This window comes from Mercurialis annua, linkage group LG7, assembly GCF_937616625.2.
Source record: "Mercurialis annua linkage group LG7, ddMerAnnu1.2, whole genome shotgun sequence".
Lineage (NCBI taxonomy): Eukaryota > Viridiplantae > Streptophyta > Magnoliopsida > Malpighiales > Euphorbiaceae > Mercurialis > Mercurialis annua.
In genome coordinates, this window is record NC_065576.1 from 43647830 (window position 1) to 43792008 (window position 144179).

The 144179-nt window shown below is 33.4% G+C and overlaps 13 protein-coding genes, 1 long non-coding RNA gene and 1 pseudogene across 16 annotated transcripts in view; 8 read left to right on the top strand and 7 right to left on the bottom strand.

Annotated features, from left to right (window-relative positions):
- Nucleotides 1–669, top strand: part of LOC126657223 (uncharacterized) — a 4764-nt gene extending 4095 nt beyond the window's left edge. The window contains exons 5-6 of the mRNA XM_056103807.1: nt 1–84; nt 659–669. The exon at nt 1–84 is cut by the window's left edge and continues 204 nt beyond it. Of these exons, the coding sequence (XP_055959782.1) occupies nt 1–84; nt 659–669 (95 nt within the window). The remainder of the gene's footprint in view (nt 85–658) is intronic.
- A 13621-nt stretch (nt 670–14290) lies between these two features.
- LOC126656120 (uncharacterized) lies at nt 14291–15030 on the bottom strand. The gene has a single exon (XM_050350604.2). The coding sequence runs from the start codon at nt 14993–14995 to the stop codon at nt 14402–14404; it is 594 nt and encodes a 197-aa protein (XP_050206561.1). The 5' UTR covers nt 14996–15030; the 3' UTR covers nt 14291–14401.
- A 558-nt stretch (nt 15031–15588) lies between these two features.
- LOC126657692 (GDSL esterase/lipase At2g04570-like) lies at nt 15589–19883 on the bottom strand. The gene is made up of 3 exons (XM_050352429.2): nt 19362–19883; nt 18028–18514; nt 15589–15989 (listed from the first exon to the last, which is right to left on the bottom strand). Exons 1-3 carry the CDS (start codon nt 19728–19730, stop codon nt 15796–15798), a joined length of 1050 nt encoding a protein of 349 aa, XP_050208386.1. The 5' UTR covers nt 19731–19883; the 3' UTR covers nt 15589–15795.
- A 6693-nt stretch (nt 19884–26576) lies between these two features.
- Nucleotides 26577–32681, bottom strand: LOC126654691 (GDSL esterase/lipase At2g42990-like). The gene is made up of 3 exons (XM_050348634.2): nt 32251–32681; nt 30971–31463; nt 26577–27197 (listed from the first exon to the last, which is right to left on the bottom strand). Exons 1-3 carry the CDS (start codon nt 32611–32613, stop codon nt 27007–27009), a joined length of 1047 nt encoding a protein of 348 aa, XP_050204591.1. The 5' UTR covers nt 32614–32681; the 3' UTR covers nt 26577–27006.
- A 7219-nt stretch (nt 32682–39900) lies between these two features.
- LOC126656084 (probable lipid-A-disaccharide synthase, mitochondrial) lies at nt 39901–62991 on the top strand. Of its 2 annotated transcripts, none has more exons than XM_050350557.2 (9): nt 39901–40212; nt 40326–40425; nt 40738–40843; nt 40931–41154; nt 41402–41480; nt 41829–42067; nt 42266–42492; nt 42626–42855; nt 62573–62991. In XM_050350557.2, the coding sequence occupies exons 1-8, from the start codon at nt 39965–39967 to the stop codon at nt 42840–42842; spliced, it is 1440 nt and encodes a 479-aa protein (XP_050206514.1). In that variant the 5' UTR covers nt 39901–39964; the 3' UTR covers nt 42843–42855; nt 62573–62991. The 2 variants fall into 2 exon arrangements, with proteins under 2 accessions (XP_050206514.1, XP_050206515.1); XM_050350558.2 differs by lacking the exon at nt 62573–62991 and adding an exon at nt 56130–56150.
- On the top strand, nt 62506–65631 carry LOC126657225 (probable polyamine transporter At3g13620; annotated as a pseudogene).
- Nucleotides 65632–65785: 154 nt separating this feature from the next.
- Nucleotides 65786–67438, top strand: LOC126655752 (mitochondrial pyruvate carrier 4-like). The gene is made up of 5 exons (XM_050350036.2): nt 65786–65976; nt 66329–66427; nt 66512–66564; nt 66647–66720; nt 67041–67438. Exons 1-5 carry the CDS (start codon nt 65922–65924, stop codon nt 67084–67086), a joined length of 327 nt encoding a protein of 108 aa, XP_050205993.1. The 5' UTR covers nt 65786–65921; the 3' UTR covers nt 67087–67438.
- Nucleotides 67439–69073: 1635 nt separating this feature from the next.
- On the top strand, nt 69074–74336 carry LOC126655751 (uncharacterized). The gene is made up of 11 exons (XM_050350034.2): nt 69074–69181; nt 69837–70085; nt 70702–70911; nt 71503–71583; nt 71670–71756; nt 72018–72113; nt 72226–72279; nt 72395–73335; nt 73435–73483; nt 73605–73644; nt 73901–74336. The coding sequence occupies exons 2-11, from the start codon at nt 69843–69845 to the stop codon at nt 74050–74052; spliced, it is 1953 nt and encodes a 650-aa protein (XP_050205991.1). The 5' UTR covers nt 69074–69181; nt 69837–69842; the 3' UTR covers nt 74053–74336.
- A 26-nt stretch (nt 74337–74362) lies between these two features.
- On the top strand, nt 74363–75668 carry LOC126656471 (uncharacterized). Its single transcript, XM_050351047.2, has 2 exons — nt 74363–74944; nt 75029–75668. Exon 2 carries the CDS (start codon nt 75057–75059, stop codon nt 75558–75560), a length of 504 nt encoding a protein of 167 aa, XP_050207004.1. The 5' UTR covers nt 74363–74944; nt 75029–75056; the 3' UTR covers nt 75561–75668.
- A 378-nt stretch (nt 75669–76046) lies between these two features.
- LOC126657625 (protein-tyrosine-phosphatase IBR5) lies at nt 76047–80017 on the bottom strand. Its single transcript, XM_050352334.2, has 5 exons — nt 79402–80017; nt 78231–78330; nt 77519–77576; nt 77212–77318; nt 76047–76528 (listed from the first exon to the last, which is right to left on the bottom strand). The coding sequence occupies exons 1-5, from the start codon at nt 79636–79638 to the stop codon at nt 76215–76217; spliced, it is 816 nt and encodes a 271-aa protein (XP_050208291.1). The 5' UTR covers nt 79639–80017; the 3' UTR covers nt 76047–76214.
- A 4551-nt stretch (nt 80018–84568) lies between these two features.
- LOC126655470 (phenylalanine--tRNA ligase, chloroplastic/mitochondrial) lies at nt 84569–90590 on the top strand. Of its 2 annotated transcripts, XM_050349674.2 has the most exons (11): nt 84569–84667; nt 84758–84963; nt 85437–85627; nt 85749–85955; nt 86054–86171; nt 86534–86610; nt 88646–88825; nt 88973–89017; nt 89150–89254; nt 90098–90211; nt 90303–90590. In XM_050349674.2, the coding sequence occupies exons 2-11, from the start codon at nt 84759–84761 to the stop codon at nt 90351–90353; spliced, it is 1293 nt and encodes a 430-aa protein (XP_050205631.1). In that variant the 5' UTR covers nt 84569–84667; nt 84758; the 3' UTR covers nt 90354–90590. The 2 variants fall into 2 exon arrangements, with proteins under 2 accessions (XP_050205631.1, XP_050205632.1); XM_050349675.2 differs by lacking the exon at nt 84569–84667 and having other exon boundaries at nt 84838–84963; nt 85420–85627.
- A 1351-nt stretch (nt 90591–91941) lies between these two features.
- Nucleotides 91942–97155, top strand: LOC126655469 (3-oxoacyl-[acyl-carrier-protein] synthase, mitochondrial). The gene is made up of 14 exons (XM_050349673.2): nt 91942–92140; nt 92241–92470; nt 92712–92819; nt 92927–92998; nt 93093–93179; nt 93582–93733; nt 94295–94375; nt 94465–94498; nt 94578–94644; nt 94732–94808; nt 95057–95117; nt 95234–95316; nt 95829–95900; nt 96654–97155. The coding sequence occupies exons 1-14, from the start codon at nt 92011–92013 to the stop codon at nt 96822–96824; spliced, it is 1425 nt and encodes a 474-aa protein (XP_050205630.1). The 5' UTR covers nt 91942–92010; the 3' UTR covers nt 96825–97155.
- Nucleotides 97156–112903: 15748 nt separating this feature from the next.
- On the bottom strand, nt 112904–114065 carry LOC126656581 (uncharacterized). Its single transcript, XR_007633265.1, has 2 exons — nt 113708–114065; nt 112904–113225 (listed from the first exon to the last, which is right to left on the bottom strand). It is a non-coding gene; the product is annotated as an uncharacterized LOC126656581 (long non-coding RNA).
- Nucleotides 114066–119691: 5626 nt separating this feature from the next.
- LOC126656027 (photosystem I reaction center subunit III, chloroplastic) lies at nt 119692–121053 on the bottom strand. Its single transcript, XM_050350469.2, has 2 exons — nt 120296–121053; nt 119692–119883 (listed from the first exon to the last, which is right to left on the bottom strand). The coding sequence occupies exon 1, from the start codon at nt 120976–120978 to the stop codon at nt 120307–120309; it is 672 nt and encodes a 223-aa protein (XP_050206426.1). The 5' UTR covers nt 120979–121053; the 3' UTR covers nt 119692–119883; nt 120296–120306.
- Nucleotides 121054–134727: 13674 nt separating this feature from the next.
- Nucleotides 134728–136268, bottom strand: LOC126656548 (probable polyamine transporter At3g13620). Its single transcript, XM_050351138.2, has one exon. It carries the CDS (start codon nt 136216–136218, stop codon nt 134821–134823), a length of 1398 nt encoding a protein of 465 aa, XP_050207095.1. The 5' UTR covers nt 136219–136268; the 3' UTR covers nt 134728–134820.
- Nucleotides 136269–144179: the final 7911 nt, after the last annotated feature.

Here is a 144179-nt window from a genome sequence, read left to right on the forward strand (position 1 = left end):
AGATGAAGCAACTTCAAAAGAATCAAGCCGCCACTAATCAAATGCTTGAGACTCAAATCTCTCAACTTGCTATCAATCTTCAAGGTAGACCACAAGGGGGATTGCCATCGACTACGGAGAACAACCCTAGAGAACATGTTAAGGCGGTAGAGCTCCGAAGCGGGAGAAACCTTGAGAAAGCCAACAAAAAGAGGCAAGTTGTCGAGGAGGATGAGCCTCAAGTGGTAATTGACATAGCAAGTTCAAGTCAAGAGTTGCCAAAGGAATGTGAGGAAGTGGTTGTCAAGGTTGAAGAGCCCTATGTGAGGCCACCACCACCTCCACCGTTTGTACCACCGGTTCCATTCCCAAGTCGGTTGAGGAAAGCTCAAGGGAACGAAAAATTTCACAAGTTCCTTGAGATTTTCAAGAAATTGCAAATCAATCTAAGCTTGGCGGATGCACTTCGGGAGATGCCCCAATATGCAAAATTCTTGAAAGACATAATTATGAACAAGCGTAGTTGGGAGCAAGGTGGGACAATACCGCTCACGGAGCATTGTAGTTCCATAATCCAAAGCAATTTACCCACAAAGCTTAAAGATCCAGGGAGTTTTTCTATACCTTGCACCATAGGAAATATGAATGCTATAAACTGTTTGTGTGATCTTGGGGCAAGCATTAATTTGATGCCATTGTTTCTTTTTAGGTCTTTATTTGGTGATCAACCGGTAAAGCGCACCTCGATGGTATTGCAACTTGCCGATCACTCTCTCAAAAAGCCGTATGGGATAGTGGAAGACGTACTCGTTAAAGTGGATAAATTCATCTTTCCGGTGGATTTTGTGATCTTAGACTATGCGGTGGATAAAGAATGTCCTATGATTCTCGGTCGCCCTTTTATGAACACCGGGCGTGCTCTCATCGATGTTCATGCCGGCAAGCTCACCTTGAGAATTGATGAGGAAAGTGTGGAGTTTGATATGAAGAGAGTGATGCGGAATGCCATCGAGGAGGAAGATTGCATGAGAATCGATTTGGTTGATGAACTTGTGAGGGATACTCTTGAAGCGAGTATGGAAGAGTTTAATCAAGACGGGGTGACGAAAAATCAATTTCTGGGTTCCCTACATGAGTGTCTCGAATCGAGACACCCAACTAAAGAGAGTGTCTCCAATCGAGACACTAATGAAAAGGGAGCAGAAGCTCTCTATGGTTTTGTCTCGATTCGAGACAGTCCCATAAGTAGACTGTCTCGAATCGAGCCAAGAGCAAAAGAAGGGGAACCACATTTTTCTGAAATTTCGAAAGTCACCTTCCATTCCGATAATCCGAGTGATGAGTATTCCGAGGAGGATGAACCTAAGCCGGAGAATTTGAACAAGAGTAGTGGTGTGACTCCACCATCTTCCGAGGTGCCACCACAAGTTGAGTTGAAGCCACTTCCATCTCATCTCCGGTATACCTTTGTTGGGGAGAATGAGACTTTGCCAATAATCATCTCCAACAAGCTTTCTAAGGAACAAGAGAGGAGGGTGGTGCAAGTGGTGAAGGAGCATGTATTAGCAATAGGGTGGCAAATCTCCGACATTCGTGGAATAAGTCCTCAAATTGTGATGCATAAGATCAATCTCGAAGACGAGTCAAAGAAGTCGGCTCAAAGGCAACGAAGATTGAATCCGAATATGAAGGAGGTAGTGCACAAAGAAATTGTTAAGCTCCTCGACGCCGGAATAATCTACCCTATTTCGGATAGTGAGTGGGTAAGCCCAATTCAATGTGTCCCTAAGAAGGGCGGTATGACAATGGTGGAGAATGAAAAAGGAGAGCAAATATCCACAAGGACGGTAACCGGTTGGCGAGTATGCATCGATTATCGGAAGCTCAACGAGGTAACCCGAAAGGATCACTTTCCGCTACCATTTATCGATCAAATGTTAGAAAGGGTAGCGGGACACAAATTTTATTGCTTCCTTGATGGATACTCCGGTTACAATCAAATATTAATTCTCCCGGAAGATCAAGAGAAGACGACCTTCACATGCCCCTACGGTACCTTTGCATATCGGCGAATGCCCTTTGGACTATGCAACGCACCCGCCACATTTCAAAGATGTATGACCTCAATCTTTAACGACATGATTGAAGATATTATGGAGGTGTTCATGGACGATTTCTCCGTGTTTGGCGATTCGTTCGATGGTTGTTTAGCGAACTTGAGGCGGGTTTTAGCAAGATGTGTTGAGACAAACTTGGTGCTAAATTGGGAAAAGTGCCACTTTATGGTGGATGAAGGCATTGTACTCGGGCATAGGATATCGGAAGCGGGAATTGAAGTGGATAGGGCAAAAACAGAGGTTATTGAAAAATTAGTCGCTCCGGCTACGGTCAAAGGAGTTCGGGCATTTTTAGGCCATGCGGGCTTTTACCGGCGATTCATTAAGGACTTTTCATCTATTGCACGGCCCTTGACGAGATTGCTAGTTAAAGATGCGCCGTTTGAATTCACAGAGGAATGTCAAGGTGCTTTTGAGAAGCTTAAGGAGGCACTTGTGACCGCGCCAATTATATCGTCTCCGGATTGGAGCTTGCCCTTTGAGCTCATGTGTGATGCGAGTGACCAAGCTTTAGGGTGTGTTTTGGGTCAAAGGAAGGATAAGAAGGTCCACGTGATTTACTACGCAAGCCGGACTATGGCGGGAGCTCAACTCAATTATACCACCACCGAAAAAGAGATGTTGGCGGTGGTATTTGCTTTAGACAAGTTTCGGCAATATTTGCTCAGATCAAAGGCCATCATTTATACCGATCATGCCGCCTTCAGATATCTTTTTGCTAAGCAAGACGCAAAACCAAGGCTTATTCGATGGATTCTTTTAATGCAAGAGTTTGATGTAGAAATCCGAGACAAAAAAGGAACGGAGAACGTTGTGGCGGATCACCTATCACGGTTAGAAGTTCCGGAACCTATTACAATTGGTGTCGATATTAATGAACGATTCCCGGATGAAATGTTGATGGTAATCTCGGAAGTGGAGACACCTTGGTATGCGGATATAGCTAATTACTTGTCTTCAAATGTCATGCCACCGGATCTATCGCACATCAAAAGAAGAAATTTTTGAGTGATGTGAAACGTTTTTTGTGGGATGAGCCGTATCTTTTCAAGATATGTGGTGATGGGATGATTCGGAGGTGTGTATCTTTAAAGGAAGTGATGCCAATTTTGAGCCATTGTCATGAGGCGGATTACGCCGGGCATTATGGGGCGTCAAGGACCGCGGCTAGAGTGCTAAAAAGTGGGTTCTTTTGGCCTACCCTATTTCGCGATGCCAAGGAGTTTGTGGGGCATTGTGATCGTTGTCAACGAGTAGGGAACATTTCCAAACGAGATGAGATGCCATTGACCTCAATCCAAGAAGTAGAGATCTTTGATGTGTGGGGCATAGATTTCATGGGGCCATTTCCGATGTCTCATGGAAATCTTTTTATCTTGGTTTGTGTGGATTACGTATCAAAATGGGTAGAAGCGGAGGCTTTACCTACAAACGATGCCAAGGTAGTGGTGAAGTTTCTCAAGCGTCTAATTAACCGATTTGGGACTCCAAGGGTTATCATTAGTGATGGGGGGTCGCATTTTTGCAACCGGCAATTTGAAGTTTTGATGAAAAGGTACAATGTGTACCACCGAGTTGCTACCCCCTATCACCCCCAAACGAGTGGCCAAGTGGAGGTTTTGAATCGTGAATTGAAGAGAATTTTAGAGAAGACAGTAAATGGGACAAGAAAGGATTGGTCCCTCAAGTTGGATGACGCCTTATGGGCCTACCGCACGGCATTTAAGACACCTCTCGGTATGTCGCCCTATCGAATTGTGTATGGTAAAGGGTGTCACTTGCCGGTCGAATTAGAACACAAGGCCTATTGGGCAATTAAAAAGTTGAATTATGACTTCAAGGCGGCCGGTGAGAAGCGTTTGTTGCAACTTAATGAGTTAGATGAATTTCGACTTGATGCTTACGAGAATGCCAAGCTTTATAAAGAAAGAACGAAGAAATGGCATGACGCTCACATCTCACCCAAGTCATTTGAAGTTGGAGCTTTTGTGTTGCTCTATAATTCAAGGTTGCGGTTGTTTCCGGGAAACTTAAAATCTCGGTGGAGTGGTCCGTATAAGATCCGGCACGTGGCGGTTCATGGAGCAATAGAATTAGAAAATCAAAAGGGAGAGACGTTCAAGGTCAACGGAAACCGTTGCAAGCCCTACTTGGGACCTTTAACGGGTCAAATAGATGACAAGATCTATCTTGCTCCCCCTTCAACTTAAGTGCCACGGATTGACGGTCGAGCTTTCGACCTTAAACAAGCGCACTTGGGAGGCAATCCCAAGAGGTTTGAATTTTAATGCTTTTAGTTGTTGTTTTTGTTTTACAATTACCTTAAGTTTAGTTTTCTTTTGTAATTGTTGATGATTTGGCGTATTTCATATGATTGTTATGTTCGAGATAATGCGTGGTATGTTCGGTTTTTGGATGTGTAGGAGTTCGGTAGAGCGATTCTTCAAAAAAATCAAGGTTCCCTAAGAAAGGAAAAACAGAATAATCTGTTTTCCCTTGTCTCGAATCGAGACAAGCTTCTTAGGAAGTTGTCTCGATTCGAGACAAAAGAAGCAGATTATTCTGCTTCTCTTTTCTTGGTGTCTCGAATCGAGACACCTATTTAACAAGGGTGTCTCGATTCGAGACACTTGACTTAAGGGGGGAACTTTGAAATTTTCTCATTGGCTCTTATAAGCTTCACATGGATTGATGATGTGGCACGATCCTAACCCTTCAAGATTCAAATTTTTGACATGGATCACCAACTTCCAACACATCTTGGCCCTTCAATCCATAGCTATGAATTTAGCCATAAAAAGGACTCCATCACTTCATCTTCTCCACCATTCCATACCTAAATTAGAAAACCTCCATATCCAAAAGCTTCTTTCTCTTTCATCAAGCCAAATCTTCAAGAAGCCCTAGCCATCATTCAATCTACCCAAATTCAATTCCAAACACATTTCCGAACACCCTTTACGCCCCTCTAGCCATGTCACGAGTTACACGATCAAAGAAGACCGTCGCGCAAACTTCGAACCCACCACCACCGGAGGTTGAACCAACGCTAGGGACCTTCCGTTCCAATCGTAAGAAAAGTGCTTCCGGGTCCAACGTTTTCGGAGTTAACACTCCGGGGGCTCTTCGACACCGTTTTGATACGCCTTTTGATATCCGTACCGAGGCGGAAGGGAATGTGTTCAAGAGCCTTATAAAGAAAGGTATTTCCGCTCCATACAAGATTTGTTGGGAGAGCATGACGAAGTTGGGAATCCATGGGATTGTAAAGCCCTATTTCGCTTGGTTGGATTTCACAAAAATGAAGGCTTCTCCACATGAGTATTGTGAGGAACTTACCTATGAGTTCTTCACCACACTCAAACCATCACCAACGAGCGAGACAACTATCACTTTCCGGCTAGAAGGGAAAGAGCGGGAATACACGTTGGCCAACTTGATTGAAGATTTTTCGTTGTGGGATATGGGATTGAAGTTTATGCCGGAAGAATTTGATGACAATTTGGTTTGGAATGGGGCATCGGGTAAAGCGGTCTTTGATAGCCACAATGTGAAGCTCAATGAAGTGAGGGATATCGGTGCCGTAGTCTTGCTCAAATGGTATGCTCACTCCTATGTCGGGCGCCATGAGTCCAACAAGGTAACACGATCGGATTTGCTAATTCTCCGGGTACTCAAGGATGAAACCAACCCGGATGTGCAAGTTAATGTGGGCTATCGATTCATGAAAATTTTGTTAGAAGCTCCGGAGAAAAAGAAGAAACTCGGCCATGGTTGGTTTGTGATGCACTTAGCAAGAAAAGACCCCGAGTTTGATGAAAGCAAATACAAGTTGTTACCTCCAAAGATGATCGATGTGGATCATCTCTCGCATGGGGGCAATGCAAGGAAACAACGGGTTGTTGGAAAATACGTACAAGAACATTGGGAAGACACCCATCCCGGCGAACCTTTCCCTAGAGCGGGTTGGAGTGAGCCAAGAGAAGAGCCCATACCGAGGCGGCCAAAGGAGCAACCTAGAAGAAAAGATAAGCATATGGCCGGCACTAGTGCCGAAGGTGGGGAACAATTTGCTAGTGTTCCGGAGGGAGTCCAATGGGAGCAACCGCCCCCATACGATTTCCAAGCGGATCAACGTGCTTTTATGGCGGAACAAAGAAGGATGTGGAAGAAGATGGAGTATAGGCAAGAAAGGATGCAACATCGCATGAGGAGGCATGAACAAAAGATACAAGAGTTTTACAATGCCCAAGGCGGTCCGCGTTTCCCGTCTCCTACACCTTCGCCGGAGCCACCCGAGTTCGATTGAACTCGAAGATTTGCTTTCTTCAACTCTAACTCATGCAATTTTCCGTTTTATTTCATTGCCATGAGGACATAGCATAGAAATAGTGTGAGGAGGGGTTGTTGAAAATATGAATGCGTTAGAGAGTCTCGGTTTTATTGTTTTGTTTTTGATATTTGCGCATAGGAGTCTAGTTTGTTTGTTTTATGTTGTGTATTTTGAGTCACCTCGCACTAAATCGTTGGCTTGTGTATGTTGAAGCATGATTAGTGACCTTGGTGTATTTGTGAAATGAAAGTTTTATTCCCGATCAATGAAGTAGCAAGTGCATTTTTCTAGTTTAAATCAATCAAATGTGGATGTGTTTAATAAGATGCAAGTTGTATGACATGGTTCAATGAAATTCGAGTAAATTTCATGTTAATTGGTGTTGTGTTTTGACAAATCGTAGTGCTTAATACGGATGCATGATGTGTGCTTTTAAATTGACAATTTGTGCCATTTTTGAAAATTTGAGTATGATTGGCATGTTTTCATAGGAATTAAGTTTTTGGCATGACACCCTTTTATTGAGTGATTATTGAGCCTATTTGTTGTTGTGAGTATTGATTGCATGCTAAATTCCTAGAACTTGCTTGGTGTCCGCTCAAAACTATAGAGGTTGAGTGTCAATGACTAGATGAGTATGGCATTAGGAATACCCCAAATTTTTGAACAAAATCACTTAAAAGCCTACCCTCTACCTTTAGAATCACCATTTTGAGCCTAAGCCTTTCCTTGTCAAACACAAATCACACAACTCCCTTCAACAACTTACCTCTTAAAACACCCAATTTGATTTGAATGACTTAATGATGAGAAAAATGCGACACTAGCTTGATGACTAGAAAGAAATGTGAAAATGTTAAAAGAATAGAAATTTGCCTCGAGAAAAAGAAAATCAAAAGAAAGAAAGAATAAAAACAATATCAAGAAAAAAAAAAGAGAAAACAAAAGAAAAGGAGGAAAATGAAGAAAAGAAAAGAAAGAAAGAATAAACAAAGGCAATAAATAAAAATAATTCAAAAGTTCACAAGTGTTGAAAATCCGAGCTAGGTCGAAAGTATATTAGAAAAGAGTCGTTCAAATCAAGTTTTAGCCAAGTATCCAAATCTACCTACCCCTAACCCATAGCCTAGTTACAACCCTCACAAGTCCATATGATAGTTGTTGATTACCGAACCAAATAGTGGAGTTCGGGACTAAAGGCAAGCTTATGGTGAATAAGCACGATGTGAGTTTAATTGTTTACCCTAAACACTTGTGTGTTGGAGTGATATCTTGTGAGTTTCATTGTGCTTTGCTTGGTTTCTATGAGAATAATGCCATGATTTACCATTTCATTTTGGCCAATGTGTGCATGTCCCGTAGATGATTGTAACTCCGAATTTGCTTAACACAAATGCCTTACCAATAGTATTCTCAATGTCATTGGACTATGTCATTATAATTGCATTCATCGTTGGTTGCATCGCTTACAATTGATAACACTAGAAGTTTGTCTTGTGCCTTCATTGGTTGGGAGTTCGTGTGTTGTCATGTGTTTACAATCACCAAGGTTGTTAATTGTTGTGGTTTATAGTGAGATTCATTTCTTGCTTGGGGACAAGCAAAGTTTTAGTGTGAGGAGGTTTGATAGGAGTAAAATACTCCTATCTTTAGGATGTCTTTTCGTATGCTTTTATGTGCTTTCACCCCACTTTTATATGGAATTGATTAGCTTATAGAGGGTGTTTATGTTTCAGGAAATCAAGAGCGTTACGAAGAGTTTTAAGGCCGGAATAGTGGAAAATGAGCGGAAGCGGAAGTCGAGTGCGAAAGAAGCTAAAGCCGGAAGCGAAAGAAGTCGACTCCCCCTTCTGAAGAGGTGTCTCGAATCGAGACATCCCAGTTAAGATGTGTCTCGAATCGAGACACAAAGAGTTGAGAAGCAGATTGTTTTGCTAAGATGTGTCTCGAATCGAGACACACCTTTAAGTTGTGTGTCTCGATTCGAGACAATGGTTATAAGGAGCTCAGATTTTCTTGGTTTCTTTCCTTATTGGGCCAAACATTCTAGATGGGTTGTATTTTTATTCCTTATTTTTGGGTAGTACTATATAAGGACACCTTATTTTCCTTTTTTAGGGTTATGCACTAGATTTAGATTTGTAGCCCCCATTTTCCTATTACTATTCTCAGATTTTTAGATACAATTGTTCTTAGTATTATTTTCCAGATTTTTGTTCTTAACTTTGGTGATTAATGCAAGATTATTATTATTCAAGCTTCATTATTATAGTTATTGTTGAATGTTTTTCTTCTACTTATTAAAGGTAATCTTTCTACATCTTAATAGTATGTTTAATTCTTGTTTAATTATTGTTTTAGTTTTGATAATGGCTAGCTAAACTCCTTGTTTGGGGGTTGTTGATGATTGCCATGATTGGTTGAATAGTTGATTAGGGTTGATTTGTGTTGGGAGTTTGTTGTGATTATTAGGGCTTAATGCTTAGATTAACTTGATCTATTAATCTATGTTTAGAGACTAGTTAATTAGGCGAGAGTCAATTAATTAGACGGACTTAGTTGATCACAAACCTAAAATCTAATCACGCTAGGGCGGTTTAGGGATTAGGTGGTTAGAAGTTAACTTCGTGATTGGATTAAATTGTTTAGATTTCGGGGTATTAATTTAATCGCAATTAGTTCTAATTGCGGACTCGAGAGAGCGGTTTAGGCATTTTTGAAAAACTTGACCCGAACTAATTACCATATCAATCCCGATTAACTAGAACGTTTCAAATCGATTTAACAACCTCTAAACGCCTTTTACCTATTGTTTTATCCCGTTTATTATTTAATTGCTTTAGTTTTTAATTGCTTCAAGTGTTAATTTCGCCAGTTTTAAATTCCGTAATCATTACTATAATTCCAATTGATCATTGCTTTCCGAATTGAATTTCCAATTACGTGTTCGCTCACTTTAAACCTCTTGTCTTCGTGGGATCGATTCCGTATTTCCGGATTACTACAAGTTAGTATTTTTGCTAACACTACCAGAACACGAATTACATAAGAGACCGGATTAAAGCACGACCACCTCGGTACGAGATACATCGAACACGGGTGGACCAAAGCTCGGTATCCTCTCTCTCGACTGAGCTAAACCTCTCTCCCAACAAACGCTAACAGAATCTGACACATAGAAGGTTCCGTGCGTCGCATATCTTGCTCGATAAACGAGACGCAATGAGAAGGCGCCACCTCAGCTAACCGATTCTGTAGGGACCAAAGAAGAGTAATAATTCACTTCGGTAGGATTGTACCAGGTAAAACTATATACACCACCTTATGGACAAACCCTAAAAGGTAATTCTTTCTCATTCTACACTCTCTTTTCTCTTCTCTTTTTCTTCTTCTTCTTCTTCTGAAAATACTGACTAGATCATCGGAGCGATTTGCCGGTGTCCTCCACCGGTATTTCGACTGATGTTCTACATGGTAATGATAATGGAAATTGAACACACACGTGATGGTCCCATCCAAAAAAGGACATTTTAATAAAATTCATAAAGTATATGGACCTAATGAATACAAAACTTTGAAGGAGAACCATATAAATAAAAAGATAAAAGGATAGAGACCTCAAAATAGATTTGACTTAAAATTTATTTAGAGTTACATATATGGAAGTACATGAACTGAAAAATATAACATATTTAAGTAGAACCTCTTCCTAAAAAAATGTAAGCCTCACTTGGTTGGGGGTAAGTTCAGTAAGGAAGTTTAACTTCCCGGAAAATAGCATATTTTTTTACTTGGTTCATTTTTATCAATCTACTTTCCAGGAAGTTGAAGGGTTGACTTCCCTTTAACTAGGGAAATGACTTCCCTAATAAAACCTAGATAAGTTCTATTTCCCTAGTTAAGTTAATTAAAGTACGATTATAACTCTATATTTAATTAGTTAATTTAGTTATTGAGTGTAATATTGTCTTTACATTTTAATTAATTAAAAATAAAATGCAACTTCCCGGAAAGTTATTAAGTGAAACAAGCAATTAAAATATTGATTTCCTCCACACTAACTTTCTTAGTAATTATACTTTTCGGAAATTATACTCTTTCGGACTAATTATAACAATATTTGCATTTAGTACTTAATAACTTTTTATAGAGTTGGTGCTAAAATTTTGATATTAAAATTGGTAGTTGCAAAAGTTTTATCATTTTAGAAGATTTTATCCAAATTCAGGCGACTCTCTTGAAAAATAATCTCGTATGCAGCGTTGTTTAATGTTGGAAGTGGATTAAAATGCAATAGTAAGAAAACCATTCATAAATTGAACATATTATGAAATTTAATCCACAATTGATAGTTGTGTGTATGTTCAATGATTTGAAATCGATTAACCAAAAAATAAGATCTTTTGTTTGTATAGTCATAATCAACAATTTAATTATGAATGATGCGGTTGCAGTATTGCAAACTCATGCGATAATTTAATAATTTTTCCTATAATATTTATTAAGATCAACATACTGTATATTGCTATCAATGAAATATAGCTCAAATGTTATAAGCGCTAAGCAGCAAACTGCTAGATCGTGGATTCGATGCCTCCCACAAGCACTCCCCCTTCCCTAATTATATATATAAAAAAAAATACTGTATAGCGCTTTTATTTTTCTATCTAGACCATCTGCTCATGTAACGCTTTCGCCCTATTAAGAAACATTTCATTCTTTAAAAAACAACAAATTGTACTCTCAAGAAATGGTAATGGTACTTGCTCATTTAAAAATATAAAATTAAGAGCAAATTATTTTCATATATCGTAATTTATATTTATATTATTTTATTTTAATACCAAATGACATGATCCTTCACTTTTATTTTTATTAATACTTTAATTTTTCCAATATTGGTCAACTAAGTCAAAAGATTCATCTAAAAGAATTAATTTTAATTTAGTCCTCAAAATTTATTTTTGACACGGTATAAACAAAAATTATATTTTTATGAAATTCAATGTTTTTTTTAATTCTTCAAATTTCTTACTTCATTAGTTTATTAAAAAGAAAAGAAGTAAAAAAAATGTTAATAAATATTAAAAAAATAAAATTAAAGTCGTTGAATCGTTAAATTTCATATAAACAAATTTTTAATTATACATATTAAACAATTTAAGATGGGATTATTTTTCAAATACCTGTTTTTGGCAAAGTATTTACACCATTTGATCCATCTTTTTCTATTTTCCAACGCTACCTAATTCGCTAACTTATTTACCAAAAATACCCACTATATAAAAAAGTCTTATCTCATTTTAGGTTAAACTTTTACATAGCCACTCATTTTTATCTCTTTTTTCTCTAAAAGTTCTTTCTTTTTTTCTTTTTCTTTTTTTTTCGTTTGATTTTCAATTTGTCTCTTCCGGTTACTTTTCCGTTCGTTTTTCCTTTCGCGCTTCCGTTCGTCTACTTTCGATGGATTTCTCGTCGTTTCCGGTCGTTTGTCCGTTCGTATTTTCCGTTCGCGCTAGTCCGTTCGTCTACTTTCGATGGATTTCTCGTCCTTTGTCCGTTCGTCTTTCCCGTTCGAGTTAGTCCATTCGTCTCTTCCGTTCACGCTATGGATTTCTCGACTCGTTTTTAGATTTGTGTGATTTTTTAGATTTTTTGTAATGATTTAAATATTTTGTAAATAAATTATTGTATATCTATAATTTTTTGTTTATAAAATTGTTCTGTTATTCATATAATTATTTATTTTATCTTCTCTTATTTATAAATTTGTTTATTGCTACTGATTTTGTAAAGAACAAATTGATTTATGGTGCATTTGTAGTAAGTTTATAATATATTTACGTTTTAGTGTATTTTTGGTGTATTATAGTGTATTTCTGCCGTTTTTAGTATATTTATAGTGCATTTACAGTGTTTATGGTGTATTTGCAGTGTTTATGGTGTATTTGTAATGTTTCATGGTAGGACCATAAAAACACTAAAAAATGTCATAAATACACTATATATACGTTATATATACATTAATCTTACACTATAAAAACACTATTGTTACACTATAAAAAAATAAAAAAAATTCAGGAAAAAGATCTATAAAAAAGTATTAAAAACTGAAAAATAGGATTGTGCAATCGGTCGGTTCGGTCGACTGAACTGAAAAAACCAAAAACCAAAATTGGAAATCAAAAAGGTATTTGTGAAATTTAAAAAAAGATATTTTTCATAAATAAAAAAAGTTAGAAAAGAAAATCAAAACTTGACAGGTAAAAGTGTAAATAAGTTATCAAAACATATATTTAAGGAAATTACTACATTTAAGATAGACTAGTTTCGCATTACGTGCTATGCACGTGGCTCGTAACGTAACTTCTCAATGAACATATTAGTAAATTTATTATAATTATATCAATTTTTTTATTTATAACTAATATTAAATTAGTATAAAAAATTTGTAAAAGTAAATATAATATATTCGGTTATTAATTTTTTTTTCATACTGAATTTATTCTTTTTTTGGTTTTATAATAACCATAATTAAATAATTAACTTAATTTTATTAATAATATCTTTAAAAATAATAAGATAGAAATTTAAATAATAATATATTGACCAAATACAATATTTTAATTTTATAGTTCAATCAAACTAAAAGACAGGTATTTCTACTAATTTGGAGACAATTTAGTTATTTTTTACATACTAAAAATTAAATTGGAGATAATTTAGCTACCTATTCTAATTAGGATTTTAATTACAATAGTGATTAATTAAATAACTAATTAGTTAATGACTAATAGTAAACTGAAAAGGATTATTCAGTAAATTTGTCTGTCCCCCCCCCATCCGTGCTTTTATATATAGTATAGATGACTAAATTGAATTTTAATTTTTTTTAAATATATTTTAACATCAAAATCAAATGAAAAATTAAAATGTTAATAAAAATAAAAATAAGACTTAATGGCGTAAAAAATCATAAATTTTAGCGTGTTTTGCAAATTTATAATTTTGACAAATTAAATTACAAACTTTTGATTTTTTGCAATTTTAACACCGATCAATTTTTCTTCAAAAAATAGAGAAAAATGCTGACGTGGACGCCAGAATAATGGTTATTCCGGTGTACACATCAGCATTTTTTTCACGAAAAATTAATCGGTGCTAAAATTGCCAAAAATCAAAAGTTTGTGTATTAATTTGCCAAAATTGAAAGTTTACACGCTAAAATTTGTGAATTTTTACGCAATTTTAAGCCTAAAAATAACGAACCGGTTTGTTTAGTTTTTAAATAAGAAAGATCAAAGTTGTAGATTATAATATGTGTAGAGATATGGTACTTTCAAATTAAACAATTATATATTGTACCATTTATGTATAGTTTACGTTGATGGTAAAGGAACATCGGAGGCAAGTGCATGGCTAAAAAAGAGAGAACAAGCCATCGAGTCTTCCATCAATTTAGCATATTGGCCCAAAAATGTAAGGAAATGAAATAGAATTTGATGAGATAGCCTTAGAAATCTGGAATCATCCACAAATGTAGAAAAAGTCTTAAAGTCAAAAATACGGCTGCTTTTTACTTTCTTGTCAACGGTTGCTGATCAAAGCTCAAGAATATTGACTTTTGACACTTTCAAAGAACTTGCATAGTAAGCAAAGAAATATTATTCTCATTGAGTAGTCTATTCTGTAAATTGAACATAGTTTTCTAATCCCTGAATTATCCAATTTAAAATACGTGATTAATTAGTTAACCTAAATATAGTTTAATTTTCTTGACTAATTCATTATCAAATTTTACAACAATCAATTAAATACACATCAAGAAAATGAGTAAACCTAAATTAAAGAAGAAAATAACTAAAATGACAAAGAAATTAATTAAACTCCACTCGCATCAGTCTTATGGTACAAGAAAGGAGCAAAAATAAACTAATTAACTGATTAACAAATTAAGCATATAATTAATTAACTAATCCCTACTCCAAATTCCCCAAACTTTCTCTCCAAGAAAGCTAGTAATCTTCCTCACAGTACTCTTCTCCAATTCCACTTCAGCTATCTCCTTACTCTGATTACTCGAATTCATTTCCGATTCCGATTCCGATACCTTGGAAACCTCAAAATCTGTCTGTAAACTACTCCTCGTATCATTAAATTCATGCAAAACACGCTTACCTTTTTTTCCCTTCTTCTTTCTCAAACCCTTGTTTTTCTTGTTAAACAAGCTATCTTCGTAAGCTTCAATGATCTCATGAATTGTTTCGCGATTAGGCGATGCATCCCAACGTACCCAGAAACTCATGTAACAGCTGAAACAGTTACACTCAAACATAGGATCATGATCATCGTTAGTTTCAGTGGTTTTTGGTCGACGGCGGCGATCAACTGTGGTGGCGGCGGAGGTGCATGAGCAGGAGATGAGGTAGGCGAGAACTAGCTTGTCTTCGTCGGAGAGAGCGGCGGAGAAAGTGAGAATAGTTGTAGGAAGAAGGGATAAGTAGTGATCGGAGAGTGGTGGTGGAGATGGGTGAACTTTGCCTTTCTTGTTGTAGAGGTTTTTCATGGTTTTTCTTAGTTTATGGGAGTTGTTGTGTTGTGTGTGTTTTCTTTTATAAATGGCAATTTGAAAATTATGTTTTAGAAAATAAAAATTAAAAAAATAAGTAAAAATGTGGGACCTGAGAAAATTTGAATGGTGATAAGGGAAATAAAATAGTTAATTCATAAAATATTATTATGAAATATATATGTGGTAGAAGATCAACTTTGACTCTCTCTATGTGGATAATTGATTCTAGGAGTGCTCAAACTTTTGGATTATTCTAATTTAGTGACTAACTTATATTTTGTGATTAAATCTTAATTTTGTATTTTAGTTTATATTATTTATATGTATGTTAAAAAATCAAAAAAGGTGAAAATTTGGTTTTTCGATTCGTTTCACCGAGGCCGGCCCCAACCTGAACCAGAACCAACAAACCGTAATTTTAAAAACCAAATTGAACCATTTTAACCACTTTAACCAATTATACGCTTTTAATTTTTGGTTCGGTTTAATTTTACTGTTTGGTTCAATTTTTACTCATCCCTACTTGCCGATATATTTAATTAAGGTGATTGGAGTTCATTTATTGAACTAAATAAATAAAGATTAGATTTAATACAAAATTCTTTAAATTATAGGGAATAATAATACAAACCTGATCAAACTAGGAAAAAAATACAAACCACAAAACAAAATGATAAATTATACTATATGTCTGTTTATAGCTGCAGCAGAAGTAATAGAAAGACAACCTTAAAAAGACTATAAAATACTACTTAAAGAGGTGTTTAATTGCTTAATCATACATAATTAACTAATTAATTAAGCGTAGAAAGCACACGAGAGACAACATAATTAGCAATAATCTGATTAGTTTTCTGAGTAGGATGAAATGAATCCCAAAACACAAACTTATCAGCATTGGTGCATGTAAATGGGTTACTTCTAGCACAAGCATACCCCATCTCAAACATTCCTGTTGCACAACATGCCACTCCTGTCACTTCAAATCCTGCCATTATTCATCATTAATTTAATTAGTAGGAGTATTATATTAGAGATAAATAAAATTATATGATAACATTGACTAATTAGATCTAATTTTATTTACTAAAAGTCTAAAACTGCTTACTCATCCAAAAATATTACTACATTTTTCAATTTTTTTTGGTTTATCTTTCAAATTTTAAAATCGTTAGTTTTACTCAATTTTCTGATTTTTAGTTGCAATCGCACCAATTTTGTTAAATTGGATATCTCTATTATGAAAAACGTTCAATTATGTTCTTCAAATTTTCCACGCAGTCTAAAAAAGTGTATTTTAAAAAGTTCTAAAAATTGAAACCATATATCAAATATGAAGGATGTACTTATTTTGTTAAGGCTTAATTTTCAAGACATTAGGCTTTTTTTAAAATCGAAAAACTTATTACGGAATAATCCTTTTTAATTTATATTAAATAACGGTTTTATAGTCATTAACAAATTAATTATAATAATTAATTACTAAAAAATTATTATAATTAGAGTTTTAGTTAAAATAAAATTGTATCATGATAGAGGAATATTAATTGAGTATAGAAAAATAGCTAATTTTTTCCAAATTAATAGGAATATCAATCTTTTAGTTTGACTACACTAGCAACACAATTAATATTATTCAAATCTTTGTTAGTTATGTGTAAATTTACAAAAAAAATTAATTTAATTTTTTTAATTTTATTTTAAAATATTAATACATGAATTGACGAGTCACGTTAAGAGCCACGTGCGTAGCACGAAAAGCGAGACTAGTATTAAAAAAATACTCCCTCCGTCCCAATAGAGTTGTCCACTTTGCCTTTATCACACAGTTTAAGAAAAGCAATTATTATTTATGGGTTTTGTAAAATTTTCCTTACTTTCCTTATCATACCCCTATTTAATATAGGAACCACTTGCAATTTACTCATTAGTTTATTTTAAATAGGGGTAATATAAAAAAACTAAGTGTAAAAGTTAGTTACTTTTTGAAAGTGGATAAGAATTTTGGGACAAAAATTTTTCTCAAAGTGGACAACTCTATTGGGACGGAGGGAGTAGAATAAAATTGATAATCTTAAAAGGTAGGTAGGATATAAAAGAAAATCCGAAAAGATAAGATGTTTTTGAATGGCAAGTCCTAAAATTAAAGAAAAGTATTTGGAGAGAGTAGCGTAACCTAGAAGGTATAGTACCGAATGTTTTAAGAAGCTTAATGAACTGGTTCATGCACATGCATGACCAGCAGATTCAGACATGCAGTATTTATTGAAGTGTGAACTTATTAATTATGTATCAACTGCTAACAACATCCTGCTTCAATTTCAGACTACTTTAATGCAAACCCTAGATATTTCTTGACGACTTCAATGACTAACTTTTGTAAGGAAAAATATCTTTTTCTACCAACAATTATGATATATTTGTCAATTTGGTTCGATATTTATACGAATCTTGCCAAACATACCTTCTTATAAGTCAAAGTGCGTGTTTAGTTGATAAGTCTCTTAATTATTTTTCAAGAAATTAATTAACAATTTAATCATTTATAAAAATAATAGTATCAGTTACTAATGATAGTAAATCATAAAAATAATATTTTGTAAAATATTTTGTTAATTTTTTTTTGAACTTTTTTAAAAGTTCTTTTAGTTGTAATTTTTTTATTAAAATAAATTGACTGACTAAATTATAATTTATTTTTATCAATATATTATCCCCGATTTATATAAATGCTGTACCGGACTGACAAAGACTTAAGTTTATTATATATACGCCAAACTACTCGTAATTATTGAAAGAAAAATAAATTTGGACAATTTATGTGATATATTTATACGTGCCTTGCGATTAGAAAGGTCATAAATTAAATATTTTCATCATAAAAAATATATAACTCTTTTAGTAACGGTTAAAATTCGTCACAAATATTTGTGACGAATTTAACTATCAAAAATTAATATTTTTTTGCAGTGAACATCTACGTTAACACGGATCGCAATAAATAAAAATTTCCCGAATAAACTTACCGTATGACGCGGGATTTTTGATGATATGCAAGAGAATATTGTAGGGATTTGAAAACACCAATTTGATCCCAGCAAGTTCCTTATTGAGCTTCACCACCAAACCATGTAATTTTCCATTGAACTCCGAAGCAACATTGTTCAATCTTTCTACACATCCATTTCCGCCCAAAAAATTTCTCTCTAACGGCATACAACCCATCGGAGGCACCCCGCCAAGCGATATTTTCCGAGCACCTAAAGCGTACAGATTTCGCACAAAATGCTCAGCAATTCCGGCTAGAAAATCTTGATATTGTGTAATGCTATATTTTTCAGACCGGCCGCCAGGAATTGCATAGTAATTTTCTAGGAAATCGTTTGTTCCGACGCTTATTAGGTGCAATGCCTCCGATATAGTTTCACTACCATTTGCTTCTCCTAAATACTCTTTTAGTCTCTTTTGATATGTTTTGTAATACTCCAATTGTTGCCCAAATGGTATCACTGACTGCAATATATATTGATTGATTATTATTATTTTTCTTATTAGAACATATCAAGAAACTTTGTAATACTACATTTCAATAATTACTAATTATTTGATTAGCATAAAAAATAATAGTTGTTAGATATAATAATTATAGTTTCAGTCTCACCAAAAAGTTGAAGAGTGTTTTTGTTTACATTTTATGTTCGATTGACATTTAAGGACAGCGCTATATTAAATATTATAGAATTATAGTTGGAGTCTTGCCTAGCTAACAATTAAACTTGGATTATTTGAAACAATAAAAATTCAAATTTTTACATTTTTAGCGCTTTTGAGCACTAAATTTGAAAATTATTAAAAAGTACAGCTTTTTATTTTTATTTTTGGCACTTTTGGACCCAACGCCATATTACAAATTGGCAAAATTTCCAAAATAAATAAATAAAAGATGTTGCATCTTTTTGTAATAATTCTCAAATGTGGTGATTAAAGTACTAAAATTGTGAAAGCTGGGGCTGATTTTGTAAATAATCCATATATTGAACCTTTAGGTCCAGTAATTAATTGACAAACTTACAAGTAAATATCCAGCAAACTAAAATAGACATAATTTTGTGATTAATGTGCAATAATCACAATTTATCGAGATTATGTGTTGCACGGAAATTCATATAGCTTTATGACTATATTTTCGAAAATATTTGTGAGACTCCAACTTTATACTCCATTTCAAATTCTTTTTTCCTTTAATATTTTCATTTTCATGGAGACCACATAGCCACAACTTTAATTAATTAAAAAATATCCAAATAAAAAGTTGAAATCAGAAATATGAACATAAAGATATTAATTAAAATATACTCACAAGGACATCAGAAGTGGCATTATCATAGCCAGTAGCAGCAGAAGCAAATGTGACACCAACACTAAAATCTGAAATGTTATAAGAAGGATCCAAGTAAGCCGGAATAGTTGGCTTCAACCCCATCATTTCCGATATGAAATCAGTAGTAATCCTACCATTCGAAAACCTTCCGGTTGGCCGGCCGCCCTGAAAATCCCGCCCATACGGCTCGAAATTGCTCCGAGCCACCGTCGGAATATAGTCATTATTTCCGGCATCAACAGTGGAGTCTCCAAAAACGATCATAGCTGGAATTTTGGCTTGAGTTGTAATTGCTAGTACCAGAAATTGAGTAATTAATAATAACCAAAAACTATAATTTGCAGCCATTTTTTTTATGTTTTTTGTGTGTCTCACTACAAGTTATGAAGTGTTAAAAAAGGGATGAGGATGATGAATAAATAGTAGTGCAAAGTAGTTAGGGTTTACATTTTTGGAGGGGAAGGTTGTTGGCGGTTTTAATTGCCACTACAAAGACTAAATGAGAAGCTCTTTTAATCAACTATGTGAATAGAGGAAACAAGAGTTATTGATAGTGGCCGTATAGATTTGGTGTGGTTGTCTAAATTTCAATTATCTGAGTGTTATGGTTGTGCGTTCAAATTCCGGCTACTTCATTTTTAATAAATAACGCGGTTGAGATTGGCTGCTGGTTGTTATAATCTGGATTTACCAGTTATGTAGATTTATGGACGGTCCATATTTCAAAATTAATTGATAGTAATTTTGGATATCAACACAAGAGAGTGAGCTCTTATTATAAAAAAAATTAATATTGTTTATGTTTTATTATTTTTCTTATAAAAATTAGAATTAAAATATTTTGGTTTAATCTTATAGGTCATTAATGATTTCATATTTCAAACATCAATTTTATGATTATAAATTTGAACGCTAACATTGTTATTATATACCAAAAAATAAATTTTATAATAATTAGAGAGGGAAAAATCCGGAGAATCGAGTGTCATCCGCGTTTGATCGTACTCATAACTGCATTAGATCTCCAAGGTGAACAGCTTTTGGCCAATTGAAAAATGTAAGGAAGAGAAATTGGCAAAATGGATCCGTAACTTTGGAAAAAGAATTGGCTCTAAAGTCTGGGGCCAGAAGTCCCAGTCCCGAACTCGTCGGCTGTCGACGGACTGCTCGAGCTGATCTTGCAGAGAGAGCAAGTGGCCGCGTGAATGATCCACTCTGCAATCAGCATATCCACTATGCAATCAGCTGTTAGAATCCATAGGTCTTTAAATCGTTCATTTAAAAAAAGGGAAACCCTTATTGGCCGGGGGACAGATTGTGAACGGCTCCTTTGCAGGCCATCCTCGAGCGTCAAACAGCCAACTCAGAACTGATAAATATATATTGAGTGTTTATCTCATGTAATGGTTGTGATATTATATAATCATTAAAAATTCCATATAACTAACGCACAATTGGTTTGTTGCACGAATGATATGTTGCAACAGTTGCATTGAATAAATTTCTTGTGTTTTAGTTTTGTACAGCTAATCGTTATTCTTATCATAATTGAGTGCACAACCTAACAGGTCGATTCAAACGTTTATATTATTTAAATTATAACTCGTTATACTTAAAAAAAAAACAAAATTGATTAGTCAATTCAACAAATGAATTAGAATAACTTCTGTTAAATAGAAATTTTTGATTGGTCCAAAAGGTATATCTCAATTACGAATTATACACATAATTCTTTGTAGTTAATTTTTGTTCATTATAAACATTCATACTATGTGACAATTAGAGTTTGAATAATGGTGTATGAGATGCGAGGCCTTCTAATTTTTTTCCTTTTTGAATTGTTTCTTGTCAAGAGTTTATGTACGAGCATTTTACCAATATAACATATTTTGTAGTGTGATTTCTCCATTAATTTGAGGCCAAATTCTCAAAAAATACCAAATCTTTGTAATTTTTGTTAGTTATAGGTAAATGTTTTAAAATTTGTAAATATAAACTCGCTTTGATAAATTATATTTCTTTTATAGCCATTTTTGAATCGGTTTGCTTTTTTTTTATTATGATTAAACTTTTTATTTATGCACAACACACAAATATTTGATATTTTATTGTAATTATATCTTATATACATGGTTGTAATGTTGTCAAGAAAATCGGTTGTATTCAAATTTGGCTATAAAAGAAACATAATTTGTCAAAACGGATTATATTTATAAATTTTAAAAAGTTTGTTCATAACTAACAAAAATCACAAAAAGTTTAATATTTTTTTGAAAATTTGACCTTAATTTTATAATCATTTCGATGATTACTTCAGTTTATTCACTTGTAGATGTAAATTTTTATATTATTTATTTATTTTACTATCTTATAAATTAAATACCTATTAAATAATTTTGTATTCTGCTATGGATATCAATTTTGTAACAACAAAAAGCCACTGAGCGTCATTATAATAACTAAATTTCATAACATTTTAAAATTAAAAAATTGACAACTTGGTTCATCAAGTTTATAATTTATGTAAATTATATCTAAATAGTAAATAACAAGACGAAAGATCTAATTAATTTTATGGTAAATTAGTTTACAATTTAGAAAAAATATAAACTTTTAAAATTTATCTATATGTAACAATTAATATGTTGTTGTAAAAATATTTTTGTTATTATATATAATTTCATAGTATTTTTTTCAAAAATAAATAACCTATTAATCCATCCGTCCCACTCTAATTGGCAAAATTTCGAGTTTTTGGGGTTCCATTCTAATTGACAAAACTAACGTAACTATAATTTTATCTTTTAATTTTCCATCTTTACCCTCATTTAAAATTAAACTTTTTATGGAAAAATGGTGAATATTTAATGAAAATTTGACTAACATACTAATAGCATTAATTAGCTCTATTATCAATAGAATGGTATAGAAATAACTATATATGTCATAGTTTGTATTGGTTGTAATTTAGTTATTTTGTCAATTAGAGTGGGACGGATGGAGTATTAAATAACTTAATATATTAAATTATATATTCTTTTTATTAATTAAACTCTTCATTTTTTCTTTATTTTTTAGATATAATTAACTGAAAATATATTATTGTTCCAAAATACCAAAAAAATAGTATCTATTTTCAATTTAATTATAATTATTTTTCCTGTAATTGAAATAATTGACAATTTTAAAAACAAATGGAGAATAAATTGTAACACAAAAGTGGTTGCAACCACCAAAGAAAGGGAGAGATGGATTAGAATAGAAAGTTGTTAATGAAGTAGAGGAAATTAAAGAGCATTGAAAGGCTATTATGTTGTGTCCAACAGAAATGGAGGTGCTTCATTTTGTTATTATAAATGCCTTCCATTTCTTCATTAATGCTCATGAGATTTTTGCTACCATTCTCCTCTAGTCTACTATATATCCTTCAACTTCTACACTACTATAGTTGCATATATAAGTCATGTGGGGACTCAACTCTAAACTTGTATTTGCATGCAATTTTTCATGCTATAATTAATTTTGATTTTTTGGTTGGAGATTTGATAGAATTTGATGAGTTAGGAGTGAGCATTTAGTTGGTTCGGTCAAAATATAACTAAGACAAAACCGAACAAACCAATCAATTGAACCATTATAATTGAACCAACCGAATAAGAACCATTAACTAAAGCTAAACCGACTATTGAAAAATTTAAACTGTATCAACTGAATAGGTTGGTTAATTTGGTAGGTTCAACTGATATGGATATTGTAAATTTCAAACCAAACTGATAACTAAAAAATTGAAATCTAAAAACCTAAAATAAAACCAACCATATCCAAATTTATCACTAAATCGACTAAAGTAATCAGTTCGGTCGGATAAATCATTGAGTTTAAAATTGTCCTCATTCATACATTGAGTTGAACAATAGAAAGTATGCTATTTTTTATGTTCACCATAGGAGTGTGTACTCAGAACGAAGTTAGTTGAACAAAGATGTTTTTTTTTTAAAATTGAAATGAGCTAAAATTAAAAAATGGAAGAATAATCAAATCAAAATGAACTACTCGGTTATTTGAATTTTATATTTTAGTTTGATTCTTTTTTCAATTTGCATCAAAATGTAATTAAACAATATATATAAAACTGAACTGAATCAAAAAAAAAATTATAATATCAAACCGGAAAAAAGAATACCAATTATGTCAATCTCTAAATGACATGTTATAATAAAAAATTCTGTTTATTACAATGTTATATTATGTGATTTTCTTGCTATAATTAACTTTAGTTACAACCATATTTTAGATTCAAATTTTTGCATTTTCATTAATCACGATCAATTTTTTAATTATGGTCAATTTTAAAAAAAATGCAACTGTATCAACATTTTAAATTTCATTTTTTAAATTCAAACTTCTGTATATATTTTAACAATTACTGTCAAATTTTTAGAATATAGTCTAACTTTTTAAAAAGAGTTATTATAAAAATTGGTCACAATAAATAAAAGACGCAAACGTTTGAAATTAAAAATAAAATTTAAATTTTTTAGAGATTTTTACAAATAAACTTTTTAAATTGGACATAATTACAAAAATTGAAAAATTTATCATAAATAAAAAATACAAAAAATTAAATTTAAAAATTAAGTTTTCCTAAAATTTAACTCACCCCCAGTCCCATCTCATAATGTAGACCTCTTATGTACTGTTCAACTCAAGACAATCTTAGCCCAATTAAGTATCCATGTACGGCAACATCTTCAATTGTCATTGGACTTGTTGTAGTTGAGCTAAAGCTACCGATACAAATTTTAGCCCAAATTCAACCCTTTCTCAAATTAGCCTGTTGGATCTTTTAGGCCTAATTATTTAAAAGCCACCCACGTTTGTAACTTTTTTTTATTTATACCATGACCTAGGAAAATTTTCAATTGTACCCTATTTTTGATTTTTATGTTTCATCTCTACCCTAATGAGTTAAATTGACCTTTTTTTTTTGAAAAAGAGTTTAAATTAGTCCTTTATTTTTAACCTATATTCTGATAAAACGTTAATATTAATCATTTATGTATTTTGTTTTTAATATTTTTATCTTTAAATTAATTAAATTATCAAATTTTTTAATTTCGGGGTACAAATGAAACATAAAAATTGAAAATAGGGTACAATTGAAAATTTTCCTAAGTCATGGTATAAATGAAAAAAAATTACAAGGTGGGTGGTTTTTAAGTAATTGGGCCGATCATTTATTAATTGGATTTTATTTAAGAGAATTATCTATAACTTCTAATTCCGGATATTCTTAATTAAATGAATTTACAAAATATTTATTGTACAAAGATTATGAAAAATATTAGGAAAATAATGTTTTAATATATTTATTACTTATTATATTCTCTAATTAGAGTAAAAATTAGGCTATAAATATTATATCAGTTATATATAATAGTGAGCTTCGGAGTTAATTAATAAAATTTGAAAAAAGTATTCTTTGTCTTTTTCAATTTGATACATATAGAATCAACGAATTTGGACGTCAATATTTTCTGATAATGAGCATTTGTCGCTACTACTTATAGCCATCGTCAAGCCACGACTAATAGACCGGGTCCAGCCAACAAACTTCAGGTATGAAAGAGAACTCTATATATATATATATATATATTGAATTATTTAGAACGAAAGCGAGCAAATCTCTTGAAAAAGAACTGAATTGCTAAACACCGCCTCTTTTTACTTAGCACCGCACAGCCACATTACATTTTTGCCCTTTTCACTTTTTGAATAAAAAACCAACTCATAAACAAAAAACATAAATCCTCTCAACTCATTCAACTCTATTCAAATTCATATTTTACGAAAATGTCGGATTCCGAACGAGATGAAAATCGCCATAATCTTCTAAATGAATCTGCAAAACATGAATACTTACGTTTAACAAATCGTAATAATATATAATACAAAGTCGTAATAATATGCAATAAAAAATCACTGTAATTATTAAAAAAAAATCATTTTAACTTTTTTTTTTTAAAAAAAAAATTAATTTCCGGCTGCGACGTTTCGGTCGCGGCTGGAAAAAGAGGGGACGCCAATTTTCGGCGTCCCCTCTTCTAGAGAGGACGTTCGGCGTCCTCTCCAGAAGAGGGGACGCCGAAAACCAACGTCCCCTCTAGAGGAGGGGACGCCAATTTTCGGCGTCCCCTCTTCTAGAGAGGACGCGTCCCCTCCTCTAGAGGGGACGTTGGTTTTCACGTCCTCTCCTCCGGAGAGGACGCCGAATTCTAGCGTCCCCTCCTCTGGAGAGGACGTGAAACGCAATCGTCCCCTTTAAAAATTTTAAATAAAAATTTAAAAAAACTATTTTTTATCTCGGAAAAGCCGGAAAAACTTGTTTCCGAACGTCGATATTCGTTTTCCGACAAATTATACTCGTTATCCGTCATTTTACTCGACTTTTTACGTAGTTGTTCGAGTGTGTTCGAATGAGTTGAGAGAACTTTTTTTTTGAAATTTTGCTAGAGGGGCAGAAATGTCTTTTGCCTGTGCGGTGCTAAGTAAAAGCGGGCGGCGAATAACAATACCCAAAAAGAATGCGGTTGGCAAACGTTTGCAATTCAATTGTTCGATAATATTTATCATTTTATTGTTATTGTGGATATTTTTAGACTAAACACTGCTTCAAATTGTATAATTTTACTAATATATTTTAGACTTCATTATCTAAAAATATTCCACTTTTTTAATTTTTTTAATTTTTATTTCTAATTTTTAAAATCTTCAAATTTACTCTATTTTTTTAATTTTGTGTTTCAATTGTACTCATTTGTTTTTCTAATTTTAGTTTTTTCAATTGAAAAAGATGCAAATATGTCCTTCATATTTAACACATAGTCTCTATCTTTTGTACATTTTAAAATACTATGAGGGACATATTTTAAAAAAAAATAGAAAAACTCAAATTAAAACAAAATTGGTATAGTTGAAACTAACATTTAATAATTGGGATAAAATTGATAATTTTAAAAATCTAAAATCTAAATAAAAAAATTGAAAAGATAATAATATAATTTTAAATTATTAGTCTCATAATTTATTTTTTTAACTATGAGTCTCCTTTAAAATGCCTAATAAAATATTTAATAATATTATAAGACTAATAAGAATATTGACTAAGAACTTTCTAGCATCACATACAAATAATAAAATAATAATCCAACTTTTTCTTTTTGATATTGATGAAATCTAATGTATAACTTTAACAAATGCATAAAAACAAGAAAAAGGTACAATATATAACAAGAAAGATTAGCAAATTAATTAAAGAAAAAAAGATCATTTATGAATTTAAAATTTGACTTCAAGATCAAGTAAGTTCTTAACATCCAGAAAGGTTTAAATATGCTCTCAACATTTCAAAAAATGAACAACCAAATCCTTCAATTTCGACAATTAAGCCTCAGCATCTCATTTATAAGTTAAATTGGGGGTCAGGTTGTTCACTTTTTATGACGTTAAGGGCATATTTGAATTCCAAATGTTGAAAGCTTATTTGATTTTAAAGTTAAATTTTAGAAGTATAAATGACACTTTTCCTTTAATTAAAATAACACATGCAACAATATAACATTAATTAGTGGAAGTGAGATAAAAGAATAGGAATGATGCTATCAGAAAGAATTTGGTTAGTTTTTTCGGTAGGATGAAAAGCATCCCAAAATACATATTTATTGGCATCTGGGCATGTAATTGAATGTTCATTGCAGAGGTAACTCATTTCAAATGTTCCTGTTGCACAACATGCCATTCCCGTCACCTCAAATCCTGCCATTAATTCATCACCAAAAATCAACACAGTTCGGAAATATATATAATATTGTGTGATTTCATCTCTAAAGCCAAAAAAAATGATAAAGTAAATTGATAAGATTTTAAAATAATTATATATCTCACAAAATTAAAAAAATTGAATTAATAATATAAAACCAAAAACTTTTGTATAATGTATACTCGCATGGAAACCTAATTATTATCTTAAATGTCATATACAAAATCATTTTTTAAAATAAAGTGATATATTTATTCTGTTATATGAAAACCTAATTGTGTAATTTAAAGGCTAAATCTATTTTGGAATCCTCAAACTATATAATTTTAATTCATCAAATCCCTCAATTTCTACTGGCTTTTTTAGATTCTAACTTTCATTTTTTGATTAATCAGGTCCCACAACTTTTATTTGGCTTTTTTAAATTCCTAAATTTTTGTTTTTTGGTTCATTATGTTCTTAAACGAAGATCCAGTTAAGGACTTAATGAACCAAATTATGAAAGTTTAGACACCCAATGAAATAAAAAAACAAAAATTTAGAAATTTAAAAAATTCAAATAAAAGTTAAGAAACCTGATTAATCAAAAAAGCAAAGATTTAGGAATCTGAAAAAGCCAAATATAAAAATTAAGAGCTCTGATGAATCAAAACCGTATAATTTAGGTTTAGCCTTATTTAAATGTCACATAATGCATGCATGCATGATTTCGTTTTCACTAGCACCATCCAGATCTTATTAGTAGCTTGTATAATTATTGGAAATGGGTGTGAGCTTTAATGACTATAGATATAAATAGCTGGTAAAAGTTTCCAACCATATTAAATTAGGTTGGACCAGGTACTGGACAACAAGTAATATTTGCTTCACCTTTTCTATCTTAAATTTCATGTTGGGTTGTTAATTAATCTCCATTAACTACTTGTAATGCATCCGATGTGACACATTATTTACACAATAAATCAATAAAATATTAATATTAAAATATTTAATAGTAGAAAAATGGATAATGATGAAATGTTTCACTATTGCAAATGTTTATAGGTCTAATATCTTAAAAAAAAAACACGATTTTATAGCCTGTTTTTTATTCTAAACTTTTCCCTTTTTCTTATATACTAGTATAAGTTTAGGGTCTCACAAAACCTCTAAATCACCACATTAATTCTGCTTATTGAAAATTATTAGAGTATATAGCTACTGTTGCTCCAAAGCTGATGAAGCAAGCCTCCTCCTCTTGAAAGTGTGATGCTGCCATGTCATTTCCAGCTATTTTACAGTTTGATTCCAGCTGTATTACAGCTGGTTACAGCTCATGTAGAGCTTATATAATGTGTATAAATAGAGTTCAATATTTTAGCTTTAAACTTTGATTTGTAACTTTACAATCCAATCAATATAGTTGCTTGTTCTCTGAGTTCATTTTTTGATATGGTATCAGAGCGGGTCCGAGCCCGGGATCAGGCATTTCCGCCGGTGTTGCCGCCGTGTTTCAGTTTTATCGTTTCTTCTCCGTTGTACTGAACTGGATGTCCAGTCCCAGCAGTCCGGATTGATTTTCAGATTCAGTTTGATGTTGAGCATCGCTATCGGTGACTACAATTTCTCGTTCATCGCTATCGGTGATTTTCTATCGGTTTCAGTATCAAGTTCATTTCAGTTTATCGCTATCGGTGCTGAAAATTCAAGCTCTCTATTGAATCGTTGCTATCAACGATTTCAGGTTTCTATTCTGTCAAATTTGTCTTTTGATCAATCTCTGATTAGTTCAATTCATTGTTGTTGATGTCAATTCAAATTTGGTTCTTTTCTATCAGTTCAGGTTTCAACAAATTCTTTGTTGATTTTAGTTCATATCTGATTGAAATTTCAATTTCACATTGGGAAGTTCATATCAATTACCGGTTTCTGCTTTTGTTTTCTTTTGAGTTTAATCTCAAATTAAATTCGGTTCAGTTTTCTATTCTTTTCAATTTCTTATCTCTTTGATATTTTTCTTAGTTCATCTCTTTAGAATCCAATATCAGTTTGTTCTATGTCAAAATAAGTACGCAGAGATTTGGATTTCTGTTCATTAGTGCGATATCATTTGCTTCCCTCGAATTCGATCACCTCGTAATTTCTAGATTTTGATCTAAATCTATATCAGTTTTCTTTTCTTTTGTTCTTCGTGTATTGTGCTGATTGATTGTTATATTTTTTGAAATTTGATTGAATTGATTAGTTTGAGTGGATTTATTCTTCCTGCCAATTGTGCACATCTTGTGTTTGATAAAAGGCTTCCACTAAATCAAGTTCAGTTGAGTGATAACAAGAAGTTTCTGCAAAGTAATCAGGGACTTGGAGAATTGGGAAGTTTATTGTTTTAGCAGCTAGTGAATTTGCACATGTATTGCATATGGACAAAGTGATAATTATGGAGGAGAATGGTATATGGCACCAAAGTGCATCATTATTAGTTGTGAATTTGATCTATAAAGTACCAGCAAATTATGTTAAAGCACTTGGACATGTGCTCTCCAAAGTATCTGCAAATAATGTTGTAGCACTAAAATCTCCTCAGTTGGACAAAATAGAGAACACTGCTGCACTTTATTACTGGTGTGTGTTGCTGCCATCATGTGACTGTTGCTGCAAACGCTGCTTTAACTGATGCACACCGCTGCTACTGCTGCTCCAAATCATTGCTATAAACAGGTATTGCTGCAAGGCTACTTCAAGCTGAACATAATTGATATATGTCCAGCTTGAGGGGGGATATTAGAGTATATAGCTACTGTTGCTCCAAAGCTGATGAAGCAAGCCTCCTCCTCTTGAAAGTGTGATGCTGCCATGTCATTTCCAGCTATTTTACAGTTTGATTCCAGCTGTATTACAGCTGGTTACAGCTCATGTAGAGCTTATATAATGTGTATAAATAGAGTTCAATATTTTAGCTTTAAACTTTGATTTGTAACTTTACAATCCAATCAATATAGTTGCTTGTTCTCTGAGTTCATTTTCTGATAAAAATTGGTTATAAAATTAATTATTTCTGATTGAGTAATTAATCAACGTGTAAATTATTTTTATTAATTGTGTTAGAAATAAATATTGTCCAATTTATAAATTTGGTTTAATACTTCCTCTATTCACAATTGATATGTTGATTTTCATTTTGAATGTCTCTAGTTATAGGCTTGTTTTTATTTTTAAAAATTTATAATCTAGATAAAAAATAAAAATTAGTAACTTGTGATAATTTTAATATTAAAAATAATGTCATGTCATTTTAAATATTATTTTATAAAAATGTATCAGACTGATAATTGATAATTATTTAATAAAAATATTATAGATAGTATAATTTTAGCTAAAACTATATATGTTTTAATATGTGTACATTGAATAAGCTCCAATAATCGTCTAGCTAGAATGAAGCATAATAGTTTAAACGGAATATACAATGATCCTCTTATCTATAATATTTAAAAAAAATTAGAAAAAAATAAAAACAATCAGGAAAACTATATATATTTTTCATTGGTACAAATTTTAATAAAAATTATGTACATATGTGGTTTGTGTTATTTTGGTATTTCTTAATTTTAATTAAACTTGCAATGCTGGTTATTTTGAATATAATTAATTTTATATTTTAAATTATAAATTTAATACATAGAGTCTCCCAATATTAAATAATTATTTAATCTATCAACTATAGTAATTATAAAAGAAAAATTAACTAAATAATTAAGTATTGACATAAAGAAATTATATACTAACTTACCAAATAGGGCAGGTCTTCTGATGATATCATAGAAAGTATCATAAACATTTCTTGTAAACAATATTTTCAATCCTCCAAAATTTCTGTTCATCTCCGAGACCAATCCCTCCAATTTTCCATTAAATTCCAATGCTACATTATTGTATTCCTCCGAACAATCATGACGGCCGATGAAATTCGTTGTCCTTTCTAACGGTAAACAACCCATCGGAGGAACTCCTGTTACCGATATTTTCCTAGCTCCAAGATTGTACAGTTCTGCAATAAAATTTCCAGCAATTCTAACGAGAAAATCCTCGTATTGCTTCACGGTGAATTGCGATCGCCTTGTCGGAAATGTGTAGTAATTTTCTAGAAAATCATTTGTTCCTAAGCTCATTAAATATAATGATTCGCGTATTATCTCGTTCGCCTTCTCATTTCCGACATATGCTCGTAGCTTGTTCTGATAATCTCTGTAATACTCTATTTCCCTCCATAACGGAATCACATTCTGAATATAAATTCAATTGTAAAGTTAAATTAAACTAACTGTGATATCATTTAAATTGGTTAATTGATCATGGTGGTAACTGTATTTTGTTTTTAGTTCAATTTAGTGACCCTCATTTAATTTGCTTTAATTTGGCAGTTGAACTTCCATGTAAGTGACATTATGAAGGCCTTGAGCGATATCCGACCAAATTATATTTATGTGGATATTATTTTTTAATTATATATGTGAAATTATACCTTTATATTTATGTAGGCATAACAAATAAAAAATCAACCTGACAATTTTTTTAGTGACAGTTGAAACAAAAAATATAGTTTAGCACCAAAATAAAACAAATTAAAATATGGTAATTAAAATGAAATTTAAACAAAGTGCAGTAACTATCATAATCAATTAACCAAATTAAATTAAATACAAATGAAAACGGAGGTTAAAAGTATAAGTGGCACCAAATTTATATTCAATATACGTCTCACTCTCACATTTAATATCAAAATTTCAATTAGTATGAAAATGATACTAAATATTTTAATTTAATTATGATAAAGTATTCAAAAAAAATTGGCGACTCATATGACAATCAATGTAGCAGCTGATTTGATAGTATATTATCAGATCGGAAAATAATGAAGTGTTATCTATAAAAATTAAAAATTATATTTTGATAGGATTTTGATACAAATTAAAGTTCTGGTATCAAATTGCAAGGTAAGACAAATATTTAGTACCTGTAAAAATGGAAAAAATGTAGTTAAGTTGATGCATGCAAAAGTAAGAGACTTACCAAGACTTTAGAAGTAGCATTATCATAACCAGTTCCGGCGGAGGCAAAGCAAACGCCGGTAGCGAAATCTGAAATACTATACGAAGGATCTAAGTAAGCCGGTATTGCCGGCTTTAGCCCAAACGCCTGAGAAATAAAATCAGGAGGAATCCGGCCATTACAGAACCGCCCTGTAGGGCGGCCGCCTTGAAAATCACGGCCATAAGGGCGGAAATTACTCTTTAAAAGAGTAGAAATAACGTTGTTATTGCCAGCATCCACTGATGAATCTCCGAACACTATTACTGCTGGAATTTTTGCTGCAACTAATATAATTAGTTGTGTGAAGAATAGAACAAGATTTATATGCATAGAATTGGCCATGTTTTGTTGATTTGTTGAGTGGTGAACCAAGAAAATGAAGTGAGTGATAAATAAGAGGTGGATAGAAGAAGAAATGGTAAAAAGTAAAGACATTAATGCGGACAAGTTTGGTGGGTTTAGTAATTAAATGGGTGTCAGCATTTAGGGTTTGCAAGTTGTATTGGTGAGATTTTGTCTGAAATACATAATTTTTTAGAAAAAAGAAAATTAATTTTAAACTTTGTCCGGCTGGTACGAAAAAATCGTCCATCAAAACTTTATTCTTACATTTCGCCCCGACTAAATTTTCTAATTACGCCATTATATTATATGTACTTATACCGATAGGGGTGGAGCCAAAACATTTAGTCATGTGGAATCGAAACACTATTAAAAAGTAAATTATACAAACATATTATGCAAAAAATTTATATATCGAGTTTCAAAACAACAAAAAAACATCGCATAAAATAAATAAACACACTAATGAAAATTTATTCAAATCACCAAACACTAACAAATAAATATTAGGAGATAATTGAATCTATAATAATAAAAATAAAACTAAAATACTTACTTTCGGTAGATTTACAACATCAATCACTTGCCATTACTTAAATTATAAATAATCGTATTGAAATAATTTAAGATAATTACTATACGATTTTATAAAATAAACTAATTTATTATAAAAAAATAAAAAAAAAATTACTCAAATTGAGTGGAAATCGTAATATCTTTAAGCACTTCGCTCATAGTTATTAAATGTGAAAGGTAATTTGAGACGCCAAGATATCATAGGGCCCGAGATGCGAGGCACAAGGTGAGGCCTTTTGGAGAAAAGGTGCCGACAAAAATAAGTACAATTATATATCTATACTATATATGAAACCACAGATGGGGGCGGGAGACAGACAAATTTACCGAATAATCTTTATTAATTTATTACTAAATAAAAAATTTATGGTCATTAATTAATTAATTATTTAATTTATTGTAAAATATATATTTTAATTAGAATCCTAATGAGAGATAATATAATTAGAGTCCTAATAAGAATAAAATTATAATAATCGGTAATAAATTTTTTTAGTTACGAAGGTAGCCAACTTATTCATTATTTGCGATGAATGATGATGCACAATAGGAGTGAGCACGGTTCGGTTCGGTATGAAAAATGCGAAAACTAAACCAAACCACTCCTACTATTTTAAAAACCAAATTCCACACGTTCGGTGCATTGTTAATTCGGTTTGGCGATGGACCACTGGGACAATCGTCCCTCTGCACCATCGCCATAGCCAGGCGATGATGCACAGGGCCATCGCCATCGCCGGGCGATGTCCCTTAAAAAAAAAATTCTTTTTTATTAAAACAATTAAAAACGAAACAAAATTAATTGCCGGAGGTCCCCGTTTTTTATCTCTCGTCGATTCCGACATAAATCGGCTCCGGTTATCGTCGGGATTTTAGGTTGAGTTTGAGAGATTTTTGAGTTGAGAGGATTTTTGTTTTTTTGTTTTTGAATTGAAATTATGTTAGGGGCATTTCAGTCAAAAGTTGGGCGGTGGGTAGTAATTTGAGGCGGCGAATAGTAGTCCACCAAATAAATGAAGCTGCAAAACAAGAAATAGAAAAAAAAGCAATCAGTTTGTATTTTAAGTACTAAACTAGTTAAACATATACATTGAGGCTCAGAATTCATAAGTTTTAAGTCAACAAACTTATCAACTCTTAAAGGCAACAACAAACTTATGTCACACAGTTTAAGGTTGAACAGTTTTAGACTTAAAGGTGAAAACTTCATCATTGCCAAAACATATGATAAATTAGCATAAGACGGAGAAATCATAAACTATTTGCAGTCACTATAAATTGCATTCACAACAGACATATAGATCTCCTCATTGTCATTGCCAATTGCTAACTAAGTAGGGCTCAGAAAAGAAAATGTATCAAGTATAAACACCAAGATCATAAAAAGGTGGCAGTAAGTATATGCCTGAACAGTTTACAATCTAAAGTATTCTAACTTAGATGTGGATGCATCATCATAGCCATTGGCAAAATAACAGACAGAGCAATCAAGAAAACCACAGCACAACCATCAGATTCATACCAACATAGACCTCTACAGTGTCTATGCCAACTATCATAAGCATGATGCAACAAGGCAACCCAGCAAGCAACAATAGATAAATAGAGCATCATGCAGTAAGGAAATAAAACCATATTAGGATATAAAACGAGCAAGTTAAGGCTTCCATCAGATTATGATAAAGAACCAACAAGTAAAATAAATAAGATTAAACAGTTAAAAACAAACTTTTAATCATTTATTGCATTTGCTGGATCATGTAAACCTAAAAATACACAAAATAAACAAGTTAAAACACGAACAATTCATATAACAGAACTAAGCAAAACATAAACAAAAAAAATGGATTTACCTTCTTCTAACTCCTCCAAAGACAGCTCAACAGAAACATGCTTTGATGGATCTCTTAGCCAGTCCTGAGTGAAAATTAAGGCCTCCACCATCTTAGGAGTTAAATAACTCCTAAAGTCATATAGCACTCTTCCACCAGTGCTGAAGCAGACTCTAAAGCAACTGTAGAGACTGGTACTACAAGTATGTCACGAGCAAGTCTAGATAGGACTGGAAATCTTTGAAAAGCCTCTATTTTACGTCAATTTCATGTCATTTGTATAATGTATTTTAGTGTCTTATTGGCGTAAAATAGAGAGTTTTATAATCATTTTAACCCTTTTGTAGTTTTTAATATAAATTGTGAATACTTAGCATTTTTTGAGTATAACTGAATAAATAGAGCTTTAATAAAGTGAAAGTCAAGCCGCATTGATTCTATTAAGTTCAAGAAGAAGAAGAATAGAGAATCAAGTATAAGTACAAGCAACTTAGCCGCTAAATCAGTCTCTGAAAGTTTAGATCGAAAAGTTGAAAATTCGGACATAATTTCGTATCCGGATCATATCTGGAGTTAGGAAAATCCAAATCATATGATTCAACTTGTCATGCAAAGATAAGAGATATATCTGCAATTTTCATGAAAAAACCAAATCCAAATGCAGACTCTAACCGACTCATAATCGGCCTCCGAGACGTAACCTGTACGAACCAAGAATCGAATCAGCCAGAGTCAATGGATTTGGGTGAAACAGCCCCTGAACCGGCCCGAAACCGGCCCACGACTTCAGGCCGGCCTAGGGCCGGTTCAGACTTTTGGAAATTTCACTATTTTCCGGAAAATAAAGGCAGGCCGGTCCTCGACCGGTGCCAAGCCGGCGTAGGTACGGAATATGAAGAATTCGACCATTTTGGAAGGTTTTGGAGTCTTGGTGAGAACTCATGGATCTTCCATATTGATCTACCTTTGGATCACATTCAAGATGTGATTTTCCTTAACTTACACACAAAGAAACGAGCTTGACTTCAATCATGCTCATTATGAAAATGAGATATGAAACCATGACTTTAAGCTCACTATGGGAAGGAAAGAGAGACTTGATCATCACTCAGACTCTCTATGAAATGTAGAGATATCACACTTGATCATCACTCAAGATTAGCAATGAAAAGAAGATCTCCTATGTCTTGACCACCACTCCTCTTATGCCTATAAATAGGACACATTTGTGTAGAGAAGAAGAGACTCTCACATTCAATTGTGTACATAATACAAATTTCTCTTAACCATTATTCTCTTTTCACTTCTTTTTTTACATGTTCTTGAGGTGTAACAATTTTATTGTTATTTTCAATATAACAATGGATTGCTAAACCTTTAAACTAGGATTATGGATGTAGCCTAGTTAGAGGGAAATTCTTGATTATTTATTATTACATCTCATAAATGTTTTAAACAAGGTTTTTCTTTAATTTTCTTGTAATGATCATGAATATTAAGATTGATCATCTTAATTTTTTTATCCTAGAATTCATGTGAAAGACTTATCGGTGAAGCATGAATTTTGATCTAGAGATTAAACACAATTTACTTAACAATAGAGATATGTCTAAAAAATTGTGATGACGCTAATTGTTTTACTTAATGGGTTTAATTAATTAACATGTTAATTGAGAAATATCAAAAATTAATTAAACACGAGTTTATGTCTCGAGAGAGAATAAACATATTTTAGAAACAATTACATGAAAAAGCTTTTGAGATGTATTATTAATTATGATAGAATTTTTCCTCAACTATGATGAGCCCCGAAATCGTAGTTGTTTTTAGTATTGATATTTTACTAAAAATATTCATTTACTTTTCTTTATTTAATTATTTATTCTCAAAACCAAATCAACTTAACAGAACGGTTACTTTATAAAAGTTAAATTAAATAACATTTTAAAGAGTTCGTCCCTAGTGGATTCGACATCGGAATATTCCGATTATTACTTGCTACAATTGATTATGTGCACTTGCAGAATTAGCCGATCAACCTTTCAGAATTGAACCTCCACCATTTCAAGATATCAAAATCCCCATCATTAGGTACTACTGCTTCACTTAAGTACACATCAAGTTCAGATTTCTTGGTTAGACCCACACCACCAGTCTCCAACATTTGTTACATGAACCTTTCTTTTAACACAGAGTTGGCTTGAGAGCATTGGCCAAGAGTTTCAAATTGGGAGGTACCCTGGCCAGCAACAGCTTCAGATTGGGAGGTACCCTGGCCAGCAACAGCTTCAGATTGGGAGGTACCCTGGCCAGCAACAACCAACTCTTTCTTGTAATGCAGATTATAGTCATTAAATAGATCATGCAAGTCATCCATCAAACAAGTAAATAAGAATTTCCCTTTGTGGGAGCCATACATCTGAGACAAGGTATACTCCATGTACATAATCCTATCCCTTTGGTCTAACATATTAGAAAAAAAATCAGTTTGTTCATTACCAAAGGATCACCCCAGTACTTATCAAACTTTGTTTTCATTCTGGTTCCCATTAACATCAAAGATAAATCACTAGAAGCCATCCAATCTTGTAAAATTGTACACAAATCAGAAATCTCATTGAAATGGTTGTTAGAAGTCATATAAAGAGAACCAAAAATTCTCAGTGTCATTTTATAAAAGCATAGATTATTTGCTGACAGGGGTAACATGGTAAAATGTGTAATTATCAAACAGTGGATTAATTTGTTCAAAACCATCAACTTAACACATTTTATCTTTTATGACAAGTTAAAGGGGTCAAATTAACCTTTATTCAAAATCAAAGTGGACTACTATTTACCGCCCTAAATTACTACCCACCGCCCAATTTTTTACCAAAATACCCTTAAGTCATTTTCAGTTTTTTTTTAAAAATATTCAATCCTCTCAATTCAATTAAAAACCCAACGAATATCCGAGTGAATTTACAATAAAAATGCCAAAATCGACTAGAGATAGAGGACGGAACCTCCGGTAAATATTAAATTTTTTATTTTTTTTTTATTTTTTTAATGGATGGCCCATAGGGGCCATCTCCTTGATTTGGCGATGGCTCTTATGGGCCATCGCCAAATCAAGGCGATAGCCCATAGGGTCCATCGCCAAATCAAAGAGATGACCCATTAAAAAAATTTAAAAAATTTAAAAATTAAAAAAATTAAAAATCGATTAATTATTAGAGGTTATCGTCCTCTATTTTTAGGTGATTTTGATATTTTTATTATAAATTTACTCGGTTATTTGTCGAGTTTTTAGTTTAGTTGAGAGGATTGAGTTTTTTTTTGGCAAAACCCATGGAGAGGCCCCTCTATTTTACGTGTTTTGTTCAAGAGGTCCCTCCTCCAAAGTTTGTCACGTTCGGGTCCCTGTACTTGTCAATAATTCAATTTTAAGGCCCTTATGTGGACGGAAAATGGAAAGTGTAACTCACTCTCCGTTATTTAACAGAAAATGATGATGTGGCATTCTTTCCCATGTATTGAGGTCCACGTGGCATTAATTTTTAGGCCTTATATCACACTAACTTACAACTTAATAAAAAAGTGTAAAACTAAATAAATTTAATGACAAAATTGTTATTTTTCCATATCTTCTTCCATTACTAACAAATCCAGATCCGTTCAAAAACCCACCGCTCCACCTTTCTCCAGCCATTTCCCGATTTTGATTTTCCGGCGAAATGATTTGATAAGCCATGAATCTAAAGAACTATGCCCTCCTTTTATGGAAACATAACCACCGATGTCCGCTCCACCGCCGCTGTCTTCGTCATCGCTGTCGTAAGGATCTCCGATGGAAGATGAGCTATCGGTGCAGGTATCCTCATCCTCGTCCTCATCCAGCTCATGATTTGGTCTACCGAGACCCGATCCGATCCGGCTCGAGATGAGGTGGTGGTCCTACCCTAGAACTTCCAGAACTTCCTCGTCCTCCTTCAAGAACATACAAGTGTGAGCTGAAGCTGAAGCGGAATCACCGTGGTGGTGGTGGTGGAGATCTTAAGAAGGAGATGAGACTTCGATGCTGAATGTGGGACCCACCAAGACCTCCATTGAAGCCAAAAAATCTGACGGTAGTGGTGTTTTTAGAGTGGATTCTTCTTGCCGGTGGACTTTAATTAGTCGTCGTCGATGAACTGTGGATTCAGAGAAGAAAAAACAGAGATATGCTCATTCGGATCACAATTAATATAATAGCAATTTGTTTTTCTGTGATAGTTGACATGTGAGCTGAAGTGGATGATGAGTTTCTTTGTTGATGATTTATATTACTTGAATTTTGAGAAGTTATTGAATTCTGTAATTACACAATATCCTTTGCTCTATGTTGCAATGTCATTGTCATTTTCATTGTACCATTGGCTAAATGGTATTTATCGTGTTATTGGGGTGGTGATAGTGCTGGTGGTGGTGGTGGGGTGAAGAAAATGAAATTGTGGTTTCTGTGAATTAGAAATGTGGAGAAGAAAGGGAGAAAGTTCTCTAGAGGTGCTTTAATTTATATGTATAGTATATATTTTTATAGGGATTAAAAGTTATAAAATTAGAATGATTTTTGTTTTAACACTCTCACATAACGCAAGTGAGTTACACTTTCCATTTTCCGTTCACAGAAGGGCCTTAAAATTGGATTATTGACAAGTATAAGGATTCAGACGTGACAAACTTTGAGGTAGGGGTCTCTCGAACAAAACCGGTAAAATAGAGGGGCCTCCGCATGGGTTTTGCCTTTTTTTTTTCAAACTGGCTTAGGGATATGTTCGTAAAAAGTTGGGCGGTGGGTAGTAATTTTAGGCGGCGAATAGTAAAACCCAAATCAAATTGTCCATTTCAGTTTCTTAGTTCAGGTCAAAGACTCAAAACCAACAAGAAAATATTGCGACCAAACCTTAGTGACTGTGAAAATGGCGTCAATAACATTAAGGAAATGGAAGAATCAGCTCAAATACACTAACGGATTCTTTTTGAATTTACTCAGAAGAAGTTACGTATCAGCTACAACCAGAAGTATAATACAAACAGCCACTAAAGACGGAGAACTCAGAGTTTTTATCGTCGCCGGTGAAGTTTCCGGTGATACCATCGGTTCTCGTCTTATGGCTTCCTTAAAGAACCTCTCTGATACTCCAGTTAGATTTTCTGGTGTTGGAGGGTAAGCTGAGTTTTTAATTTTTATTATTTTAAAGAATTGTGTGTAAAAATTAATTCTGTTTAATTGATTTTAGTATTTGATGATTTCAACCTAATTTTGTAAATCTGTGTAAGGTTTATGATGTCGAAGGAAGGATTGGAATCTCTGTTTCCTATGGAGGATATTTCAGTTATGGGAATATGGGAATTGTTACCACATTTGAATAAGTTTAGAGTGAGTTCTTGAGAAGCTTTCTTATGATTTAAATTTCATGAAATTGCTCTTTTGTGTAATTAATTGGGTTAATTGCAAATAAATTAACGACTTTTATATGAAATTGCAAGTTGTGAATTTCGTTATGGTAGCCTCATAAGCTGAAAACCGGCACCGGATTTTGAATTGATGATTAATTGCGAAAAAAGAAAATGGTGATGAATGAAATTGCTAGCTTTAAAAGAACGTGATAGAATTGGAATTTCATGTGAAGGTCATGAATTTGTTTGCAATCAGCCGTAGTTGATTGAAGCTGTTTACTTTTGAAATCAGGTAAAGTTGAAAGAAACAATTGAGGCTGCTCTTTTGTTTCAGCCTCATGTTGTTGTGACAGTGGACTCCAAGGGGTTCTCTTTTCGTTTGTTGAAGCAATTACGAGGTACCGTGATTGGATTTCTTGCTGTTTGTAGCATCAGCCCTTGCATTTCGCGTATGTAGTAGGAAAATGGCGAAATGATTTTTGCAGCTAGATACACTCAGCAGAGACTGGACTGTCCTGTACACTTTCATTATGTGGCACCGTCATTTTGGGCGTGGAAAGGAGGTGAAGAAAGACTCAAATTCCTAGCAAATTTTGTTGATCATGTTTTCTGCATACTTCCGAATGAGGAATCAATTTGTAAATCAAATGGATTGGCCGCTACATTTGTGGGCCATCCCATTTTGGAGGAAATTTCGGAAATCAAATTGGTATGGTTCTATCCTATAAGCTTTGAATTACAGCAGGGTTATTAAGCTCCTGTACTAAAATAGTTGCAGGACACACATGTTTAAAGTTCTTATGGAAGTTATGAGTTTAAAGCATGTACTACTATTAAAACGCTGCTCTCCTTGTTCACGTATCTGCAGTTTGATATCTGCTACGTTTTGTTTAGTGAGTACAGTTTAATCTAAAAGTTGGTTAATCTTTGACATGGTGAAAGTTTATCGTGTTTAGGGAAAACAAACCTCTGCTCATGAATGGAAAATAACAGGGAATAGTGAAGAGTTCAGACGTAAACATGCAGTACCTTCAGGTGATACAAAGACATGTTTGCTTCAATTTCTTTTTTATAATCAATGATAGCCTACTTCTAGTCAATAATGCTTTATGCGATAGCGATACACTGTAAAAATTAATTCCTAGAAGAAAAAGTTTAATAAATCATAAGGCATCATCACGATAAGTCTTTGGTTCTGTATTTTCTTGAGCATGCAAGTTTACCATTTCAATCCATTAATGATATATCTACCGCAAAAGGTTGTCATGCGTTAAGTGAGTGCAATATGTATTCATATCATCAAAAATAGGAAGAATTAGTTTACTCGATTTTTAGACTCATTAGTCTTAACTATTAATAATTGGTGAATGTCGTCTTTGAAAGGTGCTACGGTCATTTCTTTGCTCCCTGGAAGCAGACTACAAGAGGTCACACGGATGCTCTCCATATTTTCACATACAATGGAACAGTTGAAAGACACAATTCCTGATCTAACTACAATTGTTCACGTGGCACCGAATCAGCAAGTGGAAAATTACATCAGGGCATCTGTTCACAAGTGGCCAGTACCTGCTTTATTGCTTCCTGGAGGACTTCCGCAAATGAAATATGATGCATTTAGTGTAAGTCCTCTCATTCTTCTTTATAACTAAAAGTGCTAAAGTTTTGTCGGAAATATATACCGAGATATGAGAGAGGTACATTCTAATTTTTGTTGCTGGTTTCTAATCTGTTATCTATCTAACAGTTTCTAAATCATATGAGCTTCCTACTCCTTATAATATTTATCGGTATACTTGAGGTGGATTTTATGCTTTCAGGCCAGTGATGTTGCATTATGTACTTCTGGAACTGTGGCTTTGGAGTTGCAGCTTGCACGCTTGCCATGTGTAGTTGCCTATCGAGCCCATCTCCTAACAGAATGGATTATTCGGTATAAAGCAAAGATACGATACATGTCTCTGCCCAATATACTCATGGATTTGGCTATAATCCCTGAAGCTCTCTTTCGAGAATGCACACCAACGAAACTAGCCTCATTGCTCATGTATGTTCATCTCATCGTAGAATCTTCTCTTTTGTCAGACAATGAGCAGTATTTATATTAGCTATTGCTCTGATCAGTTTAACTTAATAATTCTTGATTTAACTTCTCTGATAGATAAATTACTCCATTGCAGGGAACTCATTCATGACTCGGGAGTTCGAGAAAAACAAATAGTTGCTGCTGAAAAGGTAATGCATCTTCTGTATCCTTCAGAGAGATGTATAAACAGCTTGGCAGAACGGAACACAGAATGGAGTTATCCGATATGCACCCCGAGCATGATAGCAGCAACCACCATACTACAACATGTAAAACCACGACGCCTAATTCGTTGCCATCAAACATCATGACATTCACACGAAGGTATTGATCAAGTTAGTGAAGTAATAAGATTTACTGTTTTCTCCAAATTGCGAAAAACATAAAATTTCTCGACTTTTAGGTATTAAATAACTGAGTTTTGTCTTGTAAAGGGCTTTTAGTTAAATAAATCTAAAAAGCTTGGGGGGAAAAAGTAATTTTCATCTAATCTAAGAAGTGATATAAATTATTCATTGAATTTATTTCGAAATAGACAAAGATATAATAGATTCGAATTTAATATGACCCAACTTATTAAAAATCCGCTCACGAATTTAACACGATAGCACAGACTGTCCAAGTAAACAAATAACACATACGAATCATAAAAATCACATAAGACAATCTATCGTACCTTTAGAAATAAGAAAAGGATAGCGATTCCTCATATCAGACTCAGTCTCCCAAGTGCACTCCTCAACGGAATGATTACGCCACAGAACCTTAACCATCAGAATCTCCTTGTTCCGCAACTTATGCACTTGCGTATTAACAATCTCAACTGGTTGTTCCTCAAATGATAATTTTTGGTCAATCTCAACGCTCTGAGGCACAATCACGTGTGAAGGATCAGAGATGCACTTCCGCAACATCAAAACATGAAACACCGGATGTACTAAAGATGGAATCGTACCCTTGCCGAGTATGTGGTATCTCAACCACAAAATCCATGGCAATCCGCTCCCACTTCCACTTTGGAATAGGTAGTGGCTGTAGATAGGCAAAAGGTATCTGATGTTCCAGCTTCACCCGCTGGCAAGTCAGACACTTGGAAACATACTCAGCGACATCCTTTTTCATTCCGCTCCACCAATACGTACCCTTGAGGTCATGGTACATCTTGGTAGATCCCAGATGAACACTGTAAGCTGACCTATGCGCTTCCTCCAGAATTTGATCTCTCAAACCATCCAAATCTGGAATGCACAGCCTAGATCCGAATTTCAGAACTCCGTCCACAATCACAAACTCAGAATTCCTGTCAAGATGGATCTCATCCATAATCCATTTCAATTGTGGATCCTCAGCTTGTGAAGTTTTAATCCTATCAATTAAAACTGGTTGCACCTGCAGATGCACAAACTACCATTTTGAGAAACCTGGAAACAGTAGCCTGAAGTTATCGAACCGAGTCACTCTTGAACCATGGGTCTACGCCCAACCTCAGAAACATGGGCCAAGCTGCCCGAGGACTTGCAACTCAAAGCATTAGCTACCAAATTAGCCTTACCCGGATGGTATTGAATGGTACAGTCATAGTCCTTCAGCAACTCCAGTCACCTCCTCTATCTCAGATTCAACTCTCGCTGATTAAAGATGTACTTCAGACTTTTGTGATCAGTGAAAATCTCACAAGTCGCACAATCCAAGTAGTACTTCCAAATCTTCAGAGCAAATACACAGCCGCTAACTCCATATCATGTGTAGGGTAATTTACCTCATGCTTCTTCAACTGACGAGAAGTATAGGCAATTACATGTCCATGTTGCATCAACACGCAACCTAAACCAACCCGAGAAGCATCGCAATGCACTGTTAATTCCTCAATGTCAGAAGGCAACGCCAAAACAGGAGCTGTAGTCAGAATCTCCTTCAGTTTCTCAAAGCTCACCTTACACTTGTCGGTCCACTCAAACTTCACACCCTTTGTTTCAGTTTAGTCAACGGTGCAAATATTCGAGAGAAATCCTGCACGAACTGACGATAGTAGCCGGCTAACCCAAGAAAACTCCTGATCTCGGTAACTGACCTCAGTCTCTGCCAATCCATCACTGCATCAATCTTCTTTGGATCAACCTTGACCATATCCTTCGACACCACGTGTCCTAAGAAGGTAACATGGTCCAGCCAAAACTCACACTTCAAGAACTTAGCATACAACTGATGCTCACGCAAAGTCTGTAAGATCGTCCTCAAGTGGTAAGCATGCTCCGCCCCACTGCAAGAGTAAATCAGAATGTCATCAATGGAGACGATAGCAAACTGATCAAAAAACGGCTTGAAAGCCCGATTCATCATGTCCATAAACACTGCTCGTGCGTTAGTCACCCCAAACGACATAACCAGAAACTTGAAATGCCCATCACGCGTTCTGGAAAGCAGTCTTAGACACATCGATGTCTTGAATCCGAAGTTGATGATATCCGGATCTCAAGTCAATCTTAGAAAGCACTTCGCACCCTGCAACTGATCAAACAAGTCGTTAATGCGAGGAAAATGATATATATTCTTGATGGTAACCTTATTCAACTGCCGTAATACACAGCCGAAAAAAACCATCTTTCTTCTTGACAAACAGAACTGGAGCACCTCACGGGGAAGTACTCGGTCTGATGAAACCACTGTCCAACAACTCTTTCAACTGTTCCTTTAACTCCTTCAGCTCAATAGGAGCCATCCGATACGGCGGTATCGAAATAGGAGCTGTTTCAGAAACAACATCTATGCAGAACTCAATATCCTGATCATGTGGTAATTCAGGCAACTCTTCTGGAAAACATCAGTGAACTCATTCACTATGAGAACACTGTTCACACTGCCGACTTCAGCATCCACATCACGAACCACAGCTAAGAATCCTTGACATCCCTTACTCATCATCCATTTTGCCTTTATCGCAGATATCAGATTCTTAGGTATCTCCGCCTTCCCCCCTTGTAAAAAAAGGTTGATCACTTGGAATCCGAAACTCAACCGACTTTCCTCGACAGTCGGTTGATGTATAATGACGTGCCAGCTAATCCATCCCTAAAATTACGTCAAAAGACAACACATCAAGAACAATCAAATCAGCACATAACTCTATTGCATGGATAACCATGGGGTATGATGAATAGACAACATCCACCACCACACCATCAGATAAGGGAGTAAAAACAAATAAAGGTTCATTCATAACAGTTGGTGTTACACCCAACTTGGCAGCAAAACACGTAGACACAAAGGAATGGGTTGCACCCGCATTAAACAAAACTAGAGCATCAACAAAAGCAATCTGAATAGTACCTTACACAACCGCGTTAGATGCATGGGCATCCTGAGGAGTCAAGGCGAAAACTTTGGCTTGTCCTTGACTCTGCTGCTGTGAACTCTGCTGGCACTATAGCTGTTAGAACCTCTACCACCGTTACCATGGCCTCTAAAACCTCCCTGTCTAGAACCTAGGCCCCATTGGCCATCAAAAGAAACGATAGGTTGAGAAAACTCCATCGACAAAGAGAATGATGGTCTCTGATTTTGATAAGACGGCTGTGCAACACTGGCCATCGACATCTGCTGCCCAGATGCTTGACACTCTCTGGCGAAGGGTCCCGGCTGGCCACAAGTGAAGCAACCTCCTGGTGCTAAACGACACTCACCCGGGTGTCGACGTTTGCAATTCTGGCAGAAAGGGAAACTAGCACCTCCGCTGCTACCACACCTAGAACTGCGGCTACTATCACTGTTGCCTGAACTGTAAGTGTAAGGCTGATAACTCTTCTTGACACCCCTCTTCTTATTCTTGAAAAGGAAGGTGTCGATTGTTAGTTACCACCACCACTCTGCTGTCCAGTACTAGAAGATTTCTTAGTCTGAGAAGGATCAGAAATCTCCCCAAACTGTCACAACGTGCTCTATAGACGACGAGCACTGTCCACCACGTCAGTAAAGTCTCTGTGCGTCTCAGTCAACAGACTCACAAACTTGGAGTCTAAGCCCTTCACATATTTGTCGTTCACTCTTATCGGATTCGCCTGCATGTCTGGAGCAAACCGACTCTACCTCACAAACTCTGTTGTGTACTCGGATACTGTCTTATCCACTCTAAAAAAGAGCTAGCAGTATGTCCCTGTGACCCTCTGTCACGAAAAATGGCAAGAAATACTCTCTGAATCTAGCCACAAAATTATCCGAGGTAGTAGTAGTCATCTCAGGATGAATAACTCTGCGAAACCAGTCCCCATCTGGACCTTTCATTGACATCTCAACAAGAACGATGGTTTGACTATTAGTAGCCTGAAGGCTTTGAGCATTCTGTTCAACCTTCTCGAGAAAATCCAGCGCGTCACTAGTACCGTCAAACTCTATCGGCTTCAGCCTCATATAAGCCAGCATTAAATCCCGGTCAGTGGTTCCGACACCACCTACAGCTACACCACCAGCCTGTGGTTACTGCTGCTGCACAATCTGACCCAATACTGCATACTGATCCCGCATAGCGACCTGTCCCGCTTGCAGCTGAACCCGGTTGATCTGTAAAGTAGCAACTCCCGCTAAAAATGTGTTGAAGTCAAAAGCATTCAGCGTTGGTTGTGGTCGAGGTCAACCTGGCCGAGGTCAACCTGGCAGAGGTAAAGGCAGAGGTGGAGGTTGAGGTGGTGCAGCAGGTGCTCAAGCACCAGGTGCGGCACAACCAGTGCTGAATGCTTTTGACTTCAACGCGTTTTTGGCGGGAGTTGCTACTTTACAGGTCAACCGGGTTCAGCTGCAAGCAGGACAGACCGCTATGTAGGATCAGTATGCGGTATTAGGTTTGATTGTGCAGCAGCAGCAGCAACTACTAGCTGGTGATGTAGCTCTAGGTGGTGTTGGAACCACTTACCGGGATTTAGTGTTGGCTTATATGAAGCTGAAGCCGACAGAGTTTGACGGTATTAGTGACGCGCTGGTTTTTCTCGGGAAGTTTGTATAGAATACTTGGAGACTTCAGGCTACTGATCGTCAAAGCATCATTCTTGTTGAAATATCAATGAAGGGTCCAGCTGGGGACTGGTTTCGCAGAGTCATTCATCCTGAGATGACTACTTCTACTACCTAGGCTAATTTCGCGGCTAGATTCAGAGAGTATTTCTTGCCATTTTTCGTGACAGAGGGTCACATGGACATACTACTGACTCTTTCTAGAGAGGATAGGACAGTATTTGAGTACACAACGGAGTTTGTGAGGTTGATTCGGTTTGCTCCAGACATGTAGGCGGATCTGATGAAAGTGAACAATAGATATGTGAAGGGCTTAGACTCTAAGTTTGTGAGTCTGTTGACTGAGACGCGCAGAGACTTTACTGACGTGGTGGACAGTGCTCGTCGTCTGGAGAGCACGTTGTTACAGTTTGGGGAGATTTCTGATCCTTCTCAGACTAAGAAGTCTTCTATTACTGGACAAAAAAGTGGTGGTGGTAGCTAGCAATCGACACCTTCCCATTTCAAGAATAAGAAGAGGGGTGTCAAGAAGAGTTATCAGCCTTACACTTACAGTTTAGGCAACAGTGGTAGCAGCCGCAGTTCTAGGCGTGGTACCGGCGGAGGTGCTAGTTTCCATTTCTGCCAGAATTACAGACGTCGACATTCGGGTGAGTGTCGTTTAGCACCAGGAAGTTGCTTCACTTGTGGCCAGTCGGGACACTTTGTCAGAGAGTGACAGGCATCTGGGCAGCAGATGTCAACGACCAGTGTTGCACAGCCATCTTATCAGAATCAGAGACCAGCATTCTCTTCGCAGGTGGGGTTTTCTCAATCTGTCGTTTCTTTTGGTGGCCAGTGGGGCCGAGGTTCTGAAGGGTCGGGTTTTGGAGACCGTGGTAACGGCGGTAGAGGTTCTAACAGCTATAGTGCCGGGCAGAGTTCACAGCAGCAGAGTCAAGGACAGGCCAGAGTTTTCGCTTTGACTCAGGATGCCCATGCATCTAACACGGTGGTGCAAGCTACTATTCAGATTGCTTTTGTTGATGCTTTAGTTTTGTTTGATGCGGGTGCACCAACTATTTTGACCGAACTTTTATCTGTTTCTACTCCCTTATCTGGTGGTGGATGTTGTCTATCCATCATGTCCCGTGGTTATCCATGGAAGAGAGTTATGTGCTGACTTGATTTTTCTTGATGTGCTGTCTTTTGACGTGATTTTAAGGATGGATTGGCTGGCATGTCATTATGCTTCGATCGATTGTCGAGGGAAGTCGGTTGAGTTTCGGATTCCAGGTGATCTACCCTTTTCTTTTCAAGGGGAGAAGGCGAAGATACCTAAGAATCTGATAACTGCGATCAAGGAAAAGCGGATGATGAGTAAGGGATGTCAAGGATTCTTAGCTGTGGTTCGTGATGTGGATGCTGAAGTGGGTAGTGTGAAAAGTGTTCCCATAGTGAAATTCACTGATGTTTTTTCAGAGGAGTTGCCTGCATTACCACCTGATCGGGATATCGAGTTCTGCATAGATGTTGTTCCCGGAACAGCTTCTATTTCGATACCGCCGTATCGGATGGCTCCTGCTGAGCTGAAGGAGTTAAAGGAGCAGTTGAAAGAGTTGTTGGGCAGTGGTTTCATCAGACCGAGTACTTTCTCGTTGGGTGCTCTAGTTCAGTTTGTTAAGAAGAAAGATGGTTCTTTTCGGCTGTGTATTGACTACCGGCAGTTGAATAAGGTTACCATCAAGAATAGATATCCTCGAATGGACGACTTGTTTGATCAGTTGCAGGGTGCAGAATGCTTTTCTAAGATTGACTTGAGATCCGGATATCATCAACTTCGGATTCGAAACATCGATGTGCCTAAGACTGCTTTCAAAACGCGTTATGGGCATTTCAAGTTTCTGGTTATGTCATTTGGGTTGTCTAACGCACCAGCAGCGTTTATGGACATGATGAATCGGGTTTTCAAGCCGTTTTTGGATCAGTTTGTTATCATCTTCATTGATGACATTCTGATTTATTCTCGGAGTGGGGCGGACCATGCTTAACACTTGAGGACGATCTTACAGACTTTGCGTGAGCATCAGTTGTATACTAAGTTCTCAAAGTGTGAGTTTTGGCTGTATCAGGTTACATTCTTAAAACACGTGGTGTCGATGGATTGGCAGAGACCGAGGTCGGTGACCGAGGGTTTTTTGACGGATCTATGCCTACGGGATTTTTATAAATCCAATTTTGTGTCTGGTTGGAAATTAATTCCAAATTAGTGCTTGGGACCGCCCAATTGCGGATTGGGTGGCAATCCGCGATTTAATATCGCGGATTGGGTTAATTACTCAGTTCAGAGTAATTAACCCTGTTTAATACAATTCGCGATATTAAATCGCGGATTGCATCCTTCCCCAATGATTTGGGAGAGACAATGATTGGGCATTATTATGCCTAATCATTGCAAATTTAATATTTTTTAAAAAATTTGGTATAATATCAAAAAATTGTTTTATTTAGCGTTTTAAATAAATTCTGTTTTTTAAATTTTTTGTAAAAATTCTAATAAAATAGAAAAACCGTTTTTTAGTTAGCATTGTATAATATTTTTTCTGTTTTTACTAGTATATACAAAAATTACAAATTGCGTAAACAATATGAAATGATGAACGATATAATAATACGGAATAGTCAATAAAGTAAAGTAGGATTACAAAGTTTAAAGTGTCTTAAAAAACAACAAAATCATAAATAATCTCGATATCTAGTGTTCTTCTCCACTCCGGTCTGTCAGCTGGCGGGCCCTGGCTCTCGTGATCGTCGTCGTGGGATAGCTCCTGATCATCTGCAGCCGGTGCAGTAGTGGGTGCCTCCTGTGACTGCAGAAGGAGGCTGAAGGACAGACCCGTAAACTGAATACTACTGGATTGTAACTCCTCGAAAGAGCCCCCCTCGAGACCTGGACTGTTCAACCAAGCTTCTGATACCGAAAAAAACATCTGCGACGGATTCGCAACCGGGGTGGAAGGGGAGGGCCTCGAATGTGACGCTGACGGTTGATCCAGCCAAGGAAACACGGGCCGGTAACCCTAATCCGAGGGGGTAGAAGGCTGACCATGCTGAGGTGCCTGAAATGGTGGTGGTGACTCCTCTTGACAGACGTCGTATACTACTCCTCTGACAGAGCCGTCTCAGTATCGACAGGGTATACCACCACCATTTCAGGCACCTCAGCATGGTCATCCTTCTACCCCCTCTGATCAGGGTTACCGGCCCGTGTTTCCTTGGCTGGATCAACCGTCAGCGTCACATTCGCGACCCTCCCCTTGCACCCCGGTTGTAGATCCGTCGCATATGTTTTTTTCGGTATCAGAGGCTTGGTTGAACAGTCCAGGTCTCGAGGGGGGCTCTTTCGAGGAGTTACAGTCCAGCAGTATTTAGTTTACGGGTCCGTCCTTCAGCCTCCTTCCGCAGTCACAGGAGGCACCCACTACTACACCGGCTGCTGATGATCAAGAGTTATCTCATAACGACGATCACGAGAGCGAGGGCCCGCCAGCTGACAGACCGGGTGACAGACAGTATCACGATCTGATTGAGAGCAGTCTGCGTCGCAGACAAGATCTGGGGTACGATATGAGGACTCGAGTGGAAAGAACACTAGATATCGAGATTATTTATGATTTTGTTGTTTTTTTAAGACACTTTAAACTTTGTAATCCTACTTTACTTTATCGACTATTCCTATTATATCGTTCATCATTTCATATTGTTTATGTAATTTGTAATTTTTGTATATACTAGTAAAAATATTATACAATGTTAACTAAAAAACGGTTTTTATATTTTATTAGAATTTTAACAAAAAATTTAAAAAACAGAATTTATTTAAAAACGCTAACTAAAATATTTTTTTGATATTATACCAAATTTTTAAAAAAATATTAAATTAGCAATGATTAGGCATAATAATGCCCAATCACTGTCTCTCCCCAATCAATGGGGAGACCGATTACTGTCTCTCGAATGATTGGGAAGAGATGCAATCCGCGATTTAATATCGCAGATTGTATTAAACATGGTTAATTACTCTGAACTGAGTAATTAACCCAATCTGCGATATTAAATCGCGGATTGCCACCCAATCCGCGATTTAAAATCGCGGATTGGGTAGTCTCAGGCACTAATTTGGCATTAATTTCCAACGAGGCACAAAATTGGTATTTTTAAAAAGCCCGTAGGCACAGATCCGTCAAAAACTCAGAGACCGAGATCAGGTGTTTTCTTGGGTTAGCTGGATGCTATCGTCGGTTCGTGCAGGATTTCTCTCGAATATCTGCACTTGACTAAACTGACACAGAAGGGTGTGAAGTTTGAGTGGACCGACAAGTATGAGGCGAGTTTTGAGAAACTGAAGGAGAATTTGACTACAGCTCCTATATTGGCGTTGCCTTGTGGCATTGAGGGATTTACGGTGCACTGCGATGCTTTTCGGATTGGTTTAGGTTGCGTGTTGATGCAACATGGACAGGTAATTGCCTATGCTGCTCGTCAGTTGAAGAAGCATGAGGTAAATTACCCTACCCATGATTTGGAGTTAGCGGCTGTGGTCTTTGCTCTGAAGATTTGGAGGCACTACTTGTACTGTGCGATTTGTGAGATTTTCACTAATCACAAGAGTCTGAAGTACATCTTTGCTCAGCGAAAGTTGAATCTGAGACAGATGAGGTGGCTGGTGTTATTGAAGGACCATGACTATACCATTCAATACCATCTGGGTAAGGCTAGTGTGATAGCCGATGCTTTGAGTCGCAAGTCCTCGGGCAGCTTGGCCCATGCTTCTGAGGTTGGGCGTAGACCCATGGTTCGAGAGTGGCACAGTTTAATAACTTCAGGCCACAATTGAAACGAATTATGGATGAGAACCATCTTGACGGGAATTATGAGTTAGTGATTGAGGACGGAGTTCTGAGGTTCGGATCTAGACTGTGCATTCCAGATTTGGATGGTTTGAGAGATCAGATTCTGGAGGAAGCGCATAGGTCAGCATAGAGTGTTCATCCGGAATCTACCAAGATGTACCATGACCTCAAGGGTACGTATCGGTGGAGCGGAATAAAGAAGGATGTCGCTAAGTATGTTTCCAAGTGTCTGACTTGCCAACGGGTGAAGCTGGAACATTAGAGACCTTTTGGCTATCTACAGCCATTACCTATTCCAGAGTGGAAGTGGGAGCGGATTTCTATGGATTTTGTGGTTGGGTTACCACGTACTCGGCAGGGGTACGATTCCATATGGGTGATAGTCGACCGGATGACTAAGTCGGCTCATTTTCTTCCGATCAAGGTTTCTTATCATGCTTCGAAGTTGGCTCTTTTATACATCGACAGGGTTGTTAGTTTGCACGGTGTACCAGTTTCAATTGTTTCAAACGGGGGTTCTGTTTTTACTTCGAGGTTTTGGAAAGCGTTGCAGGAATCTTTGGGTTCTCGATTGGATTTCAGTAAATCTTTTCATCCTCAGACTGACAGCCAGTCTGAGAGGATATGCTCAGGATATGTATTCTCGATTTTCAGGGTAGTTGGGATACTCAATTGCCGTTTATTGAGTTTTCGTTCAACAACAGTTACCATGCGAGCATTGAGATGGCAACTTATAAGGCTTTGTACGGACGCAAGTGTCCATCTCCTATCTGCTGGGAAGAGTTCGGCAAGCGTAAGTTGTTTGGTGCTGAGATTATTCAGGCTACCTCAGAGAAGGTACCGTTGATCAAGCGTAGATTGGATACTACGTTTAGTCGACATAAGAGTTATGTTGATCCAAAGAGGAAGGACATCGAGTTTCAGGTTGGTGACTTTGTGTTTCTTCGGGTTTCGCCTATGAAAGACGTGGTTCGTTTCAGTGTTAAAGGAAAGTTAGCAGCGATGTACGTTGGTCCTTACGAGATTTTAGAAAGGATTCGAGTTGTGGCTTATCGTCTGCTTTTGCCACCAAACATGTCTTTAGTACGCCCGGTGTTTCATGTTTCGATATTGCGGAAGTGCATCTCTGATCATTCACACGTGATTGTGCCTCAGAGCGTTGAGATTGACCAAAAGTTATCATATGAGGAACAACCAGTTGAGATTGTTGATATGCAAGTGCATAAGTTGCGGAACAAAGAGATTATGATGGTCAAGGTTATGTGGCGTAATCATTCCGTTGAGGAGTGCACTTGGTAGACCGAGTCTGGTATGAGGAATTGCTATCCTTTTCTTTTTCCTGAAGGTACGATAATTTGTCTTAGGTGATTTTTATGATTCGTATGTGTGTTATTTGTTTACTTGGGCTGTCTGTGCTATCGTGTTAAATTCGAGGACGGATATTTAATAAATTGGGGAGAATGTAATATTCCGTATTTTTCTTTTTATTATTTTTAAAATATATTTTTTTTCAATAAAATTTTAATTTTTGCATTGCGTTAAGATTTAGGTAATTTATTATTATTATATATTTTTATTTAATTTATTTAAGTCGTTCATTGATTTGGTCGTGATTCGATTCGTATTTAGTTTGTATTATTAAATTTTAAAAGAAAAAAAAAAGGAAAGTATATATATATTTAACATGCATGCAACTCATGCATATATCTTACCTTACACGTAGAAGCCCATCAATTTTGACGATGGCCAAAAGATATTAGATAACCCATCATTTATTTGAACAGGATCAAATCGTTGTGTAGCAGTAGAATAATTGTTGCATTTTTCTTTTTCTCTTCATTTGTTTCCTTTACTTTCAAACCCTATTCTTTTTTTCTCGTTATTTTTTTATTTTGAAACCCTAGCCGCCATTTTCTCTAAACTTCTCTGAGGCATAACCTTTATCGTTTTATTCGTTCGTTTCAATCCGGTAATGTCACTTTTCTCGATTATTCCGTTCGATATTGCTTTTGCTGTTTCTAACCCAAATCTCCACCATTTAGCATCAAACCAAAGCGGGTTTTGCTGGTTACATTGGTATTCTTCATTATCTATCATCCCTACAAGTTGGAATCGAATACGATACGTAAAAATCTATCCGTCCTTTCGTCGTCTCGTTTTGACAATTGCTGAAAGTGTTATTTAGTCGTCCTTTTCTTTTATTGTTGCCATGATCTCTGTTGTAAATTTTTATGGATTAAGTAATAAACTCATTGCTTTATTAGTAATTTGTTCTTCGGCGTTGTTGCCGTCGGCGTTTCCGCCGTTGTTAAATTCCTTGCCGCCGTGTCTTGATCTTGTGACTGCCATACATGGTTCCTTTATTATTCAGTCTCTATGCATGGAGTCCTTTAATGTTTTTGGCTTTTGACCTATAAATGGGTATGCTATTGATGATGGTGGCTTGTAATTCAGAATTGTTGCTTGAATTATAGGAAATGGCAGTAGCTATTTAGGTTTCATATTGTTATATTGCTTTGTCTATTAGAATTATTAAGCTTAATTGCATGAATACCAATTCAATGGCTGCTCAGCTACTTCTCTAATTGAGATTTTATAATAATGAGTTTATGAGTTCTAAGTTATTTAAAAAATATATTATGTGGATGATTTGGTTAATTGAGCACCAAATTTTGATTTAAATTTTAAAATCGATTTGATTATTAATTAACGACGGTTTACTCTTTTAGGAATGATATTGTGTTTGGAATATTATAAAAGTGGTTAAATTATAATATTAGCTTTTAAAACGTTTATTAACTTAATGAGTAAAGTATTTAATATTTTATCAAAGTATTTTAGAACTATAAATTCGGTTTTATATTTTGATAGAACTTTTGGATTGGGTTAGACTTTGGCCACCCAACATGTGGGAAAAAGCTTGGTAGTTTTGATAATTCGGCTGACTCACAAATATGGATTTCAACTTGGGTTAATTTAAGTTGTTTCATAAATTACTCGAATTGTTATTGTATATGTAAACTAATATGATTTTGTGTTCTATAATTTGGGTTATGATCTAAATTCGTATAAACTTAAGCGTTCAACTATACGTGGCTGTTTTGTGTGTTTTAGTCCTACGTGGTGTCTAGTACTTTCTAGAGTTAGGGTCTGTTTTTAATTATTATTTTATTCCTGGTCTAGACCTGTCGACTGTTCGTACTTCAGAGGCGAACCAGAGTTAGGATGCTTGCTCGGATTTTCACGTGGATTGCAAGCAATGAGTTTATATCTCTATTTACCGTTTTATTTAAATGTATATTTTGTATGTACATTTGTATAAACAACTTTCGAACTGTTTTTCGGCATTGTGGATTTGATTTGGAACGAGCTACTCGTGGGCATCATTCGGACTGTGTGCGCACCGGTAATGATTATAAATATTGAGGTAGGTTTGAGATACGTCTCGCCTTAGTGAGGGTGCCGGTGGAAGATACGTCTCCTGGGATTCACTAGTTTATTAAGTGACAGTAGGGGATCGGTTATTGAGATACATCTCACCGACACGACAAATAAATTTAGTATTGTGGATTAGGGTTTCGATTATTTTCCATAATGAAATAATGTTTTATAAACGTTTTAAAGATTTTTTAACTTACAAAATGTAAATGGTTATATAAACTCTAATCAGTAATACTCATCCCGTTGTTTTCCTAAATTTTCCAGATTTATGATTTAAGCGATGGTCAACAAGGACGAAGATAGGGAGGGGCTGGCAGTGGCACTTGCCCCTCCAAACACTCAAAATTGTCCAAATTTTATTTAGTATAGTATTAGAAAATTTATAAGAGTAATATTTTTTTACACAATCTTAATACTACTAGTTTCGCATTACGTGCTATGCACGTGACTCGTTACGTAACTCGTCAATGAATATATTAGTAAATTTATTATAATTATATCAATTTTTATTTATAATTAATATTAAATTAGTTAAGAATTTTTGTAAAAGTAAATATAATAGATTCGGTTATTAAATTTTTTTTCCATACTGAATTTATTATTCTTTTGGTTTTATAATAACTTTAAATAACTAATTAACTTAATTTCATTAATAATATCTTTAAAAATAATAAGATGGAAATTTAAATAATATTATATTGACCAAATACAGTATTTTAATTTTATAGTTCAATCAAATTAAAAGATAAGTATTCCTACTAATTTGGAGAAAATTTAGTTATTTTTTACATACTAAAAACTAAATTGGAGATAATTTAAGTACCTATTCTAATTAGGACTTTAATTATAATAGTGATTAGTTAAATAACTAATTAGTTAATGACAATAAAACCTTTATTTAGTAATAAACTGAAAAGAATTATTCAGTAAATTTGTCTGTTCTCATAATAACCATAATTAAATAATTAACTTAATTTTATTAATAATATCTGTAAAAATAAATAATATACTGACCAAATTGTCACGAACCATTTTCAAGGATCGCGACCGGCGCTAGGGTATGAGTATGGTTGTACCAAAATCCGTAGCTAGCCTTGCGGATAAACAACAAATACATAAACCTGCAAGAAAACCAATGCTCGGGGGCAACCGAGACTTCAGCCTAGTTCTAGCAGTTCATAATATACAATATTTATTGTAAAGTGCTCAGCCAACTCTGAGTCTTAAACATAGCAAAAGTACATATTAACCCAAGTTAATAAAAGAATGTCAAAATAGCAATAATCCATTGAATAAGTTTATAACAAGTATTAGACACATAGGACTTCTAATTACTACTGCGGTCTAAGAATAAAGTATTTACTAAAATCAGTCTAAGAATAAAGTAAAACCTCCGAGGAAATAAAGAATCGGAAAGCAGCTGACTCGCTCATATCATAACTTTGGAAAAAAATTTGGGAAAATAACGGGGTCAGATATACTGAGACGAGTTCATACCACTATTTACATTTATCAAGTGGAAAACCTTTAAAACTCTTTTAAAACATTTAATACGAACATTACGTTTAATAGTTGGAACCCTAATCCACAATACTAAATATAACCATAATCCATATAGGCCTGATCTCGAGAGCTGAGCTACACCGAGTTACCACTGACCACTCTTAATCCAAAACCAGAGTACCGAGAGCTGAGCTACACCGAGTTACCACTGACCACTCTTAATCCAAAACCAGAGTACCGAGAGCTGAGCTACACCGAGTTACTCTACTGGTCCCGAGAGCTAGGCTCACACCGAGTTACTACCACATATCACATACCTTATCTAGATCAATACTGGTGCGCACGCAGTCCTAATGATGCCCATTAGGTAGCATGTTCCAACTAAAAGCCATAATGAGAAAACAGTTCGAAATATACATACAGCATATATTTATATATTAAAATAACAATTTACTTAATAAAGCGGTAAATAGTAAGTATAAACTCACTACTTGCTAATCCACGTGATAACCTGGCAAGCAACTAATTCTGGTTCGTCTCCGAAGCACGAACAGTCGACGAGTCTAGACAATATAAATCAGAACTAAAACATGTCCTAATTCTAAAGAGTACTAGACAACACATATGAATAGCAAAAACATCAACGAGCCAAGACAAAGCAAACACACTTACTTAATCCATAGCCAAAGCATAAACCAAATTAGAGTAATCATACATACTGAACATAACCGAAGTCATACGATATTTAAGTCAAATTGAGTTCCCACTTTGAAAATATAATTCGGAAATCATTTCAATAACTTAGTTAAAATCATAAAATTAAGTTTAAACCAAAGTGGTGAGCTAGCCGAGTTATCACAACTGCCAAGCCTATACTCACAAATTGGGTGATCCAAGTCTAACCCAAACAAAACATCCAACCGAAGTAAAACAATTCGTTTAAAGTCTGGAATTATTTAAATATACCAAAGTTTCAATTTAGAAAACAAGGGAACTCAAATTAAACGTTAAAATCAAAGTACAGCATCATGATTATATAGTGTTCGATAAAAGTCCCCAAAGGATAAACACAACCAAATAAGCCAAAAACAAATATACAAGAGCCCTAACATGCTTAATAATCATATTTTATATAACATATGCCATAGCAAAACATTTGGAATCAATTAATATATTTTTCACAAAATCAAGCCAATTAAGCATTCATGACACTTAGCCCAAAAACGAGACCGAACATGAATCGCCAAACTAAACACCTTAGATTAATTCATATACATTCCATAATCAATAATATGAAAGTAATTCAGAACTTAAGTCATTACAAAGTATCAAATCCGAAATCAAAGCATTTTAGCATAAAACTAGCTAGTTTGCAAACTAAGCCAACACGTAGCAAAACATTTATGATTCAAACTCTCCAACTCATTTAGATCAGTAGTATATCATACATAATTTCAAAATACCAAACCAACTCAGATCTAAACTCATGCCAACATCCCTTAAACAATCGATAACGCAATTTCGCTAGAAATTGCCTAAACATGCTAAACAAGCCAAATCATGCATCTGACAACCCAAATCATATAGCCACTGATCATAAATCATATAAACATCATTTAAATCATCTTAGAGCAGTAGGTGCATCAATTTAAAACATATAATTGATTGCAACACTTGAAAACCATAAATTCATCATTTAACGCAATTTCGGCTAAAACATGCGAGAACATGCCAAAGGTGTGATAAAACCATATAGATTAGATCTTAAACATTAAATCCATATCAGTAACCTAAACATAGCATCTCATTTTCATAAATTTCAAACACCAAATCGGTTAGAATATAAAATTTTCTAAAAAAAACCTTAACATTGATAAATCATGCCAAACACTTTCCAAAACATGTAATATCAGATTATACATGAAAATAATAATCATAGTATACATACAACTCACTATCATAAGCATGACATGATAATAACAATGATTCAATCCATATAAAACCCTAAATATGCAATCTTAGGCAAAATAACCCAAAAACGAAATCATAAATCATAAAGATGAGAAACCATTACCTAATAATGAAGAACAACATGTTAATTGAGATATAAATAGAAGGTATGAAGGGCTGGACCGAAATCAAAAGGTTCCACAAGTCTCCAACGAAGAACAAAATTGATGAAATCGCGTAGATCTTGTAACAAGGATGTAAAATCACATACTTAGCGTAATGAATCGCATCCGGAATTGTTAGAACGAAGGAAATATGTATTTTATATAAAATAATTCATTTTAGGGTTTGTGGGAAGGGAAAGGGGGCTGCTCACATGAATTAGGGGTCTACTTATAGACTCCTACGGGCTTTACTTGGGCTTTGTTTAAAGTCTTACGCTTTGATAGTTATTTTTAGAGTTAGAAACCTTCAAATAACAATCCAACCGACCTGGTTTTAGTAAATACTCTTAGGAACAACATATCCAAAGATGAGCCCGATCCGACCGTTCAATTGTGAGATATCAACGTTTTACTAACACATTGCAGTTTTGGAGAATATGTGAATACTGTTTCGATTAATACCCAAAAATAAATTGAATCAACATCGAACACATAAGGGCTCATGGGATATATATGAGACACTCAAAAAGACACTACCAAGGTATCATAAGTGTTACTTCTAACGTATAACAATCCAGAATCAAGTCGGACACATAACAAGAACATGCTAAAATACAAAAGAACAAAGAATTCAAGAAAATAACTAATTTCTAACGGATAACTGAACTGAAAAATGAAGTTTGAAAACACGGGTATTACACAAATACATTATTTTAATTTTATAGTTCAATCAAACTAAAAGATAGGTATTCCTACTAATTTGGAGACAATTTAGTTATTTTTTACATAATAAAAGCTAATTAGAGATAATTTAGCTAACTATTCTAATTAGAACTTTAATTACAATAGTGATTAATTAAATAACTAATTAGTTAATAACTATAAAATATTTATTTAGTATTAAACTGAAAATGATTATTCAGTAAATTTGCCTGTCCCCCTCTCCCCCCATCCGTGCTTTTATATATAGTATAGATATAGATATAGATATAGATATAGATAAAACTCATATGCATATATTAGTCTAGCCAATATAATATCTTTAATTTAATTGATCATTTATTTAATTAAAAAATTAATTATGTCATTAAATGTTTTCATACCTAAATAAGTCTAACTCTTATTAATATATGAAAAAAAAAGTGTAGAACTCCACAATTTATATTTAATATTTTTATATTAAATTAGACTCAATTATTTTTATTAACAAAGTTAAATTTATTTTTTATTTTTTATAATAGAAAAGGAGGAAACGCTTGTTGGAGAAATAAATTCACGATTTAACAATTTGGCGCACAACGCTTATAACATTTAAGTTATAGCTTATTAGTAAAGTTTTAATTTTCTATGATAATTTTTGAATGAAAATTATAATTTTTTTTGCCCCTCCAAAAACAAATCCTAGCTTCGTCCCTGATGGTCAATCTCCGTTTCTTCATTCTTCGGAGGTTCTTATTACTTTTCAGAATAAATGGTCAAACTGTTTTAAACTCTTAGACCGCATTAGTATCAGATTATTTATGTCTCAATCTTATACCCTATGTTTTAGACTTATGTTTTGTTGGAGTGATCCAATTGTTATTCTATTTCTTTTGGCATGTTTACAATGTTTATGGTTTACATTTATAATACCATACTGTTGGAGGTTATTATTGAGACAAACATAATTTGGATTACATGTTATATTAAGTACTGTTAGACTAGACTGAAGTCTCGGTTGCCTCCGAGCATGGGGTTTTATGCAAGTACATTGTTTTAAACGTTTAATGTTGGGTATCCGCAAGACTAGTTACGACTTTTGGTACTACCATATCCATACCCTAGTGTCGGTCGCGATCTATGAAAATGGATTGTGACATAAAATTTAATGTTTTCTCCAAATTGCTAAAAGCATAAAATTTCTTAGCTTTTAGGTATTAAATAACTGCGTTTTGTTTTGTAAAGGGTTTTTAGTTAAATAAATCTAAAAAGTTTGGGGAGAAATAGTAATTTTCATCTAATCTAACAAGTGATATAAATTATTCATTGAATTCGAAATAGACAAAGATATAATAGATTTTTTTTTTTTGATAATTAGGGAGAGGGAGTGAGACTCGAACACGAGACCACTGTACTACAAAAATACTGGCAAATAGATTCGAATTTAATATAATCATGCAATGAGTGTTAAATTTAACACGTCATCAAGCAATGCTTTGAAAATCGGATTGGACTAGTTTAATTAATGGCTTAATCACCAAAAAAAACCCACCTTTTAGCCCCTTTTTAAATGCACCCTGGCGTTGCACTTTTGTCAACTGCACCCTAATTCGCACCTTTGGTTTTCAATTGCACCCTCAAGTACTAAATTGATCTTTTCTCTATTTGGAAAAAGTTAAAATAAGTCATCCATTTTTAACTTTTTATGTGGAAAAGAGTTCAAACGAGTACTTTATAAGGGTTTTTATGAATTTTTTCCGAGTGAAAAAGAGTCCATTTTGATTTTGAGGATGGAATTGAAATCCAAATGTGCGAATTAGGGTGCAGCTGATAAAATTGCAACATCATGGTGCAACTGAAAAGGAGCTAAAATGTGGGATTTTTTTGGTGATTAAGCCTTAATTAATCAATAGCTAATTTATGCTGAAGTAAATTATATAAATTTCTGTTAGAATGGAATTTGATGAGTTTTTTTTTATTATTTGATTGTAGACCGGTTAAATGGTAAAATAAGGTTTTTAGGAAAATGAAAAATACTGTTTAAATACCTGTTGGACTATGAATCTATGGCTGTAATGATAATTATTGTTATGATATAACAGCCTCCTTAAAACATAATTTCACAAGAAAAACAGTTATAACATATAAGAGTTAGTTATCCATAAGACTTGTTCAAACACTAGCAACAGAACATATTAAAGCCACAAAACTCCATTTCTTATAATAGTAAATTAAAACCATACTTCTAATTTATAAAATCCCATATAATACACAAACACAAAATTTCTTATTACACTTTAGCCAAAAGAAAAAAAAATACAAAAATGGCAACAAAAATAGTATTCTTGTTCTTCACTATTCTAATGCTTTCTTCTTTTTTGTTTATCAAAGTAACTGATGCAGAATGTGGTGGTACTCATGCTGATGATGGCAAAAAATGCCATGACGATAATGATGATGATATTGATGATTGGTTTGATGATACTTACAAAGTCGTGAACAAAGTTTCGATTAAATTATCCGCACCATTGACATCTTCGCCTTCGTCTTCACCTTCGTCTGCACCTTCGTCTGAACCCGTGTATGATCCGAACTCTCAGCTTAATGGTGGAGATGAGTTTGAGTATGGAGATACCGGGATGATTGTATTGGGACATTAATTAAACCATATCGGCTTCTTGTTGTTGTTTTTTATTATTATTTTATTACGATAGCAAAGAAAAATTTGAACTTGAATCCGATAGATTAAAAATTTGAAATGTAATGTTACATCAATTTGGTGATTAATATGACTTGATTATTGCACTTAATTTTTCTTTCTTATTTACTTTGTCTTTATGATGTAGTTTAGATTTTTGTCTATTGTTTATGTATTTCATCATTTGTTCTATGTGTTTAGGATTGTTTTTGTTTTTCTTTGTATATCAATGGGGATATATAAATTTACACAACTCTAATTTTAGGTTTAGATGTAGATAAGATATGATCGATTTGCACTCAAGTATATATTATTGTCATGATTAACCAAATTTATATTGTTTCATTAACTAATTAATTTATTTGATCTATCAACTTTTAATTTCAGTTTTTAAAGAAGTTGTGAATGGCCAAAGGTAACTTCATTGCATTGAGGGAGTTTGTGATACTTACAGATTTTCTATTTAAAAGACTCTAAAAGGTGATATAAATTGGGCCTAATCACTCAAAAAACCCTCACCTTTAAACTTTTTTTCAATTCCACCCCGACGTTGAAAATTTGTCAATTTTACCTACTTTTGAATTTTCCGTTTTCAATTGTACCCCAATATTTTAATTTTTGTTAATTTTTTTACTTAAATGATGAAATCATTCAATAAATTAAGTCTAAACATGAAATTAAATTCTTTTTTATTCAAAAAAGTACAAATAAGTTCTTTATTTTTAAAAACTAACTAAAAACCATAATCAAATTAACACTAATTTAAATTCTTAATTAATTTAACTAAATTTAAATAAATTTTAAAAATATACAATTAATATATGCGAGACATGGAGAATGTTTTAAACAAATTTCCAAACGCAAAAGGCGTTAATTTAATTTCTCAGGGTACAATTGGAACACAAAAATGCAAAATAGGGTAAAATTGACAAATTTTCAACGTCAGGGTATGATTGAAAAGGGGCTAAAAGGTCGGGGTTTTTTAAGACATTAGGCCTATAAATTGAAGCATTATATACCTTTTTAAGTAATTACAAACTAAATTATAAATTTCAGTATGTTTTGTAATTGTAACATGGATTTTAATTTTGGTAAATTAGATCACCATTTATTTACAATTCCAAAAACACAAAGCAATCTGCCGATAAAAAATTGTTGATGTGAATGTTGACAATGATACAATTATATATATATTTCAATATTCATATCAGTATTTTTATAAAAAAATTATTCGGTGTTTTGAATTGAAAGAATCATACTTTATATTTTAAAATTTATTTGTGTTAAAATTAAAAAATACGATTAAAACTCATAATTTATTTTGCAATTAACTCACAGCCACCCGATCCAAAAATCGACGAACAAAACGCAAATTATCATTTTAATTTCATGTCTATGAATATATTATCAAAAACAAATCTGAATATATTTAGAATTTTAATTTAACAAATAAAATTAGATTGGTAAAAATTGAACTTTATATACCTTCTGGTAAAGAAAGAATATGTATACAAACTACAGTTAGTAAAGTTTTGAGCTATATAATACTATTATTTAATTAAGAATAAGTGTTTAATTTAGAAGTTAATGTGAATAGCATCTCCAAATCCTAAGCGTGATGATCAACATCGCCGTGTTTCCAGTTCTGTGCATTGATTACATGAAGAATGTTTTCCCGGTGTTAGGCTCCGGCTGGCCACGTAAGCTTTCACTGGTCGGCTCAAGTTTGGCTTTATCTTTTCTGAATTATACTGGTTTAGCCATGCATTGTTGGTTATTCTTGGTATAGTTTCACTGTTGCCGTTCATAATTATGTCAGTAATGTCGATTCCTAAAATTCAACCGCATAGATGGATTAGTTTAGGTGACAAACATGTTAAAAAAAGATTGGACTTTATATTTTAATACGTTGTTCTGGAATTTTAAGTTCTGGGATAATGTCAGAACCAAGAAATATATTTCCCATTGCTTTATTTACTGCTGTCATCTTCACTTGTTTGTCGTATTTTATCCCGCTTCTTGCGGTGATCGGGGCGGACTCAGTGAGTCAAACCGAGTGGCAGTCGGGTTTTCATGCAACCGCAGCTGAGATTATTGCCGGAAAATGGCTGAAATATTGGATTGAAGTCGGAGCTGTACTTTCGGCTATAGGTTTATATGAAGCTCAAGTTAGTAGCAGTGCTTATCAGCTGCTTGGTATGGCTGATTTAGGATTTTTACCTCAGTTTTTTGCTAAAAGGTGCAAAGTGTTTAATACTCCTTGGGTTGGGATATTATTGTCAACTTTGATAATTATAGGGGTGTCATTCTTGGATTTTACTAATATAATATCCTCAGCTAATTTCTTATACAGTTTAGGGATGTTATTAGAAATTGCATCTTTTCTTTGGCCGAGATGGAAACAGCCCGATATTAATAGGCCTTATCGGATTCCGGTGAGGCTACCAACCAGCGTTGATTGCCATGTGTTTAGTACCGACGGTGTTTTTAATATTAATAATGGCGGTTACTACTAAAACGGTTTATTTAATTAGCGGTTTGATGACCGTTGGTGCTGTCGAATGGTATTTTTTGATCAAACTCTGCAAGTCGAAGAAGTTGTTCTTGTTTAGCAGGAAGCAGAATTTTGAAGATTGATCATCATTCTCCAAGAATTACAAAAGAGAATCAAGAACAGTTTTTTGTATTTTTAAATTCTTTTTGTTGGATAGTCAATTTTAGTTAGTTTTTTTTTTTATCATTTGTAAGCTTCTTTGAAGGATCTTATTTTAATTGTAATTAAATTTATTCAAATTATCAACTAGTAGTAGTTAATTTCCTAATTTTTAATATAGAAAATTAATGTCAACTTTAGGTAATGAACAACAATTAATAACTAGACAGGTAGTATCTATCTTCCTTGACCAAATTGTACCTCTTAAGATCATCAAGCACCAAACTCAACTCTTATAAATTTATAATCTTGTCTTGATCTAAATATAACTTCATTAATTCTATTACAACCTTAATTAGTTAAGCTTCAGCTGGAGAAAAGAAAGAGCCATGTCAGCTTCCAAGCTCCAAAATATATGGAACCATCCTGCAGGACCCAAAACTAGTTTGTTCATCTATCTACTCTTATTTTCAGTTTTCATGATTTTTCTGTTTTTATTTTCATTTATTATATGTTAAAATATTATGGCTTAAATAAAATTTACATCACGAGTTTTTGTCGTTTTTATGATCAATCACTAATTTTCATGTTTTAACAAATTAAAATACCGGTTCTTTATTCCGACAATCACATCAATGTTTTTTAACAGAAAATAGATCAGTGTATTGATTTACTAAAAAAATTAAAATTGGTGATTAGTTTTACTAAATTTTAACGTCCGTGATATGACTAAGAAACAAACTAAAGTTGGTCTTTTTTTTTCAATGATCTCAAATGTTAATTAATTTGTTTGTAGTTCATTTTTGGGCTCCAACGTTTAAATGGGGGATTAATATTGCAAACGTGGTTGATTCTACAAAGCCACCAGAAGAGCTTTCGTATCCTCAACAGTCAGGTGTTTCTTTTTATGATTTGTATTTCTTTATAATCAATAATTTAGAATTAATTACTAATTAACTATTTTGATTATGGTAATCAGCTCTTGCTTGCAGTGCAATTATCTGGGCCAAATATAGCACAGTGGTCACACCGGTAAAGTATTAATTTATTTTCACAAATAAAATTGTGTTAATTTCAAGTCATACAAGTTAATTAAATCGTTTTGGGTGTGCAGAAAAATTGGAACCTTTTCAGTGTTAGTGTTGTGATGGCTGCAACTTCAATATATCAACTTGGTCGTAAATTAGAGTAAGTACTTCTATATATTTTATCTAATTTAAATATTATTTTTACTTTTTTTTTATTTAATTACAATCAAGTTCCGATCCGTGAAGTTAAATTTGATTTTATTCATGTACAAGTAATTGAATGGTTATTTATTGTAATCAGATTCACCCAATTAATTATGAAGAAAAAATAAATATGAAAAGCATCCTTTAATGCAAAGCAAACTTGATTAATTCAATTAATAATAAAATTTGAATTTTATGTCCATTAGGTTTTATTAATATTTTCAAAAATTGGTGTGACTGGTTGTTTTATGGTTAATGTGGGTTGACGAATTGCAGGCATGATTTCCTCTCCGACCAACAAGCTACCGCCGAGGAACATTAGCGAGAGAATATTAAATCCATGTTTTAATGTTGTTAATTTAATCAATCGTTAAAAGAGTAATGCTATATAATCCAACATTTTTAACCCACCTTTTTGTACCATCTGACGTGGCAATTAAAGAGTGGATTGATTAAATTCTGTTTTTTGAGATATACACTTTTGGGTGGGGATTAGACGAATGAAACTTTGCCACATAAGGTGGGTTAAAAGAATTGATACAAAGTGTTGGGTTATAAAGCATTTTCTTTGTTAAAAATATTAAATCCATCTCCTTGACTTAATATGTAATGCGTAGTTTTTTATTAAAAAAAGAACAACTTAATCATTTGTATGAATTCACACAATCTCTATATTTATTAGTGCACCGATGAAAGTGTTAGTAGTTGAAACAAAAACAAATGAACATGTATAATTTTAATAAGTTTTCGTTCAACATAAAAAATAGAAAATTAAAATATTTATAACGCATTTCGTAATAATTTAATTGAACATTTATGAGTACAATTTATTAATTTTGAGCCTAATAAATTATTATTATTATTATTATTATTATTATACTTTTTTATTATTTTATGTAATTTTGTTTTCGGTATGTATGTTTATTTAATTGTAATGTTTATCTTATATTAAAAAAATTAATATTTATATTTGATTTAATAAGTAAACTTCAATTACTTTATATTTTTGTGTAGTATAACATATTTATGAAATTACTTACTTCATTATAAAATGTGTAAAATAAATAAACTTGAACGAATGGTGTTGTTAAGATAATGAAGTAATGTAGTATTAGATAATATTGTAAAAAAAATATCATAATGAGCATATTTCTTTAGAATTAGATATAAAATTTATAATATGAGAGAACCGGATTTTATTTTTAAATAGAATTATTTAAAATAAAAACAAGTTGGAGATGACTTTAAGAGTTCTTCATGATTTTATTTGTCTTTCTATTACAATTATTATTATTTGAGCTTAGCTTATCATTCCAGTAATTAGATAGCCGTTATTGCCTTATTGGTATCTTTTTCATAGAATAATTGTCCTAAATTATAATCCTTCGTCCCGTCTAAGAAATGACAAATGATTTTTTCATATAAATTAAAAAAACATTAACTATTATAATATTTTTTTATTTTATGAAAAAAGAAATAGAAGTAAAAAAAAATCATACAAATTGGCATAAAAAACACGATATGACATTCTTAAGTGGGGACAAATAAAAATGAGATATATTTCTTCTTAAATGGGACGGATAAGATTTTTTTTAGGGTTATCAAACAAATTAAATTGAATCAAAATATATCCACTTTATGCAAATTAATTCTAGATACATCTTACATTAATAAATTAATATAGTTAAGTTACTTGTTTTTAAAAAAATGAATTGGCAAAATGTATATACTGTTATATTTTTATATCTTGATAAAACTCATATTTGAATCTATGTATTATCGTATTTTTTATGAAATAGATCCCTCTACTATAAATTATATATATTTAGTCTTTATATTTTTAATGTTGTAGACATTAAATATTTTCTGCACAAAAGTTATTAACACTATCAATTTAATACCAAAAATAAAATAAAATTGAAGAACTTATTTTCAACTAAAGTAAAAGTAAATGGACTAAATTTTTAAAATATTAATGTAAAAAAATTGAACCAAAAATTTATCTGTCACACTAGCTCCGCTCACATTATTTTCATAACAGAAGGATTTAATGTGTACCAAAATAAAATTATAGGAACTCAATCTCAATAAATAAAAGTAAAGGAATCTAAATTGAAAAAGTAATAGTATAAGGACTAAAATCTGTATTTTGCCAATTATCTTGGCTTATTTACGACACTGCATACGCAAATTTCAGATAGCCAGCAAACAACCACGCAGGCACCGTTCACTTTAGCACGAGATCTTTACATTCACTCATAAAATACGCCGCCCCTTATCCTACGCGTCGTTTCCTTATATAAATAAACTGAATTTAATTTATTTAAAATTTTAATTAAACCCAATACTAATTTACTAAATATTTCAATTCTTGATAATAAAAAGTCTTTCTTCGACAGTCCCCAATTTCCAAAAAGGTAAAAGATTGAATCTTTATTGTGGATTCCTCAATTGGGTTCTATGTCATAATATTAATTAGAAAAAATGATACTTCTGGGTAGTTGAATTTGCAATTTTTGATAATTTTAGCTGTTTTTTTTAGGAATTTTAGCCAAATTTTGTTGTGGGCAACATTAATTGGAGATGAATTTTGAAACTTTTATATGGGTTTGATCTTTTTTAATTGTTCATGATTATAGAATTTGATGATAAAGCCTCAAAATTTGCTGGATGTTGTTTCTTGAAGAGGAAGCAAATTTATTTTAGATTCTTGATATGTTCATGAAATTCTGAAACTATTAGATTAATGTTGGAATTATGTTTAATTTAAAGTTGAGTTCACTAGGTTGCATACTTCCATTTCATGTCTGGCTTAGCAAGTAATTTGAATTTTGCAATTCGGAATTTAATTGATCCACTTACTTTTATTTTATCAGTGTTTTAATACTGCAGATGGAATTATGGTTATATACCTTATGTATGCTTTGAACTCGATTAAGGAGATAACTTAAAAAGTATTTTGATTAAGCTTTAATTATGATAGCATTCAATTTCAAACATCGACATACTTCTGACGGTAGTGCATAATCCGAAACTGTTGCCTTATTCTTGTTCTTTGCTCTTTTCTTGTAGTGCAACATGGAAACCACTGAAAGCCTACTCAGCCTAAGAGTCATATGGAGAGGGAAAAAATATGGTGTACAAATACACCCCGATGCATCTGTCAAGAACTTAGGGGATGAATTACAAAAGTTGACGGATGTCTGGCCAGATACGATGCGACTATTTGTGCCAAAAACTTCTACAAAAGGCTCCGAATTACTTTCTCCTTTCTCTGATGAGCACTCACAGCTAAGTTTGCGGAAAGCTTCTATTGTTGAGGTAATTTTATTTATATGAGATGGTCTTTCTAGTATTAGACACTCATTTATGTGCAGGGCGTGGAAGAAATTGGCGTGGGATGTTGTTTGCCAAAGTCATATTTAAGTATAACTATCACAATAATACATGTCCAAATATTTGCAATTGATAGAATTGTTTGACACCATATATGTTTGAAAATGTAGAGTGTGTGCATCTATAACCTTTTTCTTTTCTTTTTTCTTATTTTTGTGTTCTGTTGCTAAACTATCAAATCATTAGTTTTTGCTTCCTTCCATCTTTTATTGCCTACGATCAAATGGTGGGTAATAGAAGTCGTTGTAAACTTGTACTACTTAAGGGTTTATGTCAATCACTTAGATAACAAGCTGTAAACATCTTTGTTGACTATGATCATGCTTTTGTCATCCTCATTTTGTGTATGTCTACCATCAGCTAAAGGAAGTGGGCTGATGTTAAACTATCCGGGAACTATTTTGTTTCCCCCTATTTTGTGTGTTATGTGAATGCCGCTGTTCTGTGCAATCTCTGTTTCTATCACTTACTTACCATGCTTAAAACTATAATCTTCTTTCGCAATGTCATCATCATCAATCCATGTTTTCTTCCATTTCAGGGTAAGTCTATTAGAATGCTGGGAGTATCCAAAGATGAAATTGATCAAGTTTTAGAAGATTCTAAAGTTGACTTGAGAATTGCTGGATTTAATGAAGAGGAAAAGAGAATGAAACAACGAACATCATATGGACCCAATGGTTTCGTCAAACAAAAGCCACGAACATATACTTTTTGTGATTTCCGCACACTTCAACTTCCTGGGATAGAGGTGCATGTTTGAAATTGCAAAACAAAATCTACTTTTTTTATGGCATTGGTAGTTAGGTCTTAGGAGAGAAAAATTACACCTTATATTTCCTTCTGTAGATGCCATAATTCTTTTTGTCATATGAAGCATGCATAGATTAAATACTATATGGGTTAAAAATAGCACACAGTGTTTATTAACTTGACTATGTTTTATTGGCTGATAAACTGCTAATTGGTATCCGGTTTCAGATATTTTTTATTTTCTCTTTGTCTTCTCAATATTCCAGTAAGATCATAAACAGTTCCATGTGTTCATTGCTCTGACAAAAAAGTTTGGGCTCCAGAACATATGTAGATCTTGTTTGATTCAATAATATAAACAGTATTATATTAATTATTAAATGTGCATTTGCGGTTCAAAATCAAAATGTAATTAGAAGTTACAAGGCCCTACTTTTCACTCGACCAAGTAGTGCAGGTAGCCGATTAGTATAAATTTAAGGGTATAGACAATATCATAAGTATTTCCTTAGAATCTTAATTTTAAAAGTCTGTTTTGCATATTTACAATATTTTCTTATTTACAATGTATGAATCTTCCGGTCGACAGCTGAATCCCCCAGCTTCAGAGGCATTGAAAAGGATGCATATGCTTGCTGAAGATCCAGGAATTGTTGCAATAATGGACAAGGTATTGTTTGATGCATCTTTTCTAGAAAATTAATCATTATACAAAATTATCAGCAATATTTTGTTTACTTTTGATTGGTTTTGCAGCATCGTTGGCGTGTTGGAATTATGACTGAGATGGCTCCAGTTGGCTATGTTGGTGTGAGTCCCAAGTGTATTCTAGGATTCAATAAGGTAGTGGGCAGTAGACTATTCAGCACTTACTATAGTGTGTTTGAGTTTTTCTAGTTTTATATGTTTGGCCTAATGACCAAACAAATCCAAATGTTTAGCGAGAATCTCAATTCTTTCCAAACCTATTTTATCAATTGTAGGCTTTGTGTTTATTTTGATTTCTTTGTTTCAATTATAGCCAAATTCATTGAAACGTTTGGATTATTAAGCCTATATTTTTCTTCTCAGTTTATTTCTGTTGACTCTTGTTTGCTACTGCAGAATCATGGAGAGGAAATATCTTTGCGTCTCCGAACTGATGACCTCAAGGGCTTTAGGAAATATGAAAGCATCAAAAAGACACTTTTGCATGAACTTGTAAGCTTTATGAGTGACCGATATATATTCTTTTGTTTGTAATGTTTCTGCTGTTCCTATATCTAGTTCCCATTAATAATATCTTTGTGTGTACGCTTAATATTTCATTCAGGCTCACATGGTATATTCAGAACATGATGCCAACTTTTATGCTCTCGATAAGCAGGTAAAATGAGCTTTGCACAGATCTGTTCTGTGCTTGAGAGTATAGTAATTGTTATTTGAGTTTATAGTACATTCAATCAAAGTAGCCAATCTAAAATTAGTCTTTTTGTCACCAGCTGAATCAAGAAGCTACGAGCTTAGATTGGACTAAATCAAGGGGACACACCTTGAATGGAGTTGGGCACGTTGACGAGTATGAAGAAGAAACTTATATTTCTGATAATAGAAGTCGTTCTCAGAAGCTTGGAGGAAGTGCTTCAGATCAGTTGGGAAGTGCTCGTGCATCTTCAGTCTCTGCTGCTTACCGTCGTTTAGCTTTTCTTGCTAACAGTTCAGGAGTATACGATGAACCTTATCCGGATTATTCTGGTTACAGTAGGCTTGATAGACCCGACATCATGGATGATGAGCCTGATCCTGATGAAAATTCCAAGCACGAAACTAATCCAAATTATTTTGGGAGTAATCAAAATCAGGCAATGGAGACTCTGCATAGCGGGATACAGATTATTAAGAGCATTGATGTACCTGATCCAGATGACTGGGAAGCAAAAGAGAGGAATTTGGGAGACAGAAACAACCATAAGGCTTGTACAGAACCTGATCCTGATGAAGCACAAGCCGGAAGAACTGTAGAGACAGAGCCTGATCCTGATAAAGATTTAACCTTGCTGGCAATATCCACTGTGAAAATTGATGAGAAAATGAAGGTTGATGAACCTGAGCCAGATGGATCGGAAGAGAAAAAGGAACATTCAGGAAATGGTCACATCCAAAGACCGCATTGGAATAAGGCTTATAACGAACCCGATCCTGATGAATCTCAAGCGAGCAAAGTTGTGCCTGCTGAGATTGATCCTGATAATGCTTTGGTAGCCTCTCAGGCATCAACTATGATAATTGACGAGCCAGATCCTGATAATCAGGAGTTGCAGAGAATTCAAGATCCTGTTACTGTCGTCTGTGGGCGGTTACAGAAGGCTTTGGAGACACTGAGAGCTGAAGTTAATCCCACAGAAGCAACTGCTTCGTTGCAAACACTCTTCAAAATAATCAGGTATTCTCGTCCGCTGTTGATTGCTTTATTTGCAATTTATGAGTACAATTCATCGCAACAGGCTTTAATAGAATAGTAATTATGTCTTCTATCTGGCAGAAATGTGATCGAGCACCCAAATGAAATGAAATTCAAGAGACTGCGCAAGGTACACAAAGTGTTAAACTTATGAAATTTTCCTTTGGAGTTTTTGAAACTGCCTTCAGCTCCTTTACAATTCAGTTCATTTCTTGACTAATTCTTTGTTGCAAATTGATGGTGCATTGCAGGCTAACCCTATAATCCAAAAGAATATCGCGTATCACAAAGGTTTGTACTTTGTATTTTTCTCTGATCTGTCCAATTAACTGCATAACTGGGTGTAGCTTATATAAAAAGGTTTATTCTATTGCTGGTTATCAGATCTAGATCAATAGAATATGATTTAAGAATTAAGATTAAATCAAACAATTACTTTGCTTTTATAGCTAAAGAAAATAATCCTACATGATTGGATGAACTTACATAATTTGTGTCAGGAGTGGCATGCTTGTCTAATACTCCGCTGCTTATTTTGTGTTTTCAGCTGCAATGGAAATACTGCAGCTGGCTGGATTCATCGAAGAAGTTATTAACGATGGAACCGGGAATGCAGAAAGTTATTTGGTGCTGAAGCGGAACGATCCAGGCCTGTTATGGCTTGTTAAATCATTCCTTGAAGCAAGTGGAGGCTGCTAGTCATTGGGAGTATCAAACATTCTGGAAATAAGTAAAAATAAAATTATGAAACTGTAAATGTTTGTAAATGTTGTATACCATAAATAAGTTGCCTATTATTTGTCAAATATGAAAATGATTGTAGATTCACTGTATTTAAACTTTAACTGTAATTAAGGTAATTTGAATGCTGGGGCAGCTTGATGAATAGTAAGTCAAATTCTGACTCTTTATAGGGTTTTTGTTGAATATATGTAAGATTGATGTGAATACTTGTGCCTAATAAAGCTTGCAAATTTCTTTAAGTTTTTATTTAATATATACTTGCATGAATTTTCTTCTTTTAAAATACTTTATCGTATTATAATAGTTTACTTTTAGTTTCCAAAATTTTCAGTTATGCTTGTTGATATTTTATTTTATATGTTATTGATAAAGCCGATTTATCGTATGAGTTAAAGGAAGACAATAAAATCTAGTAGAGTTTCTATCAATTCTGTGGATATCACACAAATTGGAATGAATCACTTATAAATCAGTTGTTTATTCTTGCGCATGCTATGACAATTTTTTCCCTTCCTGTTCTTCTTTTTAATGCACCTGATAGGTTGGTTTGGATTCATTCGGCTTCTGGTCTATATACAGCGAAGTTTGGTTATTTTCAGGCCACAATCATAAAACCTGTATCTTTATCCATTCAACTATTATCTTTCACAAGAAGTGATTGGCAAACTTTATGATTTCTTCCTATTTCACCACGGATTAAAGCGTTTTTGTGGCGTGCTATTCATGGCGCTATTCCTACGGGAGTTGCATTATCTAAAAACAGTGCCCTGTTGCCTTGAAGTGTATTCATTGTGATGAGGCAGAATCAATGGAACATCTTCTTTTTTTATGTCCGTTTGTCCAACGAGTATGGTTCTGCTCTCCTTTAGCCTTATTATCACAAAATTTGCCTTCTTTGCCATTTCATCTACTTTGGAAACATATTATGCAGGAGCTCTTAATTTTGGATACTACAAAAGATGCTTTGGGTTTATGTTGCTATATCTGCTGGTCTATCTGGAAATGCCGTAACTTGCTTCTCTTTGATCATTCATCTCATTTCGAAATGGAGGTGGTACCCTTGGCTATTTATTTCATATGCTGAATTCAGTTCTTTGCCTCCAACTGTTCCAACTTCTTCTCCAACAACCATGTTTACTTCAGCACAGGTTAGCTGGCTTCCTCCACCGTTGGGCTTTATTAAGGTTAATTTTGATGTTGCTACCTCCTCTATGCATCATTGCGGGTTTATTGCAGCGGTTGCTAGGGATTCAAATGGGTTTATTATTAATCGGTTTCATGCTTATTATCGACATATTTGGGATCCAAGTATTTTAGAATTTCGAGCTTTACGTGAATCTATCAACTGGGCACTTTCATGTTGCTGGTATCATGTCATCTTTGAGGGAGATGCCCTTCAAACAGGTTGCGAATTCGGGCGTTGTTTCGGATTACAGATCTTGGAGAATTTGTCAAGATATTAGTTATTTTCGAACCTGTTTTACTCACTGTTCTTTTACTTATGTTAGTCGCCGTTTTAATACAACGGCTCATGATTTAGCTTGTTCTGTTAAACATTTGTACTTGAAATTCCGGTTGTTCTATCAATATACTATATATTTTGACAAAAAAAAACTGCACATCATTATTTGTCAAATATAAAATATTTATTTTTATATATTAAAATGAGGAAATTAGATTCACTATAAGCGGTAAATTAGAAAGAAAAAAAAAGTGAGTCCAAAAATGTTTAAACATTGTCTACTCAAAAATGCATCTTTATCTAAAAATATAATACAAAGTGTAAAAAAACAAAAACTTCAGATATATATTCAATTTATGGAACAGAAAAAATAAGTGCTGTTAAAAATTTAACCAATTTTATGCCATTTTTGTAAATTTCCCAAAATGTGAATGGATCAGATATTCACCCCTATAACTAGCATGGGGCAACTACATAGAGTATGAAATGACAAATGATCTACTTTTGCATTCCACTAAAACTCCTGTATAAACAGTCACATATCATATCACAAAACAAAACAAAAAGGTATCATTTGCAGTTTATAACTTAAGAAAACTTGTAAACTCGTTCTATTTCCGGAAAACATTGATCTCGTCACGTAAATGCTCTAAATTTATGAGTCCATTGAGACATCCCCGCCTGGCTTTGCTGAATTGGAAACAACGGGAATCTCGGATGCGTTATTTTGAGAATAACCGGCTCCAAATTGGAACTCACTAGCAGAAATTTCCAAAGGACGGGAGAATATCGAGGTAGCACCGACGCTGTTGAAAGCTGGAGCAGGAACCGGGTCATTCGGCTTTTGAAAGCCGAAGCTAAAGGATGATGGTGCACCTGCGGGCGGAAAAGCTGCCAGGCCAGAGTAGTTACTATCAGCTGATCCAGCAAAAATATTTTGCTCATACTCCTGCAGTTGCTGGTATACATCTAAAATTCACAAAAAAGGCGAGTCAGACATGGCGGAAGAGACTACCACACCCAAAATGCAACAATCAATATCTTGTGTAACAATTGCTGCACATCACATATGATTTGATACTCAAAAAAAATCTAAGAATATAGGAAAAATGAGGACGTATATATCAAATTTCCACCTAAACTTGAAACATGCAATTAATACCGTAATTACTTTTTTTATCTATTAGCCCTCAAACGTGTTAATTTTTATCAATTAGCCCAAATTTAATATCAATTAATCCAATTTTTTTATCAATTAGCCCTTCACAGTTGTTTTCAAAATTGATACATTCGGTCTACTTGATACAAAATTTAAAGGTTCAAGGGACTAATTGACAAAATTAGTTTTGCAGTTAATTGCTTGTCGCGTGAAGTTCATGGGGAAAATTGATGCCCAAGTCAGGAGAAAAAAAATCCAATTTCAGATAATGATTCTCCTAATAAAAGAAACGAAGCACAGTCATAGTTGAATGCTGTCCAGTATTTATGCAAGTGTAGAGAAACTACACACTTTACTCTTAGCATTATAATGTAACTTGCAAACAAAATGTAAACTGAAAAAAAAAAAAAACAATACAATAATTCAATTATACTACATATCATTCAATCAAATGTTCCCTGAATGTGCAAGTAGATCAACATCATCTACATACCTTGGTTTAACTCAACATATGGTCTTCGCTCTTTCACCCACTGGTAACTCTGTGCAAGCCTCCATCTTCTGGACTTCATCAAGAAAGCTATGATTATAGCTGGAGACCTGCCGATGAAACATAGTTATCGTTCTGCTGAATTGTAAATTATAATAAAGCAACTATTACCTACAGGCTACAGCCCATGTCAAACCAAAGCTACTGATGCAGTTGCACTATGCCCATCGATGCACATTTTTGTGCTTAACGCATTAACTTAATGTTTAATAAAGAAAAAGAAGAAAAGGAATTTGCAGCCACACCCTACCTATTTTTGCCTGACATGCAGTGCACAAGAACACGGGCCTTGTCCTTCTCACATTGCTCTGGAAAAGAAGCATATAAATCAGCAAAAATTAACTGAACATATTATGCAATCTATGTGGAATTCATCACCAAGCACCACTTCAATTAAATGACATCTAGTGAGGAAACTGATCAGATAAAAGCTGTTTCTGAATGGATCTCTTTAAAAAAGAAGAAACAGGACTTCAGTTGTATCAATTACATGAGGGTCACCGCTGATACTACTTCAGAATAAAATGATAAATCAAAAAAAACTGTCCACTTTTCAATTTTCTGCTGATGATCAACTATGGCTCCTTCAGTATCATTATTGAGAAAAGATGATTGATCAATATCAACAAACCAACAAGAAATTTAGACATTACAAACTCATCGAGACACAAGATGGACCAACATATGACATCATAGTAATATTAACCGACCATTTAAATGGAGATACACAAACTGCATAACATAGAGGTTAGAAAATGTTTGTGAAAATTCAAGAAAATAACCAAAATCACAACATAATCAAACACTTTATCTTTAGCAGAGCATATGCAAACATAGGTACAACAGACATGCAGGAGGGAACATGTTTTTATATTCCATCTTATGTGGAACTACTTAATGGCACACGGTGGAGGAAGCATGCAAAGTAACAAATGATTCTCAGCATATCATAAATAACTCACCTAAAAACTGAATGGCATCATCAAATTGTAACGTTTTGCTATCCTGGAGGCAATGATAGGTGAATGAATTCTTGTACAAATTTTGGCAAGCCGGTACTGTCTACACCAGATAAACAATAGATATAAGCACATGGAAGATTTCTTGTTCATAATTAACTGAACTATCGTATTACATGAACAATAGACAATCATGAAACTATAAGCCATGATGCTACAATTTTGGAAGAACAATTTTAAAAAAAAAACTACTGAATGAAAAAAAAAAAGACATTTAGGAAGCAGAGGAAACAAAAGTCTATAACACTGCTTTCTTCTTACCCGTTCCACAATCCCCATCTCTAATATTTACTCCCTGAGATGAGAGCACTACAAAGAATGTGAGAAGAGGAATGGAAAAAACCTCCGTATTTAGATTCCTAAACTTGAAAATATTTGTTACATGCCAAATTAGTTCACTATAATTGTTTTCCAAATTCCATGTAATCATCAAGCTCCTTGCAAACGCAAATCTTATTGCTATCATACACAACATAAAGCAAAAGCTTTTAGGCTCAGCTTTGAATGGAATACAAATTTCCAGTTAAATCCACGATAACAATAATGGGAAAAAAACAATTGAAAGTTTTAGAATATCAACAACTAGGTCAACCACTAACCATACAATAACCAATTTCTAAACCAATTTTGGATTACAGAAGCAGATCCTATGCGAGCAGTAATACCATAAAAACAAGCACGGATTGCTAGTCTTATCCACCCGATAACCGAAATGAGGAACACTTGACTGGTCCTTAAATTTAATTCAATTTGAAGAGATTCCACTAAGATCTTCAGTTATTTGAACTTCCAATAACTCCATTCACACAACCATTTACATCCCCATTATTGTATCATTACAGAACCCAGTAGCCTTGACCACCAAAAGGCTAGAGTTACACTATTTCCCCCCTCTCCTAAACGCTCCGATCCCGTCCCAAGCAAAACCATCAATGATCAAAATAACAGCAAAGGAGCTCAAATTTGCCAAATTTTTCAGTTCTCACTAATCAAAACTATCAATTTAACAATCTACAATAACAAAAAGGCACACCCAACAAAACCACACAAACAAAAAAACTATATGGAATTAAAAAAAAACACGAGAAGAACATAAAAGTAATGATCTTTATACATTGAGAACGCGAGAAATCCCCTGCGTTTTGAGCAGCTCAGAGCGAGAGGCGTTATCATAGCTACCAAGATAAAGAAACTCCGGCAAGATCTCCGACGGAAAAGCACTGGCATGAAGAGCAGATTTCTCGTCGGATTCCGGCATCCGGTGGCCGCAAATCCCGCAAACTTCACCTTCCTCGTACTTATGATAGTGCCCACAAACCCCACATGGGTTTTCTCTCTCTCTCTTCCTCATTGATGATGATATTGATAAAAAAATCAAAAACAATTTTTGATCAAATTAACAAAAGAAACAAAACCCGTTATTTTAGTTTCCAAATAAAGAACTGGGTATGCGGAGAAAGTGAGAAAGATTGAAGATTTTTTTCAGAAATTTGATTGGTGATATGATTGAGTATGTTTTTTTAGACGGTGGGGTTGAAAAATATGAAATTGAAGGGGAAGTTTGAATATATAGGTGGGTAATTTGGGTCAAAGTGAAGATGTTATTTAAGCTAATTTAATAATTGAGAATCTTTGGAGTGCAGAGAATGAGATTGAGATTGGGGTGTTGTGATTGTGAATGTGAGTGATATTGATTATCGAACCGTCCTCATGGCTACTCTTGTTTTCTTTTTCCTTTTCGGATTTAGATTTCCTTTTTCTTTTCTTTTCTTTTTTAAAGACTAGTTTCGCATTACGTGCTACGCACGTGGCTCGTAACGTGATTTGTCAATTTATCATATTAATTCAAACCATTAGTTATTATACTTTAGATTTGTTGCATCTATTAAATGTTCATGTTAATAATTTTTTTAATTTATTATTAATTGATTAACTATAAAAAATTTATGGTCATTGATTAATTAATTATGAATAAAATAATTATTAATCATTAAAAATATAATATAGCTGAAATTTGAGATGAATTAGGAGTTCATGAATTTGATTTGAATAAAGCAACTAATATTTTAAAAATTTACTAATACACTACAATTACATTAATCAATATTGTGTGTACTTATATTTTTAGTAATTTTTCTTGTATTGTTGCAAATATAGATAGATATATAAAATTAATGGGACGACAGTGCTGAATATTTGATATTATTACCAATTTACTAATTGTTCAAGTTGTAATAGGAAAAAAAATTAATTACTCAAAAGCTTGTAGTTGTAGATATGGTATAAAATTCTATAAAATAGGTGAGTATTTTAATTGTATTGAAAGTAGTTTCAATTAGCTAATATTTAGGTAGAATAGTCAATATTGAATAATAATTTAAATAGTATTAAGGACATTAACGTAAATGTGCATGTCCCCCCCATCCGTGCTTTTATATATAGTATATATTGATAATATCTGATGAGTTGAAATAAATTTATGTATATTATGTAATTCTGTTTTTGAATATATTATAGATTGGATTAAAATTATTAATTCTATTACAAATTATATCATCAGTTAAAGCAATATTAGAAATATGAATATAAAAAAATTTGCTTTTATTCGTAATCTTTTATATAGTATATATAAATATATTAGATTAGAATTGTGGATCACAATAATAGGTGAAATAATAGTCATGAAATATGTTGTAAATAAGTGGAATAATTGTCTGACAAATATTGTACAGTTTGCCGGTAAAAAATGAAATTTTGCAAAACCTTTGTTTCCTATGATTAAGGACTTTAATTAAAGAAAGGTTATTTACTATATATTCCTATAATTTTTGTTTAAAAGAGATGTATAAGTAATATATAAGTCTAGTTTCCTTATTCTAATCGAATACTTCTTTAAACAATCAATTAATTAATAAATTACCATAAAACCGTAATTTAAACAATCAATAAGTGAAAACGTAAGAAGGGTTATTAAGTAAATTTGCCTGTCCCCCCCCCCCCATCCGTGCTTTTATATATAGTATAGATAGATATTGGATTTTGTTTTTTCTTTTTCCTTTTTGCACTAATATATATAAGAATATTCTTAAATCTATTTTAATTTTTCAAATTAAGTTAAATTTTATGAATATTATTATGAATATATATATATATTATATACACTTAATTAAAACATAATGTGTCTATACAACTTCACTCCAAATATTAAATCGGTTTGGTTCATTTGTTGTTGGTAATTAATAACCGACAACTAAGGCCTCCTTTGGAACAATTCTATTTACGTACCGGAATTCATTTATAAATGAATTTCACTAGAATTCATTTGCAAATGAATTTCACTAGAATTCATTTGCAAATGAATACTGTTGTTTGCAATGTTAAATTGTAAATTATAGAATTGAAATAAATTCTGCATATTTGTGTTTGTAGTGAATTTTAGAATTCAATTCTTTTTAACTCTATTTTTAAATTAATCCTTTAACCATTTTCCCAAAAATTCAAAATTAAATATAAAAAAAATAAATTAGTACTACTAAACTTTATTTATATTAATAATAACCAACTGATATTAAAATTTCAAGCCATGTTAAAAGTTTAATCTATCATGTCAAACAATAAACCCTAGACGACGGCTACAAAAACCACATCACGAATCACAAACCCGATCAAAAAATTTATAAATTAAAATAAATAGATAAAAAATATATAATGACTTTTAAAAAATTAAAATTAAAAATATATAAAAAAATGGAGATGAAAATTAAGAAGAAGATAAGAAGAAAAATTAAAATAAAATATTAGTAATAAAAGTAAAAAGTGAAGACCCTAAAAAAGGTAAAAAGTGAGAGAAATAAAATAAATAGCGTTACATAGTAAGGACGATTTAGTCAAACAGAATTGTTCTTTTAAATTTATGGAATTCATTTGTAAATTCCATCTATTTTAGTTGGAATTGCAATTTTTCAAATTATAACTAAAATAATTTCAGAATTTCAATTTCAAGAATTGTATTAATGCATTCATTATCCAAACACAAAAATTTAGAATTGCAAATGAATTCCACGTAATTTTATGGAATTTATTCATTCCAAAGAGACTCTAATAGTCATTGCTAGCTGATGTGTGGAAAGTGATTAATTATTATTATTTTTGATACGTTAAGCATATTTTTTTATTGTTTATATATTATAAATATATATATATATATATAAAAAAATCAGAACAAATAGAATATATTAAAATTTAGCTTTCATACAAAAATCTATTTGGTTTATTGGTAGATGGTAGTGAATGAATAGCTATTGTTTATAAGTTGAACCATTCACTCAAAACATATATGATACAATTACTTTTGTGTTGATCTTCGTATTAATAATCTGATGGTGAATTTGAACTTGCAAGATGTTACGATAAATTAATTGTTACGTTAATTATTGTTGTCCCTATGAGGTTTGATCTGAAATATTATTTTTTTCTATGAGTTTTAAAAAATCAACCCTTTATTTCTTATCATTTGTGTTTTTTTAATTAATACCCCTTCCATAAAGAGGATTTAGTTAACTGAAACACAAAACTCAAAGGGGAAATAGTTAAAAGGAAAATAATATTTTGGATCAAACCTCGTAGGGCATTAGATATTAACCCTTAATTGGTTAATAAAAGGCTAATCACCTTAAAAACTACTGACCTTTCATTTTTTTTTCAATAACACCCCGACCTTATAATTTCGTCAATTGCACCTTATTTCGTATTTCTACGTTTCAATAGCACCCTAAAATTTTAAATTGAACTCTTTTCATTTGGATAAAATTCAAAACAAATCCTTCATATTTATCATATATTCTAAATAACATTTAATGTTATAAATATTATAAAAAAACTATCTTCTCCATACATTTAAAGATTAATAACAAAATAATTTATTTAATATAAATAATTAAATTCCGACTAATCGTTATCTCCTTCAAACTTGTTGCCGACTCATTCAAACACATTGCCGCCACGGAACACGCCGCCGCAAAAAATATTTTGCGAGGAAGAACAGTGTTCTTGAGGAAGAACACTGTTCTTCCTTTGTATTTGAGGAAGAACAACTGTTCTTCCTCAAGAACAGCTAAGAACAACTGTTCTTGAGGAAGAACAGCTTCTTCCTCAAAAACCTCGTCCTCCATGGGAGGACGAGCAAGCTCTGCTCGTCTTGCTCGTCCTCGAACAGTGTTTGTCCTCCCATGAAGGACGAACAGATCTCGTCCTCCATGGGAGGACGACACCGTGTCCGGAATGGCGGGTCGGAGACCGGGGAATATGTCGGGTCAGAAAAGATATATTTTGATATTTAAAAAAAAAAATTAATGGAGAAGATGACTTATTTGAATGTATTTTAAGTTAAGTGACTTGTTTGAATTTATCCAATTAGAAAAAGGTATAAAATGACCCTCAAATTTAAATGTTTTATAGAATTTAATCCTTAAAATAATAAAATCATCAATTTTATTTAATGTAGGGTGCTATTGAAATGTAAAAATACAAAATAGGGTGCAATTGCCGAAATTATAAGATCATGGTGTTATTGAAAAAAAATGAAAGGTTGGTAGTTTTTGAGGTGATTAGCCTTAATAAAATGATATAGACATAGCTGTTCGCTTTTTATTGATGTGAACTTTTCATTTATAAGTTTTTTTTCCATCAACTTATAAATATTACAACTTTATCAGTTCTTTAATGTTAAAATAAACACCTTAAGCTTACTATGTATTAGAAGGGGTGATAGGAACTTCCCATGATAACTCGAATTAGGAGGAGTAAGAGTGCAAAGTCGGATGCAGTTTGATAAAAGCGAATAAATAATCTAATTTAATTTATTAATTATCCGGATTAGAATTTTGAATTTGAAGGTTTAAGGTTTCATCTCTACCCAATGCAATATATAATTGAAAATTTAATAAATTAAATGATGAAAAAAATTAAAAAAAATTAAATAAAATGTTATATCATACGTCTAATTAGTATAAAAATATAAATTAAAGAATTATTTTAAACTTTTTTCATATAAAAAGAGGCAATTTTAGTACTTTTGGGTAGAGATGAAACCTAAAAATCCAAAATTAGGTACAAATGACTTTTTTACAAGGTTAGGATATAAACGAAAAAAAAGTTTAAGGTGGTTTTTTTTAAGTAATTAAGCTTTGATTTAATTCTTAAATTTTATTATTTTCATAAAATCAAATCAATTATTTTATTTTCATGGAATTTTTGTTAAAAAAATTACTTTGAGACCAATAGCACACCCCTCCTTATCTTCGCCCTCATCATCAGTCTGAGATGGGCTCACCGTAGAACATACCACACGCTAACAGCAAAATCTACAATCTTTATCAAAAGTTAATTTCTTTTTCTCCATCTATTCTATTCAATTCATACTCTCATCAGAGTCTTTTATTTACTGTCTTTTTTTCTCTTTAATTCGGCAGAATGGCGGCGGCAGCAGCAGCCTTGTCTTTTGCAAATTGCACACTTTTTACTGCTACAAAATCATCGTCGCTGTTGTTTCTTCACAGTTCAAGAACAAGAACTGCATTCAATCACTTCACTTACTCTACCACTACCAATAAAAGAAATTGGACACGACCAGTCGTTTCTGCTCTTGAACTTGGTGGTGTCAAGATTGAAAAAGATGGTATCCTCTTATTTCAACTAACTATGTTTTTTATTCAGTTTACTCTTGTGGGTAGTTGTTGCATTCAATAATTTTATTAAAATCTTCTGTTTTAGTGTTTTAGTGTTTGATGACAGTAAATTGGTGTTTTAATTTAATTAAGTATTTTGTCATTGGCTCAAAATGGATGTTTAGACTCTATTTAGTAGGTAGGTAGCACGGAAACGTAAACGGGGAGATGCTCTTATTTTAAGGTTTCCTAGTTAAAGATAAAGTTTTGCGTGCGAAAAGCCAAGTTTTCGAAATGTTTTCCGAATTTGGAAATGTGGATTGAATGAAGTGTCGGTGCTACCTTGGTTAGGTAGTCTAACAAAGGGTAGCATAACAAAGGGTAGCAATATTTTTATCATGTTGTGTATTTTTTTTTTATGAATTGTTGTGTAAAGTTAGTGTCTCATGTCATGAAATTAAATTTAGGATGTTGGTGTCTGTAGATGTGGTTAGGGATGATCCTACCAACAATGTTCCCGATTCAATTTTCTCCAAACTTGGAATGCAGCTTCATAGGAGGAATCAGCACCCCATTGGGATTTTGAAGAATGCTATTTATGAATACTTCGATACCAATTTCTCAAACAAATTTGATAAATTTGATGATCTGTGCCCGCTTGTTTCTTTAAAACAGGTAATTGGGGATTGTTCTATTAATATTTTTATGTTCCTGTTTGTTTTTATTGCGATTTCTGGTGTTTGAGGCACTGTTACGGTTTTCTTAGTGATGATACTGGTAAAGGGACTTCTTGCAGAATTTTGATGATGTCTTGGTTCCTGCTGACCATGTGAGTAGGAGCTATAATGATACGTACTATGTCGACTCTCAAACTGTCTTGAGGTGTCACACTAGTGCACATCAGGCAGAGCTATTGAGAAACGGTCACACTCATTTCCTAGTAACTGGAGATGTCTACCGTAGAGATTCTATTGATTCAACTCATTATCCTGTTTTCCATCAGGTTTGCTATGGATAATTTTGCAATCATAGCTATCCTTTTGACAAGTAGTGGAAATCCTGTGCATCCTTTCGTGTGATTAATTTATAAGTGCCATGCAGATGGAAGGTTTCCGTGTTTTCTCTCCCGCTGATTGGGAGGCTTCCAGCTTGGATGCCACATCTTTTGTTGCTGCAGATTTAAAGAAATGTCTCGAGGGTTTGGCAAGGCACTTATTCGGTAAATTAGTTTAAAGTTGAATAAATATAAACTCAAGTAATGCAATCAATTAGTGCAGAGAATAATATCTTTTGGGCTCTATAACTTGCCATTTAGTTTGAGATTTTCTGTAGCTAGTGAATTATTTGAAAATGGCTGAAATTGACGGGAAAAAGTAGTTTTATGCGATAAAATTCTGAACATGCATTGTATCATCAGAGTGGATATGCATTGCTGTAGGAGGTAGGGCTGTCACGTCATAATTTAACAACTTATTGATGGTGTCTCTTTGATAACAAATTTCCTCATCATTTTGTTCTCAAGTCTATTATAGAATGTAATTCGGTGATTTATATTTAGCTAAATTTTGCTAAAACTATCAGGTGCTGTGGAGATGCGCTGGGTTGATACATATTTTCCATTTACCAATCCTTCATTTGAACTAGAGATATATTTTAAGGTATTTTGTGTAATTTTATCATTCGGATTTAATTTAAAGGTTTTGCATACAAATATTCTGGTTCAGCTCACTGGGTTCCTCCCCCCTAATCCCCAAAAGTTAAAAAAGAAACTCTGTTTTTTCTTTTCTTTTCCTTTCTTCTCCCAGATCATTTTTTTTTAAATACTTTAATGACCGGCCAAAAGTAAAATTTGGAGACTTTTGATTTTGAGAATTACGTGGATGTCGTTTTTATGTTTATTGGTATGGTGAATTGCGTATTTGAAGAGTTTATATTGTCCAAGGAAAAGATGTTGGATGGATTATAATTTGATTGGTTTAATTTTGATGGCTAATTGGTGTAGAAAAACTACCATGAAACATATAGTTTACCTGTTTAAATGGCCCCTTCTATCTGACCTCTTAATTTTTTTATGCTATCTCATGATCCTGAATTGAAGAAGTCCTGCGATTTACTCCCATATAACACCTTAGTTAGAGATCACTCATAAAAGATGCATCTTACTGAACAGGCCAAATGAGACTAGATCAAGTTGTAAGTTGATGACTGTGCTTTAACCGACTAATCCTTAGAAACACTAACTGATAAAACTTGTAGCAAGAGTGAAATATTTAGAACTAATCCATTTTTTTTTGAACGATGAAAAATTGTCAATTTTTACCTTTAGATATTACATCATTACCCACTAGGCCTTTCTTCGAACCAATCTTCTTTAAAAATCCCTATCAATCGTCCTCCAAAAGCACCAGAAAGGGTTGTACTTGCTATACCAAATTTATAAGTGCTACACATTGTTGAAAATAAATATTGTTTTAGTTTGCGTCATCAAAAGAAATTAGGCAAAATAAGTTTATTTATATTAATGGATATATGCTGTCTTGAGTTAGAAAAATAGTAAAACATGATTCAGTTACAAATTGATATTAATTATGTATGAGTTTGCAGCTACTGGCTTCTAACACTCTTCAAGCTAATGCTTGCTTAATATAATTGTATGCTAATATCTCTGAAATAACATTGGTAATTGTGAAAGTTGGAAAACCATTAATTATGCAAAACTAGACAGTATTAATTATTTTCGGAAAACTATTGAAACTATTGACTAGATGGGTCATTTCAAATGCTCGGGCGTGTACATAACACAATATTTCTAGTATAACTCTTACCTTTTCCCCTCCTACCAGAATGTCTATGCATTTAGATGATTGCCTTTTTGGACTTTTTTTTTTGCTAATTTGAACGCTACTATCTCAATTGTTTTGTAGTGTACATAACACAATATTTCTAGTAGTATAACTCTTACTTTTTCCCCCTCCTACCAGAATGTCTATGCATTTAGATGATTGCCTTTTTGGATTTTTTTTTTACTAATTTGAACGCTACTATCTCAATTGTTTTTCTAAAGTTGAATGGAATTTGGGTTATGCTTGTTTTCTTTTGTCTTATCTTGGGCCATTTTTATGCATTTAATAAGAGTTTTATTTTTTATTTTTGCGGTGATGTCATCTATGGACCTATGGCTGCTGTTTTAAAGTTCTCATTTTTGGTTGCAATTGAAGAAAGAACTATTGGAATAATAAAAAATATAACAAATAGTTAGAGCAAATTATTTTAACGAGAAGACGAATCTCCATAGAGATGCTAAGTTTGTATGTTAAAACCATGAATTAAGAGGTGCTTAGACTTGAAAATTTCACATTCCATATTCATTATTTTTTGTACTTTAGTTTACTACCATTATGTTCATCAAATAAGTAATGGTGCTGTTATTCTTCTAAATTCAAGGGTAACTTATCCTATATGGTGGGAATTTTTATTCCTATATTTAAGAATTTTTTTGCATGTAGCCCTGAATTTCAGTATTAGGATTGTTCAAAGTAAAAGGATGTGGCTGCATGACCACTATGTAAAAGCACTCTTTTGCATGATTGGGATATAAAGATGTTATCCATTATTGCAAACATCGGAATTACTTTCTTTAATGCTATTCTTAGACTTCACCTTACTCATCAGCTAATGCTAAGGATTTGTTAGGATGACTGGCTGGAAGTGTTAGGATGTGGTGTCACTGAGCAACAAATTTTAAGGAGTAACGGGAGACCTGATGATGTTGCTTGGGCTTTCGGACTTGGGTTAGAGCGTTTGGCAATGGTTCTATTTGACATACCAGACATTCGGCTTTTCTGGTCAAATGATGAGCGATTTACTTCTCAGGTCAGTCCTTAATTATGATATTGGATATTAGTGTTTCTTACTCATTTCTTATATTGATTTTTTAGTTCAGTTCATTTCAATATAAATTAACCGGAGATTTAATACTCCTTGACTAACTAATTTGGAGATATTGCTTCTTGCATGTAGTTTCAAAGTGGCAAACTGGGAGTCAAATTCAAGCCGTTCTCAAAGGTACGATTATGTCATCCCCATGACAACAAGTTCTTCTTATTTTTATTCCGAGAAAAAAGCCCTTACTCTTTCATATATCGAGAATGGCTGAGCAGCAAATTTAATACTTACCTGTGGAAATGTCTTTTGCAGTATCCTCCTTGCTTTAAAGATATGAGTTTTTGGATTAATGAATCATTCACTGAAAATAATTTGTGCGAAATAGTTAGAGGAGTCGCTGGAGATCTTGTTGAGGAGGTATGTATGCATATGCTTCTCTTATTATACTACTCCCTCCGTTCCGTTTAAGAAGGTACATATTCCATTTTTATTTGTCCCATCTAAGAAGGCCATATCGTGTTTTCTGTGCCAATTTATATTGAACCTCCACTTTTATCCCTTTAGTTATTTCAATATGCATTAAATGCAACTCAATTTACAATACATTTATTCTATTATTAGGAGAAATTATACTAATTAATAGGGGTAGACATGATAAAATAAAATATTGTCTTATTTTATTAATCTTTGTGCAAAACTCATTTGTCCCTTCTTAAACGGGACGGAGGGAGTACATGTTTATAATTTGTACAATATGTAAATTGGGTCTAGATTGAAGTTGTAATTATCTGCAAGCAAGCTCTGAAAAAACCTGCTTTCTGTTCCTTATACTATCAGTAGCTATCCTATGTAGCATGGGAACGGTAACATTGGAACAAGAAAGACCGTAGGAGAAATAATGAAACTATATTTTTACGAGAATATATAGTAAATAGAGTTCCTGAATTTCAGAAGCGTTTCCAAAAACAAAAATAAAACGTCAAAACTTAGGATTCGAGAAGTTTCCGTGCAACGTATGATGATTTTATAGGTAACTTCATTCTCATCAATAATTTTTGAGTTTAAAAATGGTAGGTTATTGAACTTGCTTGGTAAGTTAGTATGTGATATTTGATTGGTTGAAAACTTCTGATGCAACTTAGATAGGAAAAGAAGACAAAACACTGATGCATTTTGTTATTTTATGTAAATTCAGATAAGTACATAGACACAAATGTACATCTATAGCTGATCTTTACCCTTGCGGTATTTATGAATCAGGTGCGCTTGATAGATAATTTTACAAACAAGAAGGAAATGACAAGTCACTGCTATAGAATTGCATATCGCTCAATGGAGCGATCACTTACGGATGAAGAAATCAATGATTTGCAGGTATTTTAGTTTAAGACTTTAAGTAGTTTGTGCGCTGATGTTAATATTATTTCCCACGGAACGAATAAGCATGTTTGAAACTTGAACGCAGTGGAACGTGAGAGAACAAGTGCAGAACAAGTTAAATGTTGTTTTAAGATGAGAGTTGCTGAGGCTACTAAACCAAGAACTCAAAACATGTACATTTTTTTTTATAGAGAGAGAGATTATGTGAACATTTATTTTTGTCATCAATTTCTGTATGATCAGGTTGAAATGATGGTATTAAGTAATTGTATCAACAAGTCAAAAAGTGAGACCATATGCGATTTTGTAAGGTGAATGTATTTTTTAACATTATGTGATGGAAAAAAAGAACAAAGGGTCATTGCAGTCCTGATATGTGAGTCCGGGACGATTAATTTATAGCTAGTCATTTTAATCAATTAAGGATAATTATTTTAAATTTTAGATTAATTAATTCTCGAATTATTGCGGCCCGTTAATGTATTTATTTTGTACAATTTAGGGGCTAATTCACTTACAATTAGAGGATATTGTCATTAAAATTAAATTTATCAAGTGTGAGTTAATTAATTTAAATACAAGTTCAAGAACCACTATCTTTTATTCATCTATTTTTTTAAGGCTTAATTACTTAAAAAACCTCCACCTTATAATATTTTTTCGTTTATATCATGACCTAGGAAAAAGTTCATTTGTACCTTTTTTTTGATTTTTTGTTTTCAACTCTACCCTAAAGCACTAAATTGAACTTTTTTTTATCTAAAAAAAGCTTAAAATAATCCTTCATTTTTTAACTTATTTGTATTTTTTTCAAATAGAAAAAAGATGATATAACCCTTCTATTTAATTATTTTTAATATTTTCATCCTTTAATTAATTAAATTGTCAAAAAATAAAATTTTGGGGTACAATTGAAAACGAAAAATCAAAAAAAGGGTATAAATAAACTTTTTCCTAAATCAGGGTATAAACGAAAAATTGTTTTAAGGTGGGGATTTTTTAAGTAATTAGGCCTTTTTTTAACTGGGGAGACTATTTTCAAGCTTTTAGAGAGACTCAATTTTGAAGGCCAGTTGAGAGTCCTTCTCAACGCATTTGTAGAAAAATGACAGTTTTGATGCAATTCCAGAATTTAAAAGAGTTTCCTCTGTGTACATAGAGAATCATAGTATTTGAGTTAGACTTTGTACACAAATTTAATATATTTAAATTGATAATTTTATATGATTTTAAAAAAATAATTTGCGATTATCAGAAAACATTATAATAGAAAATATAAATTAACTTTGATCCTGAGCTTTGGTTTAAGGGAATTAGTACTCCTTATGGTTATTGTTATCATATATCACAACCTTTCACGGTTTTTTTCCTCGATTTAAGCACAATTTACAAAACGTCTCCCCTATCATCCTACCTTTCCTAATTTTTTATTTTATAGCGTCGTATTTGGCCATGTGGATGACCAAGACGACGTCGTTTTAGACATTTATGCTATATATGCAATGAAAGATTGAGATATTAGGTGAGACATTTTGAAGATTGTGGTTAAAGTGAAAAAAAACGTGAAAAATTATGACATAAGATTACATTAATCCTAGAAAAAAAAATACTAATTTGTTTTTTTATTCTATATTTTTTTTTTTGGAATTTAAAACTGAAATAAAAAAAGATAAATAAAATTACGTCGGTTTCACGAATTTTATTATATAAAAATATTGTGTTAAATAAAATTACGTTTAGCATTTTTGAGTTGCAGAACAGTAGCTGTAAGCAGAGAAAGAAATTAACTTACAATGGCAATCTCTTCTCCATCATCACTCAGATTACTGTATTCATCCCTCACGCGCCACCCCTTCACTCGTTACTTCTCCTCAAACTTCGGCCCTCCTCCTCCATTCTCTCCCCGGAGAGTCGTCATCACCGGTAACTCCAAACTTTTTCAGACAAAAAAAAATCCAATCTTTTACAATTTTATTTTCCACTTGTTTTTACATTACAACTAAAAAGGACCAATCTTTTTCAGGCTTAGGAATGGTAACTCCACTCGGGTGCGGAGTTGAGACTACATGGAAGCAGTTAATTGAGGGGAAATGTGGAGTTAGAGCAGTCACAGTTGATGATCTCAAAATGAATAATTTTGACCAAGATACTCAATTGTATACATTCAATCAGTTAACCTCTAAAGTTGCTGCCTTTGTGCCTTGTGGAACTCAGCCTGGTGAATTTAATGAGGAAATATGGCTCAATTCTAAGGTATATGATTCTTTTTTGAACTTGGTATTTGCCACCATCTACTTAGCACGGACACGGTAAACGGGACATTTTGACACGGACACGGAGAAATAGGGTTATTTTTAAGGCTTTCTATATAGAAATGAAGATTTGTGTCCGGAATGTCAAGTTTTCAAAATGGGAATCGTTGATGGAATGAAGTGTTTGTGTTACTTAGGCCATCATGATGCAAGTTGTAATTTTGTTTGTATTTTCTTCTTAGGAGCATAGGTCGATTTCCAGGTTTATAGGGTATGCATTGTGTGCTGCTGATGAAGCTTTGAAAGATGCAAATTGGATGCCTACTGAGCAGGAAGAGAAGGAAAGAACGGTAATTTATTATTATTTTTTGTGGATAGTATGGGATAGTTATAATAGTTTGTACTTTATTCTTTGATTTCTAATGATGCGTGTTGTCTTTAACATGAAGAATACCAGGGTGTCTCTATTGGTGGGGGAATTGGAAGTATCAGCGATATATTGGATGCTTCGCAAATGATTTGCGACAAGGTAAGATTATGGTTTTGTGGTAGCTCTTGAGAGAACCTATGTGCTAGTGGGAACAAACACTTAATTCTCATATCCAGACTCTCGCTCATTGCAGAAACTTCGCCGGCTTAGTCCATTTTTTATACCAAGGATATTGATCAACATGGCGTCTGGTCACGTGAGCATGAAATATGGTTTCCAGGTATATATATAATACCTCTACTTAGTGTTCTTTTATCTATATGCTTAGGATGGGCTTAATCCTTTGTCAAATTTTTTAATCAACCAAGGGTGCTACATATCCTTAGAGGTATGAAAATAAAGCTTTTAAGCTGGAGCTAAAATGCTTAGCCTTAGGTGATAGACTGTGATAGTCCATTTCTGCAGGTTTTGCACTGATGTTTATTAGTTTAGTGAATAAGAAAAATCTCGGGTTTACTATAGTGAGTTTAAAATGTTGGAGAGCTGGTTCTTGTCTAAAATGTCATCAACTTGCACCCACCATTCAATTCTCTGATCAGTATGTGTTTACTGCTTTCTGAACGACATTTTACATTGACAGAGTGATCTGTTACAGCATATTATGCCTTTCTTTTGGATATAGGGGCCTAATCATTCTGCTGTCACTGCTTGTGCTACTGGTGCACATTCCATTGGTGATGCTACGAGGATGATTCAATTTGGAGATTCCGATGTTATGGTCGCTGGAGGGACAGAGTCTAGCATAGATGCTCTGTCAATAGCAGGATTTTGCAGGTTGTTGTTTACAAATTGTATGCCTTATTGGAAACAAAACTGCTCATGTAAACTTCTAATTACCGCATTTTCCTTGGTGCTTATGAACACTTGGTGTACATCTGACAATGAAATTGAATGTTACTTGCATTTGACATGCATAAATAGCAAACCTCCATATGCTTGAAATGTGCCTATGTGCAAAGTTAAATTCTTGAGGTTTCTATCAAGTGATTCCAATTTTAATACTCGTGAGTTGTTTTACAAAAATATTGTTCTCAGGACCCTGCTCTGATGAGAGCATACATAACTAATTATTTTATGCGGCAAGTTTTCGATTTGAAAATCTTACAAGAGCATACAATTTAGACTTCAGCATAATGATAGGGATGGTTTTATGTGAATTTACTGGAGAGATGACGTGACATGGTGTTGATAAATATATGCTACTATAGAAACATGCGCAGAAAACATTGTTATATTCCTAATATACAGAGTGCTGCTTAGATCTCTTAATAACGATTCTGAGTTCACTGGACTTGATATAATGTTGGCTAATAGTCTATTCATGTCCAATTCCAGGTCAAGGGCTTTGACCACAAAATACAATTCTACTCCTTTAGAAGCTTCTCGACCTTTTGATTGTGACCGAGATGGATTTGTGTAAGCACAAGCCTGTAACTGGTTTAGTTTCATGCCTGTCATTTCATTCTTTTTTTTCATCTGGGTCTAAAATTATGCTCTGAATGCAGCATTGGTGAAGGTTCTGGCGTCCTTGTATTAGAAGTAAGTTTCATACATCTCTTTGTTTTACTTCATAATTTTCTCATCGCTCCGGGAGGTTGAATTTTTCTTCTTCATCAAGGAACTTGAGCATGCAAGGAAACGAGGAGCCAAAGTATATGCCGAAGTTCGTGGCTATGGGATGTCAGGTCTTTTGTCCGAGGCATAATGTTTTGAATATTCTATTGTTGTATTTTAGTTAAAATGTTGGGTTACAAGACGATGATATTGTTTAGGTGATGCATATCACATTACTCAACCACATACTGATGGCAGAGGAGCTATTTTAGCCATGACGCGTGCCCTAAAACAGGTAGGCAACTACTATGACTTCAGTCTTTTCTCTGTTCTACGTCAACTTGTTGAGCTTAAAAAGCTTCACACTTGAGGTGTATAATTTATATCTGTTAATGAATTGTGAAATGCCCATTGTTTGAATTGTAAGCGCGCCTTGTCTTCTCTAATGGCAATAGAGTAGGGGTTTGCAAATTCATTCTATTAGTGTTTGTTTTGTAATGTAAACATTCTGATGGAGCTTTTCTTCTTCTTCACCAAGTGTAGTCTGGTCTTCATCCCAATCAAATCGACTACGTAAATGCCCATGCTACGTCTACACCTTTGGGTAAACTTACTGGATTTTACATGTTTTTTTTTCAATTTTCTTCTGCAACAGTTGATTTCTTGAATTTTTTCGTGTCAAAACTTAAAAGGTTTGTATATACATCTTATCACATCCAGGTGATGCAATAGAAGCTGGTGCCATTAAAACCGTATTCGCTGAACATGCAACATCAGGAGCTTTGGCATTGTCTTCCACAAAGGTATTATAAGCTTTGATGGTTTGAATGATGCTTCATAGTCGTTGTTTCTTGTGCTCTTCTCTTCATATTTACCTAGTTTTAATTTGGTCTAATGGTCCAATAAATTCAAATCTTTCTGTCTTTTTGTAAATCTAATCAAAAAATGTAATTTCGGCAATTTTTGTCATATTTTTAGAAGGTCTACAATAAGTTTAGTTCAGTTTCACTAATTGTATTGTTCAATTGGACGCCTTTCTAGTATTTTCAACGATGAATTAATTTCTTTTTACGTATATATCTTTTTGAAATTTCACTTTATTTTTGTAGTTTTACATGACTTCTGAAAATTAATTTTACAATATATGGTGTCACATTAATTTCTATATCTAGTTACTTATATGTGAGCCTCTTTTTTCTAAATTTGTTTGCAAAAGAATGTCCATTTAAGTTTCATTATGAAATGTATTCAGCATTCTTTTTGATTTTGTGAATAAATAGCCTGTGTTTATTTGAATACTTGTGATAAACTTCAGGGTGCCGTTGGCCATCTCCTGGGAGCAGCTGGGGCCGTTGAAGCAATTTTCTCAGTTTTAGCCATTAAACATGTAAGCAATTGCATCTTGGTTGATCAAAGATAAAGATAGTGAATACCATAGTATGATCAATTGATTAGCTGTTTGCCATGCATCTTGGCGTTTCGAACACGAAACTTCATTTGTAACATAGAAAACCTTAAAATTCAAATCCGTGTCCGTGCTACATATGCATAGAGATCTCTGCACAGACAATTTACATGCATATATGTAGGGATGCCCATTTGGTTTGAACCAAAACAAATTGAACCAAGATTTTAACTTTTTCAAAACGAACCAAAATTACAAGGATTTAAAATATTTCAAACTAATACGAACCAGCCGGTTCGGTTTATCTTTTGGTTATTGTTTTAAGTTTGGTTTATCTTTTGGTTATTGTTTTAAGTTCGGTTTATCTTTTGGTGATTGTTTTTAAGTTCGGTTTGTACCAAAAGTGATTGAAACGTTTTACTTTTAGGAAAACCGAGCCAAATCAAAAACCAAAACTCTATCTTAAAATCAAACTTAACAGAACCAAATTATTCAGATTGGTTCGATTTTTGGATTACCCGTACAGATATCTGCTTTGTTTGCATATGTATGCAAAATATTGACGTGATGTTTCTAATTAGATCTTATAAATCTGGAAACTTACGGTTTTCTTATCCGTAGATTTGCTTTAAAAGTTACTACTTGATAAATTTTGCTATTTATACACGACTTATTCATGAACTTTCATAGTTAAGAGAGAATTAGTAATCATATAACAAATTTGCCTCATTTCAGGGAATCGCACCATTGACACTTAACCTCACTAAACCAGATCCCATATTCGAAGACAAGTTTATGCCATTAACTGCTTCAAAGGAGATGCCAATAAGAGGGGCCTTGTCAAATTCTTTCGGCTTTGGAGGAACAAATGCATGTTTGTTGGTCACCGGCACCGCTGCCTCGTAGAGCACACAGCATGAACTGCTTCTTTGCTCCGACATGAAATTGTAGGCGTTTTGCGTCGAACTGGTGGTTGATTTTACGACATCTACTGTCTGTAGCCAGTGCAATGACATGATGGTCGTAAAGGACGATTTTGTACGAATGTAACAATCCGGCATCATGTTAGAACTGCGGATAAAGATCAGTCGGTTTTTAGGTTTTGATTGATGACAATTTTGTCTTATAGGCAGAGTTTCCAAAACCTTGTGTAAACCAAAGATCATGTAACAGAATCCATCTTTCTTTTTTTGCCGGCTTAGTACAGTATCTATGCAAATCGTGCAAAATTTATTCACTTGTTAGTCAAATAATCTAATTGATAAAAATAAAATATTATTTCGTCTCTTAAATTATTTTTAAAGTAAATAAATCCACGACTAAAAGTATCTTAAAGAAAATTAAAATTAAGAAAAGCTCAACATGTTTTTTTATTTTCCAAAATATCATTGCTATCTATTTATAATTTATTTATCAGTAACTCGCATTATTTTTATAGTTTATTAAAATTATTAAATTATAGATTTATTTATTATAAAAGTTACTAAGATACTAAAATTTATTATATTTTTACCAATTGGATCCTTTGACTAACAAATAGATAAATTTGACATGAATCGTATAAATGCAAGACCAGACTAGTAAAGATTGTAGTATGTGGTGTATATGACAACGACACATAGTTCTAGCCTTTGAAAAAAAAGTATATTTTTCCTTTTAATTATTTATAAAATCATTTTTCATTAACAGAAAATCACAGATAATTTAAAAACAATTGCAAACTAACATACTAAAAATGCTAGTCAATCTGAAACAATGACAGTATTATTAAGTAATTAAAGTAACTATCATATTAGATAATTCTTTGGTAAAACCAAATTTATTACTTTTTTATTTCAATTGTATTATATCTTTGATAGTTAAATAAATAATTTAATTTAATTTAATAATTAATTATTAAATATAATAAAATTTAAATGAAAGCTATGTTAATGTAAAAATATCTCTCTTCCATGCCTATTTTTTATATACTTTATATGTGATATAATTATGATATTTATTAATAAAAAGCGTAACGTTAACAAAAATAATTCATTTTAAAAAGCTTTATGAATTGTATCTCCTTGCTGTCTACTAAATCCAATCGCTATTATGGTTTTTATAGAAGTTAACATAATTCTCCTGCCGAAGACTTTCATATGCATCAACAGATTCACCACCAAGCTTTATCGATGGCAAACCTTGCCATTTCAATGTTAATGATATCATTGATATGATGTGATACAGGTCGATCTTTAAAGGGTCGCCCGTACTGTTTTTCCTGCACAAGTAACAAATGTAAGCTCAAAGGACTTCAGGCTTGTTCAGCCTGAAAGCCACTCCGATGCTTAAGTCAGAGAGGGTTTTTTGATAGATAAATGAATGTAAGAGTATTTAAGTCTGATTTGTGCTTACCCTTCTCAGCATTCGGTGGCTTCCTTTTATAATGAGTTTGAGGCGGTTGTTATCTGGGAAATCGTGGGTTTATCCCACGATTATTGATAGTGGTGAAGGCACGTTCCCGATTATCCCGGGTAGTGGGTGTCAGGGAACGGAGTGGATGAGGTTGTCTAAATGGCAGACCTGGATAAGTCCGCCCGAGACAGACATGGGCGATACTCGTTGGAGACCCGTTGGGCGAGCATAGCATTCGTTAGGCGATGCTTGGAGTTCGGATATTATTAGGTCGGTATCAGATGTCCCCCCCTGTAATCTTGCTAAGTCAAAGACTTGAAGCGCCAAAATTCAAAATTCGAATTTCCGAAATTTTCGAAATGATTTGAATTTCAAACGTTTCCTTCAACGGTTACGAATCTGAAGCGTTTTTCGACTATAAAAGAACGCGACTTTTGGTTTTTCATTGATTATTTCGAGGAGTTTCCTGCTGTCAGGCATTCGAGTGTCTAGCTTGGCGTATAAAAGAGGTACTTGTTCTTTAATTTAAAATCTTTTACTCTTGATTTTTCTATCTGACTCTCTACTTCTGTTGATCTATTTCTCCAACCAGGCTTTCTTCGAGTTTCATAGCACCAGACTTTCTCTTTTAATCAGTAAGTGGCTTAGCTATTTTTGTTTGTCTTCTTCCTTCCTTCTTCTTGTTTGCTTTTAGATAGTATATTTGTAGGATGTCTTCATTAAGGATTTCAGTGTCTTCCCCTTCTTCTTCCTCTTCCTCTGAGAGTTCTACCAGTGACCCTACTTACCCTGTTCCTCTTGCTACCCTCGTTGAGTTGTCATCTGACGAGGAAGGGTTGTCTCAGAAGGTGATCCCTGATAGTGAAGAGGGTGTTGATGACAGAGGGCCAGAGGGTGAGGCTCCCCTTGAGGATGCTAGTGGAGATGAGGCCGGAGATGGTGGATTAGGTGATGACGAAGGAGATGAGGAGGATTTTGTTTTTAAGAGACGTAAGGTCTCCTCTGGGACATCTTCTAGTAAGAAAAAGCCCTTGTCTGAGTGGACCATCAGTTTGGGTCAAGAAGCCCTTGTTTGGATTAGGGCGAGGTACGAAATTCCCCCCTTCATTAGCCTTCGGATTCCATCTGAGGGCTCGGCTGTTAGCCAGGTCTTAAAGGATGATGAACAGTTGCTTTTCGTTGAAGATTTTGAGGCGGGTTTGAGGCTACCACTCGATCTCTTCACCCAAGAAGTGTTCGATAATTTTAAGATCCCCTTGGGTCAACTCCATCCTAATGCCCACCGTCACTTGACCGGAGTTTTTATTCGTGGACTCCAACTGAAGAGACAGGTGGGCTACGAGATTGTTAGGGCGATCTATTCTTTGGGGAGGAAGAAAAGCGATGAGTTCTTCTACTTGCAACCCGGAAGATCTCCCTTCACTGGCCTTCCCAATTCTTTGAAGCGGTGGAAAGGTAACTTTGTCATCGCCAAGAAGGAAGGGGGTTGGGGCTCCATTCCGAATGTTTTTGTGGAAGGGCCCCTTAAGTTGGAAAAGGCGAACCTGAGCGAGGTTGATAAAGAGACGTTGCGTCTGCTTCGAGGTGGCGCTAAGGTGCACGTAGTGAATCTGATATATTCCTACTTCGGCTGGGACCAAAGTGTTGCCTCCAAGAGAAATAAGAGAGTGCAGGGTGGAAAAAGGGGGAAGAGGAAGAAGAGTGAGGACAAGAGGGAGACATCGCCTGATAATGGAGACGAGTTCCCTGACATGGGCGAACCACTTCTTTCTTCCCCTCTTAATATTTCTTCTATGCCTCTTAGTCCTTCTGGTACCTTGTTTGTACCATGAAGCTTTTATTCCCCTTTTAATTTTTGTGAAGCGTTTTCTGAATTTTCTTTCCTTTGACTTTTCAGTGCCGAACTTCAAGGAACTTCAGCAGAAGGTCATGGAGGATAGGAGAGCTCGCCGAGAGGCTCGAGAGAGGGAGGCCCTTCCCCAAGCTGTTCCCAAGCCGTCTTCTGAGGCTAAGAAGGCGCCTGCTAAGAAAGGAGGCGATGTTCCTTCCTCGGCTGGAGGCAAACCACCTTCTTCTCAGAAGGGTGATGAATCTGCTCCCACTCCTAGGGTGGTGCTGCCAGGCTTCCAGATAAAGGAACCTGTCACCAGCCCTCCTCCTGCTGTTCCCTCTTACACCGGTAAGGGGAAGGATAAGATGGAGGTTCCTGCGAAGGAGAAGCTTCCCCGATCCCTTCCTCTGGCTCCCCAAACTGCCCCGGCTGCTTCGACCGGCAGCAAAAGGCGAGCTCCTTCTTCAGGGGGCGAAGATACTGAGGGGGAGGGACCCTCGATGAAAAGGCCCAAGAGGGATGTGATGGTGACTCAGGTCGACCTGCTCCTTCAAAAGTATGGGGCCGATGCTACTGTACGTTGTCCTGCCGTTGCCCACGACATCTTCCGGGGTTCCTGCTGCCCTTCGGACGTTGACTACTATTTGAAGAGGCCGGACAACGTACTGATGGACGATTGTTTTTCCAACCTGGCAAAGGTGATTATTTTCTAACTTTATCATTTTGCCTTTTTCTTCCTGTTATGGTTATTTTCTAACTCAGCTTTATTTTATGTTTAGGTTGCATATGCCATCCGTCAATACCGCTCCAACCGTCTTAACGACGATGAGATGCAGGTGAAGATAAAGACGGAGTACAAGCTGCTGAAGGGGAAGTATGACTCCCTTCGTAGCGAACATGGCGGGTGCACTCAGAAGCTGGACTCTCTTCGTGCTGATGTGGATAGATTATCCAGAGAGAGGGAGAGTGCTGTGAAGCAGCAGCGTGTGCTATCTGAGGAGGTCGCCCGCCTTAAGAAGGAGAATAAAAATCTGGCGGCAGAGGTGGTGTTGAAGAGTACTGATTATGACGATCTCAAGAAGGAGTTCGACACCACCGTCACGGCCCTTAATGATAAAGTCTCTGTTGCTGAGAAGAGGCTTTATTTGAAGCGGGGCAGGCTGATTCGTGAGAAGGAGAGGCGTCGCCGTAACACCGCCCAGCTAGCCAATGATCTGACTGACTTCACTGAAGCCATCGTGGGTACCTACTTGGAGCGTCATCCTGATGGGGACGTTGAATTCTTATATGGCTTTCCCGAGGGGGTTAACAGTGAGAGTGAGCCAGATTCTCCCCAAGACTTGTTTGTCTCCATCAAGTCTGAAAATGGTGGAGGTGCTGCTGAGGTTGCCGAACAGTCTGCCCAAGGGGTCCAGGAACCTGCCAAGGCTGGCGAGAAGCCTCTTGTTCCCGGTTTGGGAGGTAGTCCTGAGGAGAAGGACTTCGGCTTGCTTATATCTTCGGAGCGGCCTTTTGCTGCTCTGGACTTATTGGATCGGCCTTCTGATCTGGAGTCTATCCTTCCAGGGTCCGATCCTCTGAGTCTTGCCGATGTCCCTTCTCCCACCCGTTCTGGCAACATTCATGTTGATGCTTCTTCTTCAGCCAGGCGGGGTTCGCAGGAGGGGCTATCTGTCCCAAATATTTTGGAGGGGGACAAAGAGGCTGCCCCGGAGAAGGTCGAGCCAGAGATCAAGCTTTAGATTCCTCTTTCTCCCTTTAGTTTTTGTATAGGAAGAATTTCCCCCCCTTTTTTTTTTTTGTTATGTACTTTGTACATTTGTATATTTTCTTTTGTTAGGAATTTTACTTTCCTTTGTAATTTTTGTGTGGGGCATTTGCCCTCTTTTTAATATATATCTTTTTTGCCTTCTTTATTTTTGAGACAGTTAGCTTCTATGTTCTCTTTATTTTAGGCGATATATATATTTTGACTGTGAATTTTCCTTTTTTGGGAATGAACTCGTCAGTTCTCCTCTCTGGAAATATTTTAGGTAATCAGTAATTATGGTAAAGAGGCGATATCTGTGGAGATTCCTTGTCCGAGCAAGGGTAAATTAAAATACTTGCATAAATTCAAATACAATAATGTGATGAAATATCACTTGTAGAAATTGAAACACAATGCTGTGATTAAACATCACTTGGAGGAATTGAAATACAATATTGAAACTAAACATCGCTTGACTAATTATGTTAATTCTTAAGGAATAACTAATCATGTCGGATGGCGACCCATTGTCGCTAAATTTTTCTCAAGTTGTTGGCGTTCCATGTCCTTGGTATGATTCTTCCCATGGAGTTGGTGAGTTTAAATGTTCCTTCTTTAATGACCTCGCTGATGGTGTAAGGTCCTTCCCAGTTTGGCTGCAGTTTTCCGCTTCCTGCTTCTCCTCTTTTGACTTCGGTTTTTCGCATGACGAGGTCGCCTAGTTTGAATTTTCTTTTCTTTACATGGCTGTTGAAATGTTTGGCCATCTTTTGTCTGTAGGCTTCCATCCTGATGTCTGATCTGTTGATTTTTTCAACCAGGAGATCCAGATTGTTCCTGAGCTCTTCTTCGTTTTCTTCTAGGTTTAGCTGGTTGTCTTCTGTCCTTGGCGTGGGTGCGCCGATCTCTACAGGAATTACAGCCTCCGTTCCATAGGCCAGGGCGAATGGAGTTTCGCCCGTTGATTCTCTAGGGGTGGTACGGTAGTTCCATAGGACGCTGTAGAGTTCTTCTACCCATCTTCCTTTGCACTCGTCTAGTCTTCTTTTTAGTCCGGCCAGTAGGATTCTGTTGGCCACTTCGGTTTGCCCATTTGATTGTGGATGGTAAACCGAAGTGAACCTTAGGTCGATCTGATATTCGGCACAAAACTTTCTAAACTTTGCTGAGTCGAACTGCTTTCCGTTGTCTGTGATCAGCACCTTCGGTATTCCAAACCTGCACAAGATAGATCTAAAGAAAAAGTTAGTTATGCGTTGTTGGGTGATTTTTGCCAGTGGTTCTGCCTCTATCCACTTGGTGAAGTGGTCGATTGCCACTACCAGGAACTTCCGTTGTCCTGTGGCCAAAGGGAGAGGTCCCAGGATGTCCATACCCCACTGGGCGAACGGCCATGCACTGCCGATGGGTTTCATTTCTGAAGCTTGCTTTCTCGGTACCAAGGCATGTTGCTGGCAAGGCCAGCATCCCCTTACTAGCGTTGTAGCTTGTTCTTTCATCGTGGGCCAATAATAGCCTTGTAGCAGTGCTTTCCTGACCAGTGTTGATGCTCCGTCATGTGCTCCGCAGGTCCCCTCATGTAATTCTTTCATCTCCTTCTTCTTTGTTCACACATTTTAGCCAGGGATGGGTGAATGACCGTTTGTACAGCTGGCCGTTGTATATTCCGAACTTTGATGAGAGTACCACTATTCTTTTGGCTTCCTTTTTATCCTCGGGGAGTATTCCATTAGCCAGGTACGCTGTGAGGGGGGTCATCCAGGTTTCTTCCCCTTCTACCATCAGTACTTCGCCTTCTTCAATTTCTTCTTGAAAGCTGGGCTGTCGTTTGATTTCATGAGGGATGTTTCTCATTGAGTCGTAATTCTTTGTTGCTGCCCACTTTGCCAATTCGTCTGATCTTCCATTCATTGCTCTGGGTATTTGCTGTAATGACCAGGATCGCCCATTATCGGTAAAGAAGGTTTTGGCCTGCTTGGCGTATTTCTTCAATGTAGCTTCTTTTACTTCGAAGTTCCCTGAGACTTGGTTCACAACCAGTTGTGAATCACTGTAGATCTGGACTTCGGAGATATTGAGCTCTTCGCATAATTGCAACCCTGTTATCAGCGCCTCATATTCCGCAACATTGTTGGAAGCTGGAAATTCGAGTCTTGCTGAGTATTCCATTTGGATTCTTCCTGGTCCTTTGAGCACGACTCCGATGCCCGCTCCTTCTCCGCAAACTGCTCCATCGACGTGTATCTCCCAGGGAGTCGTTTTGTCCTCCATGGGTTCTTTGAACGTTAATTCTGCGAAGAAGTCGGCTAGTGCTTGAGCTTTCAGTGCTTTTCGAGCTTCATAGATAACGCCCAGACTTCCTATTTTGACGGCCCATTCTGCTATGCGTCCACTTGTCTCTGCCTTCTGGAGGATTTTTCGTAATGGTTGGTCGGTCCGTACAATGACTTGGTGCCCTTCGAAGTAATGTCGGAGCTTGATGGTGGCGGTGTATACGCATAGCGCCAGCTTCTCCAACTTCGGGTATCTCAGCTCCGCATCTCTGAGTACTTTGCTAATGTAGTAGATCGGGTATTGTTCTCCTCCTTTTTCCGACACCAATACTCCTGCTATTGTTTCGTCAGAGCAAGAGATGTATAAATATAATACGTCGCCCGGATCCGGTCTCGCCAACAGTGGGGGCGAAGATAGGAAGCTTTTCAATTCCTCAAACGCCTGCTGGCATTCTGCTGTCCATGTGAAGTTCTTGATCTGTTTCAGGGTTTTGAAGAAAGGCAGACATCGTTTTGCCGAGCAGGACATGAACCGACCTAGAGCCGTGATCCGGCCGTTGAGCTTCTGGACTTCATGTATGCTCCGCGGCGGTGTCATTTTTAGACCGCTTCGATTTTATCTGGGTTAGCCTCGATACCCCGCTGAGAGACCATGTATCCCAAGAACTTGCCTGCCGGTACTCCGAATACGCACTTTTCCGGATTGAGTTTTAGCTGGTACCTCTTTAGTGTCTCCAGGACTATCTTCACATCTGTTGGGTGGTCTTCAGCTCGGATGCTTTTGATGATCATGTCATCCACATAAACTTCCATGTGTTTTCCTATCTGATCTCTGAATATTGAGTTCACCAGCCGCTGATATGTGGCTCCTGCGTTCTTCAGACCGAAGGGCATCATCTTGTAACAAAATAATCCCTGGTCCGTTATGAAGGCCGTCTTCTCCTGATCTTCAGGTGCCATAGGTATCTGATGATATCCCGCCTTGGCATCTAGGAATGTATAGAGGGCGTGACCTGCTGTGGAGTCTACTAACTGATCAATGTGTGGAAGTGGGAAACTATCTTTGGGACATGCTTTATTCAGATCTGTGAAGTCCACGCACATTCGGTAAGTGCCATTGGACTTTTTTACCATCACCACATTTGCTACCCACTTGGGATAATAGGCGTCTTTGATCACGTTTGCTGCTTTTAATCGGGCGACCTCTTCTGCGATGGCGAGTTGTTTTTCGGGCGAGTGCCTTCTCTTCTTCTGTATCACTGCCTTAGCGTCGGTCGCTATGTTTAACCGATGACATATGACGTCCGGGTCTACTCCAATCAATTCGTCTGTTGTCCAGGCAAAGGAGTCTCCAAGCGATCTGAGGTTTTCTGTCAGAGATCGTTTGATTTCTTCTTCTAGCTCATCTCCTACTTCTATCTCCTTTCCTGGGGATAATTCCATTTTCGCGGTTCGCCCATAATGCTCCGCCCTTTCCTTCTTCTCTGGAGGTTCCATTGTTAGTACTGGCAAGGTTATATGAACTTTCCTGAGAGCTGTGAAGTATGCTTCTCTGGCTGACTTTTGGCATCCTCTGACTTCGGCATCGCCTTCTCTGGTTGGGATTTTCATCAGTAGGTACCTCATGCAAATGGATGCGCACGTATCGTGCAAGAGTGGCCTTCCGAGAATTGCGTTGTATGCGAAGTCCATATTGACCACCATGAATTCTGCTCGGATCTCTTTGTAGATCTCTCCATCCCCTAATTGGATGTTTATCTCCAGTGATCCTTCCACCTGTACAGATTTGCCTCCTAGTCCCACCAGTGGAGTAGAGACATGTGTCAAATTTTCTTTTTTGAGTCCAATTCTGCCGAACACCTCCATCGTGATCATGTTTACCGAACTTCCCGTGTCTACAAGCATCCGAGATACCTCGAAATTGTTGAGTCGCCCCTTGACAACTAGGGCGTCCTCATGGGGGACTGATAAGCCATGACTATCGCCCTCCGAAAAAGATACGCTTCTGAATTTCTTAGCATTCGGTGCACCTGGGCTAACTGAGTAGACTGTTCTTGCAGCTTTCTTTCTTGTAGTATTACTGTCTCCTCCGGTCGATCCGCCCATTATTACGTTAACCACGCCTGCTGGCTCTGGTCTGGGTCTTCTGGCGATTTCTTCTTTCCGCTCTTTCTTTCTTTCTGATTCCGTTTCTCTGGCTTCGGTGTCCCTTTTTACGAACCGGGAAAGGGATCCCCTTTCTATCAGCTTCTCTATCTCCTCCTTCAGGTGCCAGCATTCATCTGTGGTGTGGCCGTTGTCTCTGTGAAATTCACAGTATTTGCTATTGTCTCTTTTGCTGGCTGATGCAGCGTTCATCTTCCTTGGCCATCTGACCTTCTCTCGGCTGTCTTTTACCCAAAACAGTACGTTGGTTCTGGTTGTGTTCAGGGGCGTATATTGCCTATCTTCGTCTTTTTTCCTTTTATTTCTGAAATGGTCGTTGCCTTTTTCTCCGAACCTCTTTCCTATGGGCGATCTGTCCCCATTTCTTCTTTCTGCAAACGTTCGTTCTTCCACCCGTCCGAGGCGATTCTCTATCTCTCTCTGGCCATCATCCACTCTGATCTGTGTATGTGCGATGGTCATCAGTGTGGTAAATGCTTTTGGCGATTTGGCCAACAATTCCTTTCGTAGGTCGGAGTTGGTAGTTCCATTGAGTAATGCTGTGTAGGCGATCTCCTGGCTCAGGTCTTCTATCTGCATCGCCTCCTTATTGAATCTTTCTACATACTTCCTGAGTGTCTCTCCTTCCCATTGCATGATGGCCAGCAGGTCTGTGGACAGCTTCTTTTGAGGGATGCATGCTACGAATCTAGCCTGGAAAAGTCCTGAGAATTGTTTGAACGTCAGCACTGATCCTGGCTTTAAACTCTGGTACCATTCCTGCGCCAGACCTTTTAAGGTAGTAGGGAAAAGTTTGCACAGTACGTGATCCAAGTTTGTCTGAACATTGATCACCGCTTGGAATTTGTGAATATGGCTCTTGGGACAGCCTGTTCCATCGTATGATTCCAAATTTGGGGGGTATCTGAATTTTGTAGGGAACTCGTGAGAGATGATGAAATCTGCAAGCGGCGAGTCACTTCGAAGAGAGATGTCTACGTCTTCACATCTTATTCCAAGCCTGCTCATGACTTGGCGGACTTTTTCCTCCAGATGCTCTTCTCCGCCTTTGAGGGTGTGTTGTTCATCCATCCAACGTTCTTCGTCTGGAATTACGATGGGGGCATTTTGTTTCTTTGCGGAATTTTCAGGGGCACCTTCCTCTCGCATCGGTTCTTTTCCCTTGTCCATGGTTGACGTTGACTTCTGTACTGGTGATTTCCCTGATCCCTGCTCTGGCGATTTTAACGAGATACTCTGTTTGATGTCTTTAAGTAGACTGGTGATTTCTAGGAAAGCCTTGAACATTGCTTGGTTGTTGATTGGCTCTTCATCAGGTGCTATGGCTATCGGAGGTATCGTCTGTCTTATCGCCAGGGGGTCGCTGGTTTCTCCTTCTTCGCTGGTTGGGGGAAACAGATTTAGGGCCGGTGGTTCTGTTTCCCTGTCTTCTCTGTTGGTAGCCGGTAGAGTATTATCTCGTGGGGGATCCATCCTTGAAAAAGCAAATTCTGAAAAGTATCTAAAAGGAACGACGAAACTAATAAGTTCCACGTTCACCGCACCAAATGATACAGGTCGATCTTTAAAGGGTCGCCCGTACTGTTTTTCCTGCACAAGTAACAAATGTAAGCTCAAAGGACTTCAGGCTTGTTCAGCCTGAAAGCCACTCCGATGCTTAAGTCAGAGAGGGTTTTTTGATAGGTAAATGAATGTAAGAGTATTTAAGTCTGATTTGTGCTTACCCTTCTCAGCATTCGGTGGCTTCCTTTTATAATGAGTTTGAGGCGGTTGTTATCTGGAAAATCGTGGGTTTATCCCACGATTATTGATAGTGGTGAAGGCACGTTCCCGATTATCCCGGGTAGTGGGTGTCAGGGAACGGAGTGGATGAGGTTGTCTAAATGGCAGACCTGGATAAGTCCGCCCGAGACAGACATGGGCGATACTCGTTGGAGACCCGTTGGGCGAGCATAGCATTCGTTAGGCGATGCTTGGAGTTCGGATATTATTAGGTCGGTATCATGATGCTAATTATTTATTTCATTAAATTTTATTTTCAGGAGGGGTCCAAATTTTAAATTTACAAATCAGACTAACCTGATCATTTCAATTTATAAAATACTAGTTAAAAGTAGTATTCTAAAAATTAACCGTAGCTATTGGTTCATCCGAGAAATAGAGGTCGGATGATAAATCTAAAATTTTGCTAGTCAAACTTATAAAAACCGATTAATTAAAATACAAAATTCATTAATAAGCTGGTTAAATTTGCATATTAAACCAGTTTAATCTGCCAAAATATAAAGTAATAGCTCATTTAAACTCAATTTGATTTTTTAAAACACCAATTGAACCCTTAAATATTGCTACAAAATGAACAAAAATATATTTAATTCATATAATATTTTATTACTATTTTTTATTTAACATGTACACTTTTAATGTTAAAATTTAATTTCAACATCTAGTTAGTGGCATACATGGCCGACGATACTTATTTATATATGAATAAATAGTTATTTGGTGCCAAAATCGATAGTCGTTCCAGTTAATAACTACGAATAATGCAATAATAAATAAATTTATTGTCCAAAAATAAGTAATCCCAATAGATAATAATTTTACTTATACATGTATTTTTCGTAATAGTTTAATGTATAAATATTTTATTATCAAATTATATTCAGTAATGTATTAATTAAAAATAACGATAAATAGTTATACATAAATGAATTTAAGAGTTGCTTTATGATTTTTACTAATCTTTTATTTGATCAATTACGGTTTAATAATTTTTTTAAACAACTTAGATATCTAAAATGAACAGTTGAAATAGTCTTTCAAAAATATATTAATAAAAATAATTTATACTTCTAATTTCAGCCAATAACACATAGGAAATTCAAGATACGCATTTCTAAGTTATAAAAAATATTCAATATTATCTTTACGGTTCTTATAAGTGGAAGGTATCACAGGATGATGGACGGTGCTGCTAGCAAGAAAGAGTCATTAGCCCATTACTAATACATATATTAAAAAAATGGTTAATTCCTAAAAAAAATCACAAATTTTACACGAAGTTTCATTTTAATCATAACCTTTAAAGTTGCCATTTAAAGACATGAACTTTTATATTGTTTCAAATTCATCATTTCAGTGTATTTTTATTGACTAAATTCTTCACTAAATCATTAATGAAAGACTCAAGTTATTAATTAACATCAAATCTTATTATCTTTCTGTTAGAGTATATAGGATTCGGAATTTTTAGTGAGATAAAATACACCGAATTTTACTTTGGTGATAGATTGAAATAAAATTAAAGTTCGTGCCTTTAAATGACAACTTTTAAAGATCATGATTAAAATGATATTTCGTGTAAAGTTTGTGATGTTTATAGGAATTAACCTTAAAAAAAGGGATAACAAAAATATCCTAAAAATTACTTAATTTACAAAAATACGTACTTAATCAAAAAATTTAATTTTACAAAAATATTACTTATTTTGTTTACTATAAAAGAAATAGGGTTAATTCTTAAAAAAATCACGAACTTTATATGAAGTTTCATTTTAATCATGAACTTTAAAAGTTGTCATTTAAAGGCACGAACTTTCATTTTGTTTCAAATCTATCGCCAAAGTAAAATACGATGTATTTTATCGAACCAAAAATTTCTAATCCTATATACTCTAACTAAAAGATAATAAGATTTAATGTCGATTTATAATTTGGGTCTTTCATTAATGGTTTATTGAAGAATTTAGTCAATAAAAATACACTGAAATGATAGATTTGAAACAAAATGAAAGTTCGTGCCTTTAAATGGCAACTTTTAAAGGTCATGATTAAAATGAAATTTCGTGTAAAGTTCGTGATTTTTTTAGGAACCCAAAAAAATATATGGTTGATCCATATTCCGTACATTATCAATATATTTCTGACGCGTTTTTAATACAGTACTAAAAAGTGAAACCTATTTTGTATTTTTATAGCTCTGATTTATTTGATTTTTTATATTATACCAATCAATATTCTAGAATATTGATTAATATATGGCTTAATCATCAAAAAATATCAAACTTATAAATTTTGTGTCAATTATAGCCAAACCTTTAAAAATCACCAGATTTAGCTAAACTTTATATGTTCTGTTTCTTTTTTAGCCATTTTTGAATCGAACCGGTTTTTTGACACCGTGTCGTCCACGTCACCGCCAACTAAGCAAATGGTTGGCATGGAAGCTGAAATATTTAAATAAGGTTTGGCTATAACTGACACAAAATGCATAGGTTTGGTATTTTTTGGTGAATAAAACTAATTTTAAAATTAAATAATTAAATGATTAATTATATTATAATAAAATTCATATATATTTAAAAAATAATATTTTTATTTAACGCTAATTAAAATTAATTTTTTTTTTACTAAATTTAAATAATTCTAATAATTTTTTTTATATTTGACGGATAGATAATTAATTTAAATTCTATTAAAAACAAAAAATGTCATATTCATCTTAAAATTTATTTTTTTTAAATTCCAATCGTCGGTTCTTTGACACCGCCGCCGTTTGAGACCCAATTGTTCGTCTTCCGACGAACAATCTGAGAGTAATATACACAACAAACATACGACAGTGTTCATGATTCAACTATACACACATAAACATAAAAATAATCACTGAATAGACTGCTTATTTAAAGGACGAGTGTAATTATTTTTTCAATTTTTTTTCTTTAAAATGTGAAGCTCACTGTGCTGTAATTAATATATATCATGATGGTTATAAGCATAAACGCATGTCATTTTACTCGGCATAGCCAAAAACTTACCTTAATTTACACATAACTATTTTATTTATTACCTAAACCCAGTCATAACAAGATCTGAACAACATTAAAAAAAATAAATCAAGTTTAAAATCATCATTAACATTAAACCCTTTCACCAAATTTAATTCAACATTAATTCCTAAGTAATACATTAATTGAGTTTTTTAATTACATATTCATTAAAATATATTATAATATAAATTTATTAGATTTAATTAGGTTTAATAAAAAATTAATTTTAATTTTAATTAGTATTAAATAGGAAATTATTATTATTTTTAAATATATATATTTCATAAATGATATAATTAATTTACTAATTATTAAATTTAAAATTTGTCTTGAATTTAAAATTAGGTTTATTCATCCAAAAAATACCAAACCTATTTTTTTGTATCAGTTATTGCCAAACCTTGTTTAAATATTTCAGCTGACATGCCAGCCAATTGCTTAGTTGGCAGTGACGTGGATGACACGGTGTCAGAAAAACCGGTTCGATTCAAAAATGGCTAAAAAAGAAACAGAACATATAAGATTTGGCTAAATCTGGTGATTTTTAAAGGTTTGGCTATAATTGACACAAAACGTATAGGTTTGGCATTTTTTGGTGATTAACCCTTAATATATTGATTGGTTAATTGGAATATTAAATTGGTAATGCCTTTTTAAAGTTAAAAGCTCTTTACTTTAAACTTAAAAAATGAGAAATCCTTACTATATTAAACTATATCAAAATATCAAAATACTTCATTTAAATATATAAATGAATGTAAATGAAATTGGAAGAATTACGGATGGATAGCGGGAATTATCCCGTTCACTGGTCAAAGACCTGGTTGGATGCGAGATCTACTCCTTTTTGCGATTTACTCTTTAGAGAAAGAAACAATATCTCTTACCAGCAAACTCGTCTCTTGTTATGAATATCAGCAGCTTTGTAGGAGCTGAGGCTCTGCAATACCTTGTTTTTTTTACCTCTCGTAGGAATAAGAGTAGGAGTTGAACTTCAGTGAAGTGCTCACACCCTTTATCAAATTGATATGCTAACGCGTATAAACACTTAAAAGAACATATAAAAGGGAAAGATCTCTAATTCACAACAAAGAGATATGCCAATTAGCGGCACACTTACTAGAAACCTAATTTCGTTAAATCATAGAGTAAGTTCGAAATTAAATAAGAGTTTTATTATTATTAACATTTAACTGAATTCACTTCATTCATTTTAATGTTTCAAAAACTATTGCATATATTTGATTCTTTCAAGTTTGATAGATAAATCCACAAATATTAGTACATTTCATGATATGTATAGTAAATAGTGGGGGGTTATAGGACAAAAAATAAATCTTCCTTTTTTAATTATTCTCAAAGTGATTTTTTTATCAAACATATGCGGATCCAATCACGATCTGGAAAGGTTGACCTATTTGAAAATCTTCGGATCTATGCTATTTTTTAGATATTAAATATAATTTCTTTTGAAGTACGCATTTTTATAATTGTTTTTTTTTTCTGGATGTGTTTGTAATTTTTTTCAAGAAAAAAGTCAAATTCCAAGAGTATCCAATTCCCCCTTGGCTCCCCGGGTCCGTTTCTAATTTGTGGCGCATGTTAAGCCATCTGAACCTTAAAGTTAATTTTGTTTCCTAGGCAATCTCATAACAATGCATTAGCCCGAAATTATTAGAACAAAATATACTATTTAACTAAAATTTGATATTCTATATACATTTTAGTGTCCTCCAATATTTCAAATCAATAACTAAAAAAGTTTTTTTTTTTCAAGATAGATTCATAGATGGGATTAAAGTATAAAATGAAAGTTATACACAACTAACCATATAAACTTTCAAAACTCTAATCTACCAACAAAATACATATGGAGTTATAAAAAAACAAGCAAAAGATTAATCGAAAAAGAGTAAATCAAGCCGAATTCCGCAAAACTTAAACACGGCGCTTTGTCCGAGACGCGGGATCTTAATTCATCAAACCCATTCAATTATATCGTGAAACCGCTTGCTCCTTAGCCTCCATCCGCATCTTCAATATGAATCCAACAAGATAGATCTAAAAATAACATTAGAAAGCACCAACACATAATTTAAATCAAAGACAAACAAGAAAAAGACTTCTAATTAAGACCTCAATTTTAAAATTTGAAAAAAACCACTAGATAAAATTAAAAAGTTGTTTTCAACCCCAAAAAAACCACTTTCTCTAAGAAAATAGTTTTTTCAAAAGACCAAAATCAAGGATTTTATTTTTCTTCTTTTTAAGTTGAAGATCTTAAAACCGCTTAAGGAACCCAACAACCTTAAGCTGGTTAAAGATCATTCCAACCATTTAACCTTAAGCGGGTTAAAGATCATTCCAACCATTTAAGAGGAAAGAAACTCATAACTCTAGATATTTGAAAAAAGCACAAGTAAAAAACTAGAAGGTGGTTTTCCATCCCCTAGAAAACCACTTTCTTTAAAGAATTGTTCCTTCAAATCACTAGATTATGAAAGATCTACAAATAAGAAGGCTTGTTGTAAAAATAAACTAACTAATTTTATTTTTTGGTAAGTCCATCCGGTTTCCAAGACTTCTCCCTGACTAATCCGGATCCGACCCGCGTCGCGCACCTGGCATGGTGGGTGAGTCTGCCAGTGGGATTTTTCTGCATTCACAAGGACTCGAACCCGAAACCTTGCTTAAGCGAATCAAGCCGCTTACCACTTGGACCAACTCCCATTGGTTAAACTAACTAAATTTTATTAAGAAGTGAAGGTGAAAAAAGAAAAAGGAGTGGAGGAGGTGGTTTTCCGGCCAAAAGCCAAAACCACCTCCTCAAAATAATGGTTTTTAGTTTTGTGTTTTTAGAGAGAAGGGAGAGAATTTTTTTCTGAGAGAGAAATAATAACTAAAAACGTTCACTAAGTTGCATTTATATCACAAAATTACGGAGTAAATAAAAAAAATTGATCATTTAAATATGATGGGATGGAAACGCATGAATTATGCACCAAATCATACAGCTGATCATTCGATATCATGGGAAGAAAATGCACATAATATATTATGCATGTCAAAAATAGAGACTAGAGAGAACTTTTGGTGATTGTTTTGGCATCAATCTATGATTTATTATGTGCTCTCTCTTTTTCATAAAAATAGAAAAAAAAATAACTATTGTTATCCTTTAAATATAAATGGTGTAAAACTTATTTACATCATTTTTTACCATCTTTTTCTTATTTGCTACGCTATCTATTTTTCTAACTTATTTACAAAAATACTCATTATATATAAAAGCCTTATCTCATTTTAAGTTAAACTTTTACATGACCACTCTTCTCTCTCTCTCTCTCTCTCTCTCTCTCTCTCTCTCTCTCTCTCTCTCTCTCTCTCAAAATTCTATGTTTTTTGCTTCTTTTTTTCGTTTGATTTTCAATTTATCTACTCCGGTTACTTTTCTGTTCGCTTTTCCATTTACGCTTCCGTTCGTTTACTTCCGATGAATTTCTCTTCGTTTCCGGTCATTTTTCCATTTGCCTTTTCTGTTCGCGCTAGTTTATTCGTCTCTTTCGTTCGCGTTATGGATTTCTCGACTCGCTTTTAGATTTGTTTAGTTTTTTATGTTTTTCTTCGTAGTGATTTAAACATTTTATAAATAAATTATTGTAGATCTATAATTTTTTATTTATAAAATTGTTCTATTATTTATATAATTATTTATTTTGTCTTTATCTTATTCATAGATTTGTTTATTGCTATTGATTTTGTAAAGAACAAATTGATTTATGGTGCATTTGTAATAATTTTTTAATATGTTTACGTTTTAGTGTATTTTTTGTGTATTTGTAGTGTATTTCTGGTGTTTTTCGGGATATCTATGTTTTTTTTTTGGTGTATTTCTGCCGTTTTTAGTATATCTATGGTGCATTTACAGTGTTTATGGTGTATTTGCAGTGTTTTCATGATATAGACCATAAAAACGCTACGAAATACCATAAATACACTATATATACACTAATCTTACACTATAAAAACACTATTGTTACACTATAAAAAAATTCCAGGAAAAAATCTATAAAAAAGTTGATATAAATTATTAAACACTGAAAAATAAGACTGCGCACTCGGTCGGTTTGGTCGGTTTGGTCGACCGAACCGAAAAAAACCAAAAACCGAAATTGGAAACCAAAAAAGGTATTTGTGAAATTAAAAAAAAAGTATTTTTTGTAAATAAAAAAAATCAGAAAAGAAAAGTCAAAACTTGACAGGTAAAAGTGTAAATAGTTTACCGAAATATGTATTTTAGGAAATTACCACAAAAAATAATGCAATAATATTTGTTGTCCAAAATAAGTAATTCCAATAGATAATACTTTTACTTATACACGTATTATTCGTAATAGTTTAATGTATAAATATTTTATTATCAAATTATATTCGGTAATATTTTAATTAAAAATAACAAAAAAAGTTATACATAAATTAATTTACGAGTTAGTTTTATGATTTTTATTAATTTTTTATTGGAATAACATCATAAAAATTAACCAACTTTACACGTTTTCTCAATTTAATCATGTCTTTTAAAACTTTTTATAAAGATACAGTAACTTTAATTTCTTTTCCAAATTCTTACACGGTGCTGACGTGACTGTTGACCCGGAAATTTTGGCCCATCAAATAAATTGGCTTTAATATTATTAGACTTTCAAATATATTTAATAATTTAAAATTAATTATTAAATAAAGTCTAATTAATATTAAATAAATTATTTTGGGTAAGTCAACAAATCATACTTACCTAATATTAAAGAATATGCTATTTTTTCCTATTAGTTAAGTGAATATTCTCATTTAACTAATTAGAATAAAATTGATTATTCTTTCCAAGTATAGAGATATGTGCATAAATACATATTCTCTACACTCCTATAAATAGGAGTGCCTTCACAAGAGAACAGGAGATCACTCTCAAGTCGTGGAAACTCTGCAAACAAAGCGATAAAGAAGCTCTACATAATTTCTACAAAAAGACACACACATAATTCTCTAGCCGCCGGAATTCTACAAACAAAGCAACATAGAAGCTCTGCATAATTTCTTCAAGCGACTACATCAAATCAAGCCTATATATTCGAATCTTCATACGTTGTGTTCATCACCCGTCGAGGATTCAACCAAGTGACTACATATCAAATCAAGTCTTCATATTCGAATCTTCATACGGCGTGTTCATCACTCGTCAACGATTCAACAATTTCCTTCACTAAATCGAAGGAGATTCTACAACGGATTCAAGAACAAGCTTCAAAAGCCCTTGATCCGAAAATATTGAAGGAAAGCATCAAATGATTTAATTTCTACACGTGTAGAAATTCCCAATAGAGATTGTACTCGCTTTTTTGATTAAATTCAATAAATTGACATTTGTGCATATTTTCTTGTTTTTCTAATTTGAGGACAAGAAATTCGTGTTAACAGTGACACTCATTCATTGGCGCAATTTGCTGAGGTGTAAGCCATTTTTAACCAATGAATGAGTCACACATAAGCACCGTGTATGAATTTGGGAAAAAAAATGAAATTTAGTATATTTTTATGAGAAATTTTAAAGTAAGTGGTTAAATTGAGAAAACGTATAAAGTTGGTGAATTTTTATAACATTAACTTTTTTTTATTTGATCAATTTACTGTTCTATAATTTTTTTAAACAATTTAAATATCTAAAATGAATAGTAGAAATGGTTCTTCAAAAAATTATTGATAAAAAATAATTAAAATTTACTAGTTTTAGTTTCAGTGAATAACTCATAGGAAATTCAAGATACACATTTCTAAATTATAAAAAAAGGGCCTAAATTAAGTTTATGAAAATTATAAGTAGCCCTGTGTAAAAACCGAACCAAACCGAGATTCCGCACTAAAACCAAACTCAAAATTGAAAATTGGTTCGGTTAATAGGTAATGTGGTGCGGTTTGGTTTGACAAAGAGAAATTCCGATTTTCGGTGTATGGTTCGCTTTTGATTATTTTAAAACCGAATAAACCAAAAAACCAAATTAACAAAATGACGTCGTTTTATATAACATAAATAACGTCGCTTTCTACGTTTAAATGTACAACCCATTAACTTTACATATAATAACCTTATTTTTTTTCTTTACACGCAGCTCAAGTCACAATATAATTGCTTGTATTGGTAGAAAATATGGATTGTTTCATATTAATTATGTATTTAACCTTTTAAAAATTTAGAATTTTCACTAATATATTTTGAATTTATAATTGAATTAAAAACCGAAAACCGCATTGAACCAAAATTTTTTATGGTAAAAGTAATTTTCGGTTATTACTATAAAATTTATGATTCGATTTTCATTTTCATGACTTTGCACTGTCGAACCCAACCGTAATATTAAATGCACACGCACCCCTAATTATGAGTGAAATCAAATGTATCAGGGTGATGGACTGATACTGTTGGCACGAGTCATAAGCTCATTACAAATCTATACATTAAAGCAAAAGGTCAAGGGGTCCTTGACTGGGTCTCTCTCTAATATGTGGCGCATAATAAGTCATCTTAAACCTTAAAGTTAATTTAGTATCCTATGAAATCTCATAACAAAGCATTAGCCGGAAATTATTAGAGCAAAATATATTTTTTAACTAAAATTTGATATTCTTTATACATTTTAGTGTCCTCCAATATTTCAATAACTAAAAATGTTCACTAAGTTGCATTTATATCTTAAAATTGCAGAGTAAATAAAAAAAATCGATCATTTAAATATGATGGGATGGAAATGCATGAATTATGTACCAAATCATAAAGTTGATCATTCTATATCATGGGAAGAAAATGCACATATTATGCATGTCAAAAATAGAGAGAACTTTTGGTGATTGTTTTGGCATCAATTTAATGATTTATTATATGCTCTCTCTTTTCCATAAAAATAGAAAAAAAATCACTATTGTTGTCCTATAAAAATAAAAAAAAATTATATTTGATGATAATTATTGATAAAATAATTAAAATGTTCTTATAGTTGTCTCCATTAATAATCAATCGTGTGACCTTATTTTAGAACTTTTTATCATAAAACCCTCTAAAAGAACATGGCTTAATGCCTTAAAAAACTCTGATCTTTCATCCCTTTTTCAATCCTACTCCGATGTTGAAAAATTGTCAATTTTACCCCAATTTGTATTTTTTTCATTTCAATTGTATCCTGAAGCGTAAAATTGACCTTTATTTATTTAACAAAAGTTCAATAATTTTTTTTTAAAAAAATGGCCAATTTAATATAAAAAGTTAATCTAATGCAAAAAAGATCAATTTAGAGAATTTTTGCTAAATAAAAAAAGGTCACTTTTATGCTTTAGGGTACAATTGAAATGAAAAAAATGCAAAATAGGATAAAATTGACAGATTTGCAACGTCATGATAGGATTGAAAATAGGATGAAAGGTCAGAGTTTTTTAAGACAATAAGCCAAAAAACATCACTAAACTTTCTAATTTTTTTGATTGAGCCAGTAAACCTCTTTCTTCCCCAAAAATAACTAAAATATCCTTAAAAATCATTAATTAATTAAAAAAATCAAATCTAATCAAACCCAATTAAATTCAATCAAATCCGAAACCACCCCACCCGCTAACTGAAAGCCGCCGCCACTGTCGTAAGCCACATCCGGAAATCGCCGCCTCCTCCTCTAAAGAGCAGACCTCTTTAGAGGCGGCGGCGGCGACGATTTCTGCCGGTGGTAGCAGCTTCCGGAGGCGGCAGGTGGGTGGGTGCCGGTTAAGGAGTCAAGTGGGTGGTTTTGGGGTTGATTGGATTTGGTTTGGTTTCATTGGATTTGAATTTTATTTATTTTTAATTAATTAGTGGATTTTAAGAATATTTTAGTCACTTTTGGGGTAAAATGAGTTTACTGGCACAATTAGTAAAACTTAGGAGGTTTAGTGATTTTTTAGGAATTTTGTGATAGGAGGCCATAAAGTGAAGTGACACGATAGATTATTATCCAGTTTTTTATATGCATTAAATATAGTCACAATGATATTTTAAATCACCAATCTACAATGATTCGCTTTAAAAAAATTTAAAGTTAAAATTTTAATAATCTAATTGTAATTAATTATTTTTTTAATTCTTATGAACATGTCGATACATAAAAAAAGATTCTTGTGAATGTGTATGGAATGGACAAAGTATTATTAAATAATTTTATTAAAAATATAATATCTAATAAATTATATATAAGATTTTATTATAAATTATTGGTTTAGTTAAATAAATAAATATTTTTATTCCTTTTCACACTTATTAATAAAAATATATAAAAATAATTAAATAAGTATATTTGTACTAAGTTTTAATTAATAAACAAATGATTATAACATTTTAATTTATTTGAATAGATAGTTACCTCCGATATCTTTTTATATGTAGCAGAATACAAATAAATCTATCTATCTAGTATAATTGGCCAATAATTTTTTTCACTTGTAAAGAAAAAAATAGTTGATTTATAATTCTAAATAAATTATATTTGCAAGTTAATTAATCACACTGAGTTTATACTAACAAATAGTACAAGTAAATTGTTTCACAAAATAAAAACACAAATTCTTGACAAGATCCCTCCCTTCTCAACAAATTCATAACCAAACCCTTTGTTCTCCTCGCCCGTACTCTTGTTCTCAATTACATCATCTGCACAATATTAGAAATTCATAATTATTTATTATTATTTTCGCTCTAAATAAATGTACCGGGCAAATTAAATTTAATTAAACAAAAAAATTTAATTTGTTTAGTTAAATAAATTATATTCATTTTTATTTAATATGATAATAATTTGTTACATTTTTTGTTTTGCAGTGTATTTTATTATAAGTAATGAGAGTATAAATGACTAATACTTACCATATATTGTTCCATAAATTTCAGCAATGCTCAATGCTCAAAACTAACAATATTAAATTTTAGGCTAAATATCCTTAAAAACCCAAACATTTTAGCGAGTTTGCAATTTTAGCTAAATCTTTTAAAATTTTAACTAATTGATCATAATTTTAACATTTAGTTGCAATTGAATCCAATTACAAGGACTAAAACGACAAACCTGAAGAAAAATCAAACGTCCTTAGCAATAAGTTCGCCATTAAGGAGCTCTCTGTAAGCAGCAATAGGCCAAGAAAATCCTCTGAAAACCAAGCTAGTAGCCAACGGAACATCAATTATAATCTCCTTCATCGTCGGCTTCTTCTCACCTCTAATCGCAATCAAATAACTCCGGCCGACCCACCCGATCCAGCCGGCGATGTAGAGGAACAAAACCCCGGGAGTGATAAACTCACCCCAGTGCTTCTGGTCACCGCTCACAATCAAATGCGGCAGTCCATCGGAACCACATAACAGCCCTTGCTTCCCGTAGTTGTCGAATCTCCGCTTCGTCTTCTCGATCGTCGCGTTGATGGCCAACGCCGGCGCGCTGTCCGGCGCGTAGAGCTTGAGCGACGACTCGAGTTTTTTGATTTGTTGCTTTTCGCGTTTAGCGAATTGTTTTGATTCTTTGCAGGGAGTCAGGCCGGCGATGTCGGCGACGGCGGGGAGCGGAGCTGATAGGAGAATGGAGGAGAGAGCTAACGCGGCGGAGAATGCTTGGAGCGGCGATGATTGTTTCTCCGGTGGTGATTGAGGAGAAGGATTGGCTGAGCAGACTATTAGAGAGGACTGTCTTGAAGAGCCAATAAGTTTTGGCTTCAACAAGGGTTTTGAGAAATTTGCAGGGATTGTAAGTGACATTTTTCCTTTTTCTTCTGTTTTTAGGTGATAATGTGATGAAGAAAAACAAAGGGAAAATTGTAAGAAGAGTGTGGAGAGGTTTGGTTTTTAGATTTTGAGAGGAAGAGATTAGTGGTGGAAATGGGATAAGGTTGGGAGGAGTAAGAAATCTGAGGTGGAGTGTTGTGATTGGTTGGAAGGTTTGTGCTTATTGGTTTTACTTAGATTCTCTATGCTCCTCTCTATCTATCTATCTTTTTTTGTTTGAAGAAGTTGGATAAGAGTTTTGCTAAGATGTTCACTTTGTTAGTGTGCTCTTGGTGCAACCAACTTCCATGTCTACACATAGTTGTCAAAAGAAAAAAAAAATTTAAAAATGACCCTAATGTTTATTTAAAGTTTCACTTAGCCTTTTTATATTTTTTGAATCTCATTTAAAATCTTCCGTTAAAAAAAACACACGACTTAACGTTTAAGTTGTTTGTGACACTCTTTTCCTGCCACGACACTCTAACGTGGCTTGCCTTTTAATAAAAAGGCACAAAACTAACCCTAATGTTTACTCTGATTTTATTTTTTATAATGCTATTTTTATTAATTTATGATTTTGCATTGCCAATAAGTCTTTAAAGTGATGTTATGTTATACTCCCTCTGTTATTTTTAATTATTTTTTCTTTGAATTTTTTGTTATTTCAAAATATTTATCAATTACAAGTTTTAATGACAAATTTTAATTTTTTTTCACTGTTACTCTTTAGTTTAATTAATAAAGTAGAAATAGCATATATTAACATGTGGACTTTTAGTAAATCAATGTAAGGTTATTTAGTCATTTACATGAAATATTAATAATTTTCTTAATATGTGTGTTTTGTTAAAAATGGACAAATAAAAGAAAACAGAGGGGGCATATTTATTAATGGAGACATCCAGTTTAAAAAATATTAGCATCGTAATTGAAATTTAATTAACATTAAATGACCAAGTGAGAATCAAAGTAAATGTTAGGATCATTTTTATGAGAGATTTTTAGGTAGACTTAGTCCACCACGTCATCCGTGTACTAAGCCTATCATATAATGACATGTCATTAAAATGATGGCAATCTTATAAATTCGTTTATTACTTATTTACACTTTTAAATAGTAATATAATATTACAAAATTGCCATCATTTTAATGACGTGTCATTATTTGATAGACTTAGTCAACGAATGATGTGATGGACTGAGTCTACCTAAAAATTTCTCCATTTTTATATCTTTTTATTAAAAGACATGCCATGTTGGAGTGTTGTGGCAGAAAATAAGTGCCACATTAGATAAGTTAACAGGAATGAATGTTCGTGTTTTTTTTGTTGATGGAAGAAAAATGAGGATCCTAAATTGAGATTCAAAAAATATAAAGGGACCGAGTAATATTTTAGATAAACATTAAAATTATTTTTGTAATTTTAATGATAAAAATAGTTACAATTATTTAATATAACATGTAATTCTTATTTTGAATTCTATAATTATCATAATTTTAAAAAGATTATATATAATAATTTTTATATGGAATAGACGACAATTTTATAATACTTTTTAAATTTATCAAATAGCATTTATAATAAAATGAATTTGCTTTTATAAAATAAAAGTTTTTTTTAATAATTGAAGGAGGAGCGCTTATGGAAAAAATTGAACGCATAATCTAACAGTTTGCTGTTCAGCAATTATAATATTTGAGTTATAGGTCACTGCCATTGGATGTATAAAAAATTTGAACACCCCCCAACTTATAATTTTTAGAAATACCATAATTATAAGCGTTTGCCTATAACTAAAAAAAAACTAATTATTAATGATGGATACCGAATTCTACTACAAGTACTATGGAGCCGAATCGCAGAAAATCCATTCTCAAACGATATCAGATTTCCTTCAAAAGGCTAAGTCAGACGAAACCGGTGGCCGAATCGATAAGATCCGCCTCGAGTGGATTGTAATACCCCAAAATATTTAAAGTAATTACGTCGTGCCACGTGTCGAGATTTTCGATAAACTAAATTAAGAAGAATTTAATTTAATTATATCGGGAATTTAGAATAAATTTTAATAAGTTAATTAGCGGGAATTGAGAAATTAACTTCAAAAATTAATATAAAATATATTATAAATGCCGTGACGGAAATTATTTCGCCAAAGTCCGCGAAATAATTTATAGTATTAGTGGTAAAAGTTTCGAGTCAATCGGAGACCGTTTAAATTTTGGACGCGGATAGGTTTTGGGCTAAATTGCAACATTTGAAAAGTTTTAAGGACCAAGTTGCAAATTGACCAATACATATATTAAAAGCCTCATCTCCTTCGTGAAGAAGGATCAGAACCAAAAACCTATCTCATTTTCCTTTACCTTCGACGATTCACCGTTTCCGTCGCTCGATCGCCGTTCTTGATCCGTTTTGCGAGTTTTTCGTCTCGATTTCTTCGTATCGTGGTGGGGAACAAGGTAAGCAAGTCGTTTCTCCGTTTATTTGAGTATATTTGATGGAAAAACGATTTTAAACGATAGGCTACGGCGAAACCGAATCGCGATTACGTATTTGATTCGTTTTAAGCGTTTTTCTCGTGTTTCCGACTAGCTTGATTGATGTTTTGATGAATCTAATGGCTCGGGAATGTTTTAGCACGTCGGGAGGGCTGTTTTCAGCGGCCTGGGTCGTGCCCACGAAGGTGCACGACGTGCACAAGGGGGTGCACGACGTGCACCACCCCTCCTTTGAAGGGGAATGACCCTAAAAACCTAATTTGATGATTCCCCATCCCGATATCGACTCCCGGACTCCAAAAATGCGAGATTCGAACGTAAAACGAGTAAATTATGACTAGTTGTTTGGGATAAGTTAGTTTATGGATATCAATTGGTTTCATTGAGAAAACCTATATTCTCTATTGAGAATCAAATTGAAAAGTGTTAAGATCGGAAGAAGTATGAATCGCTTATCGGAAAAGATTACGTTTGAAGCACGACGGCTTATGTTTTGTGTCTTGTCGTGTCTCGAGTCTAGAGTCAATCTTAGAATAGGATTCTGATGTGAATCAAATGTTTTGAAATTGTTTTAGATCCAGCGAGGCAAGAAGGAGCTGGACCAGGAGCTCGGGAAGCTTGACGTTTCTAAAGCCCGACGTATTTTTGGATAAGCGTTTTCTGTGAGTTTATACGATTTGCTTTTAAAGTATTTATTTAAGCAATCATTTTATATTGCTTTATATTGAATTGCATGTTTTATATGCGAATTCTTTTTATGAATTGCATATGTTTGATTTGAAACCAGTATTGATCCGATGGAACGTGCTACCTATTGGGCGACAATAGGACCGTGTGATCACCAGTTTTGATATGTCTCAGCTGGGAGCTGATGATGAATATGAAATTTACGATTGGGTTATGATTTCGATACGAGAGTGAACTCGGCTACGGTGTAGCCTGGAAGTCCCCGTATCTAGTGGCTGGGCCACCAGCGAGTTGGACTCGCAATTGATATTTATGATTGGGTTTCTCGATTGATTATTAGTATGTTTGAGGATTAAGGTTTCAATCGGATCCTGTACTTGGCTGCATACGATTGAGTATCGTTTTATGTTTTATTTGAATACTTATTAGTAAATGTATGAACTTATTCAGTATATCCCAATATACTGACCCCTCACAGATTTCCTTTCAGGATAAAGACGCTTTGAAGCAACGGACTTCTATCCTACTTCCAGAAGTCTGTATTTTTGAAAGTATGTAAAGAAACAATACTTTACTCTTAAACTGCAGTAGATAAGTATTTTGCCAGTCAGCTTGTATGTATAGTTTTCTGTAAATATAACTTTAACGTTTTAAAGTTTTAAACGTTTTACGCTTGCTGCGTTATTTATATTGTGACTGCCAGAGGATATATTGCCTGGCATGTGTGCTTCTGCATGACATGTGTTTATTTATGTCATGCATGACATTTATGTTTCGCGAAAAATTATTTTACATTTTTAGGCTTGCTACGGGTTTCGGAGCAACCACTCCCATTCCCTAGCGCCGGTCTCGGCCCTGAGATTGGGTCGTGACATGGATAATCTCATCCATAAGGATAAAATTTAATCCCTAAGGACACGGACAAAGCGCATCCTGGGATTTGGATTAGGGGTGTGCAGTATTCGGTAGAAACCAAATTAACCAACCGAACCAAACCGAAATTTTAATTCGGTTCGGTTTTTGGTTAATTCGGTTCAATTTCGGTTTTCATTTTTAAAAAATTTGGTTAATTTGGTTCGGTTCGGTTTTGGCTATGGAATTCCTGAATTAACTGAACCGACCGAAATAACCGAATTATATATATTAAAAGTGTTATTTTTGTAATATTTTTTAAAAAAATTAAGGTAATTTAGTATTTTTTTAAGATTTAGTTACTAAAACCCCTAAAATTGTACTTAAATTATAAATTAGTATTAAAATTATTATTTTTTATTTTTTAATAACTAATTTTAATAAAATTTGCTTATTTCGGTAACCGAAATATTATTTCTGTTTTGTTTTGGTTCGGTGGTAATATAATTCGGTTCGGTTTTGGTTTTGAAAGTTTCTAACATTTCGAGTTCGGTTAATTCGGTTTCGGTTCGGCTCGGCGATGCACACCCCTAATTTGGATAGATCACTAGATCTATAAGGATTCTCTAATATCTTTTGTATTTGGATATAAACTCCAACTTAGAAAGATAACTTCTAACTTAGAAAGACAAGACTATTTAGAAAGACATTTCTAATAGAACTCATGTTTGAATAAGAAATTATACTCCTAATCAGGGTCACCTACTAAATATGATTCACTTTTCTATTCTAAATTTACAATGTCTATATTCAACTACTATATAAAAAACTTGAGATATGCATAAACACACAATTACATTGATATACTCAAATTCTGCTTAAAACTCTAAACTGATTTTAGCATCGGAGAGTTAATCGGATAACTACCGTCCGGTTAACTTATATCATGTTTTGCAGGTTAAATCACCGGATTAGAAGATAGATTCCAACAAATAACATAAAAACACATTGAGAATTAGTGATTAATAACAATAACCAATTAAATGGGAGCACTTTTTACTTTTTAAATATGTGTTTGATTAAATATAAATACTGCAATTACATTTTAGTTTTCTCCAATAATTTAATATTCTAGAGAAGAAAGACTAATTTTATACTCTGTCCATAAACTAAATACAAGCATATTTTGTACTTATATCACAAGGACATATAACAAATATACAAATTAAAAATCATTGCATAATCGTGAAAAACAAATGCACAAATTATTAAAAGTTTGTTTATTTTTGACAATAAGAAAATGTGAAAGCGTAATGTTGCTTCAGCTATTCTCACTCCACTTAGCCCTATATGTATATATATTATACTTATTATCAGTGACAGAGTCAAAAACTATAAAATATGAAAGTCTATATATTACCAATTTAAATTATAAAATATACAAAATTTAGCTAAACAAAGTTCAAGTAGTATTTTCTTGTCATATGTTAAACTAGATAATTGATAATTTTTAAAATTCAGCTATTGATGAATCTTATTTTTTAAAATCTCTACATGATTCATTGAAGAATGTATACAAAAATTAAATTAAAAATTATTACTAAAATTTAAATAATTATACAAGTATGCAGTTTTGAAATTTAATAAACATAAATTAATAATAACATATGTATAACTTAATAAATTTATCAATTTAATTGCTTAGAATTTTTAACTTTTAAAGCATGGTAAATATTTTCATGCCACTTTTATCTATTTTATTAATTTTCAAATATGACAGCTTAACTGTGTCCAGAAAAATATAAAGGTTGATCTTTACTTTTGAAAAAAAGTTGAGGGTTTTTTTGTGCCTTCTGCTTATCGAAATTAAGTTCCTCTATTAGAAAAAGTTCTAATGGTGTCAATTCGGGAGTGAATTTTAATTAAATTAAAGAAAAAAATAAATAAAAAACTTGTCTCAGTCGCATTAACAACGCATGAAGTATATATATTTTATTACCGTAATAAAAGGATCTAATATTTATAAAATTAAAAATATAAAAATACAATATTAATAAATAAAAGTGTATTTAGGAATTTGAATAATAAAGGGACTCAAATAACGCTTTTATTAGTTCAGTCACTGCTTTTATGTTTCATTTTAAAATAATTTTCTAAAAGAACTTTCTACAATTATTTGTGTATTCTCATTAATTAATAATGTATGCACAAGTTATATTAAAATAATAATAATAATAATTTATTTATAAATATAATAAAAGATAAAGGGAATAGAGCATTTTATGCCTCTAAAGTTTATTTTTAGGCTAGACCTGTCATGTGCCGGGTTTGGGTCGAGTCCGCCGGGCTTTTAATTTTTGGCCTAATGGTAAAAAAAATTCAAATCTTTACGACTTGTTGCAATTTTATCCAAATCTTTTAATTTTTGCAATAATATCCAAATTGCATTTCTTTTGTTGCAATAATATCCAAATTGCATTTTTTTGTAGTAATAATAGTCAAATTAATTGCTAAACTTGTTGTTTTCAATTAAGATATTAGACTATTTTTTGATGCATAATAATATAGTAAAAGTCCCAAGAAATGGCAAAAAACTCAATAAAATTCACATAAAAAGTGCAATTTGGATATTATTACAACAAAATAATGTAATTTGGATATTATTGCAACAAAATAATGTAATTTGGATAAAATTGCAATAAATCGTAAAGGTTTGGATTTGTTTTTTGCTATTAAGCCTTAATTTTTTGTATAACCCCAAACGGGCTCGGGTTATATTGAGTTTATTAGGCAATACACGGTAATAACTTATATTAATCTCAATAATACAGTCAAAGGTTTTTATTTATAAATATACTATTGGATTTTTTTCATTCTCAATTTTATATTTTTCCTTTTCATAAAGATGAGAATACTAACACCCTAATATATGTTGCTCTTCATAACAAAACACAGAAATGAAAAATATGGCGAGCTCCAATCTTCTGTCGTCGATTCCCCTTTTATCTTTTTTTTCACCGTCGGCCATCTGACATTCTTGTTCTGTTTATTTCTTCACTGTCGGCCACCTTATATTCTTGTTCTCTTCTTAATGATTTTTCCATTGTTGCTACTGAAGGTGGAAAAAGGAATTCGATGTTCGTCCACTGTCTCCAACAAACCAGATTTAATAGAGCCATCAGTCAGATGCCTTTGTTGCTAGCAAACCACGATGAGTCGCCGTTACTTTTGCATTTTGACAGATCTCTCTCTTGAAAATAATAACTTCATCGTTTCTCTGCAATTAATCTCTTACCGTGGATTTCCTAGCCGATGTGAGTCTTGAAGGAGCAATGGTCGGAGATGGAGGACCTGTTGCCGCAATGATGAACAACAGAGATTAGATCCGTGAATCAATGAACAAAATGTTTTTAATTTGTAATTTTATTACCGGTTTTGTTTTTGGTTAACTAATGGTTAGTTAATAATATTAAGTTTGAAAAAAGACGATTTAGGATTTTTTTTTAATGGTGGTTGTTGCGGCAGTGAAGGTGGAGGGGTTTATAATAGAATTTTCAACTAATTTAATAGAAATAGATGTTTGAATTTGTCTGGTTCTGTCGTTGGTTAACCAATAATTTACTAATAGTACATCAACAATCTTGTTTAGTACACTGTTAGCAAACGTTGGGTTAACTGTTGGTAAACTTGTATCAATTTTTATTTTGAATGTATGACTAATAAATCGTTGGTAAAATTGAATTGATATATACTTTAAATTTTTTAATAATTTTATTTTCAAAATACCATTGGTGAGGTGCGAGTAAACATCTGACAAATTTATAGTTAATTGATTTTTTGTATATCGTTAATAGTTTTTTAGTAAATTTAAATTGTGCAGTTAAAACATAAATTATTTTCTATTATACCGTTGGTAACCTATTAGTATACCGCCGGTTAACTAAAATTGTGTTTTTGAGATTAAAAAAAGTATTCTTTGAGATAAAAAAAAATTACTTTTGCAAAATAAAAATGGAAATTGTATTTGTCAAAAACAAAACTTTGGCGTTGTATTTTTGAGAATATTTTACCTTACTATAGACATTTATCTAAAGAGGCTTTTATATTTCCTATCCAAACCCGGCCCTAATACTATATTTTTACGGGTTCTGACGGATTTACATGCGAAATCTATAAAAATGAAAGCCCGAACTTATCCATTAAATAGCAGGCTTTTTCGCGTTCGGACTTGGAACGAAAAATCATTGTCCAAACCCGATCCTAAAGACCATGCTTAAGCGAGTCTGGGCAGGTACCCAAACCCATGAACAATTCTATTTGAAGTAAGCCTTTAATGTTCGAAAAGGTTCAAATATGCCTACAACGTCTAAAAAAGTGAATAACTAGATTCTCATTTTGACTTATTAATGAGACATTGAGGGACTGATTATTGAAATTTAGGGGCTTGGTTGTTCCATTTTTCAAGACTTTAGGAGTATATTTAAATATTTTCGGACGTTGAAGACTTATTTGATCTTGAAGTTAAATTACACTTAAAATGTTAAATCAAATTTTTTTTTGACTAAATTGATTTATTGAAGTTGTTAGCGTCTTTAATTGTTTTATTAAATTTAACTTTACAATATTAATAAAATATCGATATTAACTTATAAACTCCTTTTTATATTATGTATTGATTATTAACGACTTTAATACCTTTATGTATATATTAATATATAATATCTTAAAACAAACCATTGTTATTATAAGTTAATAATTTTAATATGTTAATATTAAAATATATTTAATAAAATTTTAAACTTTTAAATTATTAAAATTATCAAATAAAATATTAAATCATGTTATATTAGCACCAAATTGGTATAACATTATATGCAGTGGCGGATCCAGAAATTTTGTATGATGGGGTCCATACATCTTCTAAAAATTATAAATTAAATTATATTAAAATACTAAAAAAAACTTATAATTAATAAATTTTCATATCTTAGAATATTATATAATTATATCGCCTTCACAAGTAAATTTATTTGTTTCAATAATGTTATTAAATTTTTTAAAAAATATACATTATTAAATAAGTATTTAAATATTGATAACTTATCCTACTTTATAAATAATTTTTAATTAATTTGATAGTAAAGAAGCTCAATTTTTTATTACTATAGCTAAATGTAAAATGAAAGCAAATTTCATTTATAACTATACCAATGAATATATTTTTAAATTGAATTTACCCATTATGTATATAAATTATTGAACAAAATTTAAATAAGTAACAAAAAAAAATATATGTTTCTGAAATTTGATAAAAATAACAAATAAGAGATGTATGTATCTCAATAACTTTTCTTGAGTTACTTATAGTTTAATTTGTATTAAGTAAATTTTAGATTTTGGGTTTGCAATGCACTACGGATGACAATTTTTAATATGAAATCTGTAATTTTAATTGACATGCACCAATTTAATTAGAGTTTTAAAAAGTGGTTTCATAGATTAACTTCATTAAAATTTGAAAAGATAGGTTCTAAAATATAACCATTTATTATATATTTACTTGTTATATATATATAAGTAACTTTTCTTTTCTAGGAAAAAGGTGGGGTCCATGGACCCACTCTTATAGACATGGATCCGCCTCTGATTATATGTCGACCTATCAATGTTCGAATTTTCTGAGCTATCATAATAATAAACAAAAAACAGGAAGCTGATAAATGATTTAATTAGTGTACAATCATCCAGAGCTTGCAACTCCATTGGGATCATATTATATAATTAAAAAATAGAAAAAATGATAATTTAATAGAAACTTCGTTGATAAATTCTTGCATTAAGTTAAAATAAACACACTAGCAAAATCAAATTAAATTGATTCAATTGATAGAGTTTAACTATAATTAGAATAAAATTCTTTACATAAAGTTACAATTGATAAAATAGAAAAATCTAACTAAAACTGACTATCAACAATAAAAAATTAGTAAGAAACACTATTTTTTGATTTTTCTTTATGTAATCTTTGAATGATGATCAATTTTCAAAATTTTGATTCTTTCTAAACACAAATAACTTTTTAGATTTGCAAAATTTCATTAAAAAATACCATCCGACAACAAAACGCTAATTAAATAAACAATCTTAGTAGCAACCGTCATTACTAGTATCAAAAACACTGTTGGTATCAAACACATTGCAATCAAATTGGGTTAGCATTATATATATGTTTGTTTCCTCCAATAATTTAATAACATAGAGAAGAGAGACTAGTTTAATTTATACTTAGGCCACAAACTAAATACAAACATGTTTTGTACTTATATCACAAGGTCATAAAATAAATACACAAATTTAAAATCATAGCATTATCGTGCAAAAAATAAATGCACAAATTATGATTTTTTTAATAATAACAAAATAAGAAAGTTTAATGTTGCTCGAGTTATTCTCACTCCGCTTAGGTGTATACATTATTCTTATTCCATTTCATTTTAAAAACTTTTTAGATAATTATTTATTATTTATTTATCCCTATTACAATAATTATTATTTGTTTATAAATGTAATAAGAGATAAAAGAAGAATTCTAATTTAAAATATTATCAAAATAAAAACAAAACATTTAAAAAGAATCATCAAACTAAATGATTAAAATAAAATAAATTATGAGATGGCGTGTTGATAAATAAAAAATTAAATAACCGAAAAACAGACCAAACCGAACTTTAAAAAAATATAATCATTTTTTTGACTTTAGATCTAAATCCCAGATTTTGTTTTTACCTAAAAATTTTAGATTTTTTTTTAATTTTTAAAATAAATCCAAATTGAATTTTGAAACCGAAGCAAACCGACAAAAATTTCGGTTAAAAAAGTTTGGTATTTGGTTTAAAAGAGTCCGGTTCGGAGCGAAGATTATAAAAAGTTTGGCACCATCGATTTCAGTCGATGCGGAACCAAACCGACCGATGCTTACCTCTACATGTGGTCTTTTCATGGATGAAATTCTAAAAAAGCCATCGTTTTTATCGGCGTTTCATGCCTAAAAAATCACATATGTACAAGTTAAATAGTTAAAGGACGACTAAAATGCAAAACATTTGTTAAGGATCAAGTGAATACAAGGACTTAAGGATGGATTTAGCCACTAAAATAAAAGTATTTATTTCATGCAACGGTTGTGCCATGTCAATGTTTTTTTTTTGTACAAAGAAGGAGGCAAAAGCCTAAAAAACCTTAACAAGGAACATTCCTATCATACGAGATTCCTTGCAGATCGTGGACAAGCATGGGAATGAGACTGGCCGGCGGCGCCTCATGCCAATCAATTCCTCTAACGTTATCAGGCATCATGGAAGCCAGATGATCTGCTGCCGCATTCGATTCCCTGTATGATATATTCGCACATCCCAATCCCGCTTTAAGAGACCTAAAATAGCTGCTAAATATAAATCAATGAACATTTGCAATAGAGAGATTTTAATTTTTTTTATCATTAAACTTTCCAACATGAAAAACAGATTTGTTGTATGAATGATGTAGCGCAAGCTGCGTAAACCTTGTGTTATATTATTTTAACTAACCTCTACATTGTAACGAGAGGAGAAATGAGTCAGCAAAACAGATTTATTGCGAATCATTCAATATTTTCAATTATCTGCAAATAAGTCGTTAACTTACTTCAAACTTGCAAATCATTGATGAAACTGTTTTAATGTCAAATTTTCAGCAATAAAATTATCGTAAGATGTTGGAGAATCAACAATTTAAACCATATGCATATGAGCATGACCATGTTCACGAACATGTTCTCATGTCTACATATAGTCGTCAAAACTGATTGATGGACTGTGTTCTTATCGTGTCGATCTATTCCGATACGACTGTAACTATTATATGAACATGACACATTTAATAATCTTGTCAATAATAATATGAAAATTGAATTATGTGTGTCAATTCGTATAACTCGTTCAATTTGATGGATCGATTATGGAAACACGATCCATCGAATTCAATTAATGTAAATGAAAAATTGAATGCGAGTCTTATCAACACGACATTATTATTCATGAATTTGAATGAATCAAATAAAAATCATTACCAATACAATGCAATATATATAGGTTGGAATATGAATAACACCAACATGATATCTAAATTTTCGGGCCGAAAAACGAACTAAAAGTATTCAAAACCGAAAAATTGTCTATTTATTGTTGATTTCTTTTTGTACCGGACGAAACGAAAAGTTTGCCTGATATAATTATGATTGAAGTAGAAATTCACACAGAAAATCTTATTGAAGAATCGCGCCAAAACAAAATATAACAAAAATTCACACAATTGAGAGGCACGTACAGTTTTGTTTTAGTAGATTTCAACGTTTACTCCTTTCTCTAAAAAAGTTGTATACTCTTTACTCTATATTAAGAAAAAACATGGTTCAATTATGGTGATCCATTCAAGAGTTGGATCAGAAAATGGAATAAAATGAATTATTGAATGTTGATAGAATTTTTTGATTTTTTATTAATAATTTAATAATACATCATTAGTATTTGTATAGTATTTTTGGTAAACAGATATTAGTATATGATTCATGTAAGTTAAACTTGTCGATATTTAAATACTATTTATGCGATGTTCGATGATCCAATTTCACTTAATTTAATTTTTTAACACTTATTAGTAGTTTTTGATAATAAATATTATATTGACTTAATTTATTTAATTAAGTCAAAATTCAATTAAAATGTTGAGTCAAAATTTGTGACTAAAAATTTCTACTGAAATGTTTTATTGTTTTAGCTTCTATAATGTTTTTTCTATTAAATTAACTTATAATATTAATTAAATATCATTATTTTTTATAAAGTCATTTTTTATCTTTAAATTATGTAGGGTAATGGCATAATCAATCCTGAATTTTTGTTTCATTTGTTGCAGTTTAAGTAGATCTTTTAAAATGTTGTCTCTTTTCTTTTTAAATTTAGCATTTATAGCATGTTCCTATATTTTTGGCGTCATTTATTATACATTATACTACATTTTATGCCGTGTGTTTTGTGAAAAATATGAATATGCAATTCAAGGCACGTGTGAGTTGGTAAAGCATTATCATGACTTAAGTAAGGTCACGGATTCAAACCGTATTCATATACGCAACTGTTTAAAACTTGGGGTCAAAGGTTTTCCTCCAGTAAGGGACCGGCTCAAATAGAGTTTAGTCTGAATGTGGAAAGTTTAAAGGTGTCGTTTCATAATTAGAACCCGTTTAGAATATCTCATGTAATTATCAAAAAAAAAAATGAATGTGCCATAAAATGCCGAATTTTAAAGGATGGAATGTGATATGCAACATTTTAAAGTATGTGCTTAAATAATTATAAACACAAAAAATCAATATTTAATAAAAATTTAGTATTTTTGCAATGATTAAAGTTATCAAACACATATTAAATCAAGTTAATTTAGCCACTTGATGTAATTAAAAAGAACATGAAGCTGATATATATGATCTAGTTAGTGTCCCATTCCGATCATTCCACCATCTCTAGAGCTTGTAACTCCATATTCGGATTCTGATGGAAGTGTATGACCAAGCATGCAAAATTAAATTCCATTGATTTATTTGAATAATTTAATACAGAATTAAATGAAATCATTCAAACAAGGTTATAATTGATAAAATAAAAAAAATTAACTACAATTGGCTCTCCAACAAAATAATCTAAAAATTCGAAAAACGGTTCTTTGATTCCCCTTTTATAATTCTTGAATGATCATCAATCTTCGAAATTTTGCTTCCGGCCAAACACAAACAGCTTCTTCGACTTGCAAAGTTTCATTAAAAAATACCATCCAATGGCACCAACGGTCATCAAACCGCTTATTAAATACACTATCCTGGTAGCAACCGCCATTATTAGAATTAAAAACACGGTCGGTACCAAGCACATTGCAATCAATGCCGGTAGACTCATCGGAATGCGATAAGGCCTGTTAATATCCGGCTGTTTCCATCTGAGCCAAAGAAAAGATGCAATTTCTAATAACATCCCTAAACTGTATAAGAAATTAGCTGAGGATATTATATTAGTAAAATCCAAGAATGACACCCCTATAATTATCAAAGTTGACAATAATATCCCAACCCAAGGAGTATTAAACACTTTGCACCTTTTAGCAAAAAACTGAGGCAAAAATCCTAAATCAGCCATACCAAGCAGCTGATAAACACTGCTACTCACTTGTGCTTCATATAAACCTATAGCCGACAACACAGCTCCGACTTCTATCCAATATTTTAGCCATTTTCCGGCAATAAGCTCAGCCGCGGTTGCATGAAAACCCGACTGCCACTCGGTTTGACTCACTGAAACTGCTCCGATCACGGCGAGAAGCGGAATAAAATACGACAAACAAGTGAAGATGACTGCAGTAAATAAAGCTATTGGGAATATTTTTCTTGGTTTTTCAACTTCACCGGCTAAAGTACTAACATTATCCCAGAAATTCAAATTCCAGAACAGCGTATTAAAATATAAAGTCCAATCTTTTTTAACATGTTTGTCACCTAAACTAATCCATCTATGCGGTTGAATTTTAGGAATCGCCATCACAGACATAATTACGAACGGTAACAGTGAAACTATACCAAGAAAAACAGCAAAATAACCAACAATGGCTAAACCAGTATAATTCAGAAAAGATAAAACCAAACTTGAACCGACCAGTGAAACCTTACGTGGCCAGCCGGAGCCCAGCACCGGGAAAACATTCTTCATGTAATCGATGCAGAGAACTGGAAACGCGGCGATGTTGATCACGACGCTTAGGTATTTCCAGCATCCCATTAGTGACCCGAAAAACGGACCAAATGCGCGATCAGCCCAGATGACAAACCCGCCGTTGCCGGGGTAGGTGGTGGAAAGCTCGGCTGTGATGAGAGCTTCGGGAATACTCCATATGAATGGAAATATTAGAAACCCTAGAAGGGCGTAAAGTGGACCTGCAGCTGCCACGGCGGGTTCCTCGCCGTACGGACCGCCGGCTACTTCAAAGTAGATTATAAATATTAGAGGAATGAGAGTAAGTTTTTTGGCCTTTTTAGCGGCGGCGGCGGCGGTGGTGATGGGCAGCTGTTGATCTAGTTGATGGTTTTCGATATCTAAGGATTTCATAATTTGAGTTTAATTAAGGATGATTATGATTAATAGCAGACTATGGACAGAGTAGGTATATATAGTGGTTCAAGTTTTCCTAATTGTTTTCACTTTTCAGAATAGGATTTGGAGATGCTATTCTCACTAACTTCTAAGTTAAACACTTATTCCTAACTAAATAATGATTAACTGTGTCCGTATGCATATTAAGTTTATCCTTTATCAATCTAATTTAATTTGTTACATAAAATTCTAAATATATTCAGACTTTTTTTTTATTATATATTCATAGACTTGAAATTAACATGATAGTGTGCGTTTTGTAGGGTAAATATTTTTTAGGTCACCGAACTATAATGTTTTTACTAAATGATTACCGAATTATAAAAGATTACAAAATAGTTACCGATTTATAACTTTTTTTATAAAACAGTTACCGATTTATAACTTTTTCTATAAAAAGTTACAAAATGGTTTACTCGAGTATTATTTTTTTTCAAACGGGTTACCATCTTGATGATCTGGATAATGAAAAATATATAGTTCGGTAATTTTTTGTAAAAAAATAATAGTTCGGTGACCATTTTGTAACTTTTTATAGTCCGGTAACCACTTTGTAAAAAAACTATATATCAGTAACCATTTTGTAACTTTTTATAATCGGTAACCGTTTTATAAAAAAAGCTATAGTTCGATGACCTAAAAAAATTCTATATATTATGAATTTTAAATGTAATTTTTTAAATTTTAACATAAATATTTAGATCTAACAATTAAAAGAACAAAGTAAAAAAAATTCAATTTAAAATACTGAGTAATTTTTTCTATAAAATAAAAATACTAATATGAACACTAAAATATATTTAGCTGTATTATTGCTTCAACATTCGCATAAACATTTTTAATCAGCAAATTGATTTGTATTATTAATTGTAAACAAATGGTAGTTCATGAATTAATTTACCGAAATTAAGAACCCGTACTAAAATACAAAATATATTAAAATTTATAATATTTTTTTGCAATTGCTTTAATATTTAGATAATGCTTCATTTTATATCACCTCTAAGGAGCCGTTTGGTTTAAGATTGGGAATGGGAATGAGAACTGGAATCGGAATGAAAAGTAAAGGGAATGAGAATGATTGTTTTTATTTGTTATTTGGTTCAAAATTAGTGTAGGAATGAGAATGAGTAAAGTTTAATAAAATAAATATATTTTATTTATTAAAAATATTTTTTTACATATAACTTCAAAAAAAAAAAATTAAAAATTATTTTTTAAAAAACATATTAAATATTTTTGAAAAACATATTGAAAAATATTTTTAAAAAATAGTTTTTTTATTATTTTAAACATATCTTTTAAATTAAATATTTAAAAATAGTTTGTACAATAATTATGTATTTATTATTTATTATTAAATATTTTGTTAATTTTTGATTTCATTCTTAAAAGTTTATTCCCATAGAGTAGACCTGTTCATGAGCCAGGCTTGGGCGGGCTCGTGCCGGACTTAGGCGGGCTTGACTTTTTTAAAAGCAAGCCCAAGCCCACCCAACTCCGGTTCGGGTTTTAAATATACTACCCAAGCCCGGCCCTAATACACTATTTTACGGGCTCGGGCCGGGCTTCGGCGGGCTTACGTTGTTTTTTTACAATATTCGAAGGCCTAGCCCGCCCACAAAAAATCGGGCTTTTTTCGGATTCGGGTCGGGCTTGGGACCAAAAATTGGTGTCCAAGTCCGGCCCTAAGAGGACGGGTTAACAGGTCTACCATAGGGTAATAGGAGAACGGGTGATTTCCATTGAAAGGGTAAATACATTCTCATTCTCTATTACAATTTGATAAAACAAATACAAACAATGAGAATCATTCTCATTCCCATTTCCATTCATTTTTTTTTTTGGGCGAATCAAATGCTCTCAAAAGTCTTTTGGATAGAAAATTTGCAAGAATCATAAACTCCCTCATCGCGATGAAGTTACCTAATCTCAACTTTTTATTTTTATCAATAATTATAAGCTCCTCTTCAAGTTAAGTTTTTTTTATCTTACTTTGCATAATAGAGTCGATTCTCTTTATTTTTTGGGGAGTCAATAATTTTTTATGCTTTCTGTGTGATGTTGTGGAAATGTAAAATCATATTTTTATTCACTGTATTATTGCTAGAAGTATTTGGTGTAACATTCTTCAAAAGCTTGAATTGGCGTCATCCAAAGTACCTTAGATAGGCATGCTGCGAACCGATATTCTGACTGCATGTCCACTATGAAGACTACTCGTGTGAGAGACGTGAGCGTTCCAATGGCAGTATGGGACGCGTGAGTGAGAGTTTGGTACACCCAGGAAGTGCGGGAAAAATCGGAGCAGGCACGGGCCAACCGGATGAGCGAGCCCTCCAGACTGGATACTGGACCAGTACGACATACCGAAGGTTTGAGGTCTATTTTAAAGCATAAGACAATTATGGTATATCTCTTATTTTAACAATTACTATATTTTCGTTTATCGTATTTTGTTATATTACTTTAGAAATAATTCATTTCACTGGCAGGCTACGGAGCTGGAGCGTGAGCCGACTCATGCTGAGCTGCACAAGCGAACCCACACCCTGAAGAATAATCTGACGCAATTTGTTGATAAGCGAGCGAGGACTGCTGCTGTAAGTAAATTTTTACGTTGCATTTCTAAAATTTATTGATATAGCGTTATTAAGTAGTTCAATTGTTTGAATAAGTAGTTATAACTAGTTAAATGGATATAGCGTTATTAAATAGTTTGATTAAGTAGTTCAATAATTTTAATTAAGTAGTTAAACTGTTTGAATGAAAGTGATATGGTTGTTGGTATGCGTTATTTTATGTATGCTGGGGTTTTCTGAAAAATGGATAATATCCATTTTACAGACAAAATGTTGCCAGATTTTTATTATAAATATAAGTTTAAGTTTAATTTGGATCATTATTTTAATTCATATTTTGGTTTTATATTATTTTTGTAGGAGCGTTTTGAGTAGGAAATGCAGGCTGCCACACAGGCGGCTGAGGGGAGCAGAACCTCTATTGTGGACCCGGACCAGATTTATCTCGCTGTTAAGGGGGTGAGGAAGCGACGTATTTACATGTTCGGTTCAGTTGGATCTGAGTACGTTGCCTCGCAACGGGGTACTTCTAGTAGACGACCAGGCAGCTCATCTCAGATTGTGTCGTCAGGCGCCGAGGAGAGGATTCGTACTGACATCATTGCTCGGCTTGGGGATATGATCCATGATCAGATGACTGTCGCAGTTGCAACGGCGATGCAGCAGCGGGCCCAAGGAGGTGTACTCCCCACCCCTCTACCCCCGGCGCTTCCACCCACCATTGATGACGGTGTCCCAGATGCCGACGACACCACAAACTTGTAGTGACAGACTTGTAGTGCAGTGTAGGGTCGCTTCGTATATTATTATATTTATATATATATTCAGCGGTTTCATATAGTTTTTGTGTTGTTTAGCTTAATTGCACTAATCGTGTATTTTAACAGGGTTTAAAATTAAATAAAATGCCGAAAAATGAAAAAAAATTAGCCGGGAAAAGCCATTTTGCCGACGAAAAATTTCAGTCCATCGCTAAATCCTTCTTTTTTTGGAAGGACAGATTTGGCGACGGTCTTGTCCTTTGCCAATTAGCAACGGACTTAATCTGTCTCCATATTCGTCGCCAAATAGCAACGGAATTTGTCGACAGATACTGTCTGTCTCTAATTGGCGATGGACAAGACCGTCACCAAAAGCGTCGGTCAACAACGTCTTTGGGGAAGGACGTCGCCAATTGGCGACAAATTCCCTTCCCCCGTCGCTAAATTATTTACCGACGGGATTTTTGCCGGGAGACATGATTCGTCAGGAACATGTTTCCCGACGAATTTCAGCCTTTTAGAGACGAAAAAATTCATCGCTAAAAGGCTGATTCCTAGTAGTGTTCAATGACAGAGCATTAATCATAGAGGTCACTATGGAAAGTTATGGCAAATTTTATGGTTTATGGTTATTTGGAAAATTTAGAATTTGCAGGAATGACAGAGTTTTTTCAAGCAGAGTCTCGAATAAGGAGATAGTTATTTTTAATTGTTTCACGAAGGCGATCTTTCTACTTAAAATCTGTAATAGGGATTTTTAATATTCGGCTTTGGATTTTTTTAGAAATTCTCATTATATCTTATACTCTAATCCATGTCTGTTTTAGCCTATTCTCTAAATATTGTAGCCTCTAATGTGTCGTCTAGTGTGTGCCACGTTTTGTGCGAAATTTTAGAGTTTGAGTTTTGCTATTTCTTGAAATTTGAAACCCAACGCAAAGCCGAAGGAAGAGGAACAATTTCTGAAAGCCGAATTCTTGACTCACAAAGTGGAAGAATCAACCAGCGGTGAAATGGAACTTTTGATCCCGCTTTCAAAATGGAAAATTAGGTATTTGTCAATTACAAAAATGAAAATGCTTTATAATCCAACACTTCGTACCAACTCTTTTAACCCACCTTACGTGATAAAGTTTTATTCATCTAATCTCCACCAAAAGTGTATATCTTAAAAAACAGAATTTAATCAATCCATTCTTTGATTGCCACGTTAGACGGTACAAAAAGGTGGGTTAAAAGTGTTGTGTTATATAGCATTACTCTTACAAAAAAATAAGGAAAATGCTATTTAACCCACCATTTTATACCACCTCAATTGTCCCTCCTTACGTGTTAGTATTTAATTCGTTCAATTATCCTCTAAAAGTGTATATCTCAAATACCAACATTTAATTCATCCATTTTTTTAATGCCACGTCAGATGGGTTAAATAGGAGGGTTATATAGCATTACTCCAAAAATAATTTATCAAATTTTAAGGTACATGCTCTTCATTTTCTTTAGGGTAAAACCCCTTATATTTCAATAAAAACACTAACTCACCCCTTAATTTTAATAAATCCACTATAACACCCCTCATGTTTAAATGTATTGTATTATTACTCTCATCTGATAATTTTTCAGTTAGTCAACTTGGTTAAAGTATTATATTTGACCCTTCAACTTATTTTTTGTCCAGTTTCATCCAAAAATAATCAAAAAACTAAAGTTATTTATTTATTATTTTTTCTAAAATAACAATAAATTTAATAAAAGTAATTAAAACATCAAATAATTATAACATTTTAATAAAAAAATTAATTATAAATTTTATTAAAAATTCTAAAAGAATTAAATAACATTTCAAAGACTAAGTTATTAAAATGCCATTGTTTATAAATCTTATTGGACACGAATATATTAGATAAATTTAGATTTAAAATTCATCACATTTTAATGATTTCCATATATCAATATAATTGATAAATGATCCTTACCAAAAAAAGTAATATTTTCAATATTAATATAGTTAGCTAATAATTTATACGTTCAAATGTTACATAATGTTTTTAGAATTTTTTTATCAAATAAATAAATATAATTTTATTGAAATTTTGAGAAAATATTTTTATCATATTTTTATCTAATTTATTACTCTATCCGTCCCACAAAGATAGGTAAAGTTTCTATTTTAGGTATCCCATAATATAGGCAAAGTTGCTATTTTAATTTAAATTGTCAACTTAAATTACGACTATTGTCCATCATTTATGTCAACCACTTTAACTATATTCTATTAATCATCGTCAATTATTATTTTATCCAATACAAAAATTAATAATAAACTTAGTTTTCCAAAATTATGTCACAATTCGAATAACAATTGTTATTCTCAAAATAGATAATTCTTAAAATTTAAAATATCTAGATTTATTAAATCAAGGGTATAATAGGAAGTTGACAATATATAACTAATTTAACTTCCATTTTTTAATCCTTGTGCAAAGTTGGTTAAGCCTATTTTTGTGGGACGGAGGAAGTATTATTTCAGAAAATTAAATAATTAATTTAATTTTTAAAACAAAATTAATAATTTTCGGATGAAATTGGATAAAAAAATAAGTTTAAAGATCAAATCTAACCCTTTGACCTAGTTGATTAATAGAAAAATTACCAGATGGGTGTAATAGTACAATATATCTAAATATGAGGAGTGTCATAGCGAATTTACAAAAAATTAAAGGGTGAGTTAGTGTATTTTACTAAAACAAAGGGAGTTTTAGTAATTTACCTTTTTCTCTATCAAAAAGTCCAGTTTTAACTGAATGGTAGTTAAATTTGCTCAAATTAGTGGTTAGATTTTTTTTTTTAACGGAAAAAATGCTTTATTAAATGCTTGGATAATTGTTATAAGAGCTTAAAATTTAATTTAGATTTGAATCAACAAAATTGGTTGAAATTCTTAGGTTCATACGAAGGTAAAGACTGTACGGATAATTACAATATAGTAACTTATCTTAACCACCAAATTGATGTAACAATTTGTTTCAAATTTTCAATCAAGAAGCCGTGATAGTTTAAGTAGTGTACCAATACAATCATCCTACAATCCCCTACTTAAATTTATCTCCACCATTATACTGAGATTTCACAGTATACTTAGGTTCATATGAAGGTAAAGACGTCCGACTGTACGGATGATTTAATACTCGATGTCGGGATAAGTAGTGGAAAGCTCTGCAGTGATTAAAGCTTTCGGGGTACCACATATGAATGGAAAAATTAGAAATTCGAGAAGTACGTATAGTGGACCTCCAACTCCGATGGTTGCTCTTTACCGTATGAACCGTTAAGTACTTTATGATAAATATTAAAGGATTTAAGTTAAAAGATATGGGTTCATGTTTTTTTATTTGTTTAGTGATACTATTTTCAGTGTTTGTGTAAGATTTGATGATGTTATTCTAATTATCTTTCTAACTAAATTGATAAAAAAGATTGTAGGATTTGATGATGTTATTCTAATTATCTTCCTAACTAAACTGATAAAATAATAGCACTACATCTTAATTTCCTCCAATAATTTAATAACCTAAAGAAGAGAGACTAGTTTTGTACTTAGGCCATAAACTAAATACAAAATATGTTTTGTACTTATATCACAAAGTCATAAAATATATACACAAATTTAAAATCATAGCATTATCGTGCAAAACTAAATGCACTAATTATGAATAGTTTTTGTTTTTTGATCGAAAAAGTTAATTTTAATAATAACAAAATATGATAGTTTAACGTTGCTCGAGTTAGTCTCACTCCGCTTAGGCGTATATATTATTCTGTTTCATTTTAATATATTTATTAAATAATTATTTACTACTATTATGTATCCCTATTAAAATTATAATAATTTTTTTATAAATATAATAGTAAGAGATAAAAGAAGAATTCTAATTTAAAATATTACTAAAAACAAAAACAAAAACAAAACATTTAAAATGGAAATTATAAAAAAACATTTAAAATGAATTATCTAATAAAAGCATTACATGTAAAATAAATTATAAACTTTAGTATGTTTTGTAATTTTAACAATTGTTTTAGTGTTAATGTCAAGAAAAATCACGAATTTGCTCAAATTAGTGGTATTTATGAATTTTTTTTTGTCTAAAAGTGGTATCTATGAAATAAGGGTCAATTTTTGTAAAGGACGAAAATGATAGCCACTTTTGTGGTAATTTTGTTATCTTCTCTAAATATAATAGAAATTTGTAATTATCATGTGTCGAGTTAGATAGTTAAAAAAGTGATAAATTATTATATTCAACTGTTGATGAATTTATTTTTTTTAATATTTCGACATAATTAACTGAATAAATTTGAAAATTAATAATTCACTAAATAAAAAAATGCCCCTTCAATCATAAATAATTGTCCACTTTCTTTATCCAAAATATTTGCTCATATTTTTAAGGGTTAATTGCAAATTAATACACAAACTTTACCCTAATTTGCAATTACAACACGAACTTTGAAACTTGGCAATTTAATACACCAACTTTAATTTTTTTTGCAAATTAGTACACCGATCAAT

Bases quoted from the DNA above. Each gene is read 5' to 3' on its own strand.
- LOC126656471 (XM_050351047.2), top strand. From the start codon at position 75,057: ATGCTTTGGGTTTATGTTGCTATATCTGCTGGTCTATCTGGAAATGCC.
- LOC126656084 (XM_050350557.2), top strand. From the start codon at position 39,965: ATGGCGTCAATAACATTAAGGAAATGGAAGAATCAGCTCAAATACACT. The intron at 41,481-41,828 runs GTGATACAAAGA...CGTCTTTGAAAG, and splicing joins TAAACATGCAGTACCTTCAG to GTGCTACGGTCATTTCTTTG. The intron at 42,068-42,265 runs GTAAGTCCTCTC...TTATGCTTTCAG, and splicing joins TGAAATATGATGCATTTAGT to GCCAGTGATGTTGCATTATG.
- LOC126655469 (XM_050349673.2), top strand. From the start codon at position 92,011: ATGGCAATCTCTTCTCCATCATCACTCAGATTACTGTATTCATCCCTC. The intron at 92,820-92,926 runs GTAATTTATTAT...GAAGAATACCAG, and splicing joins AGGAAGAGAAGGAAAGAACG to GGTGTCTCTATTGGTGGGGG. The intron at 94,645-94,731 runs GTCTTTTGTCCG...GATATTGTTTAG, and splicing joins TCGTGGCTATGGGATGTCAG to GTGATGCATATCACATTACT.
- LOC126657625 (XM_050352334.2), bottom strand. From the start codon at position 79,638: ATGAGGAAGAGAGAGAGAGAAAACCCATGTGGGGTTTGTGGGCACTAT. The intron at 77,577-78,230 runs GTGAGTTATTTA...CTTCTTTTCCAG, and splicing joins TGATGCCATTCAGTTTTTAG to AGCAATGTGAGAAGGACAAG. The intron at 76,529-77,211 runs GTATGTAGATGA...TGTGAATTTTAG, and splicing joins ATATGTTGAGTTAAACCAAG to ATGTATACCAGCAACTGCAG.
- LOC126657692 (XM_050352429.2), bottom strand. From the start codon at position 19,730: ATGGCTGCAAATTATAGTTTTTGGTTATTATTAATTACTCAATTTCTG. The intron at 18,515-19,361 runs GTGAGTATATTT...TATATATTGCAG, and splicing joins ATGCCACTTCTGATGTCCTT to TCAGTGATACCATTTGGGCA. The intron at 15,990-18,027 runs GTAAGTTTATTC...GAATAATGGCAG, and splicing joins CAAAAATCCCGCGTCATACG to GATTTGAAGTGACAGGAGTG.
- LOC126656548 (XM_050351138.2), bottom strand. From the start codon at position 136,218: ATGAAATCCTTAGATATCGAAAACCATCAACTAGATCAACAGCTGCCC.
- LOC126655751 (XM_050350034.2), top strand. From the start codon at position 69,843: ATGGAAACCACTGAAAGCCTACTCAGCCTAAGAGTCATATGGAGAGGG. The intron at 71,584-71,669 runs GTATTGTTTGAT...TTGGTTTTGCAG, and splicing joins TTGTTGCAATAATGGACAAG to CATCGTTGGCGTGTTGGAAT. The intron at 73,336-73,434 runs GTATTCTCGTCC...TCTATCTGGCAG, and splicing joins ACACTCTTCAAAATAATCAG to AAATGTGATCGAGCACCCAA.
- LOC126655470 (XM_050349674.2), top strand. From the start codon at position 84,759: ATGGCGGCGGCAGCAGCAGCCTTGTCTTTTGCAAATTGCACACTTTTT. The intron at 84,964-85,436 runs GTATCCTCTTAT...TGGTGTCTGTAG, and splicing joins TGTCAAGATTGAAAAAGATG to ATGTGGTTAGGGATGATCCT. The intron at 89,018-89,149 runs GTACGATTATGT...TGTCTTTTGCAG, and splicing joins AATTCAAGCCGTTCTCAAAG to TATCCTCCTTGCTTTAAAGA.
- LOC126654691 (XM_050348634.2), bottom strand. From the start codon at position 32,613: ATGGCCAATTCTATGCATATAAATCTTGTTCTATTCTTCACACAACTA. The intron at 31,464-32,250 runs GTAAGTCTCTTA...ATTTATATTCAG, and splicing joins ATGCTACTTCTAAAGTCTTG to AATGTGATTCCGTTATGGAG. The intron at 27,198-30,970 runs GTAAGTTAGTAT...AATTAATGGCAG, and splicing joins CAGAAGACCTGCCCTATTTG to GATTTGAGGTGACGGGAATG.
- LOC126655752 (XM_050350036.2), top strand. From the start codon at position 65,922: ATGTCAGCTTCCAAGCTCCAAAATATATGGAACCATCCTGCAGGACCC. The intron at 66,428-66,511 runs GTGTTTCTTTTT...TATGGTAATCAG, and splicing joins TTCGTATCCTCAACAGTCAG to CTCTTGCTTGCAGTGCAATT. The intron at 66,721-67,040 runs GTAAGTACTTCT...GACGAATTGCAG, and splicing joins CAACTTGGTCGTAAATTAGA to GCATGATTTCCTCTCCGACC.
- LOC126656120 (XM_050350604.2), bottom strand. From the start codon at position 14,995: ATGAAAAACCTCTACAACAAGAAAGGCAAAGTTCACCCATCTCCACCA.
- LOC126656027 (XM_050350469.2), bottom strand. From the start codon at position 120,978: ATGTCACTTACAATCCCTGCAAATTTCTCAAAACCCTTGTTGAAGCCA.